This window comes from Eubalaena glacialis, chromosome 3 (genome assembly GCF_028564815.1).
Source record: "Eubalaena glacialis isolate mEubGla1 chromosome 3, mEubGla1.1.hap2.+ XY, whole genome shotgun sequence".
Taxonomy (NCBI): domain Eukaryota; kingdom Metazoa; phylum Chordata; class Mammalia; order Artiodactyla; family Balaenidae; genus Eubalaena; species Eubalaena glacialis.
The window spans coordinates 13,021,391-13,165,569 of record NC_083718.1 but is presented as its reverse complement, the minus strand read 5'-3'; the positions used below and the strand labels follow the sequence as shown (position 1 = coordinate 13,165,569).

The window sequence follows — 144,179 nt, the reverse complement described above, 5'->3', positions numbered from 1 at the left end:
TGGTTAAGTTCTAATTTGGATAATTAAATTCTACCTGCCTATCTGACTTCTTACAGTTTTCAGCCCTTTTTGCAATCTTCGGTTATTTCCTGTTTTGAATTGATGACTGCTGTGCCCCGTGGAACCGAGGCTGAACAATGCACAGGAAATTATTCACCCTGCTTCTGTTACAGTTGTGGTAGCATAACAGGTTCTAGTTCCATTTTTCATTTCATTGAAACATTTTTGAAGTAAAATCACCTTTTCTTCTTCTGGTCTGCTAGGAAAAATGAATTCCACAGAAATCTGTACCCATGAGATTTCTATTAAAAGATGTATTTATCTAACTGAAAGTATAGCTTTTCTTTAAAATATGTACATAGAATATATAGTGTACCTTTAAAGATTTTAAGCAAAATTGAAATTATTTAAAATAAATCTTGATTCATTAACCTCAAATAGCAGCGTTTTTTAAATAATTGGGATGTCCACCATTAAGCTGCCCAGTACAAGCTATACTTATAACATGTGTACTTAGTGAATGATGTATACTGTGGGTCTGAATGCAAGCTCAGAAAGGTAACAGAGTTCATCTTTAGGGCAGATGCCCATATTTGTCCCAGATACATTTCAGTGGTTCTGGTACCAGCTCATTTTCTTCAGATCATTCTGAAGAGAAAGCAGTATTTCATTCACATTCTTAGCAGTGCACCCTTACCCCACGTTGGATCTCATTTTCTGACCGCAGAAACGCTAATTCCCACTCCACCTAGGTCTAAAGTAACATGGAGAGCATAGTAATATAATGTAACAATACAAGCTCTGCCTTTCCTTTTCACACAAGTAAACATAGTTTATATGCTCTTCTAAAAGGAAAAGTATATTACTTTTAGGTTTATTACTCAATATCAACCATATAAATAAATGTGATGTTTCAGTGGGTTTAGAGGAAAGGTACCATTATCAAAGAAAAATATAAACTCCCGCAGTGGTTAATATTTCACCATTAAAAAGCACAGAATATGGTATTAAAACTGAGTACTTTGAAGTAAATGTTTATATATATATATTTTTAAAGAACTACAGGTATACAATTTACATAGACAAATGTATTTTCTAACTGGATTTTCTTCAGTGAATATGTAAATGTGTACATATACATATTATATTAAATCAATAATAATAAGTATTATTCTTAGTATTACAGTAAATATTTAAAATATATTTATTGTCAGGATATGCATGCTTAAGAGAGTGTTTGAAAAACATATTCTCATACTTCATCTCACATTAATAAATTCAAGTTAGAAATAAAACTTGTAGTTTTTCATATCATGAAATTCAAAAATGTTAAACGAATACAATTGTCTTCCAAATGAAGATAGGTCTGTGTTATCCTAGAGAAAAATTTGTGGGCATGTGTGTATCTGCTTCCTCTCTCCACTCTATTTGAGGGGAAGAAGCATATATCCAAACTTTGGCCTCTTTGGAAACCTTAAGCCTATCCTGCCTCACTTAGGGGAAAACATAGTGTGAGTCAAGAACAAAATGATGTCATTAAAGAGAGCGAGGCGTCGTTTTATTAATGAAAGAAAAAAATTAAAGCTATAACTGGGTCACCGTGTACATTTTTTTGCTTCTTTTTCTCTCTCTTATATGTTAAATGAAGTAAGCTGAGTCTGTAGGCATCACCCGGTTGGGTGGTGTCTCTGCCCTAGAAAAACCAAGAATACAATACAAACCAGAATACAATCCAAAGGAAAAGACAAAGGATTTCCCTGGCAGTCCACTGGTTAAGACACCGCGCTTCCACTGCAAGGGGCACGGGTTCGATCCCTGGTGGGGGAACTAAGATCCCACACGCCGCACAGCGTGGCCAAAAAATAGGAAAAAAAAAAAAAAGAGAAGACGTATCACAGGCTTTTGCTTACATCTGTGTTTGAAGGATATAAGGATCATCAAGATTCACAGCCATTTCTATACAACTGACCAGAATAAAATAGTATTCTGTGTTTCTTAAATACCTGGACTGTTTATCTTTTAAAGTCAGCCACTACTGACAGTGACCATGATGGATGCCTTGTAAAAAATTCAATAATCTAACATATTAATTAGTAATAAAATCTATTCATCTAACATATTGATTATTCTCTCACACACATATAAGTAACAGTAGCTTTTATGCCGTAATGTTGTGATCTTTTAACATTAATTCTCATTATTTGAAAAAGCAGTCAAATTTTCTGGTCTGAGCTAATTACTTAACATTATGACATTAGATCCTTTAAAATATGTAATGATGCATGTGTAGGAGGCCTTTGTAGCAGGCCTAAGAACAAAGGCCATTGAGTCAGACAGAACTCACAACTAAAGCCCAGCTCCACTGCATATTTAAACACTCGGTTTTCTTACACATAAAATTAGGTAACAGTGTCTAACTCACAGTATTGTTGCAAGATAATGTATCTAAAGTATTTGATATAATAAATGGTCATGAAAAAAAATTAGTGATTCTAGAATAGAAGTCATATGTGTGACATAATGAGAAATCCTCAAGTTTATAGAATTGAAACCAAAGGAAAAAAAGCTAGTTATCTTTTTTTAATATGCTGGCTAAATTTTCTAAGTCCTTGCAGAACAGACATTGAAAATTGGTTACAGAAGTGGAGCATCGCTGTATTCTCCCGAGATTTTATTGCACATACCAAATGATTAAAAGAGATAACCTGTATAAAGCACTCAAAAATTTATCTGGCATGTAGTAAATATTTAAAATACATTTATTATCAGGATATGCACACTTAAGAGAGTTTTATGGTAAAATATATTTAGTTCTTATGCCATAATGTGGGTTCACTGTTTCTCGATAAATTTTTTCATCATGGCAACACCAGCAGTTTTAGAACTATTCTAGTTATTTTTATGTAAGTACCCACATTGGCTGAATTACACCTGACTGGGTATATCAAGACAACCATTTTCAGAGAAGGCAAAAACAAGTAAGAAACCCCTTTGCCTGGATACTACTTTCAAGAGATTTAAGTCTGTCTGAAAATAGAAGATAGAGATAGACCAATGTGGAAATGACAGCTTGTGACTATTACAGAAAACTTGTATTTATGTCCATATACAATAAATAGGATAAATGAGAAATCTTTAAAAAGTAATTACTATACTTCAGAAACATACAAATGTAGATTTATCTATTGCTTGCCCTAATGCTTTTCCCTTTTTACATGTCCTCAGATATTTTATAAGGTCTGTGCCTATGTCTTTATCAACTCTAAAATAATCACCAATATCACTCTTTCCAAAGCATGTATAAACAAACAAACCTGACCTTATTTTTTTACTAAGAAAAATGTATTTGCATATCCTGATTCTCATGAGAGCCAGCTTGGTATCATAAATAAGTAATTTTGTTCTTAGTCTGAAATATCAATAGCTAATGTTTCCTGCAACACATGTGTTCCCTTAGGTCGTGAAAGCACTTCTGTTTTTCCTGCTAAGCAGGCAAAATCAGATACATATTTGATGTTAGGCAGAATACTATAAAATCTCTGCTATGAACTTCATAATCATATGGCTTTGGGCAGTGTTTAAAGTATATAAATATATAATTTTACCAATGGCTGTTCTCCAAAGGATATGTTTAATAATTTGCTTTGTTTTAAAATCAATTTTTTTCTGCTTTTTACAAAATTGAAATGATACACGTCATTTGGATTTTAAAATACATCTACGTGTAGCACATCCAATACTATCAATCAGGACCAGCAAAATAAATTATGGGGGCACTTGTTCAAAAATTATAAATAATTTCAAGACAGTGACAACCAAGCTTTAAACTAAGCATAGGACCTTCTGACAACAGGGTCCCATGCAAGTGCCCAGGTCACACAGCCATGAAGTGGGTTCTGCTTTCAAGACAACATGAACTTTGGAAAATAATTTTCTTCTCTTTGATGGCGAAGTCAGGAGTTTCCATCTTGAGGTGATCTGCCATAGGATGTCTTCTTACCAATACAAATATGATGCCACGACAAAAAAAAAAAATCATTTTCCTTCAAAAGCCAGGGATTATACTGAGAAAAATCTGATTGTCTTTAGTTTCCTAAAGTGAATTCAATAACTGAACAAATGTGTCTTTATATGCTTAACTCTCTTTCAAATTTATTATATTTAGATATTTGAAAATTTATCCAATGTTCTTTTGTATCTAGCAAGTATTAATCCTTAATTAAAATATTTTTGTGATATATTAATATATTTAATGTACAGATACTCTTGAAAATCTCTAATTTTTTTGTAACGAGCTATGCACTTTTACATTAAATATGACAGAATTTTAAAATTACATATATAAATTTTAAGAAATTTTTTTCTTAAAAAATGTAAGAAATTTTGAAAAGTATTTTCTGAGGCTTTAAGAATTTAAATACATAGTTTCAAAGCCTGGTATAACACCGTATATGTGTATACATATGATGTACAAAACATAAAAATTTTCAAAAGTTGTCTTTAAGGCAGGAAATGAGAACAGAACACCTATGCCAGTTTTAGAATGAAATAACAAATGAATATATTTTTAAATTTACGTGTTGAGTTTTTGAACTGATGATGGGCAGTGGGACTGTCCTTAAGCTAACAGACATGTGGACCAAAGTTAAGCTCTTTCCTGTTGTACTGAACTGTTTCTATTGAAACCAACTGATTTTTCCCACTTGATGCCACAGAGGAGGGATCTTTCCCATAAGTGAATGGGAAGCTTTGAGAAGTATATTTCTGAAAAACTGAAATGGATTATATTCTTATTATATAGTTGGGTATGAATGTATCTATTTTCACTGTGGTAAGGGTTCTCCCTTCTTTCTTTCCCCAGTCATGTCCTTCCTCAAGTTTTTTTTTTTTTTTTTTCCATATTGTAAAACATAAAATCATTAGAATACACGTTTGGGTATTCTAATGCATGTTAGAACATTTGAATATATAGGAAACACAAGGCTGCTTGAAGAAAAGTGCATTGTTACTGTGCAGTTAAATTTAGGCTTCTGGCTTTCTTTAGTTTGAACAACACTCTTGTCTACCCTGATAGTCACAGATGTCATCTCTGCAACAGAAACAGAGTAGTGGTGGCAAATTTCTAGAATGTTTAAAAAAAACCAACCACACCCATGTGCCTTTTCAAAATCAACTAAACTTCTATAAAGCATCTCTGGTTCTTTCAAAGTTTGTGTTGTAAGGGGCAGTGTAAGTGATGCTATAGTACTTTATACTTTTCTTACAATGACAGCTACCAATTCTTTTTCACTTAAGTTAGATTGAGAAATTTCATTTAATGGCAGCTGATGGGCCATTTTCAATTGGGAAAATTCATTTATATCTGTGGTAAACTTTGTTTTGATGAAAAGTTGCACTAGTATTTTACCACCAGATGAAAACAAGATGAGCATCATTTAAAAATTAATGCATTTAAAATAAAGTACAGAGGAAAACATGTATATAATATATCAGGCTTTGTTTTAAATGAATCTTTTCCCCCAATCCTTAAAGATCTTGTGCTATAACTTTTAAAGCCATACAAATAAGAGTGCTAAACTGTGGACTTAAAAGTAGGTGTGTAAATATTTTTAATCAGTATTACTTGGAAAATAAAATATAACAACCACATTAAAAAAAAAAAGTTGGCTTTAAAGTTTTTCTTATTTGTAATACACAAGAACCTAAGGAAAGCCCTCAGACTTTTAAATCTGTAATTTGCTTGTTTTCTCAACGTTATTTAAAAATAAAGCTGATTCGTGAAAAAGAATAAAAGTAACTTTAGTATGAAGGTTTTGAGCTGATCTCAGATTAATGTACATGACTATTCTATAATAGATACTAAATCAATTAAATGGTAAATTAGAAAAAATATGATAGAATCCCACTTCCTTAAAAAAATGGGTAAGCTTCTCATCTTGTAGAATATCTGATATGGCCAATTGTGTGAGAAATTCCCAGAATTTATTCTAACAATTCTAATCTATTCTGTTTATATGATAATAATTATAATGATAAAAATAATGACTAATGTATAGTGGGTATCTTTATGTACTATCTTCTATGCTTTATAATTATTATACCTTTAGTTTGCTCTAGCACACTGAGATGTGCATCTTCATTTCAGTATTAGAGATGAGGACATCCAGACCCAGAAAGCCAAATTAAATTTCCCAAATTAATAAGAGTTACTCTCAGGACACAAACCTATGTTTATGCAGTTTCAAAGCTCTTGCATTGTGCAATGTACCATGGACAACGATCTGTTTCATTGACTTATGATCTATTTCCATTCTCTTTATCAGTGTCAAATCTGCAAGAGGGCTTTGTTCTTAAGACCTTAACCATTTCACAAGCTGTCATGTGATATAATAATACTGGAACTGGAAAAAATGATTTAGATATGCTAGTTGCAGTAGACAAAACATTAGAAAACAATTTGAATCCATATTTGTCTACTGTTTTAAGCAGCTAGGTTTAGTTTTCTAAGTAAAGTTCAAATATTTACGGTTTAAATAAGTTAATGATCTTGGCTACAGGAGTACATGCTCTGTACCATGTACTAGTTCATAAGATTATGGATTCAAACTCATAAATAAAACTAAGTTGCCTGACCATGATCCTCTTCTTCTTATCTACTGTTACTATTTTTAATTGAATTCAAGGATAATATTTATTTTTAGAAGCTATATTTGTATTTTTTAAATATGTGAATTTTTCTTTTAAGGGATACTGGAGGTCATTGTGGATTATTACCATAATAGAAAATGGTTAGTGAAATTGTGAAATTGCGTTTCTGGATAGAGAGTCAGAGAGTTGCATCTTTATGATGAACTTTGTGGAAAGCCCTTGAAGAAGGAACTTCCTTTACTCATTTGTGCAAATAGGATTTAGGTCAAGTCATTTGATTCAGATTGAACAGGATTTCAACATGAATCCCATTACTTCCTAGCTAAGTAATCAAGAAAATTAACTACTTTGAATTTAAGATCATCATTTGCAAAATGAGCAGAGTAATAACCCTATATCATAGGATTTCTGTGAAGACTGCATGAGAAAATGCATATAAAAAGATTTGTGTTGTGCTTAATATATATTTAGAATTTTTAAAATATTAGCTATTATAAATGGTTCTCTATGGCCACCCACCTGTTTGAATTTTCCCAGTTAAAGAGAATTCTCCAAATTGTGAAAAATGATAATGTACCACCTGATACTTAAACTGCTAGGGAACACTTTGTTATTCTATGTGGAAATCTGTGTTCCTACAATAGTTTTCCAGAAATCTTAGTTTTATCAGCTTATAGCTTTAGCCCATTCCACATAGCAGGTTGTCTTAAATTACTATTGTATAATTCATTATTGTGTTATTTATAATTTAATATGTACCTCATATTCTTATTTTTGCCTGCCCAGAAACCTTTTCTGATCCTTCTTTTTAGGAGTATCTCTAATTTGCTTTTGCGTAATAACCTCCTATTTCTTACCGTCTTGATAGAACTATCCATTAAAATGATAGTCTGATTTCCTCCCCCTTCATACTGTCCTCAGGTATGTGAACCAACTGAGACATTCAAATGCTCTGTCCCTAGAAAATGACTATCATTTGAGTAAAAAAAACAAAATGGCTGAAGTTGAATGGGCCACTTTCTTTCCAAGGGTAGTACAAGGAGCAGATTTCCATTGAAACCCTGATAACTTATTTTCACTTGTTCTTGATGTTTCTAATCTCTTGCTCTCTCTCCGCCTCCATATACGTATATATATATATATATATATATATATATATATATATATCTTTTATTCCATGATGTTATCAATATTTTAAAATAAATTTATTTTTTACTTATATTTTTTCTTTTTTCCCAGTTTTATTGAGAAATAATTGATATACGTCACTGTATAAGTTTAAAGCATACAGAATGATGGTTTGAGTTATAAATATTGTGAAATGATTACCACAATAGTTTTAGCTACCATGCATCTTTTCATATAGATACAAGAAAAAGAGGAAAAAAATTCTCCTTGTGATGAGAACTCTTAGGATTTACACTCTTGACTTTCCTATATATCAGTGTTCGTTATCATTATCGTGGTGTACATTATATCCCTAGTACTTATTTATCTTATAACTGGAAGTTTGTACTTTGGACCACCTTTATCTATTAATAATTCACCATCCCCCCACCCTCTACCTCTGATAACCACAAGTCTGATTTCTTTTTTCTATGAGTTTGGGTTTTTTTTGGTTTTTGTTTTTGTTTCTGTTTTTTAGATTCCACATATAAGGGAGATCATACAGCATTTGTCTTTTTCTGTCTGACTTGTTTCACTTAGCATAACGCCTTCAAGTTTCACCCATGTTGTCACAAATGGTAGGATTTCCTCATTTTTATACATATATACCACAACTTTTTTTCTATTCAACTACTGATGGACACTTAGATTGTTCCCATGTCTTGGCCATTATAAACAATGCTGCTATGAACATGGGGGTGTAGATATTTGTTCAAGTTAGTGTTTTCATTTCCTTTGGATATATTTCCAGAATTGGAATGGTGATGTCGAATGGTAGTTCTATCTTTAGCTTTTTGAGGATCCTCCATACTATCGTCCATAGTGGCTGTATCAATTTTCAGTCCCACCAAAAGTGCAGGAGGGCTCTCTTTTCTCCATCCATGCTAGCGTTAGTTATCTCTTGATTTTTGGTTTTCTTTTTCCAACCCTTTATGCGCAGTCTATGTGTGTCTTTTAACACTAAAGTTATTCTCCTATAAGCAGCACATTGTTGAATCTTTGTTTTGTTATCCATTCAGTCCTTCTGTGACTTCTAATTGGAGAATATAATCCATTTATGTTTAACATAATTATTGATAGGTTAAGACTTATTATTGCTATTTTGCTAATTGTTTTCTGGTTGTTTTGTTGATCCTTCGTTCCTTGTTTCTTATCCTGCTGTCTTTTTTTGTGTGTTTTAATGTCTTTTGTTATTAGTATGCTATGAATTCTTTTTGTTTTTGAATTTTATTTTATTTTATTTTTTTATACAGCAGGTTCTTATTAGTTATCTATTTTATACATATTAGTGTATATATGTCAATCCCAATCTCCCAATTCATCCCACCACCCCCCCAACATCCCCCCCCCTTGGTGACCATATGTTCTCTACATCTTTTTCTCTACTTCTGCCTTGCAAACTGGTTCATCTGTACCATTTTTCCAGATTCCACGTATGTGCGTTAATATACGATATTTGTTTTTTTCTTTCTGACTTACTTCACTCTGTATGACAGTCTCTAGATCCATCCACATCTCAGCAAATGACTCAGTTTCGTTCCTTTTTTATGGCTGAGTAATATTCCATTGCATATATGTGCCACATCTTTATCCATTCATCTGTCGATGGACACTTAGATTGTTTCCATGTCCTGGCTATTGTAAATAAAGCTGCAATGAACATTGTAATACATGACTCTTTTTGAATTATGGTTTTCTCAGGGTATATGCACAGTAGTGGGATTGCTGGGTCGTATGGTAGTTCTAATTTTAGTTTTTTATGGAACCTCCATACTGTTCTCCATAGTGGCTCTGTCAATTTACATTCCCACCAACAGTGCAAGAGGGTTCCCTTTTCTCCACACCCTCTCCAGCATTTATTGTTTGTAGATTTTTTGTTGATGACCATTCTGACTGGTATCAGGTGACACCTCACTGTAGTTTTGATTTGCATTTCTCTAATGATTAGTGATGTTGAGCATCCTTTCATGTGTTTGTTGGCAATCTGTATATCTTCTTTGGAGAAATGTCTATTTAGGTCTTCTGCCCATTTTTGGATTGGGTTGTTTGTTTTTTTGATATTGAGCTGCATGAGCTGCTTGTAAATTTTGGAGATTAAGCCTTTGTCAGTTGCTTCATTTGCAAATATTTTCTCCCATTCTGAGGGCTGTCTTTTCGTCTTGTATGTGGTTTCCTTTGCTGTGCAAAAGCTTTTAAGTTTCATTAGGTCCCATTTGTTTATTTTTGTTTTTATTTCCATTTCTCTAGGAGGTGGGTCCAAAAGGATCTTGCTGTGATTTATGTCATAGAGTATTCTGCCTATGTTTTCCTCTAAGAGTTTGATAGTGTCTGGCCTTACATTTAGGTCTTTAATCCATTTTGAGTTTATTTTTGTGTGTGGTATTAGGGAGTGTTCTAATTTCACTCTTTTACATGTGACTGTCCAGTTTTCCCAAAACCACTTATTGAAGAGGCTGTCTTTTCTCCTTTGTATATCCTTGCCTCCTTTGTCATAGATTAGTTGACCATAGGTGAGTGGGTTTATCTCTGGGCTTTCTATCCTGTTCCATTGATCTATATTTCTGTTTTTGTAGTATGCTTTGAATTCTTTATTGTGTTCTTTTGTGTAATTACTACACTTTCCCTTATGGTTACCATGATGCTTACATAAAATATCTTAATCTTATAACACCCTATTTTTAAACTGATAACAACTTAACTTCAATATAATTTGTAAATGTTACACTTTTATTTGTCTTCTCTCTTAAATTTTAGGTTATTGCCATTATAATTTACACATTTTTATATTGAATAACTAATAATAGATTATTGTAGTTATGATTATTTTTACTACTTTTTTTAAACTTTCAAATGAGAGTTGTAAGTAAATTATGTACAACTATCACCATATTGCAGAATCTAATTATGAGTGTATATTCACAATTACCAGTGAAGTTTATACTATGTTTTTTTGGTTTTTTTAATGATGTAATGACCATTCTTTTTCTTTCACTCAAAGAGCTTCCTTTAGCATTTTCTTATAAGACAGGTCTGGTGGTAATGAACTCCCTCAGATTTTGTTTGCTTGAAAAAGTCTTTATCCCTCCTTCATTTCTGAAAGACAGTTTCATTGAGTATAGAATTTTGGGTGATAGTTATTTTCTTTCAGTATTTTGAATATATCAACCAATTCTCTCCTATCCTGAAAAGTTTCTGTTGAGAAATCCACCAGTAGTCTAATGGGGGTTTCCTTGTGTGTAAATTCTCTCTTTTCTCCTGCTTCTCTTAAAATCCTTTCTTTGTCTTTCACTTTTGACAATTTAATTATAATATGTCTCCCTATAAGCACTATTTGGGTTTAACCTATTTGGGGCCATTTGGGCCTCATGGATCTGGATGTCCATTTGTCTCCCTAGGTTCTGGAAATTTTCAATCATTATTGCTTTAAATATACTTTCTGTCCCTTCCTCTTTTCCTTCTCCTTCTAGAATTCTCATTATGTGAATATTGTTGTCTGTGTCCCATAATTCCTGTAGGCTTTCTTCACTCTTTTTCATTCTTTTATCTTTTTGGTCCTCTGAGTAATTTCCAATGTCCTTTCCTCCAGTTGCTGATTCTTTCTTATGCATAGTCAAGTCTACTTTTGAAACTCTCTAATGAATTCTTCCGCTTAGGTCAGTTATTGGAGCTTTATTGGTTTTCTTTGGTTGTGTCATATTTACCTGATTTTTTTGTGATCCCTCATTTCTTATGCTGGTATCTGCACAACTGAGTAATCGGACTTCACTTCCAGACTTTACAAGTTTACTTTTGCAGACAGTTCTTCACCAGTCAGCTCAGTTTGTTTTTTGGATGTGTCTGCTGGTAATGTCCTTGTGTAGGTGAGGTCTGCTAATATGGTCTGTTTGGGGATGAGGCAACAGTTCTATCTCTGAGCATAGGAGGGGGTTCTAAAGGTGAGCAAACTCTGATTGGGATTATTACTTGGGCACTGCAGTTATGAACTCTATCTGCTACGATTCATGTGCTTGTTGCAGGCCCATCCCCCCTTCTCTGTCACATTCAGATTCCCAGTGGTTGAACCCAGCATATTTCCCTGAACTCTCCATGGAGAAAGATCAGAGTAGGGGATCCTGCAAAGCAACCCACAGTGCTGGGGGTGCTAGTTGTCCCCGTGGGTTCTCTTTTGCCACTGGAGAAACTAGAGGCTCAGGGAAGACCTCTCTGCATGGTGCCATGCTGGCCTGGGGGAGGGGCAGTTAATGTATAGCTGCTTCTCTTAGCTTTTTCATGCAGTCTGCCTTGGTGCTTCAGTCACCCCCATGTTCTAGGAGTCTCTCAGTTTTGTCTTGTTCTTGAAGAGTTGTTAGTTGTTCTTCTTGTGAAGGGGAGCAAATCAGGAATGACTTACATTGTCATTTTGGTGATGACCCTCCCTACTTAGGTTTTTCAGAGGTTTTTGTTGTTGTTCTTTTCTACAATCATATGCAATAACTAAGCAACACTTATTTAACTTGTACACTTTAATTTATCTTTCTCTCATTTTTTTATCCAAAATTTTAGATTTTATCTAATTTTTCATAGGTAAATAATAATGTAATACAAACATTATTTAGAACTTTTTCTATATTTTCTATAATTTACATACACATATCTATAACAGATTACATATTGTTATGTTTTATATTGCAATATAATCATATTATTATTTAGGATGAAGACACTAAATGAGGTGGGTACAGCGTGGTTGGAATTGAAATGTTTTGTAGATAATCATGAAGTCCTGGAAGGATTTAGGTAATAAGATAAGCAGTTAAGGATCAGTATGACATCTTCAGAAAGGAAATACTTTGATGAAACAGTAATTAATATTTTTGTATGATAGGCTGGTGTTATAAAACAATGAATAAGAAGTGATTGCTACAGGAGAGCTTGGAGTTGTTGATGAGTAAGGAACAAGAAGGAAATTAAAGGTTTAGCTGCAAAGGAGAAAACAAAAACGTGCTCTCTGTACTTAATAGATTTGATGTGAAAAGTGGCAATATCTTGACTCTTCCTTGTATTTATGATCATATTCCCTGTCACTTTTAAATGCCCATTTTATTTATCTTTTCAAATAGTAGTCAATGCAATGTGATACATATGAGCGAAAATCATGTAAGTTTTTGTAAATATCTTTTCTAAAATGTCTTACTTTCTAACAAATAAATATACCATAATTACTATGACAGTGAATTATATTCCAATATTAGTGTCTAAATGTGTGTGCATATATGTAAAATCTTCCATGATTAAGTACAAAAATCTATGTACACAAGGTAAATTAAAATTGCTCTGATAATCAACAGGCATTTAGACATTCACGCTTCTAAGTATTATAATTGTTATGTTTTCCTTTTATTCAAATTCTATTTCCAACAGTAGTTCATGTTGCCCATATGCACTAAGAAGACATTTTAATTCTGATTCAAACCACCTTTCACATTTGCTTTCTGTCAGAAAAATACATGCCCTGCCATCATAAATTCTCCCCGGCAAACCTTTTTCTTCACTGCACTCATCCTATTCAGAGCCATCCTTTGACAGGATGCAAAATGGAATGGTCATAAAAGTAAAGTCTGCTAACTTTCACTCCTGACAATTTGTCAAAAGGCACATTAAAAATAATTGGAGAGAAATTGCACAGATTTTTAAAATGTATTGAGTCATTTTTCTTCAATGCTTGACTGGTCAGCTTGCAAGATACCATTCTCTCCATTATTAACCAGCCAGGACTACTGCTTTAACAAAAGGAATAGCACTATATTGCACTCATCTTGCTCTTGGGGTTTGTTTCCATAGGCCTCTGATTTATCTAGAAAGTCAACAAGTAGAACAGTCTTTTAGTACATGACTAGTTTATGTTTCCAATTTACCTTCTATTAAAATTGTCATTTTTTCCCCCCAAGCCTGCAAGGTATATCATAAATACCACCTGAAGTGGAAATGGTAAACCCTTCTATATTGTTTTATTAACAGTTTAATATCTTAATAAAAGTTTAGAGAATTCAACTGTTAATATGTTCTATTCTTAATGTATCTTACACAAACCATTTCAACCATAGTAGATTTCAGTGACATTGTTACATGGTCAAATGCTTCTCATGAGAGCCTAAACAAAATACAACAAATGGCACACCATGATGAACTCCATTAAGAGGTAAATTTAATATCTTTGGGATTTCAAGAAAGAAGAAAACAAAACTTCTACTCTAGGAAATTGAGGATCTATGAATAAGAAATAAGGAGCAAAAAGAACAGGAAATTCAGTTTGAGTTAATGTGCTGGCTAAAAAAGTGGAATCTGGACCATATGTTCTCTTTTTTAAAAAAAAGGATACTAATATGGAGTAGAAATAATTTCTGTATTACAGTGATTAAACTGTATCTAGATAAAATACGGATTGCTAATAACATGATTTTTAATGATCAACAGGATTACTAATTTTTCACAGAATTTCTATAGTTGCAAAATAATACTACTGATTAAACTACAGCAATAATTACCACAAAGTCATATTCATTCTCACCAAACTTATCATGCCATATTTGTTTTTTAAAAAATAGGAAATAGAGATTTCTTTTCTAAAATTCTGAGAGGCTACCTGGTCAAAAGTTTGCTTCTGGAAAAGTCTGCTATATTTCCTGTAAAGTATTAATATTCACAATAAAAGTGATAGAATGTCCTTTTTGCCTTTTGTTTCATGAATCCTTCCTACTCTAATTCACTAAGTAAATTAAATCTACACATTCCAATCTGTCTTTAAAAGGGCATTTCAGGAAAACAACACGTTCTCAATTGAGATGATTATTACGGATTAAAGTCTTATGTTAAGAGAATATTGGTCATTTATAAAGAAGATTCCATTTTCTTCTCCATCCTCAAATTAATTAAAACTTCATTTATAAAATAATAAGGAAAACAAAATCAAATCTCCCGGAGTCAGGCATCTGTCGGAAAGGCTTTTCCACAAAATCACTTTATTTTCTTTTCAAGAAACATTAGGTAATGACCAGTTATTAAACACATTGCTTTCATAAGCCATTTACACACAAAATAAAGAACATATAAATGCAACATATTACCTAGCCCACCTCAGGCAGGATGTCCAAAGTCCCCGACATTGCACTTCATTTGTTTGCTGGTATATTAACTATTTACATGTTGCCTCAATTTTACTCAACTCATCACAATTGCCGAAAAATTGTAGTAAAAATACATTGAAAAAATTAATTAAAAATTTTTGGTGGTTTCTTACAAAACTACGCATACTCTTACCATAAGATCCAGCAATCACACTTTTTGGTACTTACCCAAAGAAACTAAAAGCTTAATTCCACACAAAACCCTGCACATGGATATTTATAGCAGCTTTATTCATAATAGCGCAAACTTGGAAGCAACTAAGATGTCCTTCAGTAGGTGAATGGATAAACAAACTGTGGTACATCCAGACAATGACATATTATTCAACACTAAAAAGAAATGAGCTATCAAGCCATGAATACACAGGGAGGAAGCTTAAATGCACTAGGTGAAAGAAGCCAACCTGAAAAGACTACATACTGTATGATTCCAACTGTATAACATTCTGAAAAATGCAAAATTGTGGATAGTAAAAAGATCAGCATTTGACAGGGGTTGAGGGTAAGAATAGGTGGGTCACAGAGAATTTTTAGGGCAGTGAAAATACTCTGCGTGAAATCATGATGGTGGATACATGTCACTATACCTTTGGCCGAATGCATAGAATGCATGACACTAAGAGTGTACCCTAACATAAATTATGGATTTCGGGTAATTATGATGTGTCAATGTAGGTTCATCAGTTGTATCAATGTTGCAGCTTCGGGGTGGATGCTGTTAATGGGGGAGGCTATGCACGTGTGGGGTGAGGGGCTAATGGGACATAGCTATACCTTCTCAGTTTTGTTGAACCTAAAACTACTGTAAAGAAATAAAGTCCTTTAAAAAAATCTTTAAAAATTAGTTGTCACAGTACAAAGAAAATACCATATTAGAATTTATTTAAGTTCTCCTTAAAAATATACATTTAATACACATTTGAGCTATTTTTTATAGTCTTATACTTTTGTATTTCTCATGTCTTTAATTTTAGTTATTTGAGTGGATCTAAGTTAATGATTGAGCATAGGTCAGGAGATGTAAAAAATGAAATATAATAAATTATCAATGATGAGAATGTGTTCAAATAAATAGTTCGTAGAATACTGAACAATTATTGTTTTCATTCATTTTCTTTTCAACAGAAATACTTTTATTCTCTGATATTTTTAAGTGATAACTTCTAGGGCTTATAGAAAAGTTTAGTGAGAACTCTTGCCCTGGTGCCTTGTAAGTCATGTTCATACTATGATATAACTATATTGTAAAATAGTGTCAGCTATAATATGACACTTTAGGAAAAAATGTCTTCCATGTTATAAAAGTAACAGACGTGTGTTTCTAAAGAGTTTAGATATCTCTTCATGAAATTGTACACACATTTGAGAGTAGTATCTAATGTTCTTTTTCTAGTGGTAGTGTTATGAAAAATCACTCTGTAAATACTTTTGTCATCTTAGCTTAAAACATATAACTGAAGTAAATCTTAGAAATGGGGCTTATGAGAGTGGCAGAATGGAAAGGTTTGATTGAGAAAGTCAGCTTGGATATGTAAATAGAAAGAAATATCTCCCTTGAATCTGTGGTACGTTGCAGAGTTTCATTTTTGCTGGTTTGAATTCTCTTTCTGACACTCTTTGGTCTCTTGCACCTGTCACTGTGGGGTAATAATTCCTCACAGGAATCCGCTGGTAGTTCTCAAAGATAGGAATGGTAGGAATTCATCAAATATGCCTGCATTATATAACACATAGGCAATTCTATTTTAATCATAGTTTATCTTAACTTATGATTTAATGTAAGATTAATACTTTTAGGATTTGGATATGATCATTGATTTTTTTTTTTTTTTTTTTGCCTCCTGCCTCTTATTTCTCATTCATATTAAACCAAGATAGTATTTGCCATGTGCCAAATTGAATAAAAAGCAAACTAAAAATATAAAATATTGCCTAATATACAGATTCTTAATCTTTTTTACTATTATTGAAAATTAGTATTTGCATTTCATGAAATAAAGGCTCATAATTATGGAAAATTGGTTTTTTGGTTTTCCTTCTGTTAGGGTGTGATTTCTTGGTGTGATTCTTACATATATATAATAAATACACGTATAATAAAACTCATAAATCATAAAACATGAAGGAGCCCTTTGAGGCATGGTGTCAGCCCCATCAAGCATGAAATAAAGCCTTGACGGGAGACTGACTCCATGCCTCGGGAGGTCTCACTTTTAGTTCTTGCTGTAACCAAGCCAAGATTGATCTGCACATGCTGATAAGAAGAGACAGATATTTGGGGGCAGTCTTCTCACAAGTTGACTGAGATAACATCTGTGAAGAGAAAGTTGGCACTAAAAATCTTTCCCTCCAAAAGTGGACATTTTGGGGATCTCCGGCCAAGTTGACCTGAGCAGACATGGTCAGCATTAGAAACTCTCCCCCTCCCAAACTGAACATCTAGTCTTGGGAATAACGGCGTCCTGGGACCATACATATGGGTGAGCTGGGACTGTCAGTTTGAGACACATCTGGCTGTGACTCCGTCTCCTTCTGAGGATCCACTCGCCAAGACATTGGCCACCAGAGGTTCTACCCAAGTGGACAGTCTTCACTTCATCGTTGGGGACCCAGCAGTAATCTGGACCCACTTGAGTGCCTACTTGAGGAGACTGGTCTCCCACAACAACTGGACTTTTCCATCCCTGGACACACAGACTTGGTAGGTTACTAGCACTTTGTGCTCCAGTGGTTGACTTTCATTCTGCAGTTTTACTTATATCTTTGCTTTCTGTTTCTCTGCTCGCTTCTTCTCACTTATTGAAAGTTTCAATAAACCGGTTCATTCCTGAAATATATTTTGTTTGTTCTTACCTATCATGTGATCAAGGTAGTAAGAACCTGCCCCTCACTTTGAGAGGTTAATTTGTCAACAGGTGTCAGGCAGCAGATTATCCTTGGCTGGTTCAACATGACACTTTCAAGGCACCGTGTTAAAGGATATCTAGTTCAAAGTTCAAACACACTCCTTCATTATGCTTTATTTTTCAAGGGAATTTTAGGTGGTTATTTTTCTTTTCTTTTTTTCATTTCTTAACAGATATACTGATGAACTTCATTTTGTGTGTAGCCATCGTTTTACCACTTAGTACTTTCTGCTCTTATCTGATTTCTTATAGCTAGGTGCATAATTTGGATCTGTTCCATAAGTAATTACATATTATATTACTCTCCAAACTAGTTACAGTTACTTGAATTATGTTACATAGTAAAAGATGGACTTGCCTATAACAGCTTTCTCCGTTAGCATAAAAAAAACAAAAACAAAAACAAAAACTTACATCCATTAGGAAAAAAATAATTAATTTGCCAATGACAAGGGTAGAAAAAGGAGTTTAGTCTGAGCACACATCTAATATACTACAAAAATTTCACATTAGCTGGTATCTCAAAATATTTTGGGTAAGGTTTTCAATATTAAAACAGTTCCTATGAAAACAAACTGCTGTTTATTCTTGTATCTATACATGGCTTTGTATTCCATTACTGAACTACAGAAAATTTGGTAAAACACAAAAGAATCTTTACAACTCAAGAAATTAATCCAATTTCTGCTTGTATCTACCTCTTCACTTAGATCCAGACCAATTTCTTATAACACAGCTCTGTGAAGCCTTTTTCAGTTTTCATTTTCATTCATTTACTGTGATTTCATAAGCATTTGCATTGGATTATGTCATTTCAAATTTCTTGCATTTCCAAAATATCTTCATATTGTGCTGGCATTTAAACACTGTTTTCCTTGACTATATGATCATTGGATCATAGCTCTTTCCTTTTGATAAATGATACATAATATTTCATTGTCTTCTATCTTTCACTGTTGCAGTTAAGTCCACACTCCTTTGATTTACATTCTTTTTAATGCCTTTATATGGTCTAAATACTTATAAGATAATTTTATACTCAGACTTGAGAAACTTTATAAAACTTCAGGCTAAAGGTCTACCATTTTCATTAAATTTGGTAAGTCCTTTATGCTCTTTTATGTGTACATTTAAGCTAGCCCTAACTCAGAGAAATATGCTCATTTATAACCTTTGTATATCTTCATTTTCTCTTCTCAAAAAAAGTTAAGATTCTCAATGCTGTCTGCATAATATTATTAACTTTTGAAATATTCTCTATCACCAGAGAATCACATCTCAGCTTCCAAGGTGATTTTTATGATCACCCATTTTTGAGAACCATTGGAATATTTTAGATGATAACCTTCCCTGGTTCAGTAGCTACCAGGATATTTGATAGTTTGTAGCAGTGTAGATTTGACATGCTCTTTTTCCAAATAAATCTACATGAATTCCACTCACAATTGTGCAGTGACCAGAAATGGAAATGGTAGAAAATATCATTCACTTATAATTATCTATTACTCCTAGAACATGCACGTCCTTTTCTTGGGCCAAAAGTAGTTCACTGTGTGATGTCATTGTGCTTTGCCGTATGACTTGCTTTTTCCAAAGAAATGTGACTGAGCATAATGAATGCAAATTTGAGTCATCCATATTCTTGATTTTAGTGGATGCGTTCCCAAGATATTATTTAGCACACTCCTCTCTCCTTTTGTTTTCCTATAAACAGTAGTTTTTAGATTTAGAGATTTGACTAGGTTTTGGTTCAATTTTTCAGCAAGACCACTTCCTAGGAGCTGGTGTATGTTTCCTGTCGTTTCATTGTTTATGGGAAAGTAACTTTTCTGTGAAGTTAGCAGTCAGTGTTGATCATTGTCTAGATCCATTATTTCATTTGATGTTGCAAATGGTGCTTTTCTTACTCCATGATTCCTTCCTCACTTTTCATCTGGAATACTTTCAGAATGAGAAATTTCATATCATCAAATGTTTAACTTATCAGAACAGAGTTTACACATGAAAAGCATGTTAAATACTTATCTTTTTAATTTACTGAACAGTTTTCAAAATAATAGATTTATTCTCTAGCATTCTCCAGTGGAGAGCAATAGAATTTGTATTTTTTAATTTTTATTTTGTTCATTTTATTTTTTATGTCATTAAGAACATATTTGATGTTTTTCAATCCATGTCAGGTATATTGCTTATTGGTCCTCAAATTATCCGATTTTGGCCTGTAGAAACTTCTTAAAATTAGCTCACATTAGTCCTTACGTAACTTTAATATGTATCTTTAACTCTGAACTTATTTTCCCCGTAATAATATCAGTCTTTGATCGCTTCCTTTTACTTTACTATGACAATATGTTCCAGTCTCATTTTGTACTTTTTCTGCCTCAGTTCTGAAATTAGTCATTATACCAAAAAATGCTTTTAGTGGAAAATTATATTTAGAGACCACAATATGAGCTGCTCATTCTACTGTTCTAAATTATTGATTATTGTTTCTACATATTTTTTTTTTAATTTTTTGGCTGTGTTGGGTCTTTGTTGCTGCATGCAGGCTTTCTCTAGTTGTGGCGAGCGGGGACTACTGTTCGTTGTGGTGCACAGGCTTCTCATTGTGGTGGCTTCTCTTGTTGCGGAACACGGGCTCTAGTGGTGTGGGCTTCAGTAGTTGTGGCACACGGGCTCAGTAATTGTGGCACGCAGGCTCTAGAGCGCAGGCTCAGTAGTTGTGGCACACGGGCTTAGTTGCTCCGCGGCAAGTGGGATCTTCCCGGAACAGGGATCGAACCTGTTTCCCCTGCATTGGCAGGTGGATTCTTAACCACTGCGCCACCAGGGAGGTCCTCTACATATTTTTAATGGATAAAACAAGAAATTATGTGTGTCTATTATTATACTATAAGATGAGTTTAAATGATATTTGAAATTCAAATAAGAATTCAGGATTTTTGTTTTTTACTTAAATTATTTATTTTATAGTTGCATCTGTTTTACCTTAAGGTAAAAATCTTGGTTCCTAATAACATCGTCATGATGAATTACTTGTTTCATCCTATTGGTATATACATATATGATGTTAATAGCTTCAGAAGAAAATATTATTAATAATACGAATTACTCTATAATCAGAGTTGATAGTTGCAAGTTTTTTTTCAGGGTCTTTTGATCCGTAGAGAAATATCTCACTAGGAAAGTACTATCAAATTATTGAATTTAAAAGCAATTTACATAATTCTTCATTGTGAGGAATGGCTGCAGAAACAGCTCAAAAAAGTTGGGTTTATTCCTCTTATTTACCTTTTGATTTTTAGGAATTACTTTATAAATCTTAACATTGAATGATTATTATGTAAAACATTTACCTGCTTATAAAATTAATTCTACAAAATATGGTACATTCAGAGCAGTCTAATTTCTATTCATGTCCTCCCCATCTTATTTCCTCCAGTCCCTCACAGGTAACTGTATGTTTAATTTTGTTTATTTTTCAATTTTCAAAAAGCACATATATTTATGTGGATTTTCTTTTATTTCTTAAATGTATACTCTTTGAATATGAAAATTTATAAGTACACAGTTATAAATTTACAGGGTAATAATAACAGCATTAACAACTACACTAGTTATATTTAAATAGGTAGTGTGTTTAAACAAATATGTTAATGTTCACAAACCAAATGAAACTCAGACTTTGAGAGACCTGGCATTTCATAATATCAGCTTTATACAAATACAGTATCTTTAGTTAATTCTTTTTTGCCAATATCCTCTCTTGTTGATTTCAGTTGTAAAATTCAGTCATTGCAATGATTGAGTTTTGCAATATTCAGTCTGTTCATTTGGCATTTCTTACAATAATAAATATAATACTGCATATTTATATAAAAGAATGTGTTAAAAACATAACATTAAACATGTTTTTAGTTATATTTATACAACATTGGACATTTTGGAAAGCATATGGGGTAGTAAAAGCAGAATACCATAGTTCTTGAATGATATCCTGACTAGTGTTAGTTGGCAATTACGTTGCTTGAGATACCCCAAACTCAGCAATTCTAAGACTTTATGGTTGCTGCATTTGCTTGAAGATAAATAAATCTTTAATTATTATTCTATTATACCAAATCATAATGTGAGCGTTTCTTAATTTTAACACAGCTTGAAAAATATTAGATTATTTAAAATTTTGGTCATAACAGAAATATCTTTCAGGAAAAGACAAATGCCAAAACCTTCCCACAATTGTTAGTTACCTTTTCTTTGTTCCTTTGGAGCTGTAAATGCCCATTTATAAAACAGATCACAATGGCATTTCTCTCTTTCCTTTTTGCTCATCTTCCACCTATATCTCCATTCCATTCATTTAACTGTGTAATTGCAACTAAATACAGTTAATTTATTTTTTTAATTAAAGAAGAATAGTTTGTCTTTGAAAAAACCTGTAAAAAAACCCATGGACTGAAAGTCAAGAAGGACATTATTTTGTTTATACTTCATGGAGATAACACTGGCTGTCTCTGACTATAGCTCTTGAGATCTTAGTGTTCTATTTTTGTATGAAATTCATTGAAGACATTTTATAGTTTTATCATCATCTCTTTTATTATTTCATCATCCTGAATTTAAATACTTAAGCATTTTCATAATAAGGATAATTTTGGTAATGAAATAATTAATCAAAGATGTAAGTCTTGTATTTACATACAACAAGAAGATACAGCCTAAGCAAAATAATGCATTAGAAGGGTAGTGGTCTACAGAAATGCTCTTTTCCTACTTCCCTGTTTTTTATCCAAGTAAACAAGTTTTGTGTTCTATTTCATTATAATTTTTTTTAATATTTTAGAATTATATTTAAGAAAGAATGTAAAATCCAATACATGTTTGTAATCCTGTAATCAATATGTTTTACAATAAAAGGAGAAAACTTCCTGGTTGGAACATAGCCAATAGCCAACTTAGAGGTCAGGATTAAAACATGGGTCCGTATTCTGATGGAAATTAAGGTATATTTGGACTAAATGAAGGATACAGCAAAATCTAGGGAAGGAAAATTGTGCATCTTATGATGGAGCATTACGAGGCCCTCTTGATACCAGTGCTTTAGCTTGAGCATTTCTTGAATTCATCACTTATTTGCCTTCTCAAAATATACACCTCTAGTTTTTCCAGTATAAGAGCAACAAAATCAACTCTAGACTTTTTGCAGATTGAAGAATCCTAACAATGTCAAATTGGTCAAAATTTACTCACTGTGTATATCACACTTAACCTGCTGGGTGGATGTGTTTCAGTGTTTATAACTTGGTGGGGCTGAGAAAGATGTTCTATCGTGAATAGCATTAGTATTGGTGTTTTATGCAAATATTTTTGTATTTTACTTGCTTACTAATTTATTACTCAATCTTATATAGTAAGATAAATTAAGTGCAAATTTATAAGATAAATTTGTTGCAGATCTTAAGATCAAGATCAGCATTGAAATATTCATCATTACAGTTCTTTTGCCAACTGTTTTCATGGTGTATAACTACATAAAGTTGGAATAAACATGAAAGTATATCACATAGAAATATAGCAAAGAAATAATTGTCAAATTTTGTATCAAAACTTTAAGTATAATATAGCTTAAAATAAAAGGAATACAGAGCCACATTGTTTCAAGAACAGTAGGATGAGGTTTGAGGTTGATTTGGGAAACAGAAGCCAAGAGGGGTAAAGTTATTCATTTATAAACACAGAAATGGGAGAGGACCTTCAAGATGGTGGAGGAGTAAGACGTGGAGATCACCTTCCTCCCCACAAATACATCAAAAATACATCTACATGTGGAAAAGCTCCTACAGAACACCTACTGAATGTCGTCAGAAGAACTCAGACTTCACAGAAGGCAAAAATGCCCCATGTACCTGGGTAGGGCAAAAGAAAACAGAAAAAACAGAGGCAAAAGAATAGGGATGGGACCTGCACCTCTGGGAGGGAGCTTTGAAGGAGGAAAAGTTTCCACACACTAGGAAGTCCCTTCACTGGCAGAGACGGGGGGGTGGGTGGGTGGGGGAAGCTTTGGAGCCATGGAGGAGAGCGCAGCAACAGGGGTGCAGAGGGCAAAGCGGAGAGATTCCCGCACAGAGAATCGGTGCTGACCAGCATTCACCAGCCCGAGAGGCTTGTCTGCTCACCCACCGGGGCAGTTGGGGGCTGAAAGCTGAGGCTAAGGCTTTGGAGGTCAGATCCCAGGGAGAGGACTGGGGTTGGCTGTGTGAACACAGCCTGAAGGGGGCTAGTGTGCCACAGCTAGCCGGGAGAGAGTCCAGGAAAAAGTGTGGAACTGCCTAAGAGTCAAGAGAACATTGTTTCGGGGTGCACGAGGAGAAGAGATTCAGAGCACCACCTAAATGAGCTCCAGAGATGGGTGTGAGCCGCGGCTATCAGAAGGGACACCAGAGACGGCATGAAACACTAAGGCTGCTGCTGCAGCCACCAAGAAGCCTGTGTGCAAGCACGGGTCACTATCCACACCTCCCCTCCTGGGAGTTTGTGCAGTCCACCACTGCCAGGGTCCCTTGATCTGGGGACAACTTCCCCCGGGAGAACACATGGTACACCTCAGGCTGTTGCAATGTCACAACGGCCTCTGCCGCCACAGGCTCATCCCGCATTCCATACCCCTCGGTCCCCCCAACCTGAGTCAGCCAGAACCCCCTAATCAGCTGCTCCTTTAACCCCATCCTGTCTGGGTGAAGAACAGATGCCAGAGGGTGACCTACATGCAGAGGCAGGACCAAATGCTGAACCCCAAGAGCTGTGCGAACAAAGAAGAGAAAGGGAAATTTCTCTGTGCAGCCTCAGAAGCAGCAGATTAAATCTCCACAGTCAACCTGATGTACCCTGCATCTGTGTAATACCTGAATAGACAACGAATCATCCCAAAATTGAGGTGGTAGACTTTGGGAGCAACTGTAGACTTGGGGTTTGCTGTATGCAACTGACTACTTTCTGATTTATATGTTTATCATAGTTTAGATTTTAGCACTTGTTATCATTGGTGGATTTGTTTATTGGTTTGGTTGCTCTTTTTTTTTTTATTACTTTTTAATTTTTTTATTTTAATAATATTTTAAAAATTATTTATTTTAATAACTTTATTTTATTTTATTTTACTTTTCTGTCTTTTTTTCCCCCCTTTTATTCTGAGTTGTGTGGTTGACAGGGTCTGGGTGCTCCAGCTGGGTATCAGGCCTGAGCCTCTGAGGTGGGAGAGCCGAGTTCATGACATTGGGCCACCAGAGACCTCCCAGCCCATGTAATATCAATCGTCTAGAGCTCTCCCAGAGATCTCCATCTCAACACTAAGACCCAGCTGCACTCAATGATGAGCAAGCTCCAGTGCTGGACACCCCATGCCAAACAACTAGCAAGACAGGAACACAATGCCACCCATTAGCAGAGAGGTTGCCTAAAATCACAGTATGTTCACAGACACCCCAAAACACACCATGGACATGGTCCTGCCCACCAGAAAGACAAGACCCAGCCTCATCCACCAGAACACAGGCACCAGTCCCCTCCACCAAGAAGCCTACACAACCCACTGAACAAACCTTAGCCACTGGGGGCAGAGACCAAAAACAATGGGAACTATGAACCTGTAGCCTGCGAAAAGGAGACCCCAAACACAGTAAGTTAAGCAAAATGAGAAGACAGAGAAACACATAGCAGATGAAGGAGCAAGGTAAAAACCCACCAGACCAAACAAATGAAGAGGAAATAGGCAGTCTACCTGAAAAAGAATTCAGAGTAATGATAGTAAAGATGATCCAAAATCTTGGAAATAGAATGGAGAAAATACAAGAAACATTTAACAAGTACCTAGAAGAAATAAAGAGCAAAAAAACTATGATGAACAACACAATAAATGAAATTTAAAATTCTCTAGAAGGAATCAATAGCAGAATAATTGACACAGAAGAACGGATAAGTGACCTGGAAGATAAAATAGTGGAAATAATTACCGCAGTGCAGAATAGAGAAAAAACAATGAAAGGGATTGAGGACAGTCTCAGAGACCTCTGGGACAACATTAAATGCACCAACATTCGAATAATAGGGGTCCCAGAAGAAGAGAAAAAGAAAGGGTCTGCAAAAATATTAGAAGAGATTATAGTTGAAAACTTCCCTAATATGGGAAAGGAAATACTCAATCATATCCAGGAAGCGCAAAGAGTCCAATAGACGATAAATCCAAGGAAAAAAATGCCAAGACAAATATTAATCAAACTATCAAAAATTAAATACAAAGAAAAAATATTAGGGCTTCCCTGGTGGCGCAGTGGTTGAGAATCTGCCTGCCAATGCAGGGGACACGGGTTTGAGCCCTGGTCTGGGAAGATCCCACATGCCGGGGAGCGACTAGGCCCGTGAGCCACAATTGCTGAGCCTGCGCGTCTGGAGCCTGTGCTCTGCAACAAGAGAGGCCACGATAGTGAGAGGCCGTGCACTGCGATGAAGAGTGGCCCCCACTTGCCGCAACTAGAGAAAGCCCTCGCACAGAAACGAAGACCCAACACACCCAAAAATAAAATAAATAAATAAATAAATAAATAAATAAATAAAAAGCTTTAAAAAAAAAATCAGGTAGTTTAAGTCTAAAAAAAAAAAAAAAGAAAAAATATTAAAAGTAACAAGGGAAAAACAACAAATAACATACAAGGGAATCCCCATAAGATTAACAGCTGATCTTTCAGCAGAAACTCTGCAAGCCAGAAGGGAGTGTCCTGACATATTTAAAGTGATGAAAGGGAAAAACGTACAACCAAGATTACTCTACCCAGCAAGGATCTCATTCAGATTAGACAGAGAAATTAAAACCTTTACAGACAAACAAAAGTTAAGAGAATTCAGCACCACCAAACCAGCTTTACAACAAATGCTAATGGAACTTCTCTAGGCGGGAAACAAGAGAAGGAAAAGACCTACAATAACAAACCCAAAACAATTAAGAAAATGGTATAAGGAACATACATATTGATAACTACTTTAAATGTAAATGAATTAAATGCTTCAAACAAAAGACATAGACCAGCTGAATGGATAAAAAAACAAGACCCGTATATATGCTGTCTACAACAGACGCACTTCAGACCTAGGGACACATACAGACTGAAAGGAGGGGATGGAAAAAGATATTCCATGCAAATGGAGATCAAAAGAAAGCTGGAGTAGCAATTCTCATATCAGAAAAAATAGACTTTAAAACAAAGACTATTACAAGAGACAAAGAAGGACACTACATAATGATGAAGAGATCAATCCAAGAAGAAGATATAACAATTATAAATATTTATGCACCTGACATAGGAGCACCTCAATACATAAGGCAAATGCTAACAGACATAAAAGGGGAAATTGACAGTAACACAGTCATACTAAGGGACTTTAACACCCCACTCCCACCAATGGACAGGTCATCCAAAATGAAAATAAATGAGGAAACACAAGCTTTAAATGACACATTAAACAAGATGGACTAAATTGATATTTATAGCACATTCCATCCAAAAACAACACAATAAACATTCTTCTCAAGAGCTCATGGAACATTCTCCAAGATAGATCATATCTTGGGTCACAAAACAAGCCTTGGTAAATTTAAGAAAATTGAAATCATATCAAGTATCTCTTCTGACCACAATGCTATGAGACTAGATATCAATTACAGAAAAAAACTGTGAAAAATACAAACACATGGCGGCTAAACAATACGATACTAAATAACCAAGAGATCACTGAAAAAATCAAAGAGAAAATCAAAAAATACCTGGAAACAAATGACAATGAAAACACGATGGCCGAAAACCTATGGAATGCAGCAAAAGCAGTCCTAAGAGGGAAGTTTATAGCAATACAATCCTAGCTCAAGAAACAAGAAAAATCTCAAATAAACAACCTAACCTTACACCTAAAGCAATTAGAGAAAGAAGAATAAAAAAAACCTAAAGTTAGCAGAATGAAAGAAATCATAAATATCAGATCAGAAATAAATGAAAAAGAAATGAAGGAAACAGTAGCAAAGATCAATAAAACTAAAAGCTGGTTCTTTGAGAAGATAAACAAAATTGATAAACCCTTAGCCAGACTCATCAAGAAAACAAGGAGGAAGACTCAAATCAATAGAATTAGAAATGAAAAAGGAGAAGTAACAACTGACACTGCAGAAATACAAAGGGTCATGAGAGATTACTACAAGCAACTCTATGCCAATAAAATGGACAACCTGTAAGAAATGGACAAATTCTTAGAAAAGTACAATCTTCCGAGACTGAACCACGAAGAAATAGAAAATATAAACAGACCAATCACAGGCACTGGAATTGAAACTGTGACTAAAAATCTTCCAACAAACAAAAGCTCAGGACCAGTTGGATTCACAGGTGAATTCTATCAAACATTTAGAGAAGAGCTAACACGTATCCTTCTCAAAATATTCCAAAATAGAGCAGAGGGAGGAACACTCCCAAACTCATGCTATGAGGCCACCATCACCCTGATACCAGAACCAGACAAAGATGTCACCAAAAAAGAAAACTACAGGCCAATATCACTGATGAACATAGATGCAAAAATCCTCAACAAAATACTAGCAAAAAGAATCCTGCAGCACATTAAAAGGATCATACACCATGCTGAAGTGGGATTATCCCAGGAATGCAAGGATTCTTCAATATATGCAAATCAATCAATGTGATACACCATATTAACAAATTGAAGGAGAAAAACCATATGATCATCTCAGTAGATGCAGAAAAAGCTTTCGACAAAATTCAACACCCATTTATGATAAAAACTGTCCACAAAGTAGACATAGAGGGACTTACCTCAACATAATAAAGGCCATAGATGGCAAACCACAGCCAACATTGTTCTCAATGGTGAAAAACTGAAACCATTTCCACTTAAATCAGGAATAAGACAAGGTTGCCCAGTCTCACCACTATTATTCACCAGCGTTTTGGAAGTTTTAGCCACACCAATCAGAGATGAAAAAGAAATAAAAGGAATCCAAATCGGAAAAGAAGAAGTAAAACTGTCACTGTTTGCAGATGACATGATACTATACATAGCATCTAAAGATGCTACCAGAAAACTACTAGAGCTAATCAATGAATCTGGTAAAGTAGCAGGATACAAAATTAATGCACAGAAATCTCTTGCATTCCAATACACTAATGATGAAAAATCTGAAAGAGAAATTAAGGAAACACCCCCTATTACCATTGCAACAAAAAGAATAAAATACCTAGGAACAAACCTACCTAAGGAGACAAAACCTGTTTGCAGAAAACTATAAGATGCTGATGGAAGAAATTAAAGATGATACCAACAAATGGAGAGATATACCATGTTCTTCGATTAGAAAAATCAATATTGTGAAAATGACTATACTATCTAAAGCAATCTACAGATTCAATGCAATCCCTATGAAACTACCAATGGCATTTTTCACAGAACTAGAACAAAAAATTTCACAATTTGTGTGGAAACACAAAAGACCCTGAATAGCCAAAGCAATCTTGAGAATGAAAAATGGAGCTGGAGGAATCAGGCTCCCTGACTTCAGGGAGCCTATACTACAGTATATACTACAGTCTATACTTCAGTAGACTATACTACAAAGCTACAGTAATCAAGACAGTATGGTACTGGCACAAAAACAGAAATATAGATCAATTGAACAGATAGAAAGGCCAGAGATAAACTCACGCATATATGATCACCTTGTCTTTGATAATGGAGGCAAGAATATACAATGGAGAAAAGATAGTGTCTTCAATAAGTGGTGCTGGGAAAACTAGTTAGCTACATGTAGAAGAATGAAATTAGAACACTCCCTAACACCATACACAAAAATAAACTCAAAATGGATTAAAGACCTAAATGTAAGGCCAGACACTATAAAACTCTTAGAGGAAAACATAGGCAGAACACCCTATGGCATAAATCCCAGCAAGATCCTTTCTGACCCACCTCCTAGAGAAATGGAAATAAAAACAAAAATAAACAAGTGGGATGTAATGAAACTTAAAAGCTTTTGCACAGCAAAGGAAACCATAAACAAGACCAAAAGACAACCCTCAGAATGGGAGAAAATATTTGCAAACGAAGCAACTGACAAAGGATTAATCTCCAAAATATAGATGCAGCTCATGCAGGTCAATATCAAAAAAACAAACAACCCAATCCAAAAATGGGCAGAAGACCTAAATAGACATTTCTCCAAAGAAGACATACAGATAGCCAACAAACACATGAAAAGATGCTCAACATCACTAGTTATTAGAGTAATGCAAATCAAAACTACAATGAGGTATCACCTCACACCGGGCAGAAATGGCCATCATCAAGAAATCTACAAACAATAAATGCTGGAGAGGGTGTGGAGAAAGGGGAACCCTCTTGAACTTTGGTGGGAATGTAAATTGATACAGCCACTATGGAGAACAGTATGGAGGTTCCTTAAAAAACTGAAAATAGAACTACCATATGACCCAGGAATCCCAGTACTGGGCATATACCCTGAGAAAACCATAATTCAAAAAGAGTCATGTACCACAATGTTCACTGCAGCACTATTTATAATAGCCAGGACATGGAAGCAACCTAAGTGTCCGTCGACAGGTGAATGGTTAAAGAAGATGTGGCACATATATACAAGGCAATATTACTCAGCCATAAAAAGAAATGAAATTGAGTTATTTGTAGTGAAGTGAATGGATCTCGAGTCTGTCATACAGAGTGAAGTAAGTCAGAAAGAGAAAAACAATACCATATGCTGACACATATATATGGAATCTAAAAAAAAAAAGGTTCTGACAAACCTATGGGCAGGACAGGAATTAAGGACGCAGACGTAGAGAATGGACTTGAGGACACAGGGAGGGAAGGGTAAACTGGGATGAAGTGAGAGAGTGGCATGGACATATATACACTACCAACTGTAAAATAGATAGATAGTGGGAAGCAACCGCATGGCACTGGGAGATCAGCTTAGTGCTTTGTGACCACCTAGATGGGTGGTATAAGGAGGGTGGGAGGGAGGGAGATGCAAGAGGGTAGAGATATGGGGATATATGTGTACTATAGCTCATTCACTTTGTTATAAAGCAGAAACTAACACACCATTGTATAGCAATTATACTCCAATAAAGGTGTTAAAAAAGTAAATAAATAAAAACACAGAAATGGAGAAATCAGAATATGCTAATTTTGGGTCCAATTTGTGTCTGAAACAAGAAATGGAATCACTAGGGAATTTTTGGCATAGTGTTGATATTGTAAATTTTCCTCAGGTATTTCACGTTGTTCAGTCAGCCTTTATCTCCAAGTTATACATGCAGTGACTCCCTTTCTAAGTTAGTATAAGCCCTCATGTAGTTTCTTAAATTTACTACCTTTTAAATTCTATATGCGTTATGTATTATATGTTGTTTATGTATGCCTCTTATATTTTATAAGGCCTAGGTTATATTCAAATAGCTTTTGATATCATGCAGAAATTTACATTTTAGGTTTTCTGTGTAGACAATTTTATCCATGATATTTCTATCAGAAATTCCACTTTACCTTATTTAAGAAATATTACTGGTAGATCTTAGTGTTTTATTGGTCGCAGGGTAAATGGAAAATCGAGGTTATTATCAGGAAAACGTGTTCTCAGGGTAAAGATTGAACGCACAATAAATAAAACTGTTTTTAAGACCTTGTAAAGATTTAAGATGATGTCTCAAAAATATTTTTAAATAGACAAAAGGTCTTCTATGAATCTTGTCATGATTTTTAAATCCACTCCACTAAACAAGAGAGCTTCTGCAAATCTTAAGGGTTGTGTTGCAGAGAAGCTTCAAAGGAGATCAAGATGAAGAAGGGAGTATCTTAAAAGATTTGTATGAGTGACGTGTGTCTGATGGAGTCTAACCGATACATAAGAGACCCAAAACATTCTTATAAGAATTTTATCAGCTTGGACTAAAAGAAGACATTTTGTAAGATTAAAATTCTCCATGCTTCTTTTTGCAGAAAGCAAGCTTATACATTTCATTCTCTTTTATTCTGGATTTCACTTAATGATAATATTACTTAAAAAAGGAGTACAACTATTTGAGGTCTGGGGAAAGACAAGTGCATTTTTCATTTGGGAAGACTATAAAAAATTTTTGTCCAGAAGGTGTACTGTGATCGTTTTAAAACTTGATAGATATTCTTTGACACTCCTCTAATGTTGAAGTAGGATTTACGGCCACTCCTGTTAAATATGGCCAGACTTGTGACTCCTCTTACCAATATAGTGGAAGTGACTCTATGAGACTTCCGTAACTACGTCATAAATAGTTGTGTAGTATCTGTCTTGGCCACTGGGAACATCTGCTCTTGCAGCTCTTAGTTACTGTGTCAGAAGTTTGTATACCCTGACACCATCCTGCTGTCCAGTCCTTCCACCATCCTTGCTCAGGCACTAGATACGTGTGTGAGGAAAATACCACAAAAATGGATGCTACAGACCCGGTCGTCCTAGTCTCCAACCATGTAGAACACCTGTAGCTCTTTCAGTCACCCAGAGTGAAAGCCCAGATACCATAAAGAATTTAAGAAGTATTTATGCTATGTGCTTTTTGAATTTCTGAACCAAGAATCTTTGTAATAAAATGGTGGTTGTTTTATACCACTATGTTGTTGGATGATTTGTTATGCAGAAGTAGATGACTAGAACAGAAATGTGTGGGGATTTTTGAAATATTTTAATCAGAATAGCATGACCTTTTCTTTTTAGAAAAGATCACTCTGGCTGCTTGACAGAGAAATGTTTGAAGAGAAGGTAAGTGGAAATGGTATCACTAAATAGTTTTAATTGAATTAGATCAAGTAGGACATGATGACAGTTTCTCAAAGAAAGTTTTGGCATGTAATGGAGAGAAACAAGTCCATTTTGCAGGTAGAGCCATGACCCTTAGTTATTATTTGGTTGCCAAATTTATAGAACTACAGGTTAACCTAGGTCCATATTCTCTAACTTTATTATGCAGACAAACCACTGGCTATCTGTCTAAATATAGATTCTGATTTAACATGTCTGAGCTGAGGCCTGAGGTTCTGAATTTTTGACAAATCCGCTAATGATGTTGATGCTGCTCGTCTGTGGCTTACCTGTTGAATGGTGTGTTTCCAAGTTACTGTTGCCACGGATAAGATGTGATTGTTCCTTTGAGGTTTTGAAACAAGCTAGCAATAGCTACAGATTTGTTACATATTGAGGGAATAGTTGCAGTATCTAGAAATAAAAGCAGGCTCAAATCAGGTATGATGTATGCCAGTAGTCAAACCTTGCATGGATCTTTTAAGCAAATCAGAATTTGCTGAACTTAAAACTGCTCTTCATCTCAAGCTTGTTATATTTAAATTGAAAAATGCCAAAGCTACAGATTGATTAGGTTTAATGATCTCTGTGTCCACCAACACGCACACACAAGCACCTTAATATTGAACATCTAGCAAATTGTCTGACACTTCATAAATTTTCAATAATTATATTTGCCTCAATAATCTTTCTGTTATGATTCCACCTATTTTATATCTTTCTTCTTTCACTGATTTTTAAATTATTTTTATGTTTCTGTTCATTGACATAAAAATGAATGACCTAAATGAAAGTAAATATAACAAAGACATTTTACTCTACTAATTATTTATTTATTTAAATTGTTCTACATCATAGATACATATTTATGGTGTACAGTTCCATAGAACTTAACACATGTATAGATTTGTGTAACTAACACCATAATCAGGACACAGAACAGTTCCCATCACCACAAAGCTCCCTTGTGCTGTCCCTTTACAGTCACACCTTCTCTCCAGACTAACCACTGGCAACCACTGATCAACGTCCATCAGTACGGTTTTGTCACTTTGAGAATGTAATACTATATAAAAGGAATCATGCAGTATGTAATACTTTTATTCAGCATAATAATAATTTAACTAATGTTCACTGACTGTAAAATATATATGGATACCATTCTTTAAAAATTGTTAGTAATAATGGTTTTAGGACCACACAGAAAGTTTTTTCTGTCTTTGGCCAATTTTGTTAAGTTATGTTATCTAGATGTGTGTTGATAGTAGATTTTAGGACTGTTTTAGAAATATGAGACAAAAACCTGTCAACATTTAGGAAACACAACTAAAGGACTTAATAATCGAAAGAAAAATACCTAAACTGAAGTGAATTTAAAAGGACCTTCAGCAGACTCTAGCCCATACCTATCAGTTCAATAATTATCAAAGGAAGATAGCTTGAATACATAAGCACCACATTGAAATGTACACTTATATGGTATTTATGGTGATATATTCATTTGATTATATGTTTCTTTGTGTACAATAGTTATAATTATTTTGAAAATGTTTCCTCAAATTTTTGTGTTTATACACTCTAAGTCATTTAGTTCTGGAGCTTTCCTTCACTGTATCAAATAGTTGGTGCTTCAAGAAAGGGTATACTAGTGACTAGACTTACTAGATTACTGTTGTGTTTTGAAAGTCAAATTATTATTTGTTGGTGTGAGATAATAATTTTGAAAGTTAGGTTTTGAAATGAATGTAGAAAGTAGTTCTACATATCTAGAATTTCTCTATGTATCTAGTAAACTCAGATCATAGAACTTTTCTGATTCACAGAGGAAGAGAAGCAAGGACGTGTTGTAAGAATATTTCCACTATATGGCTACGGTAGCCTTCCACCTTGTGGAGGTGTTTTGCCGAAAGCCTTACTTTCAGTTTCAAGGTTTGTAGCATTCGCTGGCAAAGTAACCACTCTACACTCAGTTAAACAAGAATTTAGAGAGAGTTTATTGAATTAACAAATATTACAGTATACTAATAAAGAAAAGAATAGTATAACTAACTAAGAAAGAATAGTAAAGACAGAGGTTTATACATCACCGAATTGGGGAAGCACCTACATCCAGATCCAAGCAGTGCTGGGAAGTCCCTTGAACATCAATCTGGAGTCCCAGTTGGGAAGGTCCCGGGTGGTGCGTCCATCCCACAGGTGAGATTTACGTTTGCCACTCGAAGGAGCCCAGCTTTTAGCACCAGGCTGCAGGCTGATAGCAATCAGCCTATGTGCAAGTTTGCAGCTCTGGTTGCTGTCATAAATGCCTAGGTCTTAACTTGTAAGTCTTGGAATGTTCTTGATACCCGGGGGCTGGCCAGACCCTCAAGGTGCGAGAAGTCCCACGACTTACTCTCTGTCTTATCTAGTGGTTTACAGTGCGAACTTTCACCACCCCTGCTGGCCTGGATGTAGCTCAGCAGTTTGGCACGCAGCCAGCTTTAGCGTCATTATCCAATCAGAGAGAGGCCTAGTGCCGCCTCTGAAGCCTGAACAAGACTACTTTACTAGCTTCCCCAATAGGAGGGCATGGTGATATTTGTCAGGCCTAAAGTAGAAGAAAGGAGAAGAAAGAGAAAGGGGGGCTGGAGAAAGAGAGAGAGAGAGATTTTTTTTTTCATGGAAATAGGTAGTAATAATTTGCCAGTTTTTTTTTTCCATTTATTTACATCTAAATCTTGTTTTCAAAAAACACAGACTTAGTAAAACTGAACATTACTTTCACGTCTTTATTTTTTATTTATTTAAAAAAATTTTTTTAATTCTTGAATTTTATTTTATTTATTTCTTTATACAGCAGGTTCTTATTAGTCATAAATTTTATACACATCAGTGTATACATGTCAATCCCAATCGCCCAATTCATCCCACCCCCGACCCCCCTGCCAGTTTCCCCCCTTGGTGTCCATACATTTGTTCTCTACATCTGTGTCTCAATTTCTGCCCTGCAAACCGATTCATCTGTACCATTTTCCTAGGTTCCACATATATGCATTAATATACGATATTTGTTTTTCTCTTTCTGACTTATTTCACTCTGTATGACAGTCTCTAGATCCATCCATGTCTCAACAAATGACCCAATTTCGTTCCTTTTTATGGCTGAGTAATCAGGTATTTATTTTAAGGCATGTTATTTTGAACTTATCTGAGAAACAAATCACTAATCAGTGATACAAAGAAGGAACAAAAAATCATTAATAAACAATTATATCAACTGGTGCAGGAAATAAGCAATTAGAACTTACATGAAGAAAAATCAATACCCACATGTAACTTTTTCCAACAAGAAATTTCAAAGCAATAAAAGTCGGACTTACTTTAGTAATGAAAGCTAGATAACCAAAATTGAAATGCTAAATAGAACACGATAAGGACAATTCCTGGCCATTAAACAATAACTAGAAAATGTAGGTAGATATATCCAGACTTTAAAATATTCATAATTGAATTTATTTTTACTGAATCTATCATTTTTTCACATATTTTTCAAATAAATTAAATACTAATCCTTAAATTGAATATTCTTTGATCATCACAATTGAATTTTACTTTATAAATGACATAATACAATTAGAATACACACACAAATGTACACATATACCCCTTGGATAGATACCCTCTTTTGGATCCTACAGTTTACTGCCAACTACAGCTGTCCTGATTCTTAGTTCAAAGTGCTTATTCAAAATACAGTCAAAAATATAACTTCATAATATCTCCATTAGTTATCTAATTATCTCATTATGCTTTGCCTTTAAAAAATATCTCATAAACATTCTTAATATCCCTAGTCAACAATATATACATAGTTATCATCAAATGATTATGAAATATTGAGGAAAGAGACATTTTACAAGACACGAGGAACCTAAATAATTTAGTGAGGGTCTGAGACTCTTATTCTTGGATAGCTGAATTATAACTTTCATGTGCAGTGAGCTTTTTTAGCTCAAATAAATCCCATCATTGTTTATTTCACTCCAAGAATTCACTTACATAGCTATCATATTTCTCTAATAATTATAGTTTAGTGATCTATACCAACTCATATTGACTTACTATTAAGGAATATATTCTTGGGTATATAAGCACAGCTAAGCAAATATTACAGTCCTCAAAGAGCTTGAAATCAAGTTAGAAAAACAAAACACTTAAAAAGATGAGAAATATCTATTCATATACATTGCTCAGATAGTTGGTTAAAATCTATACTCTCTCAGATTCAACATTTAAAACAATTTTTCTTTTTAAATTTTTCTTTCTATAATAATTTAATTGCTAGTATCTACATATTAATAAATGTATATATGACATTTTTAACCATTCAAAATTTTTTTGCTTTAGTCATTTGTTAGTATATTTTTCCTCTTAGCTATTTATATTTATATTATATTTACACCATAATTTACTTTTAAGAGAAGAAAAGAAAACTCAGATTCTTTACAAGACAGCATCCATAACATCTGGAATACAATTAAAATAGTTCCAAGACTTGTGAAGAAGTAATAAAATTTCACCGACAACTAGGAATTAAATAAATAAATAAATAATAAATATAGACTCAGAAAACTTTATGTTGGAGTTTTAAGTTAAGGGCTTAGAAAATGCTATTATAAACATGTCTAAAGATTTAATGTAAATAATGGATGTAATGGAACCAATGAAGATTTTCTACTGATAAATATAAAGAATATAAAGAGATAGATAAAAAGTCTAGAACTGAAACATATCTTATATAACATAATAGATGAATGTAAAGACAGACTGAATACTGCAAAAGAAAAAATTAGTTAAAATTTGAAGATAGGTCAAGAGAAGCTGTCTAAGCTGAAGCACAGAGGAATAGGGGAAAAAAAGAAAAAAGAAAAAAAAAGAAGAGAAAAATCAAAGCAGAAATAAATATTAGAAGAACTAATGCACACATTTTTCAAATTTTATGAAATAATATTAACTCATATATCAACAAAACAACAAACCCAAAGCAAGACAAACAAAAAGAAAAACAACCTTAGGTAGATCATACCTAAGTCAGTGAAAACCAGTGTAAATAGGAAATTTAAAAGGCAATCAGAACACAAAGCAAAAAAACCGCAAAAAATCAATTTACATATAAAGAAAAACCAAAAAATTCCACTGATTTCTAAATAGAAACAGTACACAAGGTTAACAGACAATAGGATGACGTCTTTAAAGCTTTAAAAAAAAATGGCAGACTGTATAGCTTTATCAGGAGAAAACATGCTTGATAAATGAAAGTGAAACAAAGACTTTGAGATAAACAAACGATTTTAAAACATTTTTACTAGCAAGCCTGCCGAAAGAAAGAAAGAAAGAAGAAAGAAAAATCGAGAGAGAGAGAGAAGGAGGAAGGGAGGAAGGAAGGAAGGAAGGAAGGAAGACAAAGAAAGTACTATAGACCAAAGGCAAATTATATCACATAGAAACATAGATCTATACAGAGGAATGTAGAACAATATGAATTATAACTAAATGGATAAGTGTAAAATACTTTATCCAGTTTTAAGTTTAATAGATGGTTGACTCTTTAAAGAAACAAAAAACAACAGCAATGTGTTGTAGAATTTTTTTTAACTTTTTATTTTATATTGGAGTATAGTTGATTGACAATGTTGTGATAGTTTCAGGTGTACAGCAAAGTGATTCAATTATATATATACATGTATCTATTCTTTTTCAAATTCTTTTCCCATTTAGGTTGTTACATAATATTGAGCAGAATTCCCTGTGCTATAGAATAGGTCCTTGTTGGTTATCCATTTTAAATATAGCAGTATGTACATGTCAATCCTAAACTCCCTAACTATCCCTTCCCCCCTGGTAACCATAAGTTTGTTCTCTAAGTCTGTGAGTCTGTTTCTGTTTTGTAAGTTCTTTGCATCATTTATTTTTAGATTCCGCTTATAAGCAATATAATATGATATTTTTCTTTCTCTGTCTGACTTACTTCACTCAGTATGACAATCTCTAGGTCCATCCATGTTGCTGCAAATGGTGTTATTTCATTCTTTTAAATAGCTGAATAATATTCCATTGTATATATATTGTAGAATTTTATAACCTATGTTGAAGTAAAATTTCTGCCAACAGTAGCACAAATAAATGGATGCAGAAATTGTTAGGAAGCTATGATGATACTAGTTAAAACAGATCTCAAGACAAGAAATGCTAATGGAGATAAAAATGTATTTTTATTAATAATAAAAAAGTTAAGGGAAGGGAGTAGGAGATACAAACTGTTAGGTGCGGGATGAACTACAAGAATATGTTGTGCGTTGCGGGGAATAGAGTCAATATTTTATGATAACTATGATAACTTTAAAAATTGTAAATCACTATGTCGTACACCTGTAACTTGTATAATATTGTACAGCAACTATACTTCAATAAAAAATGATTTACTCAGCACCTTTTACATGACAAGCAATGTGCACTCTACTTAAGCTACTTCACTGCATGCAATTCAAAAAAGTGTTAATTTATCACCTTAATAACATAGAAAAGTGCTAATATATCCAGATGTGTATTAATTTAATAATAGCACAAAAATAGATGAAGGAAAAAAGTTGTGACAAATAAAGGTAAAGACAAAATCTCAGATGGAGATTTTAAAGTCCTCTCTCAATAATTGATTGAAAAATAAACAAAAATGGTATTAATTATGTAGAAAGCCACAAAAACAACCATTTTAATTGATATCTGTGCAATATTATACTTCAACAACTGAAAAATGTATAGTGTTTCAAGTGCATGAGGCATATTTACCAATTTAGACCATATGCTCCACCACAAAAAAACCTGAATAAACTTTAAATTATTGAAATACTATAAATATTTTTGAAAAAAAAAAAAAACATTTAAATTAGAAATAAATAAAAATATCTGAGCGAAAACCCCAAATATATGCAAATTAAACAGTTCATATCCATGGGTAATAAAAATTATAATATAATAATATATTATTTTTAGCAAATGGTAATACAAAAACAGTGTCACAAATTGTTGGATAGTGTTAAAACTGAGTTAGAGGCAACTTTATAATTTTAAATAATGACATTAAAATGAAGAAAATTCTTGAATAAGTTATCTGTTTTCCCCTTAAGCTAGAAAACAAACAGCAAATTAAACCCAAATTATTTAGAAAATAATACATAATAAAGGTAAAAAGGAAATCAAATGAATAGAAAAGAGAAGAGAAACAGGAAAAATCAATGAAACAAATTTTATTATTTGAAAAAAATATTATGCAAAAATAAAATCCTAGCTAAAGTGCTCAAAGAAAAGAGTGGGGAAATATAAATGATCAGTATCAAGAATGAAAGAGAAGATATCCTACATAACACACAATAAAATAAGTATCAGAGACTCTCACAAACAGTTGCATGACAATAAACTGGGCATCTTAAATAAAAAGGAAAAATTCCTTTAAAGATAGACACGACCAAATATTCCTCAGGAATAATATAAAATCTGAATAGTCCTATAGCTATGAAAAAAAAAAAAAGAAAAACTCTACTTATAGAAAACTCCTGCCCCCAAGTGGCATCACAAGTACTTCTCTCACAGAATCTTTTTTAGTCAATAGAGGGAAAAAAGAACACTTCTGTGTTAATTTTACAAAGTGAGAAAATCATGGAAGTGAAAATATTAAAGGATATTACAAAAAGAAAATTACAATATCTCTTATGAAAATATAATTAAAATTCTGGACAAAACTGCTATCAAATTCTTTCCAGCAATATGTAAAAAGGAATGAAAAGACAGATAACTACATATGTTGAAGAGTATGTGAAGAAAAGAGAATGCTCATGCATTGCTGGTGGTAATGTAAAATGATGTACTTTAGAAAACATTTTTGCAGTTTCTTAGAATAGTAAACCTAATTTTTTAACATATGACCTAGCAATCAGCCACACCAGGGGTTGTATGCTCAAGAGAAATGGTATATGTTTCCACACAGAGACTTACGTATGGATGGTCTTTGCAGCATTATTCATAATAACAAAAATTGGAAACAACCTAAGTGACATTCACTTTGTGACTGGATAGACAAAATATGGTATACATAGAATGGGATGGTATTGAGCAATAAAAAGGAATTAACTACAGATACATGCTGTGGTGTGGCTGAACCTTATTATGCTCAGCTAAAACAAACCAGACATAAGTGACTGTATATTGTATTACTTTATTTTTTTTACTAGATCTTTATTGGAGTATAATTGCTTCACAATACATTGTTAGTTTCTGTTGCACAACAAAGCGAATCAGCCATACGCATACACATGTCCCCATACCCCCTGCCTCTTGAGCCTCCATCCCATCCTCCCTATCCCACCCTTTTAAGTCATCGCAAAGCATTGAGTTGATCTCCATGTGCTATGATGTTGCTTCACACCAGCCAACTATTTTACATTCAGTTGTGTATATATGTTGATACTACTCTCACTTCGCCACAGCTTCTCCCTCCCAACCCATGTCATCAAGTCCATTCTCTAGGTCTACCTCTTTATTCCTGCTCTGCAACTAGGGCAAATTGAAGAATAAAAACCATATGATCATCTCAATAGATGCAGAAAAAGCTTTTGACAAAATTCAACTCCCATTTATGATAAAAACTCTCCAGAAAGTAGGCATAGAGGGAATCTACCTCAACATAATAAAGGCCATATACAACAAACCCACAGCAAACATCAATCTCAATGGTGAAAAACTGAAAGCATTTCCTCTAAGATCAGGAACAAGACAAGGATGTCCACTCTCACCACTGTTATTCAACATAGTTTTGGAAGTTCTAGCCATGGCAATCAGAGAAGAAAAAGAAATAAAAGGAATCCCAATTGGAAAAAAAGAAGTAAAACTGTCACTGTTTGCAGATGACATGATACTATACATAGAGAATCCTAAAAATGCCACCAGAAAACTACTAGAGCCAATCAATGAATTTGGTAAAGTTGCAGGATACAAAATTAATGCACCAAAATCTCTTGCATTCCTATGCACTGATGATGAAAAATCTGAAAGAGGAATTAATGAAACACTCCCATTTACCATTGCAACAGAAAGAATAAAATACCTAGGAATAAACCTACCTAGGGAGACAAAAGACCTGTATGCAGAAAACTATAAGACACTGATGAAAGAAATTAAAGATGATACCAACAGATGGAGAGATATACCATGTTCTTGGATTGGAAGAATCGATACTGTGTAAATGACTATACTACCCAAAGCAATCTACAGATTCAATGCAATCCCTATCAAGTTACCAATGGCATTTTCTACGGAACTACAACAAAAAATCTTAAAATTTGTATGGAGACACAAAAGACCCTGAATAGCCAAAGCAGTCTTGAGGGAAATAAACGGAGCTGGAGGAATCAGACTCCCTTACTTCAGACTATACTACAAAGCTACAGTAATCAAGACAATATGGTACTGGCACAAAAACAGAAACATAGATCAATGGAACAAGATCGAAAGCCCAGAGATAAACCCATGCACCTATGGTCAACTAATCTATGACAAAGGAGGCAAAGATATACAATGGAGAAAAGACAGTCTCTTCAATAAGTGGTGCTGGGAAAACTGGACAGCTACATGTAAAAGAATGAAATTAGAACACTCCCTAACACCATTCACAAAAATAAACTCAAAATGGATTTCAGACCTAAATTTAAGACTGGACAGTATAAAACTTTTAAGGAAAACATAGGAAGAACACTATTTGATATAAAAAACAGCAAGATCTTTTTTGATCCACCTCCTAGAGTAATGGAAATAAAAACAAAAATAAACAAATGGGACCTAATGAAACTTAAAAGCTTTTGCACAGCAAAGGAAACCATAAACAAGACAAAAAGACAACCCTCAGAATGGGAGAAAATATTTGCTAATGAGTCAACTCACAAATGATTAATCTCCAAAATATATAAACAGCTCATGCAGCTCAATATTAAAAAAACAAACAACCCAATCCAAAAATGGGCAGAAGACCTAAATAGACATTTCTCCAAAGAAGACATACAGATGGCCAAGAAGCACATGAAAAACTGCTCAACATCACTAATTATTAGAGAAATGCAAATCAAAACTACAATGAGGTATCACCTCACACCAGTTAGAATGCGCATCATCAGAAAATCTACAAACAACAAATGCTGGAGAGGGTATGGAGAAAAGGGAACCCTCTTGCACTGTTGGTGGGAATGTAAATTGATACAGCCACTATGGAGAACAGTATGGAGGTTCCTTAAAAAACTAAAAATAGAATTACCAAATGATCCAGCAATCCCACTACTGGTCATATACCCAGAGAAAACTGTAATTCAAAAAGACACATGCACCCCAATGTTCATTGCAGCACTATTTACAATAGCCAGGTCATGGAAGCAACCTAAATGCCCATCGACAGACGAATGGATAAAGAAGTTGTGGTACATATATACAGTGGATTATTACTCAGCCATAAAAAGGAACGAAATTGGGTCATTTGTTGAGACGTGGATGGATCTAGAGACTGTCATACAGAGTGAAGTAAGTCAGAAAGAGAAAAAGAAATATCGTATATTTATGCATATATGTGGAACCTAGAAAAATGGTACAGATGAACCGGTTTGCAGGGCAGAAGTTGAGACACAGATGTAGAGAACAAACGTATGGACACCAAGGTGGGAAAGCCGCAGGGGGGTGCAGATGGTGGTGTGATGAATTGGGCGATTGGGATTGACTTGTATACACTGATGTGTATAAAATTGATGACTAATAAAAACCTGTTGTTTAAAAAAATAAATAAAATAAAACTCAAAAATTAAAAAAAAAGAAATAGTGGTGAGAGTTGACATCCTTGTCTTGTTCCTGATCTTATTGGAAATGCGTTTAGTTTTTCACCATTGAGTATGATGCTTGGAGTGGGTTTGTCTTATATGGCCTTTATTATGTTGAGGTAGTTTCCCTCTATGCCTATTTTCTGGAGAGTTTTTTTATCATAAATGTGTGTTGAATTTTGTCAAAAGCTTTTTCTGCATTTATTGAGATGATCATATGGTTTTTATTCCTTAATTTGTTAATGTGTTGTGTCACATTGGTTGATTTGCATATACTGAAGAATCCTTACATCCCTGGGATGAATCCCACTGATCATGGTGTATGATCCTTTTAATGTGCTGTTGGATTCTGTTTGCTAATATTTTGTTCAGGATTTTTGCATCTATGTTTATCAGTGATATTGGCCTATAACTTTCTTTTATTTATGATACCTTTTTCTGGTGTTGGTATCAGGGTGATGGTGGCTTCGTAGAATGAATTTGGGAGTGTTCCACCCTCTGCAATTTTTTGGAAGAGTTTGAGAAGGATTGGTGTTAGCCCTTCTCTAAATGTTTGATAGAATTTGCCTGTGAAGCCACATGCTCCTGGACTTTTGTTTGTTGGAAGATTTTTCATCACAGTTTCAATTTCATTACTTGTGATAGGTCTGTTTATATTTTCTAATTCTTCCTGGTTCAGTTTTGGAAAATTGTACCTTCCAAGAATTTGTCCATTTCTTCATGGTTGTCCATTCTATTGGCATATAGTTGTTTGTAGTAGTCTCTTATAATCCTTTGTATTTCTGCAATGCCAGTTGTGATTTCTCCTTTTTCATTTCTAATTTTGTTGATTTGCATCCTCTACCTTTCTTTCTTGGTGGCACCTTCTTTAATTAAACTATAATAATTTTATGACCTAGCAGTTCCACTCCTAAGTATTTACACAAGAAAAATGAAAAGAGAAATCCAAAGGCAGGCACAAGTATATTTGCAGCATTTTTACATGTAATAGCCAGTAATTGGAAACTACCCTAATGTCAACTAACGAAGAATGGATAAACAAATTGTGGTATAATCCTATAATGTAGTACCACTTAGGAATATAAACAAACAACTGATCAATGAAGTAATGTGGATGAATATCCTAGTCATCATAAGGAGTGAAAGAAGCAAATACAAATGAGTACATTCTGTAAGATTCCATTTTTATGAAACACTGGAGCACCGCCAAAACAATCTATTTTGATAGAAATGCACACAGTAGAAGTCTCCTGTGGAGGAGATGAAAAGAGAAGTTCCATGAAGGGCCTTTCGAGGCCAATAGGAATTTTCTATATTTTGATAGCAGTATGGTTTACACAATTGAATGAATATGTTGAAACTCATCACAGTGGAAATCAATATATGTACATGTTTACCCTATGTAAAATAGCTTTCAACCAAAAAATTTAAAATGCAAGGTTATGAGTAATTAGCCCTGATGAAAAAGTATTACTTTAGAATTTAGGGGAATAAAAGAAAATAACCAGTTTAGAATTTACAGTACAACACAGCAGTCATTAGTTCACCTAAACAGTTATCTCAATTTACTCACTAATTACTATTGTAAAGAACTAACAAAACAAAACCATGACTAAAACTACCTTCATCATTGACCTATTCAGTGCTAATTAAGAAATTTTTGCAACTTCTATGAATTTACGCCGCGGTATTACCTATAATCTCCACACATTCCAACAGTCTTATTAAACTTATCAACTATCTCCTGCTTTCTCCTCTCAAATTCTCAGATCCTTCCACCTTAATTGCATTCTTTTCCAAAAATATGACCAATAATTTAGCTGCCATATTTTCATAGAAAATTCTAAAAATATGAAAAGTTTCTTTTGTTGGTTTGTTTTCAATTTTCTGCCATTACATATGCAAATTGACAGTAATTAAAGTTATTCTTTCCTACTTCTTATTGGTTGTGGTGGAATAAGATTCTCTTCTCCTGATTCTAGTGTAACACTCATTCCAGTCTGTCTTTTAAGTGACCTAAGCATTTCAGTTATCTTCTTTCCCAATTATGTGTTCCACATGTTTCCCTTTATTGGCACTTTCCTCGGCATCCCCATAGGCTCCAGTCTCTCCCATTCTCCTTGTAACAGCCACATGTCTTCAAAAAATGTTCACATTTACTTTTTTCCCCCTTCCTCAACCATGTGTAATCAACTTATAACTTTCTGGCTTTTATTCTCTTTATTTAAACAAAACAGGTTTCATTAAATCTGTGCCGAGGGATCCAGTGGACAATTTTTATTTCATACACATTTGACCCCCAAAGTATTAGACCTGTTGACCTCCTTCTCTAAACATGTCTTTCCTTTGGTCCTGGGAAGTTTTATTCACCTGGCTTTCCATCTGTCTCTGGCTGCGTATCACATTCCTTTATAGGCTTCTTCGCCTTTGCTTTTTGGTTAATGTTGAGGGAACATCAATGCTACAATCAAGGCCTTAGAACTTTCACTCTTTTAACCTTCCACAGACAATGGCATTTACGCCCGTGTAGCCTATTGTCTTCTTATATTGAAGTCTCACACATCTATTTCTGTAGTCCACATCTAATTCTTGAGCCTCCTGTCCTTATAGTTGACTATTTCTTAAAACTAACCAATTGGGTATTTCACCAGCATCTCAAAACACAACCTGTCCCAAATGAAAGACTTTGCTCTAATGCTCCCCCTCACAATTATGCTTTTCTCTTATTCCATCCGCCAGTAGTTGCATCTTATCCAGTCTTTCATTCGGGTTTCTAAGCTTCAGATCTTGCTTCTTTAAATAATTGTCTTCACTTTTCACTAATTTCCTCAGCTTCATGATTTTCTACTTTCCTCCCATCTTCTAAACTAGTTTAAGTCTCCTTTTTTTATGCCCCCAATGCATCCTGCTCTTCCCTCTTTATAAGATGTATTTTCCTTCAATTATTTGACCTATATCCATATATTCTAACTGTAATCCAGTTTTAATGGGGATTACATTTACCCACTTCTCTAGCCTCAGCTGTTATGTAAGTTCTTATCCCATAACAGGATTTCAATAACTATATATTGAATTAATTAGTTAATTAATTAATGACTTAATCTCTTTATGTTTAAGAGCCTAGAAGGAAATATAACCCAATATGTGTACTACCTCAATGCTTGTTGAAATTGGTTTGGGGAAGATGTCCATTTATTCTGCTCTCTGCATATTAACAATGAAATATAGAGAGAATGGTTAGTTAATAGTAACATTACAACATTAACAGTTTCTGGGAGAATAAGTTCATTACGATGATAGGTACAAAAATCTGTGGTGCATGATAAAAGTTTGTGGTTGATTAATCAGTGGAAGCAATTGGTAATTATGATATTCTGAGAAATGTGATGGTGAAAGCATTGACAAACACAAGGTGGCAACTTAAACAGCAGATCAAGGAAGCTATTTATTGAAAGACATACCTTTTGCTTAGAATATAATATGTTTCACACATTTTACAATGAACTAGTAATATAGCATTGAAGAAGATAGTCCCGCTTTTGATGAATTTACTGTCTAGATGTATAAAAGACAAGTGAGTTGGCAATTATAATACTGTGTCATAAGTGCTAAGCTAAGGTATACACACAGTTACAAGAAAAGTTGCTAAGAGGATATGATTTCAGAGAGGGAAAATGCCAGAGACAAGGAAAATAGTCATGAAAGAATTGCAGTAATTCAAGAGTGGCATAATAATGACTTGAAATAGTAACAATTAGAATAGAAACAGTTATTGGCTTGGATTGAAGAATAGGGAATACCAAGAAAGACAATCTCAGAGTTAACAAGAACACCAGAGGCATCTGGTGCCATGGGACAAGGGAAGAGAGCTCTAGGGAAAGGCAGGAGTCATCAATAGAAGCTGATCTTGCAGACAAATAAAATGAAGATTCAAGTTGTATGCATTCTTTCATAACAATGTTATATTTGAAACCCACTTTGAATATATAAGGATATAAAAATAGTTTTTTCTCCCTTTTAAAGAAAAAGATCTTATTGGCAAATTGGGCTTTGACTAAGAGTATACGAGAATGAAAATATAACAAGGAGTTGACGAGAGGTGACATGATGAGTAAACCAAGTGCACTGAAACTGGAGAATATTGACCAGGGGGTGTGGAGATAGACCATTACATAAAGGATAGTTTCCAAACTAGATAATTTATATATAAATTAGCAGGCATTGAGAACATTAATTTCCTCCAACAGTACATTAAAATGTGCAAAAAGATTTTCCAAGTGGAAAATTTGAAAACTTCAACCTGAGCAAGTGATTTCTGTTACCTCAGTCACTTATTGAACTCTAAATAGAAACCTGAGGAGTATTTGAACGGTGTAGGGGATGAAGTCTAAGCTTTTGATCAGTGTCAAGACGTATGGACCAAGAATTACAATGGTGATGCTATATCCATCCATAAAGGACAACTCTATCATAGAACAAATTTTTTTCTAGGTTGAAATAGGTGGATGTTGCATTAAACAGAAGTAGGAGTTTAAAATTCGGTTTAATTAAATCATTTAACTCTTGCCTTCACACTCATTAGCAACACAACAGTGTATAAAATAATATGAACCGACAAAATGGAGCTGTAGCATAAGTGATTATTGATCATTTCTACATGTTTCTGTTACCAATATGAAACTTTCGCTAAATAAGAACATATGTATCAAGTAATTTGGTAGATTATAAATTTCTTTAATGTTTCCTTTAAGAAATTTTGAAACCAAATGCTAACATTCAGAAATTTAATTGCTATACATTCATATAGCTTTAGGGTTTTTTTTGGTTTGTTTTTACATTTATTAAGCAAATTTGCTAAATATTAAACCTTATTTGTAATTATGATGCAAAAACACAGCTGAGGAACTAAACACATAAATTGGGTTCTGTCATATGTACAAATACATGCAGTTTTAAATATACAGAGCGTACACAGAATGCTCAGGTAGTGTAAACAAAAAAGCAATGAATCTGGCTGAAGATACTGTAAATATTGTGATACACAATTTTATTTATAATTCAACTAGAATATAGAGAGGATAATTTCCATCCCTCAGGGTTGTTTATACCATGTATAGTTAGAGAATTTTTCTCGCATAGTTTGTTTTCTAGTTTTTGCTTTTGTTCCTAAGTAAGAATTCAATTATCAACATTCTTGGCTCTTGAAAGATAAGAATCTCCCTGACAAACCAGCATTACAGTTTCTGCAAGAATACTTGAGCAATCTAATATAAGAGCTTTAATCAGGACCTTTTTCTAAAATAGCTTACATTCTGATAAAATTGGAATCTAGTGGAAAATGCTTTATTACCTTCCACTGTGTTTTTAGAGAATAGTCAAGCTTATTTTTGATGCCCTGTAAATAAGTACATATCATAAATAACATATAACAATATGAAATTGTTAACTCTTACATGATCAAGACAGTACATTTGCACTGCTTTCTTTAATCTGACTTGTTCATCCACATGCATTATGCTTCAAAGGTATAGGTATAAATAAAAGTTTTGATATATAATTTAAGCATTATATATGCAAATATAGGATAAATAGAAATAAAGGATTCAGTATGAAAGTAAAATGTCAATAAATATGTAGGCTGAGTAAGTTAAAATGAATAGTTTTGCATTATGATCTTGGGAGATTATTAAAATTATAAGAATGGTAATGAGAATTCATTAACAACAAAAACATATTAATATTTAGATAAACAAATGTGACTCTCACAATGTCTTAGTAATTTAGGATAAAATTTGGATAGATATAAAAAGAGAAAAATTGAAATAAATTATATGTGATATTTTAGAAAAATAGACACCTACATTTATTCCTTAAAAAAAAATTTCCAAAAAAGAAAAAATTTATATGTGATGAAACATAATAATAAGAAAAATATTTTTCAGGATAACAATTTCTTCTAATTTTTCTTAGAACTTAATTGTATAAACTAGTTTCGGAAGTGGTATTTCTACTTTTGTCTAATCACATACTAGGAGATTTGGTAATTTTTCTGTGAAAAACTCAATGGAAATCTTTATAAAGTTTTCATCATAGATGATTTCTGGCAGGTTGTAGGATTTTTTAGAAAATTTATGTTTCAACGCTGAGTATAATTTGTTCTTCAGACAATCAAGAGTCATTGCTGTGTTGCGGATTTTGCGGTAATTTATAATTTCTTGTGACAATAATTGTAAGAAAATTTTAGGAGACTAGGAATCTTTATTAATTTCCCAATCCTAAAGATTTGAAATTATTCCGAGAACATTGTGAAAAAACCCTAATACTGTGCTAAGTAATGGAAATAGAGCATGCACAATATATAATACTCTGATATTACCCAGCCAGTCTTTTATCTGGTGAAAGAGACAGGCTTGTAACTGAAATCTATTACAAAATTACTATACCTTGGTCTAACTGATACTTGAAAAGCTTAGGAAAAATTAAGAAGACTTAATTCAACCTAGAAAAAATAGGAACACTTAAAACAGCCAAAAAGGATTTGATTTTGGAGAGAAGGTACAACTTGAATAAATATGACTTTATCTGGAGATGAATATGACTTTATCAGGTCTTGCCCATAGTGAATTTCAGGCAAAATAGAATTTTCTAGCTCATCCATTCTACAGCAAGTATCACCCCTCATTTAATTTAATGGTAGTATAAATCATATAGTATTGTAGTCATTTTCAGCTTCACCTTTTCCACAAATTGTGGGGTTCTTTTCATTTTCACCTTTGTATCTAACTCACTTTTATACTCCAGTACTGGTACCTAGTTATTTGTCTGAAAACACTTGTTGGCATATTACCTATTAAACTAAGGCATCTTATATCTGTTATAATAAAATTTCAGCCTATGGGTTGTATTTTCCATCTTAGATCCAAGTTTAGTCTTCTATTTTCACATAATAAGAAATGGATAGCTAATCATAGAATGTTTTCAGAGTCATATTCAGTCACAGGGAATAGAATAATCGGCCTACTTCAGAAGCATAGCTTTTCCTGAGATGTATATGTAGTACATATCACATTGTGTGCTTTATTACTATAACACATAAGTACACAGACACTTCAGAACATTATGTGTATAAGATAAAATTAAAATAATTACAACAAAATCTCCTTGACAATCATATTTCTACTATGAAAAAATACTTGTAATAAGTAAAATATAATCCATTTAGAGTTTAACAGGTCTTATGAAAGCAAATATACTTGAAATATGTTTTGGGCAGTTTGAACAGTTCTTACAAATGACTTTCACAGTAGTCTTTGCATTTTCTGATATCAAATGCTTCTAAGTTAATAGCAAGTATATGTCTTTTAGAGGTGTACTGAACACATTCAAGTGATGACTGCAGTTCTCTGAAATGAAGTCACAATCTAACTAGAGATCTCCATGGTGATTAGGTGTATTTGCTTGCCTGTTATAAAATGAAAAGAGAAAAAATGTAATGTAACTACATTAAATCATTTGAGTTTGAATTTTAGTAAGTGTATTCATTCATAAAATTGCTCGTAATAGGCTATTTAGTTTAAATGGTGAATTCACAAATACTTATGGAATGCTACCTTGTTCTAGGAAATGTGCTAAGTACTGTGAATTCAACAAGGAGGTTTTGTAGGGAAGTGGAGTTCAATAAGCAAGAGCAACTTTAAAAAATGCATATAGTATAATTATTTGTATGTATACAAATGTATACAGTAAAATTTGTGTAATTAGTAAAATAATATTATGTTCTGGAGTCAGAAAGAAGAACACTGAAATCTGGCCTCAGAAGACCTCTGGAGGGACAGGCAGGCTGAGTCCTAGAGGCTGAGTGGGAGTTGATTGGATGAAAATGGGTGAAGCACACACAAGGCAAAGTGATTGGCGTTACCTCAGTCATAGAAATGAGACATAAGTTGGTTTTGGGGGTTACCTTAAGCTACTAGATCATACTGTAACATAAATTTCAGGTCTAAGAGTGAACAACTGTTGGAGAAGGTCACCGAAATGCTGTGACTGGCAGTTGACCCACTAGCTGGACCCAGGCAATAGGAGGCTCCTCACCTATCCACTATCTTGGAGTGTACCTTCTTCCCACCATTCCCACACTAGGGACTGTTTCAAGGACACAGCCTTGAGAGAGTAAGGCATTGGGATCATCTAGACCATGTAATACATGACCAAACCCTGTTAGGGCCTCTATATGAACTTTTTTTACAAATTGAAGTATAGTTGATTTACTATGTTCTGTAAGTTTCAGGTGTACAGCGAGATGATTCATATATATATATGTATATGTATATATATATATATATATTCTTTTTCAGATTCTTTTCCATTATAGGTTATTAAAGGATATTGAATGTAGTTCCCTGTGCTATAGAGTAGGTCCTTGTCATTTATATATTTTATGTATAAAGTATGTATATGTTAATCCCAAACTCCTAATTTATTTCCCCCCCTTTCCCCTTTGGTAACCATTAGTTTGTTTTCTATGTCTGTGAGTCTATTTCTGTTTTGTCAGTAAGTTCATTTGTATCATGTTTTTTAGACTCCACATATGAGTGCTATCATATATTTGTCTTTCTCTGTATGACTTACTTCACTTAGTATGATAATCTCTAGGTTCATCCATATTGCTGCAAATGGTATTATTTCATTCTTTTTTATGGCTGAGTAATATTCTATTACATTCTATATATGTACCACATCTTCTTTATCCATTTGTTTGTCGATGGATATTTAGGTGGCTTTCACATCTTGGCTATTGTAAATAGTGCTGCTATGAACATTGGGGTGATGTATCTTTTCAAATTAGAGTTTTCATCTTTTCTGGATATAAGACCAGGAGTGGGATTGCTGGTTCATATGATAATTCTATTTCTAGTTTTTTAAGGAACTTCCATATTGTTTGCAATAGTGGCTGAACCAATTTACATTCCCACCAACAGTGTAGGAGGGTTCCCTTTTCTCCACAGCCTCTCCAGCATTTATTATTTGTAGACTTTTTGATGATGGCCATTTGACTGGTGTGAGGTGATACCTCATTGTAGTTTTGATTTGTATTTACGTAATAATTATCGATGTTGAGCATCTTTTCATGTGCCTTTTGGCCATCTGTATGTCTTCTTGGAGAAATGTCTATTTAGGTCTTCTGCCCATTTTTGGATTGGGTTGTTTGTTTTTTTGATATTGAGCTGTATGAGCTGTTAATATTTTTGGAAATTAATCCCTTGTTGGTAGCATCATTTGCAAATATTTTCTCCCCTTCTTAGGTTGTCTTTTCATTTTGTTTATTGTTTCCTTTGCTGTGCAAAAACTTTTAAGTTTAATTAGGTCCCTAATTAGGACAGTATAATACATGACCAAACCCTGTTAAGGCCTCTGTATGAGCATTTAAGATTCTGACAGATGGGTGTGGAGATCTACTCATCCTGAAGCTGCTCAACACAAGTATGTAAGTTCCCCTTGCTCATTAAATTGCCACCTACCAATCTGGAGTGGTCTGCCTCTTTCTTTGGTATCTCCTTGCCCTCCTTGTACAGAGGCCAGTTTAGAATGTCACCCAGGGGGGTGGGAACTAACAAGAAGGAAGCCTGAATATGTTGGTAGGGAACAATTCATGGATAGCTTTTATGTCATACATACTGTATAGGAATGTATCAGTGGTTCTGAAACTTTAGCATGGGTAAGAATTGCCTGGGCTGTCTATTAAAAATATAAATTCTGGGCTTCCCTGGTGGCGCAGTGGTTGAGAATCTGCCTGCCAATGCAGGGGACACGGGTTCGAGCCCTGGTCTGGGAAGATCCCACATGCCGCGGAGCAACTGGGCCCGTGAGCCACAACTACTGACCCTGCGCGTCTGGAGCCTGTGCTCCGCAACAAGAGAGGCCGCGATAGTGAGAGGCCCGCGCACCGCGATGAAGAGTGGCCCCCGCTTGCCGCAACTGGAGAAAGCCCTCGCAGAGACGAAGACCCAACACAGCCATAAATAAATAAATAAATAAAAATTTAAAAATATAAATTCCCATTATCTACTCTCAAAGATTTTAAGTCTGAGGTGGAGGACAGGAATTTACAACTTTAACAGGCAAACAAGAAGATTCTTAGTTAGGTGTCTTGTGAACTAATTTGGAGAATATAGTTGACAGTTATCAAATGATTTTGAACAGGAAAATGGCATTTAGATAGATCACTCTAATTGTAATGTGAAAGATGGCTGTAAGAAGAACAACATTTTAAGGGAGAAACTATTTAGTAATATACTACAAGAATTTAGGTGGGACATGAATAATTAGATTACAGTAGTGTACCAGAAATGAAAGAGGATAAATGGATTCCACAAGTATTGAGAAATTCATGGCTTGAATTTAAGAAGGGGTAAAAAAAAAGGGTTGGTTTAGAATACCTGTTAGTCTACTACCTCATGTGACTGGCTAGTCATGGCATTAAGTTAAATAAGGCACATGGCAAATTTCTGATTTTAAGTTGATGGATTAGGCATGTATTCTAATACTGTCATCTTATATGAATTACAGGGGAAATTTTTAAAAGTGAATTAAAAAACACCTAGCAACATTCAAGCATTTAAGCAAACCATCTGTTAACTGGATAGTGGAAGAATTTTTTGAAAGGTCACAGCAGACAGAGAACAGCAACCAGATACATATGGAGAGCTTTATTCTATAGGATGAGAAGAGCATCAAGGAGCACCAAGGACAAGTGTAGACAAAGCTGGGAGCAGCATGTGCATATGGGGCAAACATCAGACTAATTAGTTGGGGGTAGGTGTTTTAACCTATCCAGTTAGGGAGCTAAATCTGCATGAAGTCCTCCTCTTTTGCCCAGAACCTCTGCATCTTATGCAGGACAGTGATCTATAGGTCTTCATGGAGCCACAGAGGTATCAGCACACTCTGAGGGCAAGAAGATCCAGGGAATACCAACAGCCATATGATTTTCCACTGAAGTCCCCCCTCCCCTGTGGCATGTCTTCTAACGGCCCACTCTTCAGGAAGTGGAGAACAAACAACAGCTTCTCCTTTAATGTCTCCTAAGTGACCTGTACAAACAGAGGCAAGAGATTCATAAAACATGAGGCAAGATAAAAATAGCACATATTTAAATAAAAGTAACACTTTACTTACAGGAGAGTTAGCAGGTTCAAAGGGAGGAAGACATCTTACAGAGAAAATGGAGATAAAAATTTCACTTTGAATATAATGTGTTTCAGATGAATGTAGAAAATATGTAAACATATGAATGTCTAGTTGAAAATTGAATATGTGGATTTAAATTTCAAGAAAGAGAACAGGGATGGACATAGGGATTTTTAAAAAATATTCATGCAGGTGGTAGATCAAAGTATTGCTACTCATGTAGACAATAAATTATTGAATAAAACTCTCAAAGAAGAATTTATATTAGAGAGGAATGGTGGGTCTGAGTAAAATCTGGAGTAATCCCTAGATATAACGTCTGTATCTGTGTCTTATAATTTTGATCCCTTATCTTACTTTAGATTTTTCCAGAAGCAGAGCCTGAGACAAGGATTTGAGAACAAAGAGTTTATTTGGGAAGTGTACCCAGGATACACCAGCAGCAAAGTAATAATATGTTAGGGAAGGGAGGGCTGTGTTATCAAGCAAGTACTGGTACTAGGGCTTGATCTTCCTGAGAAACTCTGGAAGATCGGGAAACTATCCATCAACTCCAATAGATAACATTTTGAGATATCACTGAACATAAATATTTTGCCAATTCATATTCAGAGATGGTCAGAGAACTCCTAATTTCATGACTTGATAAACAAAGCAATAAGAAAGTAAATATACATTTTCTAAACATTTTAATAACATTAATATTGATAATATCACTGATACATTTTCCTTCAGTATTTCATGTGTGTGTGTATATATATGTGTGTGTGTATATATATATATGCATGCATGTACCTAATCATTTTCAGTCATGTTTTTGCTTTTCTACTTATATATTTTTCAAGTAGTCTCATAAGTTCATAAATACTCTTTAAAATAGTTATTAAAATCAAAATCAAAATTTTATTTTAGTTCAATAATCTGTGTACTCTATTGACCTACCTATATAACATTGTTTATTTATCCATTTCCTTTATGTCGAACATTTTGCTTCATTTTATATATTTATGTGATGGCTATATCTGAGAAGTTTATTTCATTTTCCAAGTGTTATTATAAATAGCATCACAATGAACATTTTAAATCATAGTTCTTCAAGCTTATTTCTGATTATCTCCTTAAAGATATCCCTAAAATGAGAGGTATTGGTCATTGATACAAATATTTTAAGACAGTTGATTGCAGCATATATATGTAACAGTAATATATAAAAACATCCATTGTCAGATTTTTGTAGTTCTTTAAGTCAGTGTGGTCTGCAAACATTTTTGATCATACACCTCTTAAGAAAGAAAAGTGTTGAGCAATCACAGACATTTACAATTATATACATTTCTTACTATATAAATATAGTATATGAATCAAAAATTTGTAGAAAAATAAGGAATAAAAATTATATAAGAAGTTCTTATATTTTTCTCAGACACCTTTGGAATCATTTTATACTTTGTCTTTTCCATGTTTTTGATTTACAGTATTGTCATTTTTATCAATTAGGAGTCGAGTTAATTACATGAAGCATGAGAAAAATTAGCAAATAGGAATGTCAATGTTGAAGCAACTATTTATAGACTTTGATGATATTAATCATTATAAGAAAGCCTTATTTGTTAGTGTGTCACAGTTTACAATTTACTTTTACACAAAAAATCTTAAGTGATTTTCACAAGTGCCTTATAACGTAGACAGAAGAGCAGGTGTTAACATCTCAATTTTGAGATTCAGGAAGCCTTAGTGTCTTTCTTGGCCATATGGACAATAATAATAATATATCTGTTGTTAATAATAAGATCTTGCAAGTGCTGAGCATTCGGTTAAAATCAGGGTTTAGAATCAGGGTACTCTGGGTGATAGAAGCAGGATGAAAAGGCCTGATATGTGTAACCATGGGATTAGGCTGGCCATGGTGAAGAACAGGGCACTTAAAGCTGGGGGTCACAGTGGACCTGGGTCAGGAGGGTGAATCCTAAGTCCAGGTGATGAGGCCTAGAGGATCAGAATCCAGGAAACAGTGAAATAGGCAATACAGAGTGAGGAACCAAGTATAGAACTTCTCTGCAGGTGACAGTGTGTGTGTGTGTGTGTGTGTGTGTGTGTGTGTGTGTGTGTTGACAGAAACCATGTAATCTCTGGGCTAGAAAACAGTTTATTTCTCATAGAGAATCTTAGTGCCATTTCCTGGAGCCCTGAAGCCCATGGAGGGGCACAATGTCAGCCAAATGTTCACTTGTTCCTGCATCTCAAGAATCTTGATGTAACATGATTCAGAATTTATAGAGGACAGTTCGTCTATGGGCCCAACCTCCCCTTCATTGAAAGAAAGGTCTTTACTTTGAGTTGCAGAAAAACAAAATAAAATAAAAAAAGAATAAAAAAATCTTTTCTGGGGAGAGTGTTAGGAAGGTACCTAGATTTTTACTGTCCTGGAATTTGAGCAAATGTCTCTGCGTCAGATGAGTTTAATTCCCATAGTCTCTTTGGAGCAATATCCAATATATAGCTTCTGAGGCAATCATCCTTTAAGATTTTTTTTTTTTAATTTATTTATTTAATTTATTTATTTTTGGCTGTGTTGGGTCTTTGTTGCTGTGCGCAGGCTCTCTCTAGTTGCAGCTAGTGGGGGCCACTCCTTGTTGCGGTGTGAGGGCCTCTCACTGCAGTGGCCTCCCTTGTTGCAGAGCACGGGCTCTAGGCACACTGGCTTCAGTAGTTGTGGCTCTTGGGCTCAGTAGTTGTGGCGCATGGGCTTAGCTGCTCCGTGGCATGTGGGATCTTCCCAGACCAGGGCTCGAACGCATGTCCCCTGCACTGGCAGGCGGATTCTTAACCACTGCACCACCAGGGAAGCCTGCAATCAACCTTTAATCAAGCTTGCCAGTGCTCTTAGGTCAGAAAGCCTGGGCCTTGAAGAAACATAAAAATATTCACAAAGAACTGTTTTCTAAAACTGATGACCACAGCAGCAAGAGAGGAGAACACAGCTATAGAACAATGCTTCCAGGGATGGGACTTTCCAGATACTTCCTGAATTGCTTGTCAAGTTTTTCAGCCACAGAAATTGTCTTTGTGCTTGATTCCATTCTTTTAATACTGTCGCTTTCTCTGTCTTGTTTTATCTTTCCCCCTTAAATATTACCTTTTTCCATTGCATGTCCATGAAGTAGTCATTTCATCTGCTATAAAGTTTGTTGTTGCCTCATCACTACATTGAAAATGCACCCTTTACCTCCCACTGCTTGAGCCAACCTACTGGCTGTACGTTCTTCACATCCTCTGAGGGGGACCGCTTCTGAAATGCTGTCATCTAGCTTTCCGATGTGACTCAGGAAGAAGGGAGAGACTGATACGGGGCATTACAGAATGGGGCCAGTCGGAGGTGGGGAAGCTGCCAGCCGCGGGCCGGGGGCGGGATCCCTAGGCCGAAGAGCCCTGGGAGGCCCCTGGGGAGGCCCCAGGGGAGTCGGCGCTGCTCGAGGGGAGCTGCGAGGCCCGCCTCTGCCCCCCACGGAGGGCGCGGAGAGCTTTGCTGTTCAAAGAGGGGCCCGGGGCAGCCTCGGCACCACCTTATCAGAAGTGCAGAATCTCGGGCCTCTCCAGACCTACTGAATCAGAATCTGCGTTTGAACAAGATTCTCAGGATATCCGTGGTGATCTTGGAAGAGTCTGTATCATGGAATCGATCTCTATGATGGGAAGCCCCAAAAGCCTTAGCGAAACTTTTTTGCCTAATGGCATAAGTGGTAACAAAGGTGCAAAGAAAGTCTCTGTAGGTGTAATTGGAAGTGGAGATTTTGCTAAATCCCTGACCATTCGACTCTTTAGATGTGGCTATCATGTGATCATAGGAAGCAGAAATCCTAAGTTTGCTTCTGAATTTTTTCCTCATGTAGTAGATGTCACTGACCATGAAGATGCTCTAATAAAAGTAAATATGGCTGAGTAATATTCCATTGTATATATGTGCCACATCTTCTTTATCCATTCATCCGATGATGGACACTTGATAGGGAGGGTGGGAGGGAGGGAGATGCAAGAGGGAAGAGATATGGGAGCATATGTATATGTATAACTGATTCACTTTGTTATAAAGCAGAAACAGACCATTGTAAAGCAATTATACTCCAATAAAGATGTTAAAAAAATAAAAATAAAAAAATAAATGTATTAGCTTGGTAAAAAAAAAAAAAAAGTAAATATAATATATGTTGCCATACATAGATAACATTACATCTCCCTGTGGGACCTGAGACATCTGCTTATGGGTAAAATCCTTGATTGATGTGAGCAATAACATGAGGATAAACCAATACCCAGAATCCAGTGCAGAATATTTGGCTTCATTATTCCTGGACTCCTTGATTGTGAAAGGATTTAATGTTGTCTCAGCTTGGGCACTTCAGTTAGGACCTAAGGATGCCAGCTGGCAGGTTTATATGTGTAGCAACAATATTCAAGCTCGACAGCAGGTTATTGAACTTGCCGGTCAGTTGAATTTAATTCCCATTGACTTGGTATCATTATCATCAGCTAGGGAGATTGAAAATTTACCCCTGCGACTGTTTACTCTCTGGAGAGGGCCAGTGGTGGTAGCCTGGCCACATTTTTCTTTCGTTATTCTTTTGTCAGAGGTGTGATTCATCCGTATGCTAGAAACCAGCAGAGTGACTTTTACAAGATTCCTATTGAGATTGTGAATAAAACCTTGCCTATAGTTGCCATTACTTTGCTGTCCCTGGTCTACCTGACAGGTCTCCTGGCAGCTGCTTATCAGCTTTATTAAGGCACCAAGTATAGGAGATTTCCACCTTGGTTGGAGGCCTGGTTACAGGTAGAAAACTGCTTGGATACTAAGCTTTTTCTTCGCTTCAGTCCATGTTGCCTAGAGCCTCTGCTTACCAATGAGAAGTTCAGAGAGATATTTGTTTCTCAACATGGCTTAGCAGCAGTATGGGACGTGCTTGGTATTTATCTGATGCTAATAAAATACTTGATTAGTATAATTTGTAAAACATAAGATTTAAAATAGTGTAAAATTTTACATACCTTGTAATAGACATTTTGGTATATTTAGGGAGGGGAAAGAATTGTTCTTTAAATAATGTTTCTGCATAAGAATTATGTGGCTAATTCAAAATCATTTAGAGTAAAAGCTGCTACTATCCCTTTCTTTGCACAATAAAAGCAGAGAAGTGAAGAAAAAAAAAAAGAGAAAGGGGCCAGTCACCATAGGGTGACTATATTTTTTAACATTGCATTTTATCAAAAGAATATTTTTTATTTCCCTTTAAGAAGTTTTGATCAATTACAACAGCTCAGAATATCATGGGCATCTCTGCACCTCCAAAATACAATAACCTGTCAATGAATATGATGAATTAGTCATAAATCCAAGACCACAAAGTCATTATTATTCAAAAATTGACAAAGTGCATCATGTTTTGAAATAAAAGGCTGTTATAAAGCATTACTACCCTTTTACTTATCAAAGTCAAGTGGTAGTTTTAACAAGTTAGTTTCCACAAAAGCTTTAACAAGATGAATGGATTTATAACACTGTCAGATACAACTAAGAAAAACTTGGAAATAACTGACAAAAAAAAGCCCAACAGACTTTTATCCATTCATCCTCACCATCACAGGTACTGTCTGACAGCACATCTCGTTTCTCTGATGTTCAGTACAAGGGATTACGTATCTGACACTGGATTTTTATAGGTAAATACAGGAATTCCTTATTATAAAATGGTCTCTTGAGAAATTTATAATATTTTGGCATCACTTTCAAGAAGAAACAAGGACTCAAAAATATAAGTAACTTCAACTTATACATTCTTCCACTCTCCTGCCTCTTGCTGTAGAATTTGTAAAAACTAAAATACAGGATGCTTTTTACCCTGTTGTAGCTGTTTATACTTTACATATATGATACCACTGGGAAAAACTTTTAAAGGATCTTATGATAGTATGAAAATAGATTTCATTTATGATTCCCCCCCAAAAAATTTAAATCGATTTTTACTATTTGAACAAACTCAAATAAATCTCAGTTAATGCATTTTTTTTTGTCAAATACAGCTTTAGAAATGTTTTGATTCCAGACATTTCAAGGAATGAAAGTACATGAATTTGAATTTGAATGAATTCACCATGACCAAAAAAACCAATAGCTATTTGTTGGTTTTATTAGTTCATTACCTAATTATTTATTAATTTTGTGCAAAATAAAGTGGTCTCATTGAACGTTTTAATGATTTTACTGCTTGTTTATACAGTGTTAAGCATATATAAAGTTTTCAATACCTGCTAGTTATTGTCATCATAATTATACTAACCTGCATCTCTTGGACTCCTCCATTTTCAGAGAACTTTCACTATTGATACTCTGTGTCTATATGTTTTCACCCTCTCCTCCTCTACTGTTGCCACTTCATCACCATTAGTATTTAATAAAGATTAAATTTCACAGTGAAATGATTGACATTTCCAACTCAAGCGCTCGTGACTCTCCACTGGTCTTCCATCGCTGCCTCCCTGGTCATGTGGTCTTCTCTCTTCATGAGTCTGTGTCTTCTCCTCTTCTTATAGGGAGACAAGTCCTGTGGATTAAGGACCATCCTAATCAGTATAACCTCAGACTAACTTGATTACATCTGCAAAGACCCTGTTTCCAAATTAGGTCACATTCAAAGGTACTAGGAGTTAGGACTTCAGCATACCTTTTGTGGGATGCAATTCAACCCTTAATATTCTTGTTTTCATATCAGTGTTATTCTGCCTTCATAAGTTTGGAATTTTTCTTCTTCTCTATTTTATGAAAGATATGGTATATGGTTGCTATCAATTCTTCCAAACGTGTTTGAGGGAACTCAACTGTGAAAGCATATGGGTCTCGAGTTTTCCTTGTAGTAATGGTTTCTAACAAATTTAACTTCTTTAATTGGCAGAGGGCAATTCTGTGACAAGTGTGGTAAGTTGTGATTCTTCAAGGAGATGGTCCAATTTCTTGGCATAGGGTTGTACATGAAAATCTTTTTATTACCTTTTATGGTCTGTGGGATGATCAGTATTGATATTCTTTCTTTCATTTCTTATGTGGGTAATTTTTACCCTCTCACTTGCTCCTTCTCTTTCTTTCACATCATCTTGTTAATGTACCTGTTCTTTGTTAATTCTACTATTACTGTTCCACTTTCTCTTTTATTTGTGCTCTTATCACTATTATTTCCTTCTTACTAATTGCATCAGATTTAAATTACTCAACTTCCTTTTACTTTTTATGACAGATGATTTATTTCTACTCTTTTAAAATATGAGCATTTATATCTATAAGTTTCTCTCTCATCACTGCTTTAATTCTATTCCACAAATTTAGATACATTGAGATTTTAATATAATTAATTTCAAAATATTTTATAATTACCCCTGTGATTACTTTTTCTTAATCCATGAGTTCTTTACAAATGATTTTTAAAATTTCCAAATATATGGGACATTTCTAAATTTCTTTTATAATTAATTATTATTTTAAGACCAGTATGTTCAGAATATACTTTCTAATATTTCTGTCTTTGAAACTATTGAGACCGGTGCATATGGCTTATTTTGATGAAAAGTCTGGGTGCAGAATAAATATTCTGTAATTATTAGGTATAGCATTTTGTAAAACCAGTCAGGGTAATTGACTGACTGTTTTTATACCTTCCGAATCGTTACTGCTTTTTGTCTAGTTATCCATTCCAGAGAGGTGTTTGTCAAAATCTCCAACTCTGCTTTTGGATTTAACTCTATTGCTTTAAGTTCTGTGAGCTTTTGATTTATTTATTTTAAAAATTCTGTTATCATGTAAATCACCAGGAATTTATATCTTCCTGATATTTGAAACTTTTATCATCTTCTGTGATAGTCTTTGTCTTGATACTTAATATTTCCACTATTTTTATAACCCTACCATTTTCTTACATTTACTGTTGTTTGATAAATCTCTTTCCATCATTTTCTTTTATTCTATCAGTGTTTTAAATTCAAATTATGATCCTGTAGAGAGCACATGCTTCGGTCTTGTTTTGAATTCAACCTAACTTCCTCTCACTTGGAATATTTAGATCATTAATTGTAAACAAAATTAATATAAATTGTTTGACTGAGTTCTGTCTTACTATTTGCTACTTCCCCAATCCTCTCTACTGACCCTTCTTGTCCTACTGTTGGGTTCTTTCTTGAGTTATCTACTGGTTTTTGAAAAATTATTCTAGCTTATTTATTCTATTGACTTTTTACCTATACCTCTTTACACTTTTTAGTGATTTCTCTAGGGATTAAAGAATTAATCCTTGGAATATAGCCAATAATAACTTTAAATGGAGTAAAATCTATAAAAAATACTGAATCACTATATTATACCTGAAACTAATATGATATTCTAAATCAACAATACTTTAATATAAGAAATAAATTTTTTAAAATGTGCCCTTAACCTATTACAGTCCCCCTTAATCTAGTACCTAAAATGTAAAAGTCTTGCTACAGATATGTACAATTAACTACCCTCATCCTTTGTGCAATAGTTTTCATGTATATTACATCTATGTACATTAAAGACAACACAACACAGGATTATATTTACAGTTTTGCATGCCCTTCATTTCTTCCTACACCTAACGTTCTATTTGGTATAATTTATCTCAAATTACCTATTTACTGTTATTTGCAGTCCAGCTCTGATGGCTGGAAACTTACTCATATTTTATTTATCTACGGAAGGTTTTATTTTGTCTTCATATGAAGGGTAGTTTTACTAGATATGGAATTCTGGGTTAAGAGTTTGGGTTTTGTTGTTGTTGTTGTTTTGATAAATTGGACTTCATCAATAAAATAGCACAATATCCTGCTAGATAGATGATAAGACAAGTTACATCCTGGGGAAAATGTTGTGAACTACAATTCTACAGCAAATTGTTTATAGGATATATTAAAAACTCAACAGTTGAATGATTAGGAAATGGGCAGAATACAGATATTTCACTGAGGAGAACTGTATTACTCAGGGTTCTCCAGAGAAATAGAAACACTAGTATGTATATATGAGAGAAAGAGAGAGAGAGAGGGGAGAGAGAGAGAGAGCGAGAGAGAGAGAGAGAGAGAGAGAGAATGAGAACTATTGTAAGGAATTGTGTCGTGTGATTCTGGGGCCTGACAAGTGCAGACACAATCTGCGGGGCAGACTGGCAGGCTGGAGATCCAGGGAAGAGGTTGATATTACAACTGGGGTCCAAAGTCGTTCTGGAGGCAGAATCCTGTCTTCCTCAAGAGACCTCACTTTTTTTTAAACTTCAGCGAAGTGGAAGAGGTCCATCCACATTATGAAGGGTAATTTGCTTTTTTCAAAGTCTACTGATTTAAATTTTAATCTCATGTAAAAATACCTTCAGTGTTACCTAAACTGGTCTTTGATCAAATATCTTGGTACCACGGCTTAGTCAAGTTGATAAACAATCGTAAAATTAACAATCACAAGTCTATGCACATGGCAAGTAAACACTTGGAAGATATTCACCATCAGCCATTCAAAGAAATACAAATTAAAAGCACAATTAAATATAACTACACACCTTTCTTATCAGAATGGCTAATTTTTTTTTAAAGTGATACAAAATACAGGTCAGTATGCAGAGAAATTGGATCATTTTTATATTGTACATGGAATAGCCACTGTGGAAGACATTGGACAGTTTCTTAAAAAAAACTGAACATGTAACTGTCATATGATCTGGCCATTGCACATTTGTCACAGGTAAATGAAAACTTATATTCACACAAAAATATTTCATAAATATTTATAGCACATTTATTTGTAATAGCCAAAATCTGGAATCACTTCAACAAATGAATGGGTAAACAAACTGGTAAATGCAGACCTTCAACAATCTGATACATACAAAGCTCCTAATAAATCTCCATAGAGTTATGCTGCATTAAAAATAATAATTCTAAATCGTTACATACTGTATTATTCCATTTATCCGTAACATTTCTTGAAATGATGAAATTATAGAATGGAGAGGAGATTACAGGTTGCCAGGGCCTAAGGTGGGAATAGGGGCAGGAGGGAAGTGAGATGTGTATGGCTATAAAACAGTAGCCACAGGGATCCTTGTCATGATGGAAATATTCTCTACCTTTTTATAGAAATGTCAGTATCTGGGTTGTAGTGTTGTATTATAGTTTTGAAAGATGTTACCTTTGGGGAAAACTGTGTCAATGGTAGCGATATCTGTGTCTTATTTCTTACAACTGCATGTGAATCTATAATTATTCCAAAATAAAATGTTTAATTAAAAATCAGTTAGGAAGACTAATGAAGGTCTGCCTTAACAGGAAATAAAATTAATTGCAAAAGCAATTTGTGAGACAGATCTATACGTATTGATATAGAAACCATGTTGCAAAACATATTAACAAATCATTTGTGCAGAATAAGAAGTAGAAACTCATGACTCTCTCTATATATTATACTTTTCATTTAAAAAAATAACACATATGCTAATATTTTGAAAGGGCACTAGTAGTTTACACCCAAAACGATAGGGGGTGGTAACTTTAACGAGGAGAGTTTTTGTGAGTAGGTCTATGTTTTGTGGTTTTGTTTTGAATAAAACAAAGTCCAAGAGATGTTACACATCTATGCCTGGTTCTTTCAATTGTATGTGTTTTGTGTTTGGTTGATTGGTTGATAGTTTGGGTTTTTATGTTGTGCATCTTTGCGGGCTCTCAAATGTTGATCTGCGCAGTCTCTGTTTCTGGAACAGCCAGTTTGTGGTCATCTGTGCCAAAGACCAATGAGTCAGATTATTTTCTTGCTTTCTCTCTTGGCTCTTATTTGCACCATGCCACTCTCATTCCTAACGTATGTTACCTTTGAGTATTGATGAGAAGGAGTGTATGTGTTGTACCTTGAGGCCACATTACCTGATGCAGATTTTCCAGGCTGGTAAGAAATCCTGAAGACACAGACTGAACTATTAATTAACTGGTACTTTGGTCTCATTGTTAGCGTTTCTCCTTGAATGGCAGAAGTTGTGCCTTTTACTTTTAAACAAAGACATTAAGAAATGTATCAGTCCTAGGAGCAAATTATGATTAGACTTTTGACTCCATTTTTGATATTTTACTGCTGACATCTTTCTAGCCCCATCATTCCCTCTCTCCATTTCATCCCGTATCTGGGAAGGCCAATAAGGAAGCTGGAGAGCTCCCTCTTTTGGTGGTGATGGGAAATTCAAACCATGAAAGTCCAGGAACCCTAACCACAGTAACCCCCCAGTCATTTGCTCAGCCTTGCTCTCTAACTCATTTTCTGACCAGCTTAGGGGCACTTTACTTTATCCATTATGTAAGGAATACACCTTTCATGCCCTCTTGGTGAGAGTGTGGGGTAATCAGTTTTGATATCTAAACCATTATTTTAGTGGGGAGTTGATCTCACTTCCATGGGGCAACCACAAGACAGTTGGCACAGAGGACAGGGTATTTAGACAATCTCCACCTTGACCAGAATCTTTCTGTTTTGCTCTGGGCTTGCTAACTGGTTGTGCTGTCTGATCATGAACGTGCAATGAGATGCCGCCTGCTAGTTATCTAATACATGATGTTGTGTGGCTTTGTGTTGGGCTGTGCCACATTTACTGAGTCCTACTGAGCCCCTGCTATAGATTTAACCAACATTTGTTGAAAGCTTTTGTAATTGGCTTTTAGAGAGAAGAGTATGGGATCAGGCCCATCTTAAGACGGTCCTGGATGAAGTGTTTTGTCCTGGACCTGTGTGTTGGGTTGACTTGTGTGGTTGGATTCAAGTATAAGTCTGACTGATGTTACGCTTAATAGGATGACTCTTACACTGTGACCATTTTTTTCTGTGACTCAACCAGGCATTGCCCCCTCCCCCCATTCTACAGAATGCTCAGGTAAAAAACTGATACCCCGGGCAATATCCAGGCCCATCAGGTATTTACTCATGAGAAAATATTTGCTAATGGACCATGGGCATGCTGAGGTCCACACTCCTAATCCTAAAAGCAGATGATTCACTAGGACCCTGTGCCTTAAATGCTTCTGCTACTGCTGCTTCTGCCTAGATCTCTGCAGCCAAAAAGAATCCTGATCCGCAGAGTTACAGGGAGAAATGCCCATAGCACAGACCCTTATACAAAGTGTCCCCTAAATGCTTTATCCCCACTCCACTCTAATGGCCAGAGTACACCATCACCCTATTGAATAAGTGTAAAACAGACAAAAACTGGTTCTTATCAAATGTCTCAGATTATCAACATGACAAGGGTTTAATTCAAACCTGACTTAAGGTCAGAGTCATTATACTCAATAAAGCAACAGTTGCAGTCGAAAAGGCCTCAAACTCTGATGATACTGACTTGGGAATCTCTGGAGGGAGAAAATTATGAGAAGGAAGATGGGACACCCATCCCCGAAGCATATCCCGTAATCACCCGGTGGGAGAGAGAGGCAGAGAGAGAGAGAGAGAGAGAAGAAAAAGAAAGGAAAAAGAAAAGGGAAAAAGGGAAGAAACTTTTATTTGGAATGAGGAAACAAAAAATGAAACTAGGGTCTGCAATTTTAACCAAGTAGAAATTAAAAATTCAGTAATTTTATTTTATTTATTCTTAATACCTTTATTGGGGTATAATTGCCTTACAATGTTGTGTTAGTTTCTGTTGTACAGCAAAGTGAATCAGCTATAAATATACATATATCCCCATATCCCCTCCCTCTTGTGTCTCCCTCCCACCCTCCCTATCCCACCCCTCTAGGTCGTCACAAAGCATCGAGCTGATCTCCCTGTGCTATGCAGCAGCTTCCCATTTATACAGTAAAACATTTCAGACCACTAGTTTGTTAGGGAGCCTTTACAATATAGATTCTGAATTAACTTTAACATCTACTTAGATGTGGCAATTAACATAGCTCCATGGCCTTAATAGGTACTTGGTCTCAGATTGCAAGTATACCCGGAGATCCCACTAAATTTAAACAAGGTACCACTCTACTCTTAGAGGAGCTACTAGGCAGAAAACAGAGGACACCAGGTAAGCCTTAATCATTGCAAATGTTGCCTTGTTTAAATTCTACATGGTTGTAACATCTGTTGCCCTAAAGTATCCTGCAGTGAACATGGAAGTTCTGGCCCAATAAACAATAAATTGAAATAAAATTACATCCTAGGCACTTAGAATTGGCTTAACAAAATGGTATCACATGGAACTCCCTCTTACCCAGTAAAAATAGCCAATACAATCCAATATAAAATAAAACAAGGCCTACAGGAATTAAGTCCTATCATAGACACTTACTAAAGGAAGGGGCCATTGTGCTTATTGCTTTTCCCTTTAGTAACCCAATCTGGTCATTGCTCCATCCTGATAAAAGATGAATGGCTCCCAACAATAGATTACTACAGCTGTAAATCCATGACACCCCTTATTAAGGGTCCTATACCCAATATTATTGAAATTATTGACTTTACATAATTAGTGACTAGAAAATAATTTGCTATTATGCATCTTCCTAATATGTTCTATGGCTTGCGTATTTCAACAGCCTCTCTTCACATTCAGTTTGCCTTCACTTTCAAAGAGACACAGTATATATTTTAGCCAGCTACCCACTTCCAACAATTCTGCCATTGTACACGTGCTTTATAGGCAAGATCCTAACCACATTCAACATTCTCTCAGAGCACAGATATAACATTATATTGATGTCATTCTCATCAGAAGAGATTCGTTTGACACACTCATTCTAGATATACAGTCATTCACAAAGGATCTTACACACACACACATATACGCACACACATATACACACTCACTAAGAGATGAGCCATTGCCCAACACATAGTACAAGGCCCTGCCACCTCAATTAATTTCTGGACATTATATGGTCAAACGAGAGCTGCTCTCTTTGACACTGTTAAGAAACTGCTATTGACCATTTCAGCATGTGCAATGTTAAAACAAACCCAACATCTTTGGAGACTTTTTTCATTGCTGGAGGCAACATGTTGCTCATTTACAAATTTTTCCTATGCTAATTTATACTGTTACAAATTATCCCATTTTGAATGCCCTCCTACTCACCAACAGAAGGCTCAGAATCTACCCAAATCATAGTACAAACAGGCACATGCATTAAGACCCAAGAGAGATTCCTTAACTTTAGAAATTTTAGCAATGTCTATTCAAAATTGGATTGGATTATTTGAGGGTTTTTAATTGGATTATTTAATTGGATTTTTTAATTGGATTATTTGAGAGTTTTTTTTTTTTTTTTGCTATTGAGTTGTAAGAGTTCCCTATATATATTAAATATCAATGCCTCATCAGATATATGGTTTGCAAATATGTTCTCTTATTCAGTAGATTGCCTTTCACTCTGTTGATTGGTTCCTTTGCTGTTCAGTCTTTTTAGTTTGATGTAGTCCTTTTTGTCAAATTTTGCTTTTGTTGCTTGATCAATGGAACAGAATAGAGAGACTAGAAATAAAGGAAACTCACACATATATGATCAACTGATCTTTGACAAGGTTGTCAAGAATACACAATGGAGAAAAAATAGTCTTTTCAACAAATTGTTTTGAGGAAACTGGATATTCACATGAAAAAGAATGAAACTACCATCTTACATCATACACAACAGTCAACTTAAGATGGATTAAATATTTAAACATAAGACCTGAAATTGCAAAACTCCAAAAGTTAGAAATAGGGGAAAAGCTTCATGATATTGGGCTTGACAGTGATTTTTTGGATATGACAAAAAGTCATAAGCAACAAAAGTAACATTAGTGTCACATGTTTTTTTAAAATTAGTTTTTATTGACATTTAGCATTTCTAGCTATATAAGATAATTGAGCATTAACCAAAAATGCTATCATAATCGACCAGTTTATATGATACAATGTTCTTTTATGAGTTGTGATGGCACACAATTTATAATTACTGTTGCTAGAATAGTCCATTATGTTCTGGTAATAAGGTGGGGTGGTAGGCAGAATAAACCTGGGGATATGTTTACTTACATGGCAGAGGGACTTTGCATATATAATTAAGTTAATGACCTAAAGATGGGGAGAGTATTTTGAATTATGCTGGTGAGCCCAATGTAATCACAAGTCTCTTTATAATAGGTCAGCAGGAGAATGAGAGTAATAGAAACGGGGAGAGACTTTAGGATGTAGAAAAGCTGGGAAATGGATTCTCCCCTACTGCCTACAGAAGGAGCGCAGCCCTGGCAACACCTTGTGTTGTTCTAAGTCATTCAGTTTTAAGTCACTAAGTTTGTAGTAAGCTATTTATTACAGCAGCAATAGGAAACTAATACATATGGTAAATCAAAATCATTTTGATAGACTAAGAAAATAGATCTTCCCATTCTATCGATAGCAAAACAAAAAATAAATAATGAAAGTACAATACTTCAGCGTGCGCACTTGAGTTTTTAGTTTTCTTGCTTTTATGAGAGGCTTTTCTTTGCTAAACTTCCTTTATTCACTTGGTTTCTACTATGTTTTTGTCACTGATATTTTAGTCCTAACAAGATTTTAGTGTAGCAAATACCTTGCCTTTCCTTTAGAGATCTGACAAAGGTCACTGGGTGCTTACAGTATGCTCGAGGATTCTTCCTGCAAGTCCCTTTGCAATTACTATTCCTTCAACAAGTGAATGTTTGAGTTATTCTCTTGATTTATATCTTGCTTTGCTAAAAATATGAGAACAACACATTCTCCTTCAGGAATATAGCTTAATATTACACAGATATTACTTTTATAGCCCTAATTGCAGAGTGGTTTACTCTGTATAATTCTAGAGTTGTATCCATCACTTCTGTACTCATTGATTTAAAAAGTAAGCTTTTGTTTAGAGAAGTTAGAAACAATAATGCCGATGAACATTTTATTCTTTATGAGACCAAAACACTTTGATTATTCACTCATTCAAACAAATATGCCAGGGAAGTATAGAGATTTAATGCAAATATAATAGCAACATTTTCTCTCTTTCATGAATAAAACTTGTTTTCAGGCAAAGTCAAAGTGTTTATAGCAGCACTGTTTAGTAGCAATTTAAGGCAATCAACATATGTGATTTAAAATTTTCTAGTAGTCATTTTAAAAAAGTAAAAAGGAGTGTGTAAAATAATTTTAATGATACCTTTAATTTAGCCTGGTGGGTGCAAAAAATTGTCATTTAACAACTAATCTTTAAGATAGTATCGATATATTTTACTTTTTTTCACAAAGTCTTCAATATGTGATGTGCATTTTGTACTTGCATAGCATTTCAATTTGAACTAGCCATATTTCAAGTTCTCAGAAGCAAATAAATACTGGATGACGTGAGTACATAGGAATAGCAATTTTAAAAAGGACTATTGAACTAAAATGATTTTAATAAATATAACTAAAAGTCTAGATGTTTGAGGTATATTAGCATTGAATTTAAAATCCTCCAAATATTTTCTTCATTGGTTTAATCCATTTTTAGCCAAGAAAGTGATGCTTCCTGTGAGGACGTCACACCATTCTCATAGCTCTGTCATGTTAAAGAACATGGCACACAAGGAACCATAACACAGATTCAGTGTAATAAAAACAAAGAGATAGTTTTCAAAAAAAAATAAACATCAGGTAGTTTAAAAAGTAGCATTCACGTAACAATGAGTTAATTGTGGCAAATATTTTGCACAGACTAATATATTGATATGTTTTTATTCAAATACCACAATTGTCTTATACTTTATTAAACATTTGGTAATTTGAGAAACAGAGTTATTTTATGTAAAAAGAAAAAAAAAGACATAATCTTGTTATTAGAATACCACTCTTCTACCACAGAGAAAAATGGGCCAAAAGAACTCTACACATTAAAGAAAGATTATTTGATTAATATTATTTGAAGATTATTTGAAAAAAACAAAAAATAAATCTGATCTGCTGCAACATAGGAAAAATCCTAGCTGTGCAATTCTTTGTTTTTGACATTTTGAAATGGTGTAAAACTTGACTACACTGTCTTGTCAAAAGATGTCAAATCCATGCTATGGATATGAAGATTCCCCTTGAAATTTTTTTTTTAACATCTTTCTTGGAGTATAATTGCTTTACAATGGTGTGTTAGTTTCTGCTGTATAACAAAGTGAATCAGCTATATGTATACATATATCCCCATATCCCCTCCCTCTTGCGTCTCCCTCCCACCCTCCCTATCCCACCCCTCTAGGTGGTCGCAGAGCACCAAGCTGATCTCCCTGTGCTATGCAGCTGCTTCCTGCTAGCTATCTATTTTACATTTGGTAGTATATATATGTCCATGCCACTCTCTCACTTCCTCACAGCTAACCCTTCCCCCTCCCCGTGTCCTCAAGTCCATTCTCCAAGTCTGCGTCTTTATTCCTGTCCTGACCCTAGGTTCTTCAGAACCATTTTTTGTTTTTTAGATTCCATATATATGTGTTAGCATACGGTATTTGTTTTTCTCTTTCTGACTTACTTCACTCTGTATGACAGACTCTAGGTCCATCCACTCCACTACAAATAACTCAATTTCATTTCTTTTTATTACTGAGTAATATTCCATTGCATATATGTGCCACATCTTCTTTGTCCGTTCATCTGTTGATGAACACTTAGGTTACTTCCATGTCCTGGCTATTGTAAATAGTGCTGCAGTGAACATTGTGGTACATGACTCTTTGTGAATTATGGTTTTTGATATTGATATACATTTGTTGAAAAAGTCCTTTCTAGCAAAACTCCATTTATGTGATTTATTGATTCCTATTTCATTGACACATTTTTGGCATGAATTTGTTCGTTTAAAAATAAAATTAAATCTGGTTGATTGATTCTTTATTCAATCTATGTCATATTTTACTTATAACTTCTTTTGTTATTTTTACTGGAGCCATTATTACCGCAAAAGCCAAATTTAGAGGGCAAATTTTGTCAAAAGAATTAACACTTCAGTTTTTTAAAAAAATAATATTTGGATCTTAATATGTTGTCATTTCAATTTATGTTGATTGTTAGTATTAAATTATGTTTCTGAGAGAAAGTTTGTTGTTTAAATGTTATTGCACTAACTGGTCAGCAGGATCTGATTGCTTATCAACCTTCAGCTTGTTACAGGAAAATAATACAATATAGTAATTACATTAAAAAGAGGATGTGAATATATTTATAAATAAACTAAATATGTATAAATCATAACTATATAATTTATTCATTATACTTAATAAGTATTATGCAGTATGATATAAAATAGCATTTTCTCTTTGAGTTCATAGAGACTGCATTACTCGTAAAGGATTGAGCACATAGACCACGTTATTAGTAAAGGATTTTGAGATTAGATCGTTTCTCATTCAGGAAGAACTATTACAAATACTACATTATTTCAGAAACTAAGGAAAATGCTAAAATTTTTAAGGAACCACATAGCTATTTTAGTGTGGGAGGCCCTCAAACTGATCACTTGCAAAGCTAAAGTAAATCCAGGGAAAATGTATTAGCATTTCCATTATTTAAAGAAGAAGATAGATAGTCTATATGTCTAAAAGAACAGTGACATAAAATTATTTCGTTAGTTCCACAGGGGTTTATTGTTATTCAATTTAGAAATAACCCTTGGGCAGTAAGGAATTGGTTTCCGTGTTTAGCATGTAAAATTTGGAAGGCAGTAAAAGAGATTTGCATCAAATTTTTTACACTTTGGAAAGTTTGCTCTCTAGTGATTTTGATAACAGAATTTTTCAAATCTTTTACACTGAAGAGTGAAAAGAAAATAGATCCTCTTCTTCTCTTTGAAAAAGTACAGATTTAATAATCATTCACGTACAAAAACTCTTCTTGACTTGCACTTAAAGTGAAGAAAAACTATAGGCTTCTTCCAGAGTCTTAAAATTGGGTTAAGTTTCTTTCCTCAGTAATTTTGAAGCAGTGAGATGCTCCTGTACAATATCACTGAGGAACACTTGTAACAGGAAAAAATAATCACTGATCTGAAGTAAGCAGCCTATGAAAGCTAGGAATCTTCTGGTGTAAATCCCACTAGCCTATGTGCCAGAGCAGACACTGCTGTACCGCTAAATTATCTTCTGTCAAGAAAAATACTGAAATATGAAGGTGCTTAGGTTTTTGTCTCAATCTTTAAGAGTTTGCTTAATGTTTAGTAGGTACAAAAATGAAAAGCATTGAACAGCAACAAAAAAGAGTTGACTCAATGTGCTGAGAGGTAGAAATAAGTATTGATCCTATTTTTTCAACAACTTGTGTCAGTTTGGTATACACTATTCAAATATTTATCAAAAATACCTTTAAAAATCTATCTTATTTCCACAAAATCAAGCATATAATTATATGTATATAGGTGTGTGTGTAAATATATATATGTATGTATACATATATATAAATTGTTACAGTTTTGTTTCTTTAATGATAATTGTAAAAAAAATGTGGAAAATACATTGTATACAAACATAAAGTAAAAATGTACAAGTCTTACGAAAGAAATTTTGTAACAATTTGGCATTCAAGAAAATAACATGATGAAGTGAGAGAGTAGCATTGACATATATACACTACCAAATGTAAAATGGATGGCTAGTGGGAAGCTGCTGCATAGCACAAGGAGATCACCTCCATGCTTTGTGACCACCTAGAGGGATGGGATAGGGAGGGTGGGAGGGAGACGCAAGAGGGAGGGGATATGGGGATATATGTATACGTATAGCTGATTCACTTTGTTGTACAGCAGAAACTAACACAACATTGTAAAACATTTATATTCCAATAAAGATGTGAAAAAAAAACATTCTTATATTGTAAACCTCTATTATCCTTTTGTCCATAATGCAAATTACAAGGCTTTTGTTAACCTTACAATTATTAAGCTTAAATCTACACCAGTGTTGCTAAATAGGAAAATGAGGATCCGCTAACAAGCTGTGATATGATTTAAGTGAATTCCCCATTTTCTACTGTGTACTAATAAAGTGACAAATATGATTCCAGTGTCTCTGTTATTTTGCTTGTGGAAATCCATGTCAAACCTGGATATGAAATAATTTAGTACAATCAGCTTTAAGTGCACTGCATCAATCATTTCACCCCTTGTTTCTCAAAAGAGATCTTGATCCAACATTGACTTGCTCTGGTCTTTACTTTTTCTGACATTAATATTTCCACCCAAAATTTGGGGGTATGTTTTGGTTTGTTGGCATGGCTATTGTTTCTCAAATAATCTTTGTGCATACTTTGTGACCAATTTTTAGTACAGTTTAAATAATTGACTTACGTTTTAACAACTTGTGAAAATCAAAGTTGCCCCAGTCAAAACATTTGTTTTGCCTGCTGCCTCATTATTGTTATTTTTGTTGGGATTACTTTGTTTTTTCTATTTTATGACATTTCTCTTTTAGATATTTATGTTTTCTAGTGATTTATGAAGTAGATATCATAGGTTTATTTTTTCTGCTTGTTCCTTTTATGTATTCTAAGAAATAATATTTAGACAACAGTGTAGTAACACTTAAAGTCTATTATGAAATTTGGTTCATTTGTTCATTAATCCATTCATTCATTAAAAAACATTTATTGACATCTGATATTTACATGATATCTTGCTAGACTAATAGAAATATTATATGTCTAACAATAAAGTTTTTGTTTAACTGTGGGTGATTCAGGGATATAAATAGATTTTATAATATCAAGATGTTAAAATAATAAAAAAGAGATTGATTCCATTGACAAAAACAAAACAAAACAAAAACTAAGTTCATTCTTTCATCATGCCAATGGAAAATACAAATACTTTATCAATTACAAAATCAAACACAGTTGCAATGTATCCAAATATCAGATTCATCTCTTTAGGAACTTGAGTGATAAGGAATTTTCCCACCCTAATGGTTAATTTCTAATTAATAGCTAATATGTTCACTCTAATGATTAATTTCTTACATTAGGATTCTAGTATTCTGGTCCCTCTTTATAGAAGATGTTTGGCTCTGATCCTGCAGCTGTTTTGAGTCACTCAAGGTCAGAGAGATTGAACAGAGAGAAAAGAGGAGGATATGGGATTACCCTCTTGATGTTTTCCGTATCAACTATTGGAAAGAATTATCCTATTCCCAAACTAACTATTTATTAACTGATTTTAGTAATTTTTAAAGAAATATTTGTTTCACCTATGAAAAATAATGCATTTCAACCTCAAATACAACTTCAAATAGAGAAGAGTTATCCTTCCAGATGTGTTTAATTATTTCTTAGTCATTTATTATAACATGTTGAAATGTACTAAACACAAGCTAATGAATGAATACTATAGAGTGAGATTTGAGCAAAATTTAAAACTTTTTTTGAATAAAGGTACTGCTATCTTCATTCTATTTTGTCTCCCTTTTTTCTCTGAGTACTCACACTTCAGATCCTTTTAAAATGTTTTCTAGCCAAGTAGTACTCACTGTAGTCTCTCATCCAGAATTGCTTATTTACTTAATGCGTCATCCTGTGTGTGTGTGTGTGTTTGTATGTGTGTGCATTCATGCGTGTGTATGTGTGTGTATCTCGATTGCCATCACATTTAGCCTTTCTATTTCCTTAATTTTATTCTTCTAAAGATATCTAATTAACAAATTAATAGTGTGTTTTATTTGGGGCTGGTGACATTTTGAAAAGCCATGTTCTTTTCTGATAAATGACTTTAGTTTTATACAGTTCCTTATTCCTTGATTCAAAGGAGTTTCAAATTATGCATCTTTTATGCGTTCTGACAGGATATTTGGGAAATTGATCCCCAGATCAATATCCATGAAGTCATTAGAACTTTTCTACTTATTTCTATATATATGACTGCTTGGATATTTGAATCTGATACTCAGGCAATTATTTTTAAAATATTTGCCAAAACCTCAGAAAGCCATAATCATTTAATTAATCACTGTGTCTATTAAAGAAAACAATTCTTTACACTGCATCTTGATCTAGGAAAAAATGTGTCTTTTCTCACTAACTAGGAAATGTGAGTTTTTAGGTGAATTAAACTAATAATTATGTTTATATTGATTTGTGTTTATTGTAAGTATTTTCATATTAATTTTAATTTTTTAAAATGGGAAAATTCTCCAAATTTTATTATTAAATATTACTTGAAAATATATGCTGAATCAACAAAACTGATCAGGATTATAGCTGGTTTATATGGAAGTAGAAACCTCTAATGGGTTTCAGTGAGTATCATTCATAATATTATCTGCCATTTATAAATACATCAGAAACTTTTCAATGAGATAATAATTTTAAGCTATGAATTATTTTTTTCACGAGAAAAGTATTAGAAAAATCATACTGATATTCAAAAAATTACCAAGATAAAACATTTTAAATTAGTGACTGGATAATGTAATTTTAATATAAAAATGCAGTACACCAGCTATAAATGTCACCAAGAGCTGAATATCATTCATCAAAAGTAGTTAATGTGTATATGGTTCAGAATTATTTAATTATTACACTATAAAACTATGCCTTACATAATTTATAATGTTAGTATCAAAGTTGAGTTACAAAGAGAATTAATGGTGTATATGTTGAATATTTGAAAAAGTAAATTAATCAATTTAAAATCCAAGAAATATTAAAGTCAGTAATATACATGAGTGCACTTATTTAGATACACAATAGAATAAAAGAAAATCATATACTATCCTTGAAACTGATAGTAAACTGTCTTCCCACCTTAGAGTCCAAGCCATGGTAATATTGAAAAGTTTTGTGGTCAAACAATATCCATTGAGTATAAATTCTCAAATTTGCAGGATATACTCTGCACGTTTCACCTTCTCTTTGTAACTTAAATTTACGAGGGATTTTAATATTACCTTTTTAAAAATCTACTTTAAGATATGTTGTATTAAAGCTACCTGTTCTAATCTATATGTACATTATTTTACATTTACTAAAAGTTGCTAGTAAAAAGATTTTTTTCTTCCAGGAAAGAATTTAAATTGGACTGTTAGTTCCACACATATCTGTGATTCTCACAGAATGTCTGATCTTATGCTTAAACGTTATGTTTGTATTCTTTCCTCTTTTTTTCAGGATATAGATTTAATTGCTTTTTATATTTGAATATTTTTATTTTTTCGGTCTTCTATTCATTACTCTGTCTTGGTCGTAAGTTCAATTTAAAAGGATGTTTTCTCCTATAAGTTCTACCCTTCATTTTAAAGTTTTTCTTTTTTCCTATTCAGAACTCTTATTTCAACCTATTTATCACTCCATCCAGAAGTACTCTGGATTATTTATTTCTGAATCATTGCACTATTTCCACTAATATCAAAAATAGCTGGGCTTTAATTCATGCTTGTTCTGCTCTGAATCACCAGAGGTGATTAGCATAGCCTCTTTAGCAAGAAGAAAAGCCATAGAGACCTTTAGGGTCACTGGAATTGAAGGTCCTGCAAATGATAATTATCCAGTGTTTAAACAACTAAAATCATTTCCAAATGGCCTATCTTGAATGAAATTCATAGAACACATTAATAAATTATTGAACCAAATCAAATTTTAGTGTGCCATTTTTCGTATTTTTAACAGTAGAGTTCTCATAATTTGACTCAACATGGTTGAATAAAATGTTAAATATTATTTTCCCCAAAAAAAGTGAATGTTTTTTTTTTACTGCTGAAGGAGTCCAAGCAACATGCAGAATGATGTGTCAAACTACCATTGACGTAAGTGCTCACAAAATATGGCTGATCATGGTGAAAGACTGAAACCATTTCCACTAAGATCAGGAACAAGACAAGGTTGCCCACCCTCACCACTATTATTCAACATACTTTTGGAAGTTTTAGCCACAGCAATCAGAGAAGAAAAAGAAATAAAAGGAATCCAAATCAGAAAAGAAGAAGTAAAGCTGTCACTGTTTGCAGATGACATGATACTATACATAGAGAATCCTAAAGATGCTACCAGAAAACTACTAGAGCTAATCAATGAATTCGGTAAAGTAGCAGGATAAAAAATGCACAGAAATCTCTTGCATTCCTATACACTAATGATGAAAAATCTGAAAGTGAAATTAAGAAAATGCTCCCATTTACCATTGCAACAAAAAGAATAAAATACCTAGGAATAAACCTACCTAAGGAGACAAAAGACCTGCATGTAGAAAATTATAAGACACTGATGAAAGAAGTTAAAGATGATACAAATAGATGGAGAGCTATACCATATTCTTGGATTGGAAGAATCAACATTGTGAAAATGACTATACTACCGAAAGCGATCTACACATTCAATGCAATCCCTATCAAACTACCAATGACATTTTTCACAGAACTAGAACAAAAATTTCACAATTTGTATGGAAACACAAAAGACCCCGAATAGCCAAAGCAATCTTGAGAAAGAAAAACGGAGCTGGAGGAATCAGGCTCCTGGACTTCGGACTATACTACAAAGCTACAGTAATCAAGACAGTATGGTACTGGCACAAAAACAGAAATATAGATCAATGGAACAGGATAGAGGACCCAGAGATAAACCCATGCACATATGGTCACCTTATCTTTGATAAAGGAGGCAAGAATATACAATGGAGAAAAGACAGCCTCTTTAATAAGTGGTGCTGGGAAAACTAGACAGCTACATGTAAAAGAATGAAATTAGAACACTCCCTAACACCATACACAAAAATAAACTCAAAATGGATTAAAGACCTAAATGTAAGGCCAGGCACTATCAAACTCTTAGAGGAAAACATAGGCAGAACACTCTATGACATAAATCACTGCAAGATCCTTTTGGACCCACCTCCTAGGGAAAGGGAAATAAAAACACAAATAAACAAATGGGACCTAATGAAACTTAAAAGCTTTTGCACAGCAAAGGAAACCATAAACAAGACCAAAAGACAACCCTCAGAATGGGAGAAAATATTTGCAAATGAAGCAACTGACAAAGGATTAATCTCCAAAATTTACAAGGCACCTCATGCAGCTCAATATCAAAAAAACAAACAACCCAATCCAAAAATGGGCAGAAGATCTAAATAGACATTTCTCCAAAGAAGATATACAGATTGCCAACAAACACATGAAAGAATGCTCAACATCATTAATCATTAGAGAAATGCAAATCAAAACTACAATGAGATATAATCTCACACCAGTCAGAATGGCCATCATCAAAAAATCTACAAACAATAAATGCTGAAGAGGGTGTGGAGAAACGGGAACCCTCTTGCACTGTTGGTGGGAATGTAAATTTATACAGCCACTATGGAGAACAGTATGGAGGTTCCTTAAAAAAACTAAAAATAGAACTACCATATGACCCAGCAATCCCACTACTGGGCATATACCCTGAGAAAACCATAATTCAAAAAGAGTCATGTACCACAATGTTCATTGCAGCTCTATTTACAATAGCCAGGACATGGAAGCAACCTAAGTGTCCATCAACAGATGAATGGATAAAGAAGATGTGGCACACATATACAATGGAATATTTCTCAGCCATAAAAAGGAATGAAAAGAGTTATTTGTAGTGAGGTGGATGGACCTAGAGTCTGTCATACAGAGTGAAGTAAGTCAGAAAGAGAAAAACAAATACCGTATGCTAACACATATATATGGAATCTTAAAAAAAAAAAAAAAAGATCATGAAGAACCTAGGGGCAAGAGGGGAATAAAAGTGCAGACCTACTAGAGAATGGACTTGAGGACACGGGGAGGGGGAAGGGTAAGCTGGGACAAAGTGAGAGAGTGGCATGGACACATATACACTACCAAATGTAAAACCGATAGCTAGTGGGAAGCAGCCGCATAGCACAGGGAGATCAGCTCGGTGCTTTGTGACCACCTAGAGGGGTGGGATGGGGGGGTGCGAGGGAGGGTGACACAAGAAGGAAGAGATATGGGGATGTCTGTATATGTATAACTGATTCACTTTGTTATAAAGCAGAAACTAACACACCATTGTAAAGCAATTATACTCCAATAAAGATGTTAAAAAATAATAATAAATAAATTTTAAAAATATATCACTGATCATGCTGATAGTTCTTAAGATAACCAACCTAGGAGGAGAATTGTTGAAAATTGACATCCTTGTCACTTGTAAGATAAACCTATCTGAAAAGAGGGAAGAAATAAAAAGTGATTACCGAGCTCGACAACCCATTGCCTGTCTCAGGGTCTCACTTTGTCTTTTACAGGATATTTTCGCTTTATGTTTCTTTGTCTGATGCAAAAAAGATTCTGTTCAAGGTAGCTCTAGACAATTAAATGTACATTTTTAGAAGAGACAATAGGTTCTCACTGTGGAAATCTGGAAATTTTTAACTAACTGATCTGCTATTTAAAATGACTTCTTAATCCCTTAAAATGGGGCAAGAGAGTTTAAATTTAGATGGGCAGTTTTGAGAAACAGTGCATAAAATATAGACAATTAAATAGGAGCCATGATTCTGTACCTCAAAAAGAGTGAATTCGTTTATTATTTGGCAATTGTATTATTATTGTGTTAACTGAAGTAGATGTCAGGTGCTTCAGTTTAAATGACTCGTAATGCCTGGCCTTTCTCTACCTAGAACTCACTGTTAGTCCCTTCCTGTATGCCGTAGGCAGAATAATGGCCTCCCACCCTCCTCAAGTGTTCACGTCTTAATCCCTAGAATTTGTGAATATGTTATGTTACATGGTGAGGGGGAATTAAGGCTTCAGATGGAATTAAGTTTGCTAATAAAATGACTTTGAAATAGGGAGATTATCCTGGATTTTCCTGGTTAGCACAACATTATCACAAGGGTTCTTATAAAGGCTAGAGAAAGATGGAAGGATCAGTGTCAGAGTGATGAGACGTGAGGAAGCCTGGACCAGCCATTGCTGGTTTGGTTCATGACACCATTCACTGGTTCATGTATGATACAGACATTGGTAAGATTAACATGAGGTTTTTCTACAGCACTACCAAAAGGACTCCTACTCATTCCCCAACATTAAAGATTCCCAGTTTTGTTCACTTTATCCAAGTTTGGAGAAATTTAAAAAGCCAAGAGGCAGAGATTTCAATGACACCCTTGACCTGCAATCTCTTGGGGATTTTATGCAAATTAATCAAGATAAAGATTGACAAATGGGCCAGGAGTCCTCAGCTTAATTCCTTGCTGAGGAACCAAAGCCTTCTGCACAAGGTCACAAGATTTTAATTTTTATTACTTTTATTTTTATTCATTTTAACTTTAGTATTTTATTTCTGAAGTTTTATTTTTTCAAATATCCATGCCTATATTTAATAGTCTTTTAATGCCTTGCTTCTGTTTTTTATTACCTCCATTATTTTTTAACTTTTTAATTATGATAAGCATAAATATATCCTATAACTGATGGTTCCAATATAGGGATTCTTCATGAGTCTGATTCTGTTGTTTGATTATCTTCAGACTCTCAGTCATATTTCCTTCTTCTTGATTTTTCATAGACTAAGTTGCTGAAGTCGTATTCACTGTTATTTTACATGTTACTATAAGATTTGTTTTTAGGCTAAATTTATTGATAGAGAGCTCTTTTTGGTTCTGTGAGACACGTGAGGGCACTAAGCCACTTGGTACTAAAGTCATATCTAAGTTTGTAATTACTTACACCATAATATGTAATACAAATCAAATCCTATGTGAAAACCAGCTGGAGTTATGAATTCTCAGAGGTGTCACATCTCCTAAAGGAGGACTATAAGTTAGTTTATCTTTCATTGAAGGTATAGATCTTTGGGAATTCAGTTTTATGCTTGGTCACTCTGCACTAAAGCTGTCCTCCATATTGCATGCTCAAGTGCTTGTAGATTGTCTCCTGTGGATGGCCATCATCAAAAAGTCTAAAAACAATAAATGCTGGAGAGGGTGTGGAGAAAAGGGAACCCTCCTACACTGTTGGTGGGAATGTAAATTAGTAGAGCCACTGTGGAGAACAGTATGGAGGTTCCTTAAAAAACTAAAAATAGAGCTACTGTGTGCTCCTGCAATCCCACTCCTGGGCATATATCCAGAGAAGACCATAATGCAAAAAGATACAAGCACAGCAGTGTTTATTGCAGCATTATTCACAATAGCCAAAACATGGAAACAACCTAAATGTCCATCGACAAATGAATGGATAAAGATGTGGTATATATATACAATGGAATATTACTCAGCCATAAAAAAGAATGAAATAATGCTATTTGCAGCAACATAGATAGACCTAGAGAATATCATACTAAGTGAAGTAAGCCAGACAAAGACAAACATCATATGTTATCACTTATATGTGGAATCTAAAAAATTGATACAAATGAACTTATATACAAAACAGAAATAGACCCACAGACATAGAAAACAAACTTCTGGTTTGTTATGGTACCAAAGGGGAAAGCCGGGGGGTAGGGATAAATTAAGAGTTTGAGATTAACATACATACTAATATATATAAAATAGATAACCAACAAGGACCTACTGTACAGCACAGGGAACTATAGTCAATATTTTGTAATAACCTATAAGGGAAAAGAATCTGAAAAAGAATATATATATACACATTATATATATTATATATATGTATATACATATATAACTGAATCACTTTGCTGTATACCTGAAACTAACACAACATTGTAAATCAACTATACTTCAATAAAAATAAGTAAATAAAATCAAAAGGTAAGACTGTAAAAAACAAACATAAACAAACAAACAAAAAGTAAACCTCTGAATTCCTTGAGATCTTCAAATCCCCTCATAGTAGGTGTTGGCTTTGGCTCACTTGCATTCTCTATTTGTCTTCATCCTACTCTTTTGGTCTCATAATTTCCCCTCCTTTCTTGCAAGTCCATTTACATATTTCAAAGTATATGCATTGCTATATTTATCAAGTATTTAAGTATTTTGTAGGAGATAGGTTTGCAGGATAAATAGTCTATATGTTTGTGGGAAATTTTGTCAGCTATATTTTGCAGAGTAAAAAAACATGTTTAATTTAGTAACTTAAAAAATAGGCCATTTATATATCTCAGGATTCCATGGGTCAGTAGTTTGCCCTGGGCTCCCCCAGGAAATTCTAAGGGGTTCTTGTGATATATCAATGGTCCCAAGATCAGCAAGAGAGAGCAAACCCAAATGAACAAGAATTTTTAAGCCATTCCTTCCATCATATTAACTATTATCCCATTAGTCAAAGCAAGTCACATGGTCAAGGGCAGATTCAGCAGTTAATTAAAAAGACTCCACCCTTTTAATGAGGAGCTACAGTGTCATATTGAAAAAGTACCAACAAAGTAAGAGGAGGGGAAATTAATGGCTATATTTGCAATATACTACAAAAAGAATTTCCTTATTATTGATTTGTGTCATTTTCCTTTTTATGTGACATTTATGCCATCCTTTTTAATTTTTAAAATAGACATTATTAGTCACTTAATGATCTTGAAATATTAATATATGTGTCTGAATCTAAAGCTTTATAAGGATAGGTGAATAACATATTATCATTGTATTACTATTATAATTAAGGGAATGCTTAAATATGTTTGTATTTACGTAACTTTTAACTGAAAAATATATTTTTAAATATTCATAAGATTCTGTTCTCATAATTTGTTAGATTAGAAACCCTGAAAAGTATAATACTGCTTAAGAAAATAAATATATATTATAGACTTTAATGAAAATAAAGGAAATGATTAATGCAAAATTCAGCATAGACATTATTTATAAAAAAGCAAAGGAAAAAAAAAGTTGCAGTCAGGGATAGATCCAAAGAGATTTCAAATTAGTGATAATATTACTTCTCTTAAACTGGGACGGGGTTATCTGGAAAGCCCATTGTGTGTTTTATGATAAAGTATAACACTGCAGTATTGTGCAACAGTAAGATATTGATTTTGTTCTCAATAAGTGTGACTAAATCAAATGGGTAGCCATGTTTAAAAGTTGAATTATTGTCCTCTAATTCAAACTACATACAGAAAACAATTCCAGTAAGATTGTTGATATTGAAACCAAGCAGGACCCTGCAGGCCTTCCTGCAAACAAACCCCTCTCTCCCCCGCCATGTCCCCCATCTCTTGTTTGTAGAAAAGCTTTAGCCTCCTAGGCCTTCCCTGAATTCCAAAAAGCAAATTTAATTAGAGAAATGAGAAAATGTAGACACAGTGGAAAACAAGACAAATAATAATAGTTTAGCCATAAAACAAAGTCAAGGATTTTTAGTTCCTCCTCAAAGGCTATATATAATATACTGAGCCACATCCACTAGTTATTTTGCAGATACTAAAACTTCCACCAGGTGGAGGACCTTAACTCATGCTGACCATTAACACATGACCCCCAGACTGGCTGGAGCCTGAAGATTAATAATGCTGACTCCTGTGACCTCACGTGGTTACCTCACCACCCACCAATCAGAATTATGCACAAGCTAAACACATACCCCATGACCCTCTCCCTCACTTTGTCTTTAAAAACCCTTTCTTAAAAGCCATGAGGGTATTCAGAATCTTTTGAGCATGAGCTGCTTATTCTCCTTGCTTGGCCCTGCAATAAACTCTGTGCTTTCCTTCTCTACAACCTGGTGTCAATAGATTGGCTTTGCTACATGTCAAGCAAGCTGACATGAACAAGTTTGGTTCAGAAACAATATAAGTGTTAAAAGAAAAGTAATAGTATTGCTAAAACAAATGTGAAAAATATTTTCATGACCTTTAGGTAGGTACATTTTAAAATAACTTAATTGACAATTATTCACCTTCAATTGTTTTTAATGTTTAAATAATTATTATAAATGAAATTTGTTTTATTTTGCTTTAATGTACATGAGTAGATTTCCTGATGGTATCTTACTAATATTTACACATTTGGGGGAGTTACTAAATGATAGTTTGTGAAGGCCTGGGTAGAATGATACGGTAGAGCTTTCAAAATTGCAAGGAAATTTTAAGAAGCCTAAAAATAAATTCTATAGGAAAAGAAATTGTATTATGTAATAATACTGCTGTATGTATCTAAAAAAGGGAGAGTTTAGTGGTCAAGCAGAACAAAAAATATATAGGATAGTTGGCGACACTAAACTCAAATTGTGGTTCTGTAATTTCTAGAACCAAAATACTTGATGACTTCAGCAATGTTTATGTCATCTTTACGCAATTAGAAACTACATTCATCTTATCAAACTATATTAGTGTCTTATCGCTGCTGTTAACAATTGCCACAAAATTTGTGGCTTAAAATAACATAAATTTATTCTTTTACAGTTTCGGAAGCCAGAAGCCAGAAATCATCCACCAGGCTAAAATCAAGGTGTTGGCAGGTTGGTTTCCCCTGGAACTCTATAGGGAAAATGTATTTCCTTGCCTTTTCCACCTCCTAGAGGCCACATGCATTCCATTGTCTTGTGGCTCCATCCTCCATCTTAAAAGTACATCACTTTAATCTCTGGTTCCATCATCACATCAGCTTGTCTTCTGGCTCTGACTCCTCTTGAGTCCTCTTATAAAGATTGCTGTGATTATATCAGCCCACCCCGATAATCCAGGATACTTCTAGGTAACCCATCCAAAGAACTATAATTACACATAAAAAGTCCCTTTTGCCGTGAAAGGTAACATTTAGGTTCACAAAACCAAGGATTAGGACATGGACATGTTTGTGGCAGTTGGTGTGTGGAGGTCGGAGGATTATTTAGCCTACCACACCAACAATCAATCAGTCTGCATATTACAAATGGAAAACTAAGAAGTATTTTGTGCGTGTATGTTGGGTTTTAGTCCAACATTAGTCTTAGTCAATATCAGTGAGTTTCAGCATCTTGATCTCAACAGACAATATTTTTATGAAATTTCTGAAAGTGTCATTAAAGCTTGTGAAGTAACAGTATATGAACACAGGAATAATTATGTAAGAACAAATAATATTTTTAATATAATTTCTCTTCAGTGCTGAGAGCTCATAGATTATCTGCTCCCTTCTCGAAACTGGTTAGAAATAGCTCAAAAGTAATAAAATGGAAAACAAATAAGAAAATGTCAATGGTAATGGCAAGGGAATGAAAGATTTGGTTACGAATAGGTCATAAGATTGGTGTTATTCACTCTCACTAAGATAGTGATTCCAAAAGTAGCATCCATAAACCTATTATTTAATTTAAAGCATTTAAAGTCATAATTCAATTTAGAAAGCCTTTCGGGATCTTAGAAAGAGTGCTGAGGTCTGAAGAAGTTGTTAACATCAATGCCGGCTGAGAAATGTAAGGAAAGAAAATTACAATCAGTATTCAAGATTCAGTGATTTCACTAACAAGTCCATACTAAATTTAACTACATTTCCAAAGCATTCTAATTACAGGTCTTTACAGAAAAATCTAACATGTCAGAAAATAAGTTTCTGGAGACAATAAAAGAAGAACCTAGGAATAAATATAAAATAGCTAAATTTTCAGGACCCGTGTTTGAACAATTATAAAATCCTATTTCAAGATTTGAAAATACTTAAATAGAAGGAAAGCAGAATCATTTAGGATTGGAAAACTGATTCATAAAGATTTCATCTCCCTAAATTAACCTATAAATTCAAAAATACTTTACTTAAAACTATTATGGGATCTTTGAAAGTTGAGGAAAATATGACCACAATTCATCTAGACAATGAAAAGGTAAGAAGAGATTGGTCAAATACTTCAAAGTGACGGAGTGACATTTTCCTACCAGATATTTACACATAATGTCCTGCATGCTGTACATTTGCAGAAATAGAATGACAAGTCATAGTAAAAAGAAATTCAAACCATATTCAGGAATACATGGAAATTTAGCCCATAATAAAGTGTAATTTCAAACCAATAGGGTTATAGATTACCTAATACCTGTAGTGCAATTAAGAGAAAAGCAATACACAGCCTCATCACTCACACTAAAATATATTCCATCTGGATCAAATATTTAAATGTTATTAAGCTACAAAATTGTAACAGGAATGAATGTTTATATAAATGTATAGAGAAACTCATTTTTATGCAAAGAAAAAAACCAAAACCAAGGACAAATAACGTAATTGTATAAACATGTATAGTTTCTTATATCACGTAAATGTAGGGAGATATATTTTAAATAATAAACTCTAATGGGATATACTTCCAACATTTATAACAAATTGCTGATATCTAGAATGTGATTAGATAATGTCTAAATTTCTTAGATTTAGTAATCTTTTGTATTTTTTTTCATCTGAAGAGTAATAGACTAGATTGGTGATTTATTTCTGAGTTGATTTGATTTGTCCAATGGAGAATAACTGTATTCAACCTTCATTGCAAATCTCATCATGACAGTAATTAATATATTGGAAATGCATCATTGAGCTAGCCTGTCAAAAAAATTACCTTAAAGTATTTCATGTATTAATGGGCAGGAGGGTCTAGGAAACATTTTATGACTCATAGAAAGGCAAGAGCAGCAAAGTGCAGCAAACTCAAAGGGAATCAAGTGTTCTGCAGTTAAACAACACTTGAGCACTCAATAGTATTTATTTAATTAAATTTAATTAAATTCAAATTATGATGATTCCCTTGTTTGAAAGCTCAGAAAATATTAACTATGGACAAGTTGAATTTTAATAATTATAACAAGTGTATGTAAAATAACTATTTTGGAAGATAAATAATTTCAAAAAAATTTCGTTGGTAATCCTACCTTTTGAGAATTTCAAGAATATTTTTTCCACTGCTTTGCAGCAATAATTATAATAATGTCTGCTAAACATCCATCCTGAAGTTATCTCTGACCTATCCAAAAATAAAACCTTGGTTATTAATTATGACTATAAACAAGAATTCTATTAATTATGTGATCACATAATAAATTTTAGTCTAATTAAAATTGATTTTAAATAAATTAACTATTTTAATTAATTCAGATTATTTAATTAGCTAAATTAATATAAATACAATCTGAACAAAGACTGCCAGATAAAGATACAGAACACTGAATATTTCAAGGACATAAGATTCCACTGTTGTACTTTACAGCCAGTACCCACCACCCCAAATTAACTGCTCTTCCATCTTCTATCAGCATAGATTATGTTTTCTTGTATTTTACACATATATTGAATCACATATTTTTTGTATATTGTTTCCTTTTACCATTTTTATGTCTGTGAAATTCATCTATATGGTTGCATATACTAGTATTTTTTGATTGCTGTAAAACATTCCATTATTTTAATATATTACAACTAATTTATCCTATTTACTGTTCATGAACATTTTGGTTAGTTCTGGCTTTGGGTAGCTGTGAATAGTTTTCTTTGTTTCTGTTTTTTTGATTTTCTTTGCACATATACCCTCCTTTGCCTTGCATACATATGTATATAGAAATAGAATTGCTGGGTTATGGAATAAAAGGTGTGTCATTTTATTAATAATGAGAAATGGTTTTAATACAGCCAAGCATGCCAAGGTGATTTTACAATTATTCCTTCCCATGGAAAATGTTAAAGTTCATTCATTTTCATTGAAACTGGGTATTTTTAGTTCTTTAATTTTCTCTGCTCTATAGGTTTCTAGTGGTAACTCACTGTGGTTTTAATCTGCATATCCGTGATATCTGATGATATAGAGCAAATGTTATTTATGTTTTTGTCTATTTGGTTATCTTTTACAAAGTGCTTGTTCACTTTTGCCATTTTTTTCCAGTTGGTTTTTTCTTTGATTTTTTTCCCTCATTTATTTGTGGAGTTTAATTATACATCCCAGGTGTGAATTGTATGTCAGAAATACACTCTGTATCAGATATCATGAACATGTTCTCCTATTCTGTGACTTTCCATGTTTACTCTCTACATGGTGTTTTTGAACAATGTAAGTTCTTCATTTTAATTAAGTTCAGTTAATCAAGTCAAATTTGATGCTTTGTTGAATCTTGTTAAAGAAATCTTCACAAGGTGATATAAAATTCTGTGATTTATGTGCAAAATTGTGTAGATTTGTTTTTCCCTGTGCCTCCCCACTAAGCAAAACTATAAACCCTGGAAATGCAATAGACAACTAAAAGAGAAATCTGAAAAGCTGGATAAGAGAGGTGAACAGGTTTGAGACACCAAGACCGGAGGAACAACACCACAGCAGGGCATCTTGCTTTCTTCTCTCCTCAAAATGGAAAGACCATCCAGGTCCAGTGTTTTCTGACTCCTGACAGAAGGCAACTTAGATAATGGAATCATTCCATTTCTATTCATTCCATTCCAGGATCAAATCTGAGTCCCTCTGACAACATTAGATGTGCCTGGTCTATTTGACACCATGGCAAGAGGAATTAATTGTGACCCCCACTAACAATGAGTAGCCAGGAAAGACTCTCTGCTTCCCTTCTTACTGAGATATGCAAAGGCTGGTGGGCCAAGAAGGCACCAGAGGTAGCTACAGTGAATGGCCTGGGCTAGAAAGCCTCTTTGTTCCTGCCATTCTGACTCTCTCCTCTTCTGCTCAGGACATAGCACCAGGACATCTGTGTGTGTGTCGGTGGGTGAACCTGGAGGGAGATCCCACCACTACCATCCCCCACTTAGAGACACCCTGTCACCCAACCTAGGCAAACCTCTATTGTCCCTTCAGGCAGCATCAGCAAGGACCAGTGGGAGCCACATGGCACCAGATAAGCCAAGTAGACCAAAATAGCACTATAAAGATTCTGAAAATTAAACTACCATTGCACCCACAGTCCCCAAACTAGGCCAAGACTAACAAGCTGAACCTAAACAGGGTGACTATCTGCTAACATAAAATATTTAAATAGAACTAAGGGAGTCTTAACATAATAGATCAGACATCTAAGATACGATTTTTAAAAATCATGTCATAAAAAGAAACAAGAAAATCACAACTTGAATAAGAAAAGACAGTCAACTGACACCAACATCATGATGAATCAGATGTTGCCATTTTTTGACAAGGATTTTTAAAGCAGAGTCTGAGCAGACTTTAGAAAACTGACACTCTATATAAAATATCAATGAGAAATTCTCAAATTTCTCCCATATATTTACTTTATTTAATCACTTAAAAACTAAAATATATATTGAAGTCCTTATCTATCTGCCCCAAACAATGAATATTATAAATTACCATTTTCTTTGTTATAAAACTAAAAATAGAAAGTTAAATTTGTATGATTTCTGGAATATTTTGCTCCATAAAATTTAGCAGTGCAAATGCACTGCACAAAAATTTTGAATGTTACAATTTAATTTTTGTTTTCACATATAAGAAAATTAACTTAAATAAAGCAAATTAAAAGAAAATTCTATAAGTATTGATATCCCTAGTTAGTAAGTAGTTACTAACAGACTAAATAAATGCTTCTGTGATGCTCTCATTATGCTCACGTTATGGAAATGCCTTGTTTTTGTTTGGTGAAGCATAACACATGTCCTTGAATGTGATTTCAATGCTATTTTTACTGATTATTTTTGCATTTAATTTCATCTACTTATGCAAACATTTGGGTATGCTATCTCATTTTTCTTAACTGCTACACTAATCCTGGTTAATCCTAAAATATAACACAGGTCTTTTTCCATGGGTTTATTAACATGCCGAGATGTATCAGTTCAATACGTAGCCTTGTATTTTTAACACCTACTGTTGTCATACTTTCTTAGTCTCATTTAATACATGCATCTCTAAATTCTCATATGAACTCCAACTATCCTTTTTTGTTTCCTACTTTTTCCCTGCATAAACCTCTCCTTTTGTCACAGTGCTCTTTTTTTTTGTTCATTTGCACAGAGCCTTCATCTATAAGGTTACATAACATATATAGGTTATATACATATGTAGGTTACTACATATGCGAGGTTATATAGTATAGTGGTTAGAAGTATGGGCTCTTAAAGTTGGCTAGACTCCCTGCATTTAAATCCCAGTTTTATCTCTATGAACTTTGGAAAGTTTATTAACCCCCTCGGTTTCCTCATCTATTTAAAAAAAAAAAGGGGCAGTAATATGCCTGCCTTGGAGACAAAATAGGTAAAAAATTTGGATCAGTGTCTAACAAATAATGGGTGATCAATATACAGTGGACCCTTGAACAACATGGGTTTGAACTGTGTGGGTCCACTCATGTGCAGATTTTTTTCAATATACAGTACTACACGATCTGTGGTTGGCTAAATCCGTGGATACAGAACCACAGATATGGAGGACTAACAATGGGACTGGAGCATCTGCTGGTTTTGGTACCACTTGTTGTTCAGGGGTCAACTGTATCAGTAACTATTATTCTTCAGAATTAACTGGTGTACACATGGCTGTGGTATATCAATCTGGAATGATAATCAACACTTTGCCTTTCTTCATGGCTGACTCATTTCAAATTCAAAACATCCATATAAAATTATTATTCTTCCAGCTCCTCCTGTAGACTTGAAATTTCTATCATTGACACATACATATGATTAGAGTTTTGTAATTATAATTTGAATAATCATACTCATTTGAACCATGTACCCATTCAGTCAGAAAATCTTGACAGTCATCTTTTATTCTTATATCTGTCATTCCATTAAAAGAAACTAGTGATCATTCCCTGAGTAAATATGTCCATAACATATGTATGTAACATATTCCAATTGTACACGAAAAAAGAAAATCACCATAATTCCCGTCATTCAAAGTTATCCACTCATAATATGTACAGGTAGAGCTGTATTAATTTGGATTCATAAAAACATATAATTTTTCACTTTGTTTCCAAAAATATTTGTAAACTGCTCATAAAACTCACTATATTGTGTCACTTTTTACATGCCAATATTGTGGAACTGCTCTATACCATTGGTCCCCAACATTTTCGGCACCAAGGACCGGTTTTGTGGAAGACAGTTTTTCCACGGATGGGGATGGGGAGATGGTTCAGGCAGTAATGTGAGCAATGGGGAGCAATGAGGAGCGGCAGGTGAAGCTTCGCTCTCTTGCCTGCCACTCACCTCCTGCTGTGCAGCCCGGTTCCTAACAGGCCGCGGACCGATAGCAGTCCGTGGCCCGGGGGTTGGGGACCCCTGCTATACAATATGGCTATTGAAGTGTATATTTAAATTAGCTATAATCAAATAAAATAAAATTAATTTTCTCACTCTCACTAGCTGTATTTTAAGTGTTCAACAGACACATGCAACTATATTATACTATATTGGAGAGAATAGATATAGAACATTTTTTTTCATAAAATGTTCTATTAGAGTCTATGATGTTTGTGGGAGAAGGGCAGCTCTCAACCAGGAGATTGACAAGCCTTTCCTACCATTCAGCCGGGCTCTATGGTAGCTCTATGGGCACATGGCTCAAAAAGATGTGGATATTTAATGGAATAGCAAATTTTATATTTTGCCAATTTTTTTTATTATTAATTAATTAATTTATTTATTTTTAGCTGTGTTGGGTCTTCGTTTCTGTGCGAGGGCTTTCTCTAGTTGTGGCGAGCGGGGGCCACTCTTCATCGCGGTGCGCGGGCCTCTCACTATCGCGGCCTCTCTTGCTGCAGAGCACAGGCTCCAGACGCGCAGGCTCAGTAGTTGTGGCTCACAGGCCCAGTCGCTTCGCGGCATGTGGGATCTTCCCAGACCAGGGCTCGAACCTGTGTCCCCTGCATTGGCAGGCAGATTCTCAACCACTGCACCACCAGGAAAGCCCCTATATTTTGCCAATTTTAAAACCCTTAATAATACTTTGGATGAAAGCATTTAATGAATGCTTAATCCTTTTTGTAACAGAAGACTAAAAGAGTAAATATCATTATTATTAGGTTTACAGAATTGGATTTAAAATGTTTCAAAAATATAATGCTGGATAAAATAAAAGCTTTAAAATTTAGTAATGATTATTAAAAACCTTTAATATATGTTTTAAAACAAGATTACATGGTAGTAGATGAGAGATATGATTAACAACAAAACAGTGGAAAATGATGTCAGGATCCAGTGGTATCAGTTGTTGGAAAGATTAATGAGTCAGTCATTTAAAGCAGATGCTACAGACATAATCTTGTTTGCATTAATGCAGTGTAAACAACATCACAGAAAATAATCACCTAACAGCAATCCATGTGGTGTAAAACAACCCCAAGAGGATTTTGCATGTTAATAGAAAACATGCTATTTATCTTCAAAGCATTGAACTTCACACAGTCCAGAGTTCATAGTAAACACTCCACAAAAATTTTGAACTTCAATCCTAAAGAGCATTTAGGGTGAAAGTGCAAATTAAACAGATGAGAAATACACATCACACAGACACTCAAAATAACTACACACTTACAAGACACAGTTCAAGGCAAGGTGTGAAAAATGTTTAAATACTTAGCTGCCATCCCTTCCTTCCCTCCTTCCTGCCTGCCTGCCTTCCTTCCTTCCTTCCATCCTTCCTTCCTTCCTTCCTTCCTTCCCTCCACACATATTCATTGGTTATTGTGTCAATAACAGCCATGGAGATAGGCATGACCTGTGAGAAGGAGAGTAGATTAACCCTATGTTGTTTCAAATTGCAAAGCTCAGAATATTTCAATTATAAATGAGGAAGAGCTAAATAATAATGGACGAAGCTGCTTGTTGTCTCTTGAATTGCAATGTCTTTTGGCGTATATCTTTTGGAAGATTTTTAAAGGCCTCAGATATAACCTTATATTAACGTTGTATAGTTTGGTAAAACTTTCATTACTAGTGACATATCAAAGTCTAATTTTAATGCATAGTTTACCTAGCACTCGTTTTCATTGTAAATATTGGTGTTATTTAGTATATCTTCATTGTGAATTTGATCCTTTAGCATTTTAAAGATTTATATTAATATACATTGTTTAATAATTTCCAGCTGCACTTAAATGTCTCTGATAGAAAACTGGGATCCCTGATAAACTGATTTTTGTTAACTCTGCATATGTATTTTTTATTTCCTCTTTTTTTCAATCTTCTAAATGCCTTTATTTTAGATCTGTTCCTTTTATATAATTTAAAGTCATATTTTATTTTGTTATTAAATCAGATAGTCACTTTTCTTTAAATATGTGAGTTTAGTCCACGCTCACACCCATATGTAACTATGATAGATATGTGTAATACTATTTCTGTATCTCATATTATTATTGTTTTATGTTATAATTTCTAGTTCTCTTTGTTCTTTAAATGTTTTACATTGTATTTCCTTTTCTTAATTATGTGATTTTATTATAAATTTAAAATTAGAAAGGCTTGTATTATAAATTAGCTATATTTTATTAGAAATAGTCTCTGTAAGTTTAGACATTATCCAGTAATTCTTTATTATGAACATAAATTTATATATTTCTTCTCTCTTGACTTATCCCCCTGATTTTATTTAATCGTACAATTATTCTTAGTTTTACCTTCATGTTCTTAGGTATAATTAAAACTTTTTGATTCCTCATTTTTAAATGAACCATTTATTGAGGTACAACATACATGCTGAACAATACACAAAGCATAAATATGCACCAAGTGTACACATTAGTGTAAATACCACTTGGAATCACTACATCTCTAACTGTGGTTTTAATGTAATATTTTGAAATGATCATTATTAAGAGTTTGTAAAGTGATGTTAAAAGGAGCAGTGTGAAATATACAACTGAAGTCAAGATTGAAAACATTTTTTTGCATTAGGTTTTCTGTCAACCAGCTATGCAGGCTTCCTAGACTCTGCTCCGAGGCTTGCCTCTCCAGATACTAGAACTTGGCTATGCCTATGAATGCTTGAGGGAGCATGAGATCAATGATAATTATTTGTTTTTAAAATAAAATACCCTAGAATATTCTTCTATGCTAATTAGGACAATTAAATAAAACAGATAAAACTGATAACTTTGGAAAGGTGGTCAAGAACCTATGTTCACAGTATGATTAAAAGAAAATTATGCCCTCTCAGTACCACTCTGTTTGATATTATAATCAGTAATTGTTTTAATAAATTAATTCCATTCTGCATGGTAAAAATATATTTTGAATTAAAATTATACACTCTAATAATTTAATAAGTATTAAATAATCTAGAATAACTTCAAAATATATACAATGAATTGGTGACCTCAAACTCTCTTTAGAAACTGGTTGTGTTTAAAAATAAAAATGAAAAACAATAAGTAAAAAGCTTTTCACAAAACGCCCACATTAATACCTAACAGAAGAGAGAATAAAAATAATGTGCCTATCACCACCTCCATAAATAAGCTGGAGAAAGCACATATAATTTAATGCAGTTTTTTCTCTCTTTATAAAATTAATTCATTTTTATTTATTTATTTATTTTTGGCTGTGTTAGGTCTTCGTTGCTATTCACAGGCTTTCTCTAGTTGCGGTGAGTGGGGGCTACTCTTCGTTGCAGTGCGTAGGCCTCTCATTGCAGTGGCTTCTCTTGTTGCAGAGCACGGGCTCTAGGCCACACGGGCTTCAGTAGTTGTGGCACATGGGCTCAGTAGTTGTGGCTCACGGGCTCTAGAGCACAGGCTCAGTAGTTGTGGCGCACAGGCTTAGTTGCTCCGTGGCATGTGAGATCTTCCTGGACCAGGGCTCGAACCCGTGTCTCCTGGATTGGCAGGTGGATTCTTAACCACTGTGCCACCAGGGAAGCCCCTATAAAATTAATTTATTAACTCTTCTTGAGATAACTTTGATTTTCTTGTTTCTTTTATCTTATTCTCTAATTAATATAATAATTTCACCTAGAATGAACTCATTGAATATTAGTTGGTTTGGGTGTGTTCAAAATTTAAATTATGCACCTAAGAAGCAGATTTTAAAATATTTGTTGAAATGAATGCATCTTTTACTCAATTTCAGTCAGAAATATATTGGTATAGGCACTAGTGGTTAGCATCTCAGTATGACCCTAACAATTCTTTGAATAATTACCTAATTGTTTTCTTTCACTCACTAGACTCTAATGCCAATGCAAGCTGTAGATCATTTCCTTACCAATGATTGTGCCTGGCACAGAAAAGTTTTCATATTTTGGTATGAATTAAAATGTAGACATTAGATTATCTAAATTAATCAACTTCTGATTATCCATGCCTAAATGATGAAGACTGAGGATTGAAGATTTTCTCCAAACAACCAGTCTTTAGTATGATCAACAGTGATCAATTGTCTCTGCCCCATTACTCATCATGGCCAGACTTCCCTCCACTCTCTCTGTGCATCAGTTATAAGCAACAGCTACTCCCACGATAAACTTTGCCTTTATGTGCTGATGTGTTCTTAAAATAACATGAATAATCAAGAGTTGACTGGCAGCATAAAGTGAACTTGACAATTTACTCAAGAATATCAAGTAAATGTGTTTAATCCATTAAGAAAAAAATCTTACCTCATTCTTTTGAAGTACTTTCTCTCACACTCTTTCCAGTATTCATCTATGTCTTCATGATAAATTACGTCAAAGATGGCTTCTTTTGGTAATTTTCTTCCCTCTAATAGTAGAACTGTCTCTTTTTTGTAAAATCAGTCACTCTGTCACAGTAATTTTATCATTTTCTGTTCTTCTATATTATACACAAAAGTAATAAAGAAAATCACTCTTCAATTATTGCCCTCCAAATTATGATTTGTTTAAGCAAATCACTCAACTTGGTCTTTTTTATCAGTATCTTATTACATCAGATTCTTTAATAGTCACATATATTATTATTATAATAGTCACATATGGATCACATGTATTACTGTTTCTGCTTAAAATAATTTTTCCCAAGGAGGGAAATAAATAGTGCCTGTGATACACCAATGAATAAGAGAAAGACCCTGATCTCATAAAGCTTACATTTATGTATAGAATTATTGTTATAAATATTCTATGAAGAAAACATAAAATAGGCTAAAAGGAAAGTGTGATGGTTATTCATTTACATAGCATGATGAAGTAAGTACTTTCTGATGATGTGAAGAATGAGTGTAACCTGAATGAAATGAGAGTGAGAGCCATATGGTAGCAGAAGAGAAAGAGTTAGAGATTGCTTTTAAAGTGACAGAAACAGATTAGAGCCCAAAGTAAAAGCTCAATATGCGTTAGAAGAACTTCCATCAAACCCACATCTCTGAGTGTGCAATTGAATGCTAGAAAAGAAGTGTGTAAGTAAGGAGGAGGAAATCAATGCTAGAAAGCTCTTAAATTCTGGCTGAAAGTCCTCCTGCTTTGGCAAAACACAAGTAGTTTTAGACATTGACGAAGTTGTTTCTTTGGGAATTTAAATCAATCTTAGCTTGCAGTCTATTTTGTTTTGGCTCTAAAAATTCATTTGTTTCCTTTATTCACTCAGTGATTTGTGTTTCCCTTTTGTTGATCTGTGTTTGTTTTCTTTACTGAAGCTTGGACAGTTAAGCCTGTTGCCTCAGAATACATTCATATCACGTTTACCATGGACTCAACTCAGGTATGTTTAGCTCAAAATGAATTCCAAAATGTTAAAAAGGTTAGGGGGATTTAGGACTTATTGATCTTTAGCTGATGGATTTTACAATGGCCAGTTAGGAATTGTGATATATATCTGGCTATATTTCAGAATCCTTAAAAGTTTTTCAAAAGGAGAGGGAAGTTGAAAATCATTGCTGAGGAGGCAGCACACATTGTCTGCTGCAAATTGGTCCTCATTTGTTATTCTGCCGTGTGAAAAGGTGATAGAGATACTCCTACATTGCCCTGGGTTCAGGATTTTGTTGATTCATGTTAAGACCTTGATGATTGGGCTCTCAGGATGCATTCATTGCACACATACTTGCAGTCAATGTCTGTAGAAATGTGTCTTTTTTAGCTATCTAAAAAACTTTGCCCAAATTTCACTATCTATCTATGACAGATTTTTTTAAAATAATTTGTATAGTTGTAACTGTCTTTTCACTGAGGCTGAACTTTCTTCTCTGATTTTCCTTTTTTTGTTTTTTAATTGACTTTAGGGAAAAGAGCAGGAATAGATATGCTTTTAATGACTTATCTTTATCTGAAGATTTTTTTCTCATTTTTAACTATACTCTGAAAATACTGATATCAAAATATCTGAGTTTTTCATTTCAACATAATTAGCTTTGGCTCAATTCATATATATGCTAATAATCTTTCTTTACTGTTGACATTGGCTGATCATTTATCAACACATGAAATTATACAACAGGCAAATATGGATAGATGAAGGGAACACTTCAATTAGTGTCATTTTCTTGAGTATGTCAAATGTACATTTTCCTGTACTGCCAAAAGAACGTCATGGCATCTGTCCTCAGCCAGCCATTTCCTCCAACTATGATTATTCTCTGTCATAGTTACACAATGATTCATCTCAATATAAAAAAAGGTATTACAAAAGAGAAGAAAATTTCACTTTGGGAATCTACTTTGGTGTTAACCCAGAGAGAACAAATCCGTATAGTCGATTACAATAGACTTTCTGGGGTTGGGCTCAGACTTCTCAGTATAAGGTGGGCTGAAAAGAAGATACATGAATGTAAACACATAAAGTTCATTTCTGACTGTGAAACTGTCAAATGAAATATTAATGATTTAGCCTTTGGATATAGTATATTTTTTCTTACTAAAAATAACTTTATCTTTTGCTTTAGGCAAATGTAAATACTAATGGGAGAGGATTAAAATTAACTTTCTAGCACTGAAGTCTGAAATGATTGATCAATCTAGACTAAAGCATGTACGTGCCCTAAAAACTTTTACTGTACTTTAAAGTATAAAAATAGTATTTTTTACTTTCCTAGTTATGTATCATCTTTATAATCTTCTCACCCTCTTTATTTTAAGTTATTTAGGCAAGAAAGTTAATTATAAGTATTATATACGCCATGGATATACTGACAATAAAAATACTAATGTAGCCTACTACCTGGATTCACTGAGCTCATATTATAGTGAGAGAGACAATAAGATAAATTAAAAAATTCAACACAGTGCAATGACAGATATCTTAATAGCTTCTTCAGGATGATTAAGATAAAATCACATGTTCTTAGTATAGTGTCAGTTATTAGTGTATTCTTAAACTTAAATAAGCAATTAGAAATTTCAATAAATGTACAATGGCATATTTTACACATCTTATTTTAAAACCTAATTTCTTCCATTCTCTTTTAAAGACCCCCAAATTAGTAAACAGAAGCCTTAACTGAGGTAGTTATTTGCAGAGTGTTCCTTAATTGTCATAGCTTACACTTACGCAGATAAGGCAAGGCATAAATATTACAATTACTACTTATTTAAAGTACAAGGACAAAAACTCAAAGGTTTGAAACTAATTTATGCTACAGGCAGCACATCTCGAATATAAAGCAAAAGAATGTTGCTGAACTTGCTGAACTGTTGTCGATCACTTGTCTCTGCCTTGGTTTTAATACTTGGTATTCATGGACTTTTCTGATGAATTGAAGAATCTTTCTGTGAGTTTTTTATGAAAGAAAAAATATCATATTCCCCCAGGCCTGAAAGCCCCAGAGAACTGGTAACAGCAGGGGAGGTGGTACATACATACAATCCAGGCCTCCCAGCCATAGCAACGTCTGGGGCAACAGGCAGCAGTTGCACTGGGGCCTGGGACCCTGTCCTCCAGCTGCTAAGGTGCTCTGCTTGCCACTCTGGCCTTCTACCTGCCCCCTGTGCAGTGGCAGAGCCTTGCAACACCGGGCACTGTAGAGGCGCCCACATGACCCTGTCTTCACCCCACTGTTTTCCTCCCCTGTGACAGCAGAGATTGTGACATAGGAAATCCCAGAGGCAGCTGGAGAGCCCACCATCCCAGTGCCCCAGGCAACAAGGTCAGCGACCTTGGCAGCAGTAAGACACCAAAACCCCTGGAGGCAAAAGAAGCTATGAAGAGGGGATGGGGCAACACCTCTGACAGAGACAGGTGGAGGGTGGAAAGTGCAGACTCTCAAAACTAGAGGCAGTTCCGATAAGAGAAACCAAAATCTTCTGCTATAGCGACGCCTACTGGAATGCAAAAGAAAGGCCTCATTTGAAAAGGCACATCTGATAAAGGACTATTATCCGAAATATGCAAAGAACCCTTAAAGCTCAGCAACAAGAAAACAAGCCAATTATTAAATGAGCCAAAGATCTTAACAGATGCCTCACCAAAGAAGATATACAGATGGCAAATAAGTAAACGAAAAGATGCTTCACATCATATGTCATCAGGGAAACACAAATAAAAACAACAGTGAAATATCACTATACACCTATTAGAATGGCCAAAATCCAGAACAACATGAAATGCTAGCAAGGATGTGGAGCAATAAGAACTCTCATTCATTGTCCATACCTATGAAATATACAACATGAAGAATGAACCCTAATGTAAACAATAGAGTTTGAGTGATTATGATGTGTCAATGTACATTCATCAATTATAACAAATGTACCACTGTGGTGGAGGATGTTGATAATGGGGGAGGCTGTGCAGTGTGGGCATGGGGGCTAATGGGAAATATCTGTACCTTTCAATTTTGCTGTGAAACGAAAACTGTTCTAAAAAAATTAAATCTTTAAAAAGTTATCAAATTTGTTAATTGATTTTATTATTAATAAGATATAACTTCCTTTGTGTTTTTATTGGACAGTTATATTTGCATATACATAAGTTAAATATTTATACATTTTTACCATTATCATAAGATATTCTATGTTTTTAAGATTTTAAGAGATTGTTATATAAGAATATTAACATTTTACATGTTTATGAAGAGTATATTTTTCCATGTGTTTTATTTTGTCATTCTTAATATATACATAATTTAATGTTTTATGTCTGAGCTTTATCTTCTTTATTTTGCTTTTGTGTTTAGGAAGATTAGATTGATTTTCTATGCCTGCAGAACAAATTTTCCCAAAATTTCATGTATTATTAAAACAAATATTTATTAGCTCATACTTTGTATACTCAGGAACCTGGATGTGGCTTAGCTAGGTCCTATGGCCCTGAGTCTCACAAAGCTGCAGTTAAGGTATCAGTCAAGACTGCAATCATCTTGAGGGTCAACTGGGAGAACTTCTTCCAAGATCATCCAAGTGACTGTTGACAGTTCCTCATACGTTGTTTGACTGAGGACCTCAGTTTCTCACTGGCAGGAGCCCTCTCATAGGATCACTCACCACAGGTCAGCTGATGTCCATTAGAGGAAGCATGTAAGAGGACAAGAGTGAGCAAGAGATAGCAAGTGATTTAAGTCACAGTATTTTGGTAACTTGATATCTCATCACTTTTATTGTTCTGCTTAGAAGCAATGCAAAGTATAGCACACATTCAAGAAGAAAGCGTTTCAGGGCTTCCCTGGTGGTGCAGTGGTTGGGAGTCTGCCTGCCAATGCAGGGGACACGGGTTCGAGCCCTGGTCTGGGAGGATCCCACATGCCGCGGAGCAACTAGGCCCGTGAGCCACAACTGCTGAGCCTGCGCGTCTGGAGCCTGTGCTACGCAACAAGAGAGGCCGCGATGGTGAGAGGCCCGCGCACCGCGATGAAGAGTGGCCCCCGCTCGCCACAACTAGAGAAAGCCCTCGCACAGAAAAGAAGACCCAACACAGCCAAATAAATAAATAAATAATAATTAAAGGTGCTAATAATTTTTTAAAAAAATAAAAAAAAAAAAAGAAGAAAGCGTTTCACACACCCACCCCCGGTGGCAAAGATCATTGGGAGTTATTTTAGAAGCTGCCACATAGACCTTTCACAAATCTTATAACAATTATTTTGTATGTACGTGTATGACATTCTTTATTTATTTATTTATTTATTTATTTTTGGCTGTGTTGGGTCTTCGTTTCTGTGCGAGGGCTTTCTCTAGTTGCGGCGAGCGGGGGCCACTCTTCATCGCAGTGCGCGGGCGTCTCACTGCCGCGGCCTCTCTTGTTGCGAGACACAGGCTCCAGACGCGCAGGCTCAGTAGTTGTGGCTCACGGGCCTAGCTGCTCCGCGGCATGTGGGATCTTCGCAGACCAGGGCTCAAACCCCTGTCCCCTGCATTGGCAGGCAGATTCTCAACCACTGCGCCACCAGGGAAGCCCCGACATTCTTTTTTGACTTTTGGTTTTTTGCGAGATTTTAAAATTTAATTTGTTACATGTTTTTGCTAAGATATTTTGGTATGAATATAAAATTTACAAATATATCAAATAATGGAATAAGCTTTAATAATCACTGTCACAAAATAAAGCTTTTCCTATTAACTTGACTCAGTTTACTATAAGCTTTTTCTTTTTGTGTGTGCAATGTTGTATATTCTAATTCAGGAAATTTATTTTCCTTTGTTATTAAAATTACAAGTGGAATTATTAACACTGAGTAGATGAATATTCAATTATGGATTTTGCTTTACTGAAGTCTTTCAGGTGTACTTTGCTCATGTCCCTCAAAGCTGTCCTATCGAAGTTTTATAACTATTAGGGTCAGAATCATTCAAACTATGTAAAAGCCTGGAAAGGAGAATTATTTTTTTAACTAAGCATAAATGTGAAAGCTAAAATTTAAGATGATTATTTTAGACAAAAGGGATTGATTTAAGGCTATATCCTTGTCACACATACCATATCCTTAAGTTAAGACTATATGGCTTTTCTAATTTTTTTTATATTTGAATGAAGATATAAGTATAAAGGCAATTTTAAATAATGATTCCTCTGTCTTCACTCTGATATAGATCATCTGAATATTCATTTCTAATTACCCACAGAAAGAAGGCATTTTTTTTTTTTTATGTATTTATTTTTGGCTGTGTTGTGTCTTCGTTTCTGTGCAAGGGCTTTCTCTAGTTGTGGCAAGTGGGGGCCACTCTTCATCGCGGTGCGCGGGCCTCTCACTATCGCGGCCTCTCGTTGCGGAGCACAGGCTCCAGACGCGCAGGCTCAGTAGTTGTGGCTCACGGGCCTAGTTGCCCTGCGGCATGTGGGATCTTCCCAGACCAGGGCTCGAACCCGTGTCCCCTGCATTGGCAGGCAGATTCTCAACCACTGCGCCACCAGGGAAGCCCCCAAGAAGGCATGTTTTTAAACTATCAAAATTGGACTTTTTTTTTCCTTTAAATTTACAGAATACATTGTTGTAAGAAGATGTATCATTCCTCTGTTTTTATGATTTTTTTTATGTCAGCTATTTGGTTTAAGCCCTAGATCCCAGACAATATTTTCCCTTGTCCTAAAAATAATACTTTATTGAATAATCTCAAAATCATATTCTTGATGTTTATTTAAAAACTACAAAATTGTCATACCTAACTATGACAATTTATACATTAAAAAAAAATAAACTCTTACCATAATAGATTAATTATTGAGTTCACTAAAAATATCCTTCTATCTCATGATACACAGATGTCAAATATCATGTAATAAAATACTCTTTTAACCTATGTATCAGTAAAACCAGTTGAAGGCTTCAAGGCCACGAGAAATCATCTCATCAGCATATAAGAGTTCATGAAGGAAGTGCCAAGACATCAGGATCTCTGTAACATTCATCTTCTAATTTACTTTGGTCCCATCAGTAGACTTGGTGTACTCAAGAATCATATATCTTTAACTTTCAAAATGACACTCCAAAGGAAATTGGTGAGTGGATACACAATGTAGTTTATGAAGATTTTCATACATAGTCTTAGGAAAATTATTTTTGGTTTATTTGGATTACTCCTCAACTGAAAAATATGAAACAAAGAAATAGAATTATCATCTTTGGCCAAGGATACATCCTTAGACATTCTGTTATTTAGTAATAGCTTTGCAGACTTAACATTTTGGTGAACTTTTAGGTTAACAGAGAATTTTTCGTTTTTAAAGCTAATGTTAAACTCTGTATATTTCATTCTAGGCAAAACCGAAAGACTTTCACCCAAAAGAAAAGGCGACATTTCCGCTTTGTACAGTCTGCTAAAAATGTCACACAAACTAGAGTTTTAATCCATGTTGGTGGGTTATGCACAGATTGATTTTAAATGTAGCATTTTATTGCTCTAGAAAAAAAAATAGCATTTCCTTCAAAATAAGGTTAAATAGATATGTAATGGGATTTTAGTTATAGAGTTGAATTTTTACACATATTTATTGGTTATTCTATATGAAATTTCCTTTCTGCATTTACTTCTGCTTTAAATATCAGCTATAAACACCCTGAAGGGCAGGTGCTGAAATGGCAGACTGAGACTTAATTCCATCTGTGTAAAAGGTTAGTACCACATTGCAATGCTTAGCATAACCTTAAAATTCCATAATTTAAACTCTGTTTCTAGACTGTTTCATCCTTAAATGTGATTGAGTAATATATGTCCTAGCAAGTTAAACATATAGTATGGGACATCATCTTTTTTTCATAAAATAATTAATCACACACAGCACAGTTGTCATAATTTCATAAGCTCAGAGTAAATAAATATATTTTTTATATTAAATCCTCACAGTCAATGCAAAATAGTAGTTTTCCTATTATTAATTCTATTTGTACAAAATAGATTTACCCTTATATAATGTCATTCCAAAAGCTTACAAATATTGATAATGATAGTGAAAAGGTATAAAAAGTTTTACTTCCCAGCTTAGATCAGCTTTACTTCAGATGGGAAGATTTCACAAATTCCAACTGTATATTTTCTCATATTGTATAACCCTCGCAGACAATTAAACTTTTCATTGTTTAATATCTTCTATTTTAGAGATACCTTCTGTCAATATGAAGGCAAATTTGTTAGAAATATTATAAAATTTATTCTTGTACTCCCTCTATACGATCTGCCATTCCACTTACATGAAATTAATTTCTCAGTATTGGTATTCATACCTTGTGCTGAAATATGTTCTGCTAAATTTTACCTGTGATAAATGTCCCTCAGATTTTGAGCCAGTCCCACTCTATCCATTTCTCCCCTCACAAAAAAACACAAAGAAACCAACAAACAAAAAAACAAACAAAAATTCTTCTCACAATCCTATTTTCTATACTGTTTTGTTTTTCTCCTCCCATCTTGCCTCCTCATAGTATATTTTCATATCCATCCAGACAAAAGCAATCACTTCCAAATTGTTTCACCAGATTTATTTACATACTTCACTCATTCAACATATTTATCTTTGAAACAAAAATTTTTTTAAAGTTATTTCCAGTAGCTGCATGGATGGTTGGAAAAATTATTCTCTCATGTCAAAAATTATTTTTTGCATTTCTATTAATTCCTCCTTTCTTATTTAAAATGTATATAACATGATTCAAAAACTGTAAATTATTACAAATGCTACACTGAATTTAGATTGTGTACAAGTTTGTTGGTGATTGACCCTTTTAAGACAGAAGGATGTGATACTATTATGATACATGGTCTAAGGCAGAAGGACTATAATCCATACACAAAATTGCTAAGTAATTAAATCAGTTCTATACTCAATGTAACCATTCTCTCTTGAAATCAATTTAAATTTCAATTAAGAAAAGAAAAAGTTCCCTTCAAGACAGTAGTTAAGGAAATTAAAACAATTAATATATTAAGTAATATTTTTAGAGATGAAAAATCTTAAACGTGTTAATGGCAGACATAATTAAAGATGTTCAATTGCCAACATCAGCAACAAGTCCATTAACATAATATTAAAATTTTCTAGTATTATTTTATTATTTGTCATTCTGGCAGAGTCCATCCCAGAATTAACTTCTTAGTAATTATAAAAGGCAGTCAAAATAATGGATGCTCTGTTGCACGATTTCACTCCTATGCTATCACTCTCTCATCCTGTGAACTTCTGAGCACTGGCATCATAGCTGTGTGTTCATCTTTGAGAGGCCAAGGACAAAGAGAGAATAACTATGAGCATTGTAGCATACTTCAAAGTCAAAGTTTAATTTATTAAATTTTATAATTGGCAAAATGCCAATAAATTGTTCTGAAGACCCTAGTCTGAAATGTTGTAATACGAACTTTTTTTGTTATTGATCAAACACATACAACTTTCCAAATAATACACTGGCACATCACTCAGTAATTAATAAACACTGTTGGATTCCATTGTTATAATGAGGATCCATTTAAATTCTTATGTTTCAGGAACGTCATAATAACTAAGGATAAATCAGAGCAAATCTATTGGCAGACAAAAAGCAAGACCCAGTCATGTGACCCAGGTCTAACAAAAGAGTGCAAACTTGGAAAACCAAAGTGTAGCCTATGAAGTTAGCTGCTTTTTTTTTTTTTTTTTAATAGATCGTTATTGGAGTATAACTGCTTCACAATACTGTGTTAGTTTCTCTTGTACAATAAAGTGAATCAGCCATATGCATACCTATATCCCCATATCCCCTCCCTCTTGAGACTCGATCCCACCCTCCATATCCCAGCCCTCTAGGTCATCGCAAATCACCGAGCTGATCTCCCTGTGCTCTGCGGCTGCTTCCCACTAGCTATCTATTTTACATATGGTAGTGTATATATGTCAATGCTACTCTCTCACTTTGCCCCAGCTTCCTCCTCCCACCACCTGTGTCCTCAAGTCCATTCTCTATGTCTACATCTTTATTCCTGCCCTGCCACTAGGTTCATCAGTACCTTTTTTTTTTTTTGATTCCATATATATGTGTTAGCATGTGGTATTTATTTTTCTCTTTCTGACTTACTTCACTCTGTTTGATGGACTCTAGGTCCATCCACCTCACTACAAAAAACTCAATTTCATTTCTTTTTATGGCTGAGTAATATTCAATTGTATATATGTGCCACATCTTCTTTATCCATTCATCTGTCGATAGACATTTAGGTTGGTTCCATGTCCTGGCTATTGTAAATAGTGCTGCGAAGAACACTGTGGTACATGACTCTTTCTGAATTATGGTTTTCTCTGGGTATGTGCCCAGGAGTGGGATTACTGGGTCATATGGTAGTTCTATTTTTAGCTTTTTAAGGAACCTCCATACTGTTCTCCATAGTGGTTGTATCAATTTACATTCCCACTAACAGTGCAGGAGGGTTCCTTTTTTACCACACCCTTTCCAGCATTTATTGTTTCTAGATTTTTTTCATAATGGCCATTCTGACCAGTGTGAGGTGATACCTCATTGTAGTTTGGATTTGCATTGCTCTAATAATTAGTGATGTTGAGCATCTTTTTATGTGCCTCTTAGCCATCTATATGTCTTCTTTGGTGAAATGTCTATTTAGGTCTTCCGCCCATTTTTTAATTGAATTGTTTGTTTTTTTTTTGATATTGAGCTGCATGAGCTGCTTGTATATTTTGGAAATTAATCCTTTGTCCATTGTTTCATTTGCAAATATTTTCTCCCATTCTGAGGGTTGTCTTTTCATCTTGTTGATGGTTTCCTTTACTGTGCAAAAGCTTTTAAGTCTCATTAGGTTCCATTTGTTTATTTTTGTTTTTATTTCCCTTTCTCTAGGAGGTGGGTCTAAAAGGATCTTGCTGTGATTTATGTCATAGAGTGTTCTGCCTATGTTTTCCTCTAAGAGTTTTATAGTGTCTGGCCTTACATTTAGGTCTCTAATGCATTTTGAGTTTATTTTTGTGTATGGTATTTGAGAGTGTTCTAATTTCACTCTTTTACATGTAGCTGTCCGGTTTTCCCAGAACCACTTATTGAAGAGGCTGTCTTTTCTCCATTGTATGTTCTTGCCTTCTTTGTCGTAAATTAAGTGATCATATGTGCGTGAGTTTATCTCTGGGCTTTCTATCCTGTACCATTGATCTATATTTCTATTTTGTGCCAGTACCATACTGTCTTGATTACTGTAGATTTGTAGCATAGTTTGAACTCAGGGAGCCTGATTCCTCCAGCTCCGTTTTTCTTTCTCAAGATTGCTTTGGCTATTCGGGTTTTTGTGTTTCCATATGAATTGTAAAATTTTTTGTTCTAATCTGTGAAGAATGCCATTGGTAGTTTGATAGGGATTGCATTGAATCTATAGATTGCTTTAGGTCGTATAGTCATTTTCACAATATTGATTCTTCCAATGAAGAACATGGTATATCTCTCCATCTGTTTATGTCATCTTTGATTTCTTTCACTAGTGTTTTATAGTTTTCTGAGTACAAGTCTTTCACCTCCTTAGGTAGGTTTATTCCTAGGTATTTTATTCTTTTTGTTGCAATGGTAAATGGGAGTGTTTCCTTAATTTCTCTTTCTGATTTTTCATTCTTAGTGTATAGGAATGCAAGAAATTTCTGTGCATTAATTTGGTATCCTGCAACCTTACCAAATTCATTGATTAGTTCTAGTAGTTTTCTGGTGGCATCTTTAGGATTTTCTATGTATAGTATCATGTCATCTGCAAACAGTGACAGTTTTACTTCTTCTTTTCCAATTTGTATTCCTTTTATTTCTTTTTCTTCTCTGATTGCCGTGGCTAGGACTTCCAAAACTATGTTGAATAATAGTGGCAAGAGTGGGCATCCTTGTCTTGTTCCTGATCTTAGAGGAAATGCTTTCAGTTTTTCACCATTGAGTATGATGTTCGCTGTGGGTTTGTCATTTATGGTAGGTAATTATGTTGAGGTAGTTTCCTTCTATGCCCATTTTCTGGGAGAGTTTTTATCACAAATGGGTGTTGAATTTTGTCAAAAGTTTTTTCTGCATCTATTGAGATGATCATATGGTTTTTATTCCTTAATTTGTTAATATTGTGTATCACATTGATTTGTGTATATTGAAGAATCCTTGCATCCCTGGGCTAAATCCCACTTGATCATGGTGTATGATCCTTTTAATGTGCTGTTGGATTCTGTTTGCTAGTATTTTGTTTAGGACTTTTGCATCTGTGTTCATCAGTGATATTGGTCTATAATTTTCTTTTTTTGTGATATCTTTTTCTGGTTTTGGTATCAGGGTGAGGGTGGCTCTGTGAATTTGGGAGTGTTCCTCCCTCTGCAATTTTTTGGAGGAGTTTGAGAAGGATGGCTGTTAGCTCTTCTCTAAATGTTTGATAGAATTCACCTGTGAAGCCATCTGGTCCTGGACTTTTGTTTGTTGGAAGATTTTTAATCACAGTTTCAATTTGATTACTTGTGATTTGTCTGTTTATATTTTCTAATTCTTCTTGGTTCAGTCTTGGAAAATTCTAACTTTCCAAGATTTGTCCATTTCTTCATGGTTGTCCATTTTATTGACATATAGTTGTTTGTAGTAGTCTCCTATAATCCTTTGTATTTCTGTGGTGTCAGTTGTGATTTCCTCTTTTTCATTTCTAATTTTATTGATTTGGGTCCTCTCCCTTTTTTTCTTGATGAGTCTGGCTAAGGGTTTATCAATTTTGTTTATCTTCTCAAGAACCAGCTTTTAGTTTTCTTGATCTTTGCTATTGTTTTCTTCATTTCTATTTCATTTTTTCTGCTCTGATCTTTATGATTTCTTTCCTTCTACTGACTTTGGGTTTTCTTTGTTCTTCTTTCTCTAGTTGCTTTAGGTGTAGGGTTAGATTGTTTATTTGAGGTTTTTCTTGTTACTTGAGGTGAGGTTGAACTGCTTATAAACTTCCCTCTTAGAACTGCTTTTGTTGTGTCCCACAGGTTTTGGGTCATTGTGTTTTTGTTGTCATTTGTATCTATGTATTTTTTTATTTCTTCTTTGATTTCTTGCAGTGATCTCTTGGTTATTTAGTAGCACACTGTTTAGCCTCCATACATTTGTGTTTTTTACAGTTTAACACTTGAAAGGAAGAATAAAACACTTGAAAGGAAGAATAAAATAAGTTACTCACTTTCCCCGTTATTTTGTTTTATTTCATTTTAACTTAGTTTATTGCTGCCCACAAAGACGTAGGTTGTGTTACTAAATAAAAGAAAAAAATGCAGGCCATTAACAGTGTATGTCATTGGATTCAATATGAAGCAATCCACTTTTCAAATAATGGAGCACAGACAAATCATTAAAAAAGAACTATGTCCTGCTTATGTATTTGTCCTTCTAGTTGAGAGCATGTGGTAACAATTACACTAATTCAACGACTGCCCCCTGTGAGGGTAAACAGCATTTTCCATTTTCTGTCTGCATTCAAGCCATGTTGGAACAGTGGTCATTGTTACCATTTCATCAATTAATACCCACATTCATGTTAAGGGAAAATGCATGAATTATGGGAATGTCCTGTTCTGTAGAAACTAAATTGACCTAGGTGAGGGTGGGCAAGTCACGGATCTGTCACTTTGTTTTGTTACAAAGACCAAATAAAAGAGTCAATTTACCCCTTGTTAGAAATCTAGTAATAACAATGATTAAATTGATCAATTAAGGTATTTGTAGGAGAAAGAATTTAGAACATCTCTTTTAAAAAACCTTTCCTTTCGTTCAATAATTAATTCAGAGACTAACTTGAAAAAAAAGTTATCCATGTAAAGGGAAGGAGAAAAAGCCAGAGAAAGTAAATTTGATTATAGAAAGTTAAAAAAAAAAATTAAACCTATAAAGAAATTGTGCATCCTTTGAAGAGAGGGTGAATGCCTCAATTCAGATTTTTAAGGTAATTAACACAAAAGGTTCATAGCATGTTATTGTATCATACAAGGTATATTCTTTGAAAAGTAAGTTGTAATTCTTTCGGTAATTCTACAGTTTTTCAGGAATTATGTTTAATGAAAAGAATAGAAATAGAAATGTGTTTTATAGGGGCTATAATATCATAATGTGAGCTTCTCCCTTAAAATTATGATAGCTTGCATTGGCTCTGATATAGCATCTCAGATCACATCTAATCACCTAGCAAAAGCAGATTTTAATGTAAAAGGTTATGAGTATGACATGCAAAATAGAGCTCTTTTGGGAACTATATCCTGTAGGAATATGAAATGACCATATTACAATGATTATTTCTGTAAAGTTATATAAAGAACATATGCATATCTTAAATGTAGTACATCTTTTGCTTGGAGATAACATTTAATACGGCCAAAGGAGCTCCATGTTAGTAAGTACCAAGACATATATAAAAAGTCCTATCTGAGGCAATTCACATCCATCAACAATACACTTGATTTTTCCCATTCTTCACAACCTGTGTGAAATTATTTCATCTTGTCATTATGGTTTTCCATTCAAGGACTTCTAAAGGATAAAGACATATTATTTTATCATAGTCCTTAAGCTCAGCTACTACATGTTCTCAATTGCTGAATGTTGTATACAATGGCCCATAACAACTTCTGCAGGTCAGCAACTGTTCTCATAGTTGGCATGGATTTAAAATTCTTGACTTAGATTTCTATTTCTTCAGAATATTATTGAGTTTAGATTATTAAGTTTTCACCGCTCACATTCCAAACACAACTTCTCATTTCTTCCAGTGAAAGAAATTATTATTTCCACTAAACCTTTTAGCCAAAATTATCAGAACCTCTAGGCCATTAATTTATTTCTTTTTCCCCTATGAATTGGGTCTCATATATGGAGGGGTTTTTTCCTCAACACCTTAAATATTTCACTCCATTCTGTTCTTGCTTGCACGTTTTCTGAAGTGAAGCTGTAAGTAATTTTTACCTTTTTTCTGCTATAAGTAAGGTGTTTCTCCCCCTGACTCCTGGCTTCTTTGAGGGATTTTTCTTTATCTTTGATTTTCTATAATTTGAAAATAATGTGCTTAGATATACTATTTTGGGAATTTATTTCTGCTGTATTTTTTCTCTTTATCCAGCATAAATTTCTTGATTCACTTTTTGAAATAACCCTTTGTCAAACTACCAAACTAACGTGTCGTTTAGCCTTTCCTTGTATTCCTTTAGCAAATTTTCAAATATAGATGCCCACCATTAGCCTGATCACCGTTAGACCTGCTGGTTACCATTAGCAGTTAGAAAAAAAAAATCACATAACTAAAATATTTGTTTCACCAAAAATCCCCAGACAATACCATCAACCTAAGCTTCAATATTACAGTTTTATTATGTTTCTATGTTTTTCTCATCAACTCAGGCTTACTCTCTACGAAGACTATTTCCACTTCCATCTTTTTCAAGCTTCTTCAGTTTTCAAGAGAAAACATAGACTTTTGCTTATTCTCTCATTTTCTTATACATTCCAGGCTCTCTTCTGATTCTTTCTTTGAGGATTGAAGCTATAGAATTTTTCTATTAAATCCACTTGTTTTTTATGGAATGTGGCCAAAATAGCAGAGTAGGAAGACCCTGAGCTACCCTCCTCCCATGGGTACACCATTACAACTATTTACAGAGCAACTATTAATGGGAACAACTTGAAGACCAGCAGAGAAGATTTTCCACAGCTAAACATATAAAAAAGGAACTACAACAAGCCAGGTAAAAGGGGCAGAGATGCTTTATAGTCAAGACCCACACCTCCGACCCACAAACAAGGGGATAATCCTAACTGCCGAAGTTCTTCTTAAGGAGCAAAGCTGTCCAAGCCTCACCTCAGGCTCTCCAGCCCAGGGGACTTACACTGGGAAAACAAGCCCCCAGAACTTCTGGATTTGAAGGCTGGTGGGGCTTGCAAATGGGAGAGCCAAAGGGCTGTAGGAAATGAGACCTAGATGGTATTATGCTATGTGTAATAAGTCAGACAGAGAAAGACGAATACTGTGTGATTTCACCTGGAATCTAAAAAAACAAAACGAACAAACATAAAACAGAAACAGTGTCATAGATACAGAAAACAAACAGGTAGTTGCTGGAGGGGAAGGGGATAAAAGGATGAGTGAAATAGTCAAAGGAAATTAAGAGTTACAAAGTCCAGTTGCAAAATATGAGTCATGGGGAAGAAATGTACAGCAGGGGGAATATAGTCAAGAATAATATATTATCTTTGTATGGTACTAGGGATGTAAAGTACAACATGATTAACATAACTAACTCTGCTGTATCTTATCTATGAAAGTTAAGAGAGTAAATCCTAAAACTTATCACAAGAAAAAAACAATTGTTTCTTTTTCTTTTATCTTGTATATGTATGAGGTGGTAAAGTTTCACTAAGCTTATTGTGGTCATCATTTCATGATGTATGTAAGTCAAATCATTATGCTGTACACCTTACATATATACAGTGCTGTATATCAATTACATCTCAAAAAAAAACTAGAGGAAAACATTTTTTAAAAAAAAAACTAAAATAGCTATTGTGAATACAATATATTATAAGGAAAATGCTACTGGTAATATTAAATACATATCGGTAAAAATTATATGTACATAAATATACACATATATGTGCATGTATATATATATATAGACAGTGTTTTATATATATACATAAAACAATTATATGTAGTAAGGGTGCTAATATGGGTGACTTTTAGAATTTTTCTTTCTATTCAATGATAGAAAAATGCAATTAAAACTTTAAACTTAGGGAAAAATCTATTGGTTGTTCTAGTAGAATATATATCTGCAAATAATAAATATGTTATCTCTTTTATTTCCTTACTATTAAAATTATCCATTTAATTTATTTCCTTGTCATATTGTATTGATCAGGGTATTAGAACTGTGCTGGAACATAATGACAAGTGTGGTGATGGTGGTGACAGGGAAATCTTAATATGGTCATGTAATGAGGCAAGCATACCCCAAATTTTCTCAGTAGGTAGAAAATAATTGTAGATTTTTTTGCTGTGCAATTTTATGAAGTTAAGAAAGTTTATTTTTAGTGTTGGCTTCCAAGAATTTTTATAAAACATAGATGTTGAACTTTTCCAAATGATTTTCTCATTCTCTTTTTTTAAGCTTACCATATCAGTTTTCTCTTTAAGGTCATTGATGTGTTAAATCACATGGAAAGTGAGTGTATTTTTTCTCTTTTTGTTTCTTTTCTTTCTTTTCTTTTTTGGCTAAATTATCCTGGCATTCCTGCTCTAATTATATTATATTTTAGTTAGTTACAGTATCCTAATAAAGTGAGTGTATTAGCCTTTTATATCTTTCTATTTTTAGAAAACTTGTATATGGTCAGGGCTGTTTTCCCAGGAGAATACATTAAAGTTCACTGTAAAGCCATCAGTGCCTGGGGTTTGAGGATGTACGAAGGTTTTGATACACATTTACATTTCTTTCTATCCAAGTTTTATTTTTTTAATTTCACTTTGTACTAATTTTGAATTTTCTCATTTTCAGACATGAATATATATAATTATCCTCTGATTTTTATTTTCAAATTGTCATGTGATCAGAAATCATGATCTGAGCTTTGTTAACCTTTTTCTGAATTTTAGTTTGTAAGTAATTCATGGTCACTTTTTCTGATATTACATGATACATTGAAAATAATTATTTTTGTTTATTTCATCTGCTTCGTCTGGTTTTTCAGAGTTTTTTCTCCATCTGTTGCAGTTACAATCATAAATTGTTTCTCAAAATGTACAAAGAGGAGAAATTGGTCCTCAGACCCAGTTTGTGCCTTCTAGAAGAGCTGAAGGGGCAGTGGTGTGGGAGGTGAGGGGTCTCCTCAAGGCAAAGAGCGAAGATGTATCCCTCCACAAAGTAACGATAAGTTTTTAAAAAGCATGGTGCTTCCACTGCAATCACTTCGTCCTTATGCTCTGTAGCTCAGTAGCTTAGAATGCGCACTAGTTAACCAGTGAGTTTCCACATCTTGTTCTGAAAAATTCTCCCTCACCTACAAGAACGACCCATTTTCAGTCTTCCCGTGGATTTCTCAAAGTGTTCCTGAAGGAAGCCAGCTGTCAGTATTAGCTCACCCTCTTTTGGGGGCATGGAAATTCACTATATTGCTAAGAATTATAATCCAAACTAAATATATCTTTATAGAAGAAAAACAAAGAAAACAGAATAGTCATTCTAACATACAGTTTCTACAAATACTTGTTATTTAATCATCTCTATAATGATTTAAACAATTTTTCTTGAGAAAAAACAGATACTTTATTTTAATAAAAGTGCCTGGTTAGAATACTTCATGCATTTAAAGAGATATTTAAATTTTTATTTTGAAAGATTATGGAAAATATTATCACCATCTTATTATACAATTACAAAATAGAACATTTACTGGAAGTTTTCAAGTACTAATAAAAAGAAAGATTGGAATGAAACTCTCTGGAGTGGTCTGTTGTGGTGGCCTTAGTTAGATGGCCTTGGTTTCCATGCTGTAGAGTATGTTATTTAGTCCGACATTTTCCTTCTTAATTGAAATAGATTCTGAAAACAGCCTCTCTGACGCTCAAATCATTATGTACATTAGTCCCCAGATAGTAGGTGATTTTATCCTGAATTTTAGTCATCCACATTCCAGAGTTAATGAGAGGAAATGATAGTTTTCAAGAGATTGAGTTTTAAAAAAGAGTTTAATAATAACATGTTGAGGACTTCCCTGGTGGCGCAGTGGTTGAGAATCTGCCTGCCAATGCAGGGGATACGGGTTTGAGCCCTGGTCTGGGAAGATCCCACATGCCGCGGAGCAACTGGGCCCGTGAACCACAACTACTGAGCCTGCGCGTCTGGAGCCTGTGCTCTGCAACAAGAGAGGCCACGATAGTGAGAAGCCCGCGCACCGCGATGAAGAGTGGCCCCCGCTTGCCGCAACTAGAGAAAGCCGTCGCACAGAAACGAAGACCCAACACAGCCAAAAATTAATTAATTAATTAATTTTAAAAAAAAATCTCTGCCGAATAAAACATAACTCTCAATTAAAAAAAATAATAATAACATGTTGAAAAGTGCTTGCAATATGTAATCTTTTTAATTTATAAGACTCACAGTCATCTTCCTTCTGAGGAAATTTTTTCAGTGTGTTTTTTGGTCTAAATTTGTATGGTTGTGAAAACCATGATACTTTTACTAAGCAGTAAAGTAGACATTGATCCTAGTTAAAGGCAACTGCATATAGGCAAGTATGCAAAAGGCTGGCAACCTGTCACTTAGACAACTGCCATCCAATACAAGAGAAGTTTCTATGATGATGAAAATACGCTGTAATCTGTACTGTCCAGTATGGTAGCTACTGGCCACATGTGGCTGTTGAGCACTTGGAATGATGCTAGTTTGACTGAGGAATGAATTTCTAATTTAATTTAATTCAATTTAAATTTATAAAATCACATGTGGCTAGTGCCTACCACATCGGACAGCAAAGATTTAAACTAAACGATTAGAAGATTTTGTTTGTTTACTGATGTATGCCAGTTGCCTAAAAGGGTGTCAGGCACATTGTAAACTCTCACAAGTAATTGTTGATTTAGTGAATGCAAAGGTCATATTCCAATGTATGTTACCTTTTAGTATTCAGCCCACTTCAGGTGCTGACCAAGAGGCACTTACTGGTAAAAAATAAAATTTGATACTGTGGGTAGTGATGCAGATGAACTAAACCCAGAGCTAAAATTTGGAAGTTGCCCCCCTTTGGCAAACTACATTTTGGCTAACACTAAATGAACCATTAATTTCCCTCCTCTTGGTGGATTATGAATAAGAGATGCCAAGAGAGGAACATAGAAGCAGAAATAGAAATATCAGGGAAGAAATAAAATTTTTTAAAAACTATAGAGAGAAAGGAATAGAGGAAAAATGATTAAACGAGATTACAGAATATTCAAGTGCATAAAAGCAATGAACATCTCAGATTACTAGAGATCTTAGATTTCAAGAACACTTTATTATATTTCAAAAGTTTGTGACCCACTTCTTCCAGTTTTTTTCCCTAGGAGACACATTATATATTCTAGTTGAGTTTCTGAGACTAGAGTGATTATTAAGCTGCTTCATTATTTAAACATGCGTACTTATATTCATTAAATAAATAAAATCTGTATGTCTCTTCCTTCTAGCCGGGATTATTCTAATATGTTTATTATATTCTTTATTTAGGTATATGTTCTGAAATATTTTGAGAATTCCAAATATTTATTTGTTGCTTTCTTTCTTACCATGTGAAATATGACTGTACTCGTGTGTGTGTGTGTGTGTGTGTATGTGTATGAACGTATATTGTGAATATATGTTTGTGTTTGGGAGCTGGAAGTCTTATATATACTATTACTCAAAATCCTCTGTGCAATGTGGGATTAAACACATTTATTATCAAGCTATATTGACAATGACTGTCAAAAGAAGGAATCAAGGTAAGTAGATCCCTGTTGTAAATAATCTCCATAAAATTTAATGCATGTATACTCAGAAACACACAAACACTTCTACCAACTATTAACATACTTTGTTCATTCCTCAGTAGTTCTAAGAGATAACTGATACTCAACATGATTAAATCACACTTAAATGTACAATGAAGCAAAAAAAAAAATAGTAAGGTATTTTATGTTGTTTAAGTGCATTTGAATGAACTTATTTTTTATTCATCATAAACTATGGGAATATTAAATGACCTATCTATGGAAATATTAAAAAATATAAACAGTATAGATAAAGATAACCGTTTGATAAGGCACTATTCATAGGTAGTAAGTGTTAAGATTTTAGAGATTTGGGCAAACATAATTAATATACACATACACAAATGTATCCACTAGAAAGGCATATGATATCCATATATATGATACACACATATGTATGTAACTGTATTTACATATAAACGTACATGTATATAGAAATACAAATATGTATATAGAAATACTTCTGTGCATACAATTTTTCCTGTAACATGTCATTTAATTCTGTCTCATGATGGGGTTTGGAATAACTTTACATTTACAAATGATGATAACCATCTACTCTGCTTTAAGGCAGTTACTTTTAAATAAATATTTGCTCAGTTTAGACGTGAACTGCCTCTAGTACTGTTTTCCCCACGGCTCCTTCTCCAACCCAGGATGGCACACAGTTTACTAGGAAAGAGCAGTCCTTGCTGTGAGGTGTGGGACAAAGCAACTGGTGCTGATGACTCTGGCCCTAACTATTGTCCACACCTATGAGGTTATCTTGCTCTGAAAACCAGTCACCTATATAATGTCTCTTTGAGTTTGTAGTCTTTTCTTTTAATTGAGGTATTGTTAATTTACAATGTTGTGTTAATTTCTGCTGAACAGCAAAGTGACTGAGTTATGCACATATAGACATTCTTTTTTTTACATTCTTTTCCATTATGGTTTATCCCAGGATGTTAACTATAGTTCCCTGTGCTACACAGTAGGATCTTGTCCATCCATTCTATATGTAAGAGTCCGTAGTTTTTTGAAGGGTCCCCTGTGCCTGACTATGGCATATGGGGAATTCTGAATCTGCTGAAAACCAAAAGAGCAATGAAGAAACAGTATAGCCATCCTGGGCCTAACCATGCTTCCAGCAGGCTTTTGTTCAGAGTTCCCAATAAGTAGTGGGCAAGAATGCCTTCAGAGGCTACCTCAGCCTGTTAATTCTGCATTGATTGTTAGGGACAAAGTGCCACCTATTAACCTATTAACATTTTTTTTATTTCATATAAAATATTATCTTCTGAAAAGTTTTATAATTTTGATGTTTCCACATTTATGTTTTTAATCAACCTGGAATAATCTTTTCAATTGTATAGCATTCACAGCAATGCTCATCAAATATTCCATTTGTCACCTACATTTCCAAGCCATCTTGCATCTCTGTAAAGTTTATATAAGATTGCAATATTGTTTCTTCACACATTTGGTAGAACTTCTTGGTAAAATCATTTGTGCTAAGAATGTTTTGCTTGAGGAAATGTATTTGAAAAGTATTGCTTGTTTAGTAGTTATAGAACATAAAGTTTAATTTTATGTTCTCTGACTTCATGTTTATTGAGATTTTCTTTCCAAAAATGTCTACTTTTGTTTAAAAGATCAAGTTTATTGTCAAAATGTACATAACTCCCCTTAATATTTCTTAAGCATTTAAATAACTGTAGTTTCAACTATTTGTCATGACTAAAATTGTGATTTTGTTATCCCTTAATTTTCATGATTACTGCCATAGATTATTGGTAAAATTTAGAGTTGTTTTCAAAAAACAAACTTTTGGTTTTCTGGACCCACACTATTACACATTTTTTGTTTTAATATTTGATTTCATATTTATTTATTTATTTTAAATTTTATTGTTTCATATTAAGTCATCCTTATACATTCTTTGGCTTTGTTTTTGCTGTTATTTTCTTAATTCCTGGGATATATTTCTAACTAATTTTTAGCTTTTTAAAAATTATAGGTACCTTCTTTGTACATTCTATCATTATAAATAAAGACAGATTTACTTCTGTCTTTCCATTACTCTGTCTACTATTTCATTTTCTAATTTTTTCCTTTTTTTTTTTTCTTATTGCACTGGCCATGTTCTCCAATATAATATAGAATTAAAGTAGTGAGAATGTACATCTTAGCTTTTTCTTTTTTACTTTGAAAGTGTGTGAAATTTTATCAGAAACGTTTTTCTTTTTTAGAAAACAGCTTTGTTGTAGAATTGATATACAATAAGCTGCATCTTTTTCAAGCGCACCATTTGGTAAGCTTGACGTGTGTGTACATCCTTGAACCACTCTCACAAGAAGATGGTGAACACGTTCATCAGCCTTGTTTACTCATGGCCCTTTGTAACCTCATCCCACCTCACCCCAAGAAACCACTGATCTGTGCTCGGTAAGTATAAACTAGTTTGCGTTTTACAGAATTTTTTGTAAATGAAACCATATAGCATGTATTATTTGATGTCTGGCTTCTGTCACTCAACAAAATAACTTTGACATACATCTCTGATGTTGGGATCAATAGTTCATTCTTTTCCAGTCCTGGGTAGAATTATATTGTATCGATACACCACCATTTGTTTATCCACGCACCGGCTGACGGACATATGTGCTGTTTCTAGTTTTTGCTTTATTGTAAATAAAGCTACAACTAGGAACAGAAGTTTAAATGTCTTTATAGTAACATATGTTTACATTTCTCTAAGAGATGAATCACTAGATCTTATGTCAGATGTATGTTGAAGGTTTTAAGAAACTGTCAGATAGTTAAGCTGTCCTTTTGCATTCTCAAAAATTCACAGCATATATCATTTGGTATGATACTTAGTAGGTGTTTGATAAACAGAGATTAAAAGAAAGAAAAAAGAAATGTGTGCGTATTGTTTTTTAAGGCAAGTTTAGACTGTTCTAAAAGTGGCTTCTTAGGTTAGTCATCCTTCCCTAAAGTTAATAGCTTTTTCTTCTTGTTGTTTTTTTTTAATCACATGATTTTAAAATGATCTCATCTTCAAAGGTAACTGATTAAAGCAAATACATACATAAATGATTGAATTGATGATTTCCAAACAAGTTTTATACACAAAGTAAAGGACACAAAACTTGATAACAATTGTCACTGGTGATGGATAAAACAGGGAAGAGAAAGTCAATAAGTCGATGCCGTTTAGAATTTGGCCTTACAAAAAGTGCACTTAGATATCTGTTGGGAATAGTGCTGCAACCCCATTCTTGATGTTTCCTTTGGCTTAAAAGAAATTTCATAATAAAGGAGTAAATATTCTGCTAGGTACATTGGGTGGGGGACCTAAATTTGGGATATTTTCAGTTCGGCTCTTTCCTTTTACTCCTTGGGAATCAAGCTGCTTGAAGTAAATACACATTCTACTTTGCTTCTTCATGTGAGGGGCTGGCTCCATTTTGTGAAGTAATTTGGTATTTTAAGACACTTTGGCATTGAATATGCATTCTGAGGGTTTAGCTATAGGAAAACTACTAGCCATGATCTCCAGTTCAGATTTAACAATATTAAAATTGATATTTCTATTGTACATATGAGTTTGTTTTTTATTACTTATAAGTGATTCAGGATTGAGGTGCAAAACAAGAATGTTTTATATTGGACCTCCATAATATTCATTGGTTCCTTCAAATTTTACAGTAAAAGGGAGAAAATATTGAGAGAATAATCCAACGTCTTTAGAAGAATCAAACATTCTGTAAGCTACCTATTTGGATAATGATGAGGCTATGTAGAATAAATTAGATTCCTTTAATTAAAAGTATTAACCACAAAACTGTTGATCATCAACTATAAAAAGTCTGGCCTTTTAATCAGATCTTAGTTTAACTTGTAAACATCTTTAAATATCATTAATTCTTTTTCTAGGTTTTTGATAATGCAAATATATTGTAATTATTTTTCTAGATAAAGGTATTTCTGTGATATACTGTTGCTTTCTTGAAATTACAAACCTGGTGGAGATTAAACCGAGAGAGGAAAAAATGTGGCAGTGATAAAAATGCAGGACAAATATTTCAGCATGTCAGTTTTACATCTGGCTGATATTATGATGGCAACAGATCTGTTAAGGCAAATGCTTTCCTGACAAGCTATTTAATTAGAATTACAATCATCTTCCCAGAAATGATCCTTAAAATAAATTGTCTACTGTAAATGGATGAAAATAAATAGTTTGTATCTCCCCAAATCTCCTGAAGTAAAAGAGCCGAAGACAAAGAGTCTTATAAATACCGTAATTTTCTAAATGAAAATGCGGAAGGAGCAGTTTAACATTAGATAACAGTAAGCTTTGCTGTGATGGGAAGTGTTTTTTGTTTTTTTTTTTTCTTTTACACTTTTTTTTTCAACGATTGATGTGGCTGATAAAGTGATATTTTCTGTCACAAACATTATTAAGCAGGTACTCTATCTACAAACCCTCTACATCAGTGAAAAATAAACGTGACTAGAATTATTTTTAAATTATATGTAATGTAGCACAATGCAAGGCCGTGTAAGAAATCCTAAATGTTTTTTTTTTTAATTTTTTAATTTAATTTTATTTATTTTTTTATAGAGCAGGATCTTATTAGTCATAAATTTTATACACATCAGTGTATACATGTCAGTCCCAATCGCCCAATTCATCTGACCCCCACCCCCACCTCCCGTGGCTTCCCCACCTTGGTGTCCATACGTTTGTTCTCTACATCTGTGTCTCAACTTCTGCCCTGCAAACCGGTTCATCTGTACCATTCTTCTAGGTTCCACATATATGCGTTAATATACGATATTTGTTTTTCTCTTTCTGACATAGTTCACTCTGTATGACAGTCTCTAGATCCATCCATGTGTCTACAAATGACCCAAGTTTGTTCCTTTTTATGGCTGAGTAGTATTCCATTGTATATATGTACCACATCGTCTTTATCCATTCGTCTGTCAGTGGGCATTTAAGTTGCTTCCATGACCTGGCTATTGTAAATAGTGCTGCAATGAACATTGGGGTGCATGTGTCTTTTTGAATTATGGTTTTCTCTGGGTATATGCCCAGTACTGGGATTGCTGGATCATATGGTAATTCTATTTTTAGTTGTTTAAGGAACCTCTGTACTGTTCTCCATAGTGGCTGTATCACTTTACATTCCCACCAACAGTGCAAGAGGGTTCCCTTTTCTCCACACCCTCTCCAGCATTTGTTGTTTGTAGATTTTCTGATGAGGCCCTTTCTAACTGGTGTGAGGTGATACCTCATTGTAGTTTTGATTTGCATTTCTCTAATAATTAGTGATGTTGAGCAGCTTTTCATGTGCTTCTTGGCCATCTGTATGTCTTCTATGGAGAAATGTCTATTTAGGTCTTCTGCCCGTTTTGGGATTGGGTTGTTTGTTTTTTTAATATTGAGCTGCATGAGCTGTTTATATATTTTGGAGATTAATCCTTTGTCCGTTGATTCGTTTGCAAATATTTTTTACCATTCTGAGGATTGTCTTTTCATCTTATTTATGGTTTCCTTTGCTGTGCAAAAGCTTTGAAGTTTCATTAGGTCCCATTTGTTTATTTTTGTTTTTATTTCCATTACTCTAGGAGGTGGATCAAAAAAGATCTTGCTATGATTTATGTCAAAGAGTGTTCTTCCTATGTTTTCATCTAAGAGTTTTATAGTGTCTGGTCTTACATTTAGTTCTCTAATCCATTTTGAGTTTATTTTTGTGTATGGTGTTAGGGAGTGTTCTAATTTCATTCTTTTACATGTAGCTGTCCAGTTTTCCCAGCACCACTTATTGAAGAGACCGTCTTTTCTCCGTTGTATGTCCTTGCCTCCTTTGTCATAGATTAGTTGACCATAGGTGCGTGGGTTTATCTCTGGGTTTTCTATCTTGTTCCATTGACCTATGTTTCTGTTTTTGTGCCAGCACCACATTGTCTTGATTACTATAGCTTTGTAGTATAGTCTGCAGTCAGGGAGTCTGATTCCTCCAGCTCCGTTTTTTTCCCTCAAGACTGCTTTGGCCATTCGGGGTCTTTTGTGTCTCCATACAAATTTTAAGATTTTTTGTTCTAGTTCCGTAAAAAATGCCATTGGTAATTGGATAGGGATTGCATTGAATACGTAGATTGCTTTCGGTAGTATATTCATTTTCACAATATTGATTCTTCCAATCCAAGAACATGGTATATCTCTCCATCTGTTGGTATCACCTTTAATTACTTTCATCAGTGTCTTATAGTTTTCTGCATACAGGTCTTTTGTCTCCCTAGGTAGGTTTATTCCCAGGTATTTTATTCTTTTTGTTGCAGTGGTAAATGGGAGTGTTTCCTTAATTTCTCTTTCAGATTTTTCATCATTGGTGTATAGGAATGCAAGAGACTTCTGTGCATTAATTTTGTATCCTGCAATGTTACAAAATTCATTGATTAGCTCTAGTAGTTTTCTGGTGGCATCTTTAGTATTCTCTATGTATAGTATCATGTCATCTGCAAACAGTGACAGTTTTACTTCTTCTTTTCTAATTTGTATTCCTTTTATTTCTTTTTCTTCTCTGATTGCCGTGGCTAGGACTTCCAAAACTATGTTGAATAATAGTGGTGAGAGTGGAATTCTTGTCTCGTTCCTAATCTTAGAGGAAATGCTTGCAGTTTTTCACCATTGAGAATGATGTTTGCTGTGGGTTTGTCGTATATGGCCTTTATTATGTTGAGGTAGGTTCCCTCTATGCCCACTTTCTGGAGAGTTTTTATCATAAATAGGTGTTGAAATTTGTCAAAAGCTTTTTCTGCATCTATTGAGATGATCATATGGTTTTTATTCTTCAATGTGTTAATATGGTGTATCACATTGATTGATTTACATATATTGAAGAATCCTTGCATCCCTGGGATAGATCCCACTTGATCATGGTGTATGATCCTTTTAATGTGTTGTTGGATTCTGTTTGCTAGTATTTTGTTGAGGATTTTTGCATCTATGTTCATCAGTGATATTGGTCTGTAATTTTCTTTTTTTGTAGTATCTTTGTCTGGTTTTGGTATCAGGGTGATGGTGGCCTCATAGATTTAGTTTGGGAGTGTTCCTTCCTCTGCAATATTTTGGAAGAGTTTGAGAAGGATGGGTGTTAGCTCTTCTCTAAATGTTTGATAGAATTCACCTGTGAAGCCATCTGGTCCTAGACTTTTGTTTGTTGGAAGATTTTTAATCACAGTTTCAATTTCATTACTTGTGATTGGTGTGTTCATATTTTCTATTTCTTCCTGGTTCAGTCTTGGAAGGTTATACCTTTCTAAAAATTTGTCCATTTCTTCCAGGGTGTCCATTTTATTGGCATAGAGTTCCTTGTAGTAGTCTCTTAGGATGCTTTGTATTTTTTCGGTGTCTGTTGTAACTTCTACTTTTTCATTTCTAATTTTATTGATTTGAGTCCTCTCCCTCTTTTTCTTGATGAGTCTGGCTAATGGCTTATCAATTTTGTTTATCTTCTCAAAGAAACAGCTTTTAGTTTTATTGATCTTTGCTATTGTTTTCTTTGTTTCTATTTCATTTATTTCTGCTCTGATCTTTATGATTTCTTTCCTTCTGCTAACTTTGGGTTTTGTTGTTCTTCTTTCTGTAGTTCCTTTAGGTGTAAGATTAGATTGTTTACTTGAGATTTTTCTTGTTAATTGAGGTAGGCTTGTATAGCTATAAACTTCCCTTATAGAACTGCTTTTGCTGCATCCCATAGGTTTTCGATCGTTGTGTTTTCATTGTAATTTGTCTTTAGGTATTTTTTGATTTCCTCTTTGATTTCTTCAGTGATCTCTTGGTTATTTAGTAACATATCGTTTAGCCTCCATGTGTTTGTGTTTTTTACGTTTTTTTCCATGTAATTCATTTCTAATCTCATAGCCTTGTGGTCAGAAAAGATGCTTGATATGATATCAATCTTCTTAAATTTACTGAGGCTTGATTTGTGACCCAAGATGTGATCTATCCTGGAGAATGTTCCGTGCGCACTTGAGAGGAAAGTCTAATCTGCTGTTTTTGGATGGAATATCCTATAAATATCAATTAAATCTATCTGGTCTATTGTGTCATTTGAAGCTTCTGTTTCCTTATTTATTTTCATTTTGGATGATCCGTCCATTGGTGTAAGTGAGATGTTAAAGTTCCCCACTATTATTGTGTTACTGTCGCTTTCCTCTTTTATAGCTGTTAGCAGTTGCCTTATGTATTGAGGTGCTCCTATGTTGGGTGCATATATATTTTTAATTGTTATATCTTCTTCTTGGATTGATCCCTTGATCATTATGTAGTGTCCTTCCTTGTCTCTTGTAACATTCTTTATTTTAAATTCTATTTTATCTGATATGAGTATTGCTACCCCAGCTTTCTTTTGATTTCCATTTTCAGGGAATATCTTTTTCCATCCCCTTGCTTTTAGTCTGTATGTGTCCCTAGGTCTGAAGTGGGTTTCTTGTGGACAGCATTTATATGGGTCTTGTTTTTGTATCCATTCAGCAAGCCTGTGTCTTTTGGTTGGAGCATTTAATCCATTTACGTTTAAGGTAATTATCGATATGTATGTTCCTATGACCATTTTCTTAATTGTTTTGGGTTTGTTTTTGTAGGTCCTTTTCTTCTCTTGTGTTTCCCAATTAAGGAAGTTCCTTTAGCATTTGTTGTAGAGCTGGTTTGGTGGTGCTGAATTCTCTTAGCTTTTGCTTATCTGTAAAGCTTTTGATTTCTCCAGCGAATCTGAATGAGATCCTTGCCTGGTAGAGTAATCTTGGTTGTAGATTCTTCCCTTTCATCACTTTAAGTATATCATGCCACTCCCTTCTGGCTTGTAGAGTTTCTGCTGACAAATCAGCTGTTAACCTTATGGGAGTTCCCTTGTATGTTATTTGTCATTTTTCCCTTGCTGCTTTCAATAATTTTTCTTTGTCTTTAATTTTTGCCAATTTGATTACTATGTGCCTCGGCGTGTTTCTCCCTAGTTTTATCCTGTATGTGACTCTCTGTGCTTCCTGGACTTGGGTGGCTATTCCCTTTCCCATGTTAGGGAAGTTTTCAACTATAATCTCTTCATATATTTTCTTGGGTCCTTTCTCTCTCTCTTCTCCTTCTGGGACCCCTATAATGTGAATGTTGTTGCATTTAATGTTGTCCCAGAGGTCTCTTAGGCTGTCTTCATTTCTTTTCATGCTTTTTTCTTTATTGTGTTCTGCAGCAGTGAATTCCACCATTCTGTCTTCCAGGTCACTTATCCGTTCTTCTGCCTGAGTTATTCTGCTATTGATTCCTTCTAGTGTAGTTTTCATTTCAGTTATTATATTGTTCATCTCTGTTTGTTTGTTCTTTAATTCTTCTAGGTCTTTTTTAAACATTTCTTGCATCTTCCCAATCTTTGCCTGCATTCTTTTTCCAAGGTCCTGGATCATCTTCACTATCATTATTTTGAATTCTTTTTCTGGAAGGTTGCCTATCTCCACTTCATTTAGTTGTTTTTCTGGGGTTTTATCTTGTTCCTTCATCTGGTACATAGCCCTCTGCCTTTTCATCTTGTCTGTCTTTCTGTGACTGTGATTTTTGTTCCACAGGCTGCCGGATTGTAATTCTTCTTGCTTCTGCTGTCTGCCCTCTGGTGGATAAGGCTGTCTAACCCTAAATGGTTTTAAATCCTGATACCCATACTTGCTATCAAGGTAACTTTGGAAAACTTTTCAATCTTGTTGCCAAAAACCCAGCCTCTGTTCACCAGTGCCAAATAGAAACCCAGAGACAGAGCTTTGGAGGAGTAGAAAAGAGTAGCTTTATTACTTTGCCTGGCAAAGGGGACCACAGCAGGCTAATGCCTTCAAGACTTCCTTGGAAATAAGGGGTCTTATAGTTTCAGGGTGGAAATTAGGTCTCTTAGGATTGGGGCTGAAGTAGTCTTGCATTCTTCTTTCCTCCTGGAGACATTGATTGAGATCATTAGGGCTGGCGTCAGGTGGTTCACGAACAGGTTCTGGTGGTCCTCGAGGTTATAATTCCGTGATCTTCTTTCTGGAATGAAGAATGCTCACAAAGGAAAGGAGTGTTAAGGAGTGCTGTCTTGGGAAAGTAAACATCAGGTGCATAGTACAACTTTAGCTAGAGGGCAATCAGTATCAGAGTTCAATTAAGCAAAAAAGAGAAGGAAAAAAAAGAAAAAAACATCTATAGGAGACTGGTTGAATGGCTGAAAAGAATAAGGGCTGATTAAGGGCTAACATAATGGGGGTGCCTCAACTAGTTTCTGCTACAGCAATCTCTTTCAAGGCTATTTCCAGGTCTCTAAATTATAGACAGTATTTTTGTTTCTTAAGATATTTGTGAGAATCATAAAATGTAACCCCATTTAAAATAACGTCTAGGAAAGTATGGAATATAAAGAAAATATATATTTAAACACTATGTATATCCCTGGATTTTGTTTTTATGGAAAGAAATTTAATCTGGTTTGTCAAGAGCCGTAAAGTTTGCAGGTTAAAAGAGATTCAATGATACTCTTTAAATAAGAATATTTGTGGAGTAAAGAATCATGGAATCTCAGAATTGCAAAGGACACTATGTGTCATCTTTGCCCAAATACCCATATGATTACACTGTTTTTTATAATATAATTGCCAAGAAAAAACTATGTTTGTGGCTCCAGTTTTTATATATTAATATCGATATTTTTTTGAGAATCACAGTATTTTAGATGGAAAAGTCTTATTTACAAATCATTTGTATATTTCTCTATTTTAAGATAATATTTAGGTATCATGTACATCATAAAACAATTAAAAACAAATAAAAATTATTAATGAAATATTAAAGAGAAACCATAATATTTCTTTCCCACATGTCAATGGATCAATTTGCAATGCAAATTGACTACTAGGTGGTCTAGATGTTTTCAATATATTTCTTTGGCCTTGATGAGAAAGAGCTAAATGGAGAATATAACTTAGCTCAGATTATACATGAGAATTGTCAAAGATGAATTTTAAGTTTTTTTATTTTTGTATATAATTTTTAAAACGTGATATACTAAATGCGGAGATGTATTTAATTGATTCACTTAATTTTTATTATTTGAACATTTGAAAAGCATAGTTATATTTTAAGTATCCATGAGTGTTTAAACACCATAAATTAATAGTTTCAGATTTTAAGTATTTGGTAGAGTTTTAAATGTTACATTTATCATACAGAAGATCTTCACCATTCTCTCTGATAATGTTATAAAGAAGTAAATGTTACAAAATAAGTGAATGGCAAAAATACAATTTAAGTTTTTATATATTGGATTTATGTGTAAAATTTTGTGTGAACAATATGTTATTTTTGCTCAGAGAAATCTTGAAAAGAGCTTTATATGTTATAGATCTAGTTATACCATGTATAATGAGAAACTGGAAAAAATAAAGAAAAAAATTCTACGCATAATCACGGAACTAAAGTAATGAGATTATGCAACTCTCCTGTGATATATATAATCTCAAAATTCTTAGAGACATTTTTACAAGAAATAGGCTAATGAAATATTATCTACAAAACTTGAAGAAACTTCAAAAATAGCTTTCTTTTTATAATGTTCATTAAATTAATATAAAAGCACAAAGGTATAATTTCTAATAATTTATTATAGATATTTTGTTCTATTTCCCTTGCTTTGGTTTAGTAACATATAATTTAACAAATCTTTTCCCTTTTCAATGTACTTAAGTTTGTCTCATCTTTAGTTTAAACAACAACTTAGGCTTTAAGCAGTGTTTCCTCTGTAAATGATGCAGCCTGAAGACAAGGAAAGATGTTCACCTAGTGTACAAACTAACTCACCAGAGGGGTTCCATTAGGTTTAGGGAAGCATTCTTCTTTGTATAAGAAACACAAACAGGGGTTTCCTTGTGTCATGTATACACTGGGAGTTGAAATACTGTGGCTATGGCAGAACGAATTTTAAAATTTAGATTCATATTTTAAATGAAATTTGTTAATTCTCAACCAACTTTTACCTAGTATACTTTCAGCAAAACGTGACTATATACCAAGGATATTTGGATATAATAATAAAGGAGATATCATAGCTTGTTCATTCAGAGAAGGATGTTTTCTAAACTTAAAATTGCAGATAAACTAGCTGAGCTTTTTAGAGGAAAGCACGTAATGAAGGAAAATGCTTCACCCCAGTCAGTAGAAAAATCTCTGTGAATATTTAATCACAAGGTTCACATTTCTTATTTTTATTTTTTTATTAAAAAAAAATTTTTTTTTACATCTTTATTGTAGTATAATTGCTTTACAATGTTGTGTTAGTTTCTGCTGTATAACAAAGTTAATCAGCTAAATGGATGGAACTTTGGTTTGTATATATCTATGCGTTGTCTGTAATGATCACGAGGGATGTGGCATGCAGTTTCTTAACCATCCCCATCCTCCATTCCATACCTCAGAGCTGAGGGACTGTCATTTTACTCCCGAGGAAGTCCAATCTGCTGTAGAATGTTTTTTAAAGTACCATGTGTATGTGGTAACAATGAGGTCAATATGACCAGGGAAATTCAAAAGCTGAGGATATAAAAACATTGATGCAGGAACAGAAAGCATAAGACACATTTCTTTGCAGTGGGAAACTGAAGGCACAGAGTTGAGAAGCAGCACCTTGGCAAGGAAATCTTTTGAATGCTTCTGGATTTTGAGAATTAAAGAGAGAAGAGCAGGAGTTGGAAACTTTGCAAATGTGGAATTGTATCAAATACAAAATTTCACTAATTTTCACCCTGGTAACTGTTCTGGAAATCTGTAGTACTGCAAGGGAATTTCTTTCCATATCAATAGTAGAGCTATTTCTATAATGAGCAAGAGAGATACAATTTTAAATACATGCAATAGTAGATTTCACTGGGCATTGTCTACATCAAATGAAATATGTAGACACAGAACATGCTGTACAGGGATGGTACAGCATATCTGACCTTCATACAGACAATTATGTCATAAGAGTTACAATAAGCTTTGAAGAAATCACTGGAAATTTTATGTACTTGGGCTTCTTGGTAGAAGTCTTACGTTATAGGAAAGAAGATCTTTTTGCCTCTGTCTCTTGACTCCAAAAGCAATTTATAGTAAGCCTATGCATTTAAAGGAAACACAGTAACTCCTTATTGTTTTAGGGGGCCCAGTGATAAACGGTCAGAAATGTTGAATATTTTACTCACAAAAGACAGGAGAGACTTTGAACCAAGTGAAAAATAATGTTCCATTTATCATTGAGATGTCAGGATTAAGGGCCAACTGAGAAAATAAAAATAAGAAATTGTAAATATACAGAGTAAATACTGGTTATAGGTGCTAAATAAGTAGCCCAAACTTTATCCATGCAAAATGAATGAAGCGCTTATGTCTAAAAAATTTAGCAATAGAAAGAAGAGAGATATTGTGTACATTTTGAAATTATAAGTTTTCTAAAGGACACAGAAGGAGTTATTTTCTTTTAAGGAATTATCTGTGACTTCAGGGGACTCATTTTTAAATAGGAGAAGGTAAAAATTTTATATTTAAACTATCAATTGATATAAAGAGTGGCAACAAGTTTAAAAATTTTCTATTTTATATTTCATATTACAGCTGACTCTCCATATTCATTGGTTCTGCATCTGCTAATTCAACCAACGGAGGATTGGAAATATTAAAAAAAAATTCCAGAGAGTTCCAAAAAGTAAAACTTAAATTTGCTGTGAGCAGGAAATAGTTATTTACATAGCATTTACATTGTGTTTACAACTATTTGCATAGCATTGACGTCATTTACATTGTATTAGGAATTATAAGTAATCTAGAGATGATTTAAAGTTAAGTATATGGGAGAATGTGTGTAGATTATATGCAAATATTATGCCATTTTATATAAGAACTTGAGCATGCCCGGATTTTGGTATCTGGGGGGTGGAGGTGGGGCTTGGGACAAGTCCCCCTGGGGATACTGAAGGACAACTATATTCCACTTCTGTTAGTTCTGGTTCAGATTTTATAACCCTGTCTGTTGCTAATTGAGTAACAGTATAACATGATTTATTGCAGAAGCCTCTTTAAACTATTATAATATTACTACTACTAATAAAAAAGGAATGCCTCTCTGATAGCATAAGGCCTCAAGTGGAGTTTCCATCTCACTGAGATGAGAGGAGCATTGATGGGCATAGGTCCTGATTCAAATACAGCAGAATAGAGGGAACCATTTAGGAGTAATGAGAATACTCTAATACTGGATTTTGGTGAATTATATATTTACAATGGGTGAATTTTATGTTATGTCAATTAAGTCTCAATAATGTTGTTAAAAAGCTAATTTTGCAATGTTTCAGTACTCAGTAGCTCTAGATTTTATGAAGCAAACCATCCAAAACAGGAAAATAACCACTGACAATCTTCTAAGTAGTTTTTAAGAAAGGAGTTTGGTATTGTGCTTTTTAAAATTTCCTCAAAAGGGACTTTACAGACTTTTAATACAAAAAAGCTTGAATCCCCAAAAGAAAATATTAACATTACAGATATATTCCACTCCATGGTCTCTCTCACTGCTCTTTCATCCCCATGTGTCAGATTTAATAAACTAAAATTTTCAAAGAAAACAGCAAACTCAAATCCCTGTCCTTAAAAGTTCACTTTCCCTTAACTTCATTCACTATTTTCAAAATTCCCCAAATGGCATTCAACGATAATAAAAGTAAATGCATCTGTCAGCAAAAGAATACTTTAGAGACATGTTGCAGTGTAGTTTAAAATTTAGTAGACGTTCTTTATAAATTGGATTCATTCATGTATAATAAAATCTACTATCTGATATTTATCTCATCTGTTTGTGTGTGTGTGTGTGAGACCTTGTATCCATTCTATTAGAATAGAAAAATAATATATGTTTTCTTATTAAATTAGAAAAGGTCACTTATCTAGGGAATTCTATTTATACTAGATTCTGAGTCAACTTGGTGCCAATAAGAAGAATACTCTTGTTGATTCTCAATACTTATGTATGATGTTACTAACCTGAATATTTTTCTTTCTAAAATAAACATTGTTCAGCCAGTTTACTTATTTTCTCAGAATTAACTAAACATTTTTCAAAAAATAAGTGTTACTTTTAGAAAATGTAAGCTTGAACAATATATCTTATCTAAGACTTTACTTCCACATCTTTAAGATTGATATTAATTCCTGTTGTGATGATTAAATAGGATATTAATATATCTAGCCCAATACCTAGAAAAATTGTAATTGTTCAATAAATACTTAGCTTTGCTTGGTTTTCTTTTTTGTCTGAAGGTTCTAGTTATATCTAGAAAAATAACCCTTTCTTATAGAATATGGTCTTTTAATAATATGTCTGAGGTTGGGTATTTTAAAGTAGGTGCACTTTGAATTTGAGGTTGAGTTAAATCTATCAAAAGTATTGCTCTACAGCATTCAACTCAACCTCAAATTCAAAGTGCACCTACTTTAAAATACCCAACCTCAGACATATTATTAAAAGACTATATGTGGAGAAAAGGGAACCCTCTTGCACTGTTGGTGGGAATGTAAATTTATACAGCCACTATGGAGAACAGTATGGAGGTTCCTTAAAAAACTAAAAATAGAACTACCATATGACCCAGCAATCCCACTACTGGGCATATACCCTAAGAAAACCATAATTCAAAAAGAGTCATGTACCATAATGTTCATTGCAGCTCTATTTACAATAGCCAGGACATGGAAGCAACCTAGGTGTCCATTGACAGATGAATGGATAAAGAAGATGTGGCACATATATACAATGGAATATTACTCAGCCATAAAAAGAAACGAAATTGAGTTATTTGTAGTGAGGTGGATGGACCTAGAGTCTGTCATACCGAGTGAAGTAAGTCAGAAAGAGAAAAACAAATACTGTATGCTAACACATATATATGGAATCTAAAAAAAAAAAAAAAGTTCTGAAGAACAAGAATAAAGAAGCAGACTTTATGGAGAATGGACTTGAGGACACAGGGAGGGGGAAGGGTAAGCTGGGACAAAGTGAGAGAGTGGCATGGACATATATACACTACCAAATGTAAAATAGATAGGTAGTGGGAAGCAGCTGCATAGCCCAGGGAGACCAGATCGGTGCTTTGTGACCACGTAGAGGGATGGGATAGGGAGGATGGGAGGGAGATGCAAGAGGGAGGAGATATGGGGATATATGTATACGTAGAGCTGATTCACTTTGTTATACAGCAGAAACTGACACAACATTGTAAAGCAATTATACTCCAATAAAGATGTTAAAAAAAAAAATATTGCTCTACCCTTGTGATGAAGTTAAAGCATTTACCCAAGGACCACAGATCAGTCTACAGTGTAGAGAATGGAATCACTTGAGGGAAAGATATGCCCAGATCAAGGAAGAAAACATTTCTTTACACTACTCCTGTGTGATGTATAGCTGCCAGAAATAAATGAAATAATAATGAAACTGGATCAAAATCAACAAACAATATGGGACAAATAATTTAGGACTATTGCCATACTGTGAGAAAAACTGGCGATACATTTTGATAAAAATATTATTGCGGGGTGTGTTATAATACAAAAAAGTGACACCACTGAATCCCTCATGGGCTAAATAGACTCATTTTCCAGATTCTTGCTGAGCTCATTAACTTTCCAAACTGTCTTTGCTTATTCATTTGCTTTTCCTTCTATTTCTAGTTGCCCAGCTCTACATAGCAGGATACTCTTGGACACGAAGACTTCCCTCACCAGGTAAGCCCTCACCTACAAGTGAGCTCTGTACCGGTACTCTCCACAACACTCCCAAATTTGGAGCTCTTATTAACTCTAACCTAAATAATTATAATATTCTCCTTATCATTCTATGTCTAGTTTCTTCCTGTCTACCGTTTTCCACATGAGACAATGTTGCAATGTCTGGAAATTACGTTAAAATACCCCAGTATTCACAGTGATATGTGTGCATATTTTTGTGTTTGCAAATTAACTATGAACTACATATTCTGAAGCCCTTGTTCTAGAGTTTGATAAGGCAATAAATACTGTTACCTAAATTCTTGACTAAAGAGACTTTTACTTCTCATAAGGCACGTTAAAAATGCTTTGTCGTTGGATTGAATAGCAGTGTTCATGTTTTGCAATTGATAAAGATTATTTTCACACCTCTGCATTTGAGTGAGTGGAGGGTAGAATCTTCAGACTGTACGTTAGGTTTGATCTTCCTTGCAGCCTCTGGAGGATTTATCACTGATCTGACTAGAAAGGTAGTTAATTCTGCTGTCAGAATATGTTGCATTTGTCTCACAATAAAGCCTTCAAGTAAAATTTTGAAGCAACAAAAGAAGAGAAAAGAAGAGAGACAAAAATCTTTGCAGGAGATAGGAAACGGGCTGTATGACTTTTTGTGGCAAAATTGGATACTTAACACTTTTACTATAATATATCACTAAGAAGGTCTAAAATTTCACGTACCTATAATTATCTGAGACATCAGAAGGAAGCTGGCAATTGTTGAAAGCCAGAATGGCTTAAGTTGATGTAAACTTCGTAAATGACAATTCTTATTATTTTTGATCCTTGATCAAAGATATAAATGATTCTTTTTATATAAATTCCTTTTTTCTCTCCATCATATTCAAGGTTCTCTACATTTTTAATTTTTAAAAATTGTTTGCTTCTTACCTCTTTGTTCATTCATAGGAAAACCCTTGGATAAATGTATTAATATGTTTATCACAATTTAATTTAGAGTAAAAGCCTAATGTCTTGAGGACATTTGACTCCATCCACAAAACTCAATATTTAAAGTATGATTCCTCTGAAGAAATTTCCAAGCTAACCACAGCAAAATTCAGCAGGACACTGAACTGTCTCCATTCTCCTCAAACATATATGTGCCTCTTCATTCCCAACAAATAGGTAAGAAAAACTAATATATTAACCAGGCTCAAGTAATTTGGTATCAACTTTATCATTTCTACTGAAAATTATTCTTAACACACTATATTCTACCATTTATTTTATCTTCTGTGTCTCTTTCCAAACACAACTTAACTCTTGTTTTATAAACAAACAAAACCCCTCTTGTCTCTAAGAGTCTTATTTCACCATTTTGTTTAATAAAATGATGGTGATAAAAATGATATGATGATGATGACAATAATTACTAATACCTAGGTACTTTTTAATTTTTGTGAATATAGTAACTAATTCGATTTGTCAACACTCTAGGGTAAGCACCCATTTTGGAGATAAAGTAAATTAAGCTAAGTGGTATTAAGTTACTTGGCAAAGATCACACAGGAGAGCAGATTTAGAATCAGCTACTCTGGATTCACATACTTTAGTGTTACAGAATAAAACTCAAAAATCAACGTTATAGGCATAGTTTTATATGACCTGGTTATAAAATTTCTACGTCAGAACTTTTGTCATCCTGTCTTCCCCTAATTACATGTAGCTTCTTCTTCCTTTGAACACACATAAAAATTTTCTCTCTCTTGTAACACTTGATATTTTACTTTTTTTTTTTTTTTTAAACATCTTTATTGAAGTATAATTGCTTTACAATGGTGTGTTAGCTTCTGCTTTAGAACAAAATGAATCAGTTATACATATACATATGTTCCCATATCTCATCCCTCTTGCATCTCCCTCCCTCCCACCCTCCCTATCCCACCCCTCTAGGTGGTCACAAAGCACCGAGCTGATCTCCCTGTGCTATGTGGCTGCTTCCCACTAGCTATCTATTTCACATTTGGTAGTGTATATATGTCCATGACACTCTCTCACCCTGTCACATCTCACCCCTCCCCCTCCCCATATCCTCAAGTCCATTCTCTAGTAGGTCTGTGTCTTTATTCCCATCTTGCCACTAGGTTCTTCATGACCTTTTTTTTTTATAATTTTTTTTTCCCTTAGATTCCATATATATGTGTTAGCATACTGTATTTCTTTTTCTCTTTCTGACTTACTTCACTCTGTATGACAGACTCTAACTCCATCCACCTCATTACAAATACCTCCATTTCATTTCTTTTTATGGCTGACTAATATTCCATTGTATATATGTGCCACATCTTCTTTATCCATTCATCCGATGATGGACACCTAGGTTGCTTCCATGTCCTGGCTATTGTAAACAGAGCTGCAATGAATATTTTGGTACATGACTCTTTCTGAATTATGGTTGTCTCAGGGTATATGCCCAGTAGTGGGATTGCTGGGTCGTATGGTAGTTCTATTTTTAGTTTTTTAAGGAACCTCCATACTGTTCTCCATAGTGGCTGTATCAATTTACATTCCCACCAACAGTGCAAGAGTGTTCCCTTTTCTCCACACCCTCTCCAGCATTTATTGTTTCTAGATTTTTTGATGATGGCCATTCTGACCGGTGTGAGATGATACCTCATTGTAGTTTTGATTTGCATTTCTCTAATGATTAATGATGTTGAGCATTCTTTCATGTGTCTGTTGGCAATCTGTATATCTTCTTTGGAGAAATGTCTATTTAGGTCTTCTGCCCATTTTTGGATTGGGTTGTTCGTTTTTTTGTTATTGAGCTGCATGAGCTGCTTGTAAATCTTGGAGATTAATCCTTTGTCAGTTGCTTCATTTGCAAATATTTTCTCCCATTCTGAGAGTTGTCTTTTGGTCTTGTTTATGGTTTCCTTTGCTGTGCAAAAGCTTTTAAGTTTCATTAGGTCCCATTTGTTTATTTGTGTTTTTATTTCCATTTCTCTAGGACCTGGGTCAAAAAGGATCTTGCTGTGATTTATGTCATAGAGTGTTCTGCCTATGTTTTCCTCTAAGAGTTTGATAGTGTCTGGCCTTACACTTAGGTCTTTAATCCATTTTGAGTTTATTTTTGTGTATGGTGTCAGGGAGTGTTCTAATTTCATACTTTTACATGTACCTGTCCAATTTTCCCAGCACCACTTATTGAAGAGGCTGTCTTTTCTCCACTGTATATGCTTGCCTCCTTTATCAAAGATAAGGTGACCATATGTGCGTGGGCTTATCTCTGGGCTTTCTATCCTGTTCCATTGATCTATATTTCTGTTTTTGTGCCAGTACCAAACTGTCTTGATTACTGTAGCTTTGTAATATAGTCTGAAGTCAGGGAGCCTGATTCCTCCGGCTCCATTTTTCGTTCTCAAGATTGCTTTGGCTATTCGGGGTCTTTTGTGTTTCCATACAAATTGTGAAATTTTTTGTTCTAGTTCTGTGAAAAATGCCAGTGGTAGTTTGATAGGGATTGCATTGAATCTGTAGATTGCTTTGGGTAGCAGAGTCATTTTCACAATGTTGATTCTTCCAATCCAAGAACATGGTATATCTCTCCATCTATTTGTATCATCTTTAATTTCTTTCATCAGTGTCCTATAATTTTCTGCATACAGGTCTTTTGTCTCCTTAGGTAGGTTTATTCCTAGATATTTTATTCTTTTTGTTGCAATGGTAAACGGGAGTGTTTTCTTAATTTCACTTTCAGATTTTTCATCATTAGTATACAGGAATGCAAGAGATTTCTGTGCATTAATTTTGTATCCTGCTACTTTACCAAATTCATTGATTAGCTCTAGTAGTTTTCTGGTAGCATCTTTTGGATTCTCTATGTATAGTATCATGTCATCTGCAAACAGTGACAGCTTTACTTCTTCTTTTCCGATTTGGATTCCTTTTATTTCTTTTTCTTCTCTGATTGCTGTGGCTAACAATTCCAAAACTATGTTGAATAATAGTGGTGAGAGTGGGCAACCTTGTCTTGTTCCTGATCTTAGTGGAAATGGTTTCAGTTTTTCACCATTGAGGACAATGTTGGCTGTGGGTTTGTCATATATGGCCTTTATTATGTTGAGGAAAGTTCCCTTTATGCCTACTTTCTGCAGGACTTTTATCATAAATGGGTGTTGAATTTTGTCGAAAGCTTTCTCTGCATCTATTGAGATGATCATATGGTTTTTCTCCTTCAATTTGTTAATATGATGTATCACATTGATTGATTTGCGTATATTGAAGAATCCTTGCATTCCTGGAATAAACCCCACTTGATCATGGTGTATAATCCTTTTAATGTGCTGTTGGATTCTGTTTGCTAGTATTTTGTTGAGGATTTTTGCATCTATGTTCATCAGTGATATTGGCCTGTAGTTTTCTTTCTTTGTGACATCTTTGTCTGGTTTTGGTATCAGGGTGATGGTGGCCTCGTAGAATGAGTTGGGGAGTGTTCCTCCCTCTGCAATATTTTGGAAGAGTTTGAGAAGGATAGGTGTTAGCTCTTCTCTAAATGTTTGATAGAATTCGCCTGTGAAGCCATCTGGTCCTGGGCTTTTGTGTGTTGGAAGATTTTTAATCACAGTTTCAATTTCAGTGCTTGTGATTGGTCTGTTCATATTTTCTATTTCTTCCTGGTTCAGTCTCGGCAGGTTGTGCATTTCTAAGAATCTGTCCATTTCTTCCAGGTTGTCCATTTTATTGGCATAGAGTTGCTTGTAGTAATCTCTCATGATCGTTTGTATTTCTGCAGTGTCAGTGGTTACTTCTCCTTTTTCATTTCTAATTCTATTAACTTGAGTCTTCTCCCTTTTTCTTTTGATGAGTCTGGCTAATGGTTTATCAATTTTGTTTATCTTCTCAAAGAACCAGCTTTTAGTTTCATTGATTTTTGCTATCATTTCCTTCATTTCTTTTTCATTTATTTCTGCTCTGATCTTTATGATTTCTTTCCTTCTGCTAGCTTTGGGGTTTTTTTGTTCTTCTTTCTCTAATTGCTTTAGGTGCAAGGTTAGGTTGTTTATTCGAGATGTTTCCTGTTTCTTGATGTAGGCTTGTATTGCTATAAACTTCCCTCTTAGAACTGCTTTTGCTGCATCCCATAGGTTTTGGATCATCGTGTCTCCATTGTCATTTGTTTCTAGGTATTTTTTGATTTCCCCTTTGATTTCTTCAGTGATCACTTCATTATTAAGTAGTGTATTGTGCAGCCTCCATGTGTTTGTATTTTTTACAGATCTTTTCCTGTAATTGATATCTAGTCTCATAGCGTTGTGGTCAGAAAAGATACTTGATACGATTTCAATTTTCTTAAATTTACCAAGGCTTGATTTGTGACCCAAGATATGATCTATCCTGGAGAATGTTCCATGAGCACTTGAGAAAAATGTGTATTCTGTTGTTTTTGGGTGGAATGTCCTATAAATATCAATTAAGTCCATCTTGTTTAATGTATCATTTAAAGCTTGTGTTTCCTTATTTATTTTCATTTTGGATGATCTGTCCATTGGTGAAAGTGGGGTGTTAAAGTCCCCTACTATGATTGTGTTACTGTCGATTTCCCCTTTTATGGCTGTTAGTATTTGCCTTATGTATTGAGGTGCTCCTATGTTGGGTGCATAAATATTTACAATTGTTATACCTTCCTCTTGGATCGATCCCTTGATCATTATATAGTGTCCTTCTTTGTCTCTTGTAATAGTCTTTATTTTAAAGTCTATTTTGTCTGATATGAGAATTGCTACTCCAGCTTTCTTTTGATTTCCATTTGCATGGAATATCTTTTTCCATCCCCTCACTTTCAGTCTGTATGTGTCTCTAGGTCTGAAGTGGGTCTCTTGTAGACAGCATATATATGGGTCTTGTTTTTGTATCCATTCAGCCAGTCTGTGTCTTTTGGTGGGAGCATTTAATCCATTTACATTTAAGGTAATTATCGATATGTATGTTCCTATTCCCATTTTCTTAAATGTTTTGGGTTTGTTATTGTAGGTGTTTTCCTTCTCTTGTGTTTCTTGCCTAGAGAAGTTCCTTTAGCATTTGTTGTAAAGCTGGTTTGGTGGTGCTGAACTCTCTCAGCTTTTGCTTGTCTGTAAAGGTTTTAATTTCTCCATCAAATCTGAATGAGATCCTTGCTGGGTAGAGTAATCTTGGTTGTAGGTTTTTCTCCTTCATCACTTTAAGTATATCCTGCCACTCCCTTCTGGCTTGCAGAGTTTCTGCTGAAAGAGCAGCTGTTAACCTTATGGGGATGCCCTTGTGTGTTATTTGTTGTTTTTCCCTTGCTGCTTTTAATATGTTTTCTTTATATTTAATTTTTGATAGTTTGATTAATATGTGTCTTGGTGTGTTTCTCCTTGGATTTATCCTGTATGGGACTCTCTGTGCTTCCAGGACTTCATTGACTATTTCCTTTCCCATATTAGGGAAGTTTTCAACTATAATCTCTTCAAATATTTTCTCAGTCCCTTTCTTTTTCTCTTCTTCTTCTGGGACCCCTATAATTCGAATGTTGGTGCGTTTAATGTTGTCCCAGAGGTCTCTGAGACTGTCCTCAGTTCTTTTCATTCTTTTTTCTTTATTCTGCTCTGCAGTAGTTATTTCCACCATTTTATCTTCCAGGTCACTTATCCGTTCTTCTGCCTCAGTTATTCTGCTATTGATCCCATCTAGAGTATTTTTAATTTCATTTATTGTGCTTTTCATCGTTGCTTGGTTCCTCTTTAGTTCTTCTACGTCCTTGTTCAATGTTTCTTGCATTTTGTCTATTCTATTTCCAAGATTTTGGATCATCCTTACTATCATTATTCTGAATTCTTTTTCAGGTAGACTACCTATTTCCTCTTCATTTGTTAGGTCTGGTGTGTTTTGACCCTGCTCCTTCATCTGCTGTGTGTTTTTCTGTCTTCTCATTTTGCTTATCTTACTGTGTTTGGGGTCTCCTTTTCACAGGCTGCAGGTTCGTAGTTCCCGTTGTTTTTGGTATCTGTCCCCAGTGGCTAAGGTTGGTTCAGTGGGTTGTGTAGGTTTCCTGGTGGAGGGAACTAGTGCCTGTGTTCTGGTGGATGTGGCTGGATGTTGTCTTTCTGGTGGGCTCGTCCACGTCTGGTGGTGTGTTTTGGGGTGTCTGTGGCCTTATTATGATTTTAGGCAGTCTCTCTGTTAATGGATGGGGCTGTGTTCCTGTCTTGCTAGTTGTTTGGCATAGGGTGTCCCGCACTGTAGCTTGCTGGTCGTTGAGTGAAGCTGGGTCTTGATGTTGAGATGGAGATCTCTGAGAGATTTTTGCCGTTTGGTATTACGTGGAGCTGGGAGGTCTCTTGTGGACCAGTGTCCTGAAGTTGGCTCTCCCACCTCAGAGGCACAGCCCTGATGCCTGGCTGGAGCACCAAGAGCCTTTTGGGAGGTCTGACGTCTTCTGCCAGCGTTCAGTGGGTGTTCTGTAGGAGCAGTTCCACGTGTAGATGTATTTCTACTGTATCTGTGGGAAGGAAGGTGATCTCCGCATCTTACTCTTCCGCCATCTTGCCTATCCTTCGATATTTTACTTTTTAAATTTCTTTCATCATTCACATTCTTGGCACCATCATAATATTTCCACCTCTTTAACATACATACTTGAAACATAATTAGTTCCCTTGGGTCAGTAACTCTGAAAAGTGCCCTTGGGATTAGGTCATAATTATAAATTTCAGAACAAGAAAGGAGCAGACATGGCAAATAGAAAATTGAAGCAGGCACAGATATCCTCTTGCCTGAGAGTAAATCATGGTTTCAAGAGTACATGATGAGGGAAGAAAGGTTTTACTCTATATAGATAGCATCAGGACGGTTCTAAAAGAGTTAAATACATGGGTGTCAATGGAGACAGGTAGGATGTTATTTGATATAACACAATAGACAGTGCAGGGACAGCCAGACAGATAGGTTCAGACTTAACATCATGGGCATTTGTCCACTAGGTGGGAGGGCTTAAGTCACATGTCATTAGTTCAGAGTTCAGAGTTTTCCAAGAGATAGTCAGGAACACAATTCAAGTTAGAATGGGTGCCTGAGCAAATTTTAAGAGTAATAACTTAAATGAGGTCTTTTCTCACACACTTAAATGGCTAACAACAAAACAAAGCCTAAGAACAATTACCAGAATCAGGGTACAAAGACATCCTGAACGTCTGCAAGGATGACTTAGTATTTCACCTGAGGTAGCAACCTAAGGCTTCTTAATTCCTTCTGACTGAAGTCAGCCTTGAGTCAAGACAGCCTTCCAGAGCCTAGGGGTTGGACTGACCCGGGGTTACCTAATAAAGCCTCAAGTGGCAGCGCAGAAGAGCTTTCAGAGGTAGAGTATGTCAGATGCCTTAGAAAATATATTTTTCTCTGTAATGCTTTAAAATGGCACCTGGGATACTGCAAAGATTTCTTTTCAGGTTGAATTGCATTAACTTGAATCTTTAAAAAGTAGATATCATTGAAGATAAGCTTGGAAGAATATCTTCCCTTTTATTACAGTTCCTTTCTGATGCATTTTTTCTTTCACATTTTATTAAATATGAGCCTGCACTAAAATACTTTTTGATCTTCACTTCCTATGCTTTTGAACACCTCAATTCTACTTCATCTTCCCCCTAAGGTTCCAGCCTCAATTCTTCTCACATATTAAGCAAAGTGAACTTGACATTAAAGCCAGGGAAACACATCCTGCTTCATTCATACTTAGTATTTCTATGCTTACAGTCAGAAAAAAAAAATAATGTACATGAACAAGAGCATCTTCTTTTACGCTTTCTAATGCACCCACTGAAGTTATTGCTATACTTTTTTTTTAACATATTGAGCAAGCCTATAGGCTCTTTAATTTAAAATCTCATTGTTTTGATCTGCTATTGGTTGAATCTGTGAGTGTGCAACCCAAGGCCCACTGTATATAATTCTCCAGCTATATATATTTTTCTCCATCATAAGTTCCCCATCTACTCATCTACTTACAAAGATTCTATTTCTTTTGATCTTTCCCCCTAAAAAAATAAAAACCAAATGAGCTAAATACACTTTGAGGTTTTTCTTAGAAAAAAGAAAAAGCACATCATGGCACAATAATCTCTCAGAAATACTAGTCCAGAAAGAAGATCTACAGATCTACAGAAGTTGTATTTAAACTCCAATCTGGAACAAAGTTGAATCTTATACTTAAAGTTTTCCTAAAGCAAAAAAAAGACGTGAAAATTTTGCTTCAGAATTCAGAATTTTGATAAGGTCTTTTTGTCTTTGATTACAAG

The 144,179-nt window shown here is 34.3% G+C and overlaps 1 pseudogene; it reads left to right on the top strand.

Moving 5' to 3' along the window:
• The first annotated feature begins 58,550 nt into the window (after window positions 1-58,550).
• On the top strand, window positions 58,551-59,835 carry LOC133086906 (metalloreductase STEAP2-like; annotated as a pseudogene).
• The last annotated feature ends 84,344 nt before the right edge of the window (window positions 59,836-144,179 follow it).